This window comes from Pteropus medius, unplaced genomic scaffold (genome assembly GCF_902729225.1).
Source record: "Pteropus medius unplaced genomic scaffold, Ma_sr-lr_union100, whole genome shotgun sequence".
Lineage (NCBI taxonomy): Eukaryota > Metazoa > Chordata > Mammalia > Chiroptera > Pteropodidae > Pteropus > Pteropus medius.
Window position 1 is genome coordinate 4269902 of NW_024346771.1, and position 104890 is coordinate 4374791.

At 36.0% G+C, this 104890-nt stretch overlaps 1 long non-coding RNA gene across 3 annotated transcripts; it reads left to right on the forward strand.

Annotated features, from left to right (window-relative positions):
- Nucleotides 1–9466: 9466 nt before the first annotated feature.
- Nucleotides 9467–78830, forward strand: LOC120613828 (uncharacterized). Of its 3 annotated transcripts, none has more exons than XR_005655776.1 (5): nucleotides 9467–9559; nucleotides 70722–70818; nucleotides 73594–73832; nucleotides 75980–76124; nucleotides 78546–78830. It is a non-coding gene; the product is annotated as an uncharacterized LOC120613828 (long non-coding RNA). The 3 variants fall into 3 exon arrangements; XR_005655778.1 differs by lacking the exon at nucleotides 9467–9559 and adding an exon at nucleotides 67039–67441; XR_005655777.1 differs by lacking the exons at nucleotides 75980–76124; nucleotides 78546–78830 and adding an exon at nucleotides 73979–74606.
- The last annotated feature ends 26060 nt before the right edge of the window (nucleotides 78831–104890 follow it).

Sequence of the window (104890 nt, forward strand, 5' to 3'; positions counted from 1 at the left end):
AATGAATAATGCTGACTTAAAATATGGCCAACAAAACTTAAATACAATGAAATTCTCTTTATGTTTCATCATCACAGTAATTTCTTACTTCTCATGAACATAATTGTCAATTAATTTTATTCTGTTTATATGTAATGCATTTTGTGTGTGTATTATGAATTCTTTGCTCTAAGGCATTAAGGAGACATGGTATAGTGTATAGACTTATGTGTCAGACACTATTGGGTTCAAATTCCAGCTCTGGAAATCACTAGCTGTTTTGTCATGACAATTTATTTATTGGCTCTCATCCCCATTTCTTCTGCTAATAGAGAATGGTTATGATAACATCTATATTATATTGCAGTCTTTGTAAGCATTATATGCAATAATGCAGATCAGACAGAGTGGCTATGATTGAGTTCCTATCATGTTCCTGGCACCGTCAGGCATAGTTGTGCTCTGTCAACACAAACCTTTCTCCTTCTGTATTTAGTAAGCTTCTTGAATCAAGCAACTCTGTCTTCTTTGTAAATATTACATCCTTGTAATCAGCAGTTTTCAGAGTAGGAGCTTAATATGAGCTGATGGTTGGAGTCAAACATGGCTCAATACCCAGAAGAAACATAGAATTGAAGAATTCTTTCTTTAGGTCAGGGGAATTAGAAGGAATATCAAACCAATAAAATGTAAATGTCATGGGAAACAGCGAGAATGGGAAACTTCACAGAAGGGTAAAATACAGTAGTGCCTGTGTTCTCAAGGTAGGCTAAAAAACTATTATCTCATTAAAATACTTCTTTTCTGGCTCATGTCTGCAAAGTAGCAGAGTTGTAAAAATGTTGTGCAATATTTTCTGGTAAATCACGATGGAAATGCTGTGGATTTGTGCATGAGAACTTAAAGGATTCATCATGGTTTATTCCATTATAAGAAACACCAAAAAAAGTGATAATGATATGCCATTTATTATGTAATATTATCAACCTTTTTATGTTAGACAGAATCTCTGCAGGTTTGCTAACAATATATAGGCATAAAACCTTTATACAATAATGTTTAACTGTATCTGAAATAGTGCAATCTTCTCATGGTTATGCAAGTAGTCTGGTTCTTAAATCTTTACGAAAACATCAGAAGTATAACCAAAGGCCTCTGGGAATTTCTTTTTAAGAACAGATGAAAATCAATTAACAAATATTTGCTGCTTGTATACAATTTATAAGGTTTTGTCCTGGTCACATGTGATAGTATATATATATATATATATATATATATGAGCAGGCATGATTGTACCAAGTACTTTAAATTAACAAGTCAAACAAAAAGCTATATTGGGACTAGGTATACAAACTGTAAAAATCTGAGCTGAAATTCTTTGTTAGGCTTTATTTTGTTTTTCTTTAAGTTGCTGTCTAATTAAATTTATTTTCAATTAGTCCCTGGAAAACAAGTATTAACACATTAAAAATGAATAGATAAGAAATGCTAAAATAGTTTTAATAATGAATCTGAAATGAACAATGTTTAATTACACTTAAGTGACTGTCACTGATTTTCTCCTCCACCACTTCCATATCTCCCTCTCCCTCTTTTCCTCCCACTTATCCTAGTTTTAGCTTTCCTCCTTCTCTCTTCCCCTTCATCTTCATCTTTTCCTTTTTCCAAGTTTGAGATCTTCTTTCCCCTTATCAATTGAACAGCTGTATCATAAAGTATAGCAGTCCTTAGCAAAAAGGAATTTCAGGATGTCTCTTGATCTAAGCTCATAGTTTCAGATTCAATTTCCTGTGAAAGGCCTATAGATAATTGTTTATCTGGTTCTTAAACCTAGTGCCTCATTCTCAGCATAAGTTGTAATAAAAAATAGATAAATTTTAGGGGAGAATACCAATGAAAATTACCTTGCTTTAGGTTAATGGTAGAATCCATTCCTGGAATTACAGAGAGGAAGATCCAGCATCAACTGTCCATGATATATATCAGCACATATAACAGTTTCATGATTCCATAACCTTGAGTGTGGTGCATGAGTGATTTACCTCATTATAAACCACAATTTATCCTCTGTCTGTACTTCTTCTTCACTACATGGATACTGATTGGTGGGAAAAGTTGAATGTTTTATTACATTTTAGCATACTCAGGCAGAAAAATGCAATGTAGAATATGGTTCAAACCGAGTAGTTTCCATGTAAAAAGGATGCATGCTATACTATCTCATGCCTAATGCATTAGAATTCTCTTGCGGGTAAGGAACAAGAATATGCAGAGAACTTGGTTTGAGGCTATGGCCAAAGACTCAAAATTAGGAGCACCAAATTGCCTTTTAGCCTGCACACTCTTACAGCTTTTGATCAAATGAGTACAAGTAGAACCTGGCAGAGTAGAGTAGCAGTGGATCATTTAAATCAGGAGAATATTATAATAATTGTGAATATGAAGTACGTTTTTATGCACTGGAGACAGGAATTCCTTTTTCCATGCAATAGAAGAACAGTTTGTTATTTCTGTAAACACATTGATCAGCTTCATCAGGATAGAAGGCTATTGTCGGAGACAGGTCAGGGTTATCCAACCTAGGAAAATATCAGAAGCTGGTTTCTGCAAAGATTGCTGCAGGGAAATTTACAGTGACCCAATCCAGTTTGGCCTGAGTTCCCAGGAGTCCCAGCTACCTTGGTAGGACTCATAGACACCAGAAATAGGAGAGAAGCAAAGTCGATCTGGAAATTAACACTGACCTGTTAAGAAATGTGTTGCTGAGTGGTGATGTTCATATAGTTATCTTTTGTTTTTTTGTTTTTATATTTTCTTTTTTAAATTTTTATTATGGTGACATTAGTTAACAAAATCCAATAAGTTTCAGGTATACAATTTAACAGTAAGGCATGCGCACGCGTGCACGCGCGCGCGCACACACACACACACACACATACATTGCATTGTGTGTTCACCGCCCATAGTTAGATTTCTTTCTGTCACTACCGATTTGACCCCCTACCTCCCTCTTCCCCCTCCTGTTTTATAACTTAAAAGGAATATATTATACTGTCATGATATTGGACTTTGTAATAGAGAATGACAAATGATCAGGAGGAAAAGAGAGATTTTGTTTTGAAAGAGAGGGCTGCCTGGGCAGTCAAAGGAGCACAGGCTTTGAATCTGGTCAGGGTAGCTGAAAGCCTCACTATTTTGGGGAGGGAAACAAGCCATTTACCTTCTCAGAGCTTCAGTTTCCCCCATCTGTTAAAGGAATATGATAATGTGGTTAGAGATAATGTGGCGAAGCATGGGACATAGTAGATAATCCATAAATCCCAGTCATTATAACTGAGAAAGGATTTGTCTTGTAAATGCAGAGTATCAACTAAATTGCAGGGGAAAGTTAAAACTTCATAAGATATCTAGTGACACCATTTATGTGCAATCGATTGGATCATTTAAATCCTACTTACTGATAAATAGAGCCTTTTTTCATAACAACTTCACAAGACAAAGCTTAACCCGACTACATCCACATGTATTGAAAAATATTTGGTAATTGTGAACACTCATACCTGGTTAGGGCAAAGAGGCGATACAGCGCTGAAGACCAGCTTCTGTGCTTTTAAATACCACCTCTGCCACTAACTGGTCATGAGATTGTAGCTCATCTATCTGTACTGCAGTCCTTTATCTGAGAAATGAAAAGAAACAGAGTACCAATTTCTAAGACTACAGTTAGGATTAAATACAATCCATGCAGAGAATGTAGAGCTAGGAAGTGCTCAACACATTCCTATTATTTTAAGTGTTTCTAGTTTGAGTTAGAGGGTTTCAGGCAATGATAGAAAGATCTACCCTGATAATGTAGGACCACCTTTGTGTGTTGGGGTTATTTTAGGCAATGACTAGTCAATGAAAGAGGTGGATACTATTACATTTAACTCTTTAAATTTCAAAGGTAATTAAGATTTTTCCCCCATATCCAATTTCTTTAACATTAGAAAAGATATTTTGGATGCTTTATCAGATCATAAATATAAAGACTGGTTTGGCAATGATAGGACTCTAGGAACTGGTTGATTGGAAGTATTAAAACCTTTGTTGTGTAAAAGTTCAAATTGGCTTCATACCAAAAGGGACACTTAAATGAGCCAAGACTGAGGTCTAAGATGGGCTCTTAAGGGAAACAATATGGCCAAAGACAGTCAATGACTTGTTGGCATTCTTGACATCTATAATTCTACCAGAATCATCAGTGCTCATGCATATGAGTCTATGTTCCCTTGTGAGTTCAAACAGGTTGTGCTCTCATTAAAGTTAAAGATGAAAAAGATTAATACTTACTGAAGGAGAATTTGTGGATATCTTCAATTCAATCTTATTGTTTAGAACTATAGATTAATTTCCTCATATAGAACCTAATAAAGAGCTATAATACCATGGAGTACCTCAAGCATTTTATGACAAAAGGAGCCCATGAGATACATAAAACAATGTGAAAGCCTATAGAATAGGTAGCAACTTCACTAACATCTTTAATTTTTTAAAAATTTGCTCTGTTCCCATGCTTTAAAAATGTAGAATTTTTAGTAAATCTCTGAGAAACTTGAGAATGCTATGAAAGTAAATATACTTAAGAAAAGAGACATTTCATATCAAAATAAAGCTGTACATATGGGCTTGTTTGTTCCTGCGAATCTTGGTTCTATCTAATACTACCACCCACTATTTACAGTGTCAGATTAACATTCATTGCATCCAATTCTGCAAAAATTTTTATATAGAAACAAATAAAGCTTTCTTTTGTGATTCTTCTAATTTCTCTCTGTGTCTGTGATCTTGTATCCTTTCTTATATTTAATGCCATAAATTTATGTTGTCTTTTTTTGTTTCTTTTATACATTTTTTTCTAAGAAAAAATTCTTGGGTCCATTTGCTTGTTCATTAACTTTATTTATTTATTTATTTATTTATTTATTTATATTTATTTTAAATTTGTTGCTTTAATTTTTTCCAACTATTTTCTATATTTTGTTTTTTTTAGTATTATTTTACTGTTCATTTCTTTATCTTTTTATTTTAACGAATGAGTTATTTTAGTTATCTTTTATTTAGAAACTTACTATTTAAAGCTATAAATTTTCTTTCATGTACTAACTGATAAATGGACAAACAAGATGTGATATAGCCATACAATGGAATACTATTCAGCCACAAAATGGAATGAAGTATAGATACATGTAACAACATGGATAAACCTTGAAAAGCACCATGTGTTATTTATTATGTTTTTATAAATTGTTTGCATTAAATAATGCATATATATAGGCTTAAATTCTGATAGCACTGTAAATATTAATAGTTTTTTGATATTGAGCGATTTGACTGTTTTTTTCCTTTGAACCAAGGATTGCTTAGAGGAGAGTTTTCAGAAAATGTTGGTGGTTTGAAATGTTTATAGTCTATTTGCACTATTGATTTATAAATTTTTACATTGTTATTAGAGAGCTCAGAGACTATAGGATAATTTGTAGGGTATGTTGAAGTCTTTTTAGCAAAAAATGGCCTAATGAAAGTAATGTTCCTTGGGCATCTAAAAAGAAGGTATGTGTTATAGTTTCATGATTTAGAATTTGATATATTCATTAGATATAACATGTTATTCAGGTATTTTAGATTTGAAATAGTATAATTTATTTTTTTATACTTAATTTTTGATGACTGGGAGAACATTGAGTAAACACATCATATTGGTTCTGTATTTCCATTTCTCTCATAGTTCCGCTTCATAAATGTTTATGTTTTATTGCATGAATATTTATGACAACCCTGCATGTAGATAGTGGCTTCTATCATTATTAAGTTAAATTCTTGCTTTCACTTATTGCTTTGTGCTTTGCTTTCAACTAGGACTAATATTAATAGTTGACTCCTAAATTTTCCTTGTTCTCATTTGCTTGTTTGTTACACATCACTTTTTTTTTTTAAAGAATGTTGAGTCCTATTTGTGTCTCTTGTTTATAGCATGTGAGTGGATTTTATGTTTTATACAATTGAGAAATATTTTTAAAGATGAGATTATCTTATTAACATTTATTGATATGAGAGTTATATTTGGTGTGTTCACTTTGGTTTAACCTATATTTTCAGTTTGTTTTCTACAATTTGGTACATATTTTGTTTTTTCTTTGCTTTTGTGCTTGTATTCTTTCCGAGAGTCTGGAAAACAGAGTCTGCTCTGTTTTCAGTTTTGTTGTTAATAGTGTGGTTCTGTTTTTGTTTTGTTGCCATTGTTTTTTCTGATAACTTTTAGTGATATTCTTAACCTTGTGTATGTACACTATATCAGCATAAAAATCATAAATTTAATATGAGTGTAAAGCTTTATATTATATTATATAAATATACACTTTATATAATATGTAATTTATATCACACAAAATATGTAATATGTAAGATATTATCTATTTTTTAGATTATGGTAAACTGCACATAAAAAATTAACATTTAAAGTACACAATTTAATGGCATTTATGTGTTCATAATGTTGTGCAACCCTTACCATTATTTAGGTTCAGAACATTTCATCATCCCAAAAGGAAATCTCCCATGTATTAAACAGTTGCTACTCATTTTACCCTGCTCCCAGCACCTAGCAACTGCTAATCTGCTTTTTGTCTCTAGTGGTTTGCCTATTCTTAGATAGTTCATGTAAATAGAATCATACAATAAGTAGCCTTTTTTGTCTGGCTTTTTAAATTTAATATATGATCTCCAGCAATTCCACTCCTAGATGTGTATATGCATGTTCATAACACGATTATTCACAAAAGCCAAAAGAGGAAAACAACAAAAATTCCCATCAACTGATAAATGGACAAAATATGATATATTCATACAATGGAATATTATTCAGCCATAAAAGGAAATAAAGATATTATAATATGAATAAACTTTGAAAAATTTTGTTATTTATTGTTATTGCAAATTATTTGCATATTAATAGAAATTATATATCTCTATCTGAGAGACTGGCTTTTGTGTTCCAAAAGCCTAAAGCATTAGAAGAAATTATTAAGAAAGGCAGAAAATGTTCTCCTCACTCTCCCACCCTGCCTCCAGACTAGAAACTATTTCTCCCAAGAGTTGCAAATTGATGAAGCTGAGAGTGAAGAGTTTGTGCTGCCTAGAGAAAGGGGCTCTGTGCCCTCTTCTTTTGCCTTGCTCTGCCTTGCTCCTTCTCCTGGGCAGATAGCAAGACCCAGGAGCTTTGGAGGCAGCAAGAACAGAAGGAATGTTCTCCCATATTCCATGGAGAGTTGAGGAAAGTGGTTAACTGCCAAGAGGGCATGCTGCATGGTGCATCTCAGCAATGGCTGGTCTGACCACAACTTCTATGACCCAGAGTGGCCCAGAAGCAATGACATCATAACCACGTCCTTAGATATCACTTGAAAATATCAGAGAGAGCCAGAAGGGAGTGTGCAAATGGTGCAGGAGCCACCCTTGCAACAGCAATCTGTGTATACCTATGGCTGAAGGTCTCTGAGGCACAGACATAGTAATTTCCTCTGTGTATGTGTAAACCCAATTCTAGATGGCTTCTCTTAGACAAAATGCACTTATCTTTTTGGTACTGTACATAGATCTGGAACTTGGACATAGCCTAAGGGAAAGTTTGAGGAAAATCAGAATCAATAAGATTAATTTTCTACCACTTCATTGGGTAGAGAAAAAATAATAAATTTTTATCAACTGGGTTTATATACTTATACTTAACCACTTTATACATATGTTGACAGGGATTATTTTTTTCTTCAATTTTTATTTTTATTCTTTTTGTTGTTTTCTGTTGCTTTCAGGGAGGAAATGAAGTAAAAATGCTTTATGCCAGCATCTTTAATTGGAAGCTCCACATTAACTATTTTAAACACACTAAGATTAAAAATAAAACTATTTGATGTAAAAGGTTTTTTTGGGGGGGGGGTAAAGATAAAGAAAAAAGGAATATCCTTATGGTCAAGTTTGTAGATTATCTAACGGGTCTTATTCGATTTTTCTAAACTTTGCCAGCAGACAAAGTTTATTTGAGAACAGACAATTAGCTACATAGAAAATGACTCATCATGTATTATTTGCAAGTGGAAAGAATGAAGCCAACACCAGAAAGATGTCCTGTCTCACTGCCTTATGTATAGTTGACTTGGGGATATGCTGTTTGGAAAAAAGGGAAAAACTCCAAAATGTCTTAATTAAAACTCATCATACAAACTCAGAAAAGATGCATGCAGGAATTACTAAAGCTTAAGTAGTTACACCTGAAGGGGAATAAACATTTTGGCTTTGAAAAATCTACCCGAAGGAAGCTGAGTTATTTTTGAAGACAAGATGCCCATCCATGCTCATGCTAGGCAAATTTGCATCATATGATAGGACAGTTTGAGTGGGGTGAATGAAATGAAACAAACCATGAAACTCATTCAGTTGGGTGAACCAACAGTTTCTCAAGCTGAGTCTGCAATCTGTTTGGAGATTGGCTTCATTAATAGAAAGTGACACAGTGGAGTGACATGATCATTTTTCTCCTCTATAGCTGTTTGTTATGATTTAGACACCCTTTTTGTGTGAGATATAAAATTACCTGATAAGGTAAAATGAAATGATGTTATCTTTTTTAAAAAACGTGTAATGGCCATGCTGGTTTCAGCAGCAATGATTGAGCAGCCCAGCTGTGAGAGTCAGAAAATCATTATAAATGTCATTAATTGTTCTCCTTTTGATGCCTCTGGGAGGGAACCATGGCGAGATAATCTTACCAGGAGCATGCATTGCTATCTTTCTTTCTTCCTTGTCCACTCTGTGGGCACTTCCTAAGAGAAGAGAGTGTCCTCTCATCTTTTTGAGAACATTCTGTTATGACCTAGGGAAGGATTTGCACTCGGTAGTCAGTTGTTCTGTTAAAGAGGAGCAGCAGCAAGTTCAGCAGCTCTTGTGACTCACCTGCGCAATTAGTGCCCCTGGAGGCATTCCTATGAGTCCATGATCTGTGCATTCTCTGATGACAGACACCAAGGAGATGCCCAAGGCATCTGACTCACACAGGAGGCAGCTGATATAGTGAAATGTGTGACAGCTTGGAGCCGGCCAAACCTATGTTCAAATCAAATGCTCTAGGACGTATTACCTCTATAGCTTGGAATGAGTTTTGGAACAATTCTGAGTTCTAGATTACTCAATTAGAATAGAAATCAAATTCATATCTCAATATTTTAATGAAATTAATACATGTATTGAATATCTACTATGTACCAGAGTCAATATGGAGAGATACATTTATTTTTATTTATTCAACAAATAATTATTGAGAATCTATTTTGTGCCGGACAGTAAAATGAATGCAAAAAAAAAAAAAAAAGATTGTAAAATGTGATAAATACAAGGAAAGAAGTGATTTTAGGGTTTAGTGAGAGCAAATAGAAGTGTCCACGTGACTAGTGTGATCAGGGGACTCACAGAGGGGAGCTGCTGGCACTCAGTTTTGAATGAGGCAGAGAAACATTCCAAGCAGGGAACTGACCAGGCTTCCTAGTGAGTAAGTGATGGTGGGAGACCCAGACCTTAATTTAGGAGCTTTTGGACTCTTAATCTAGTGCTTTCTTTTAGTGCTATATTCTGCATCTTGGTTTGAACTTTAAAAGAATAAATACTAAATTAAAAAGTAAAAGTATTAAGGAAAGAACATGTAAAACCATAAATGGATTAAGTGTAAAGAGCCATTTAAAACTTAGGCTTCCAACAGTCTCTCATACCAAGATTGACATTCTGATGCTCTTCTTAAATAATAATATTCAACTTATTTAAAAATTTAATAACAAAGTCTAAACTATGGGAGAGTGGAGGAGAGGTAGAGAGAATGCATTGCATGATAAAAATTATTTAAGTTATTGAGATACTAAACTTTCATTATTATATCAAGGATGAGGTAATGAGATGTTAATCCTTTCAAGATTTAATAGATTTATTATTCTAATGAACTATACCTGACAGCTTTGAACTGTATATAAAAACTTACTAATCTTTTGACAGACATTGAGGGTTTTATTTCTCTCAGTCTAGGTGTATGATTAAAGACTTATGGTTGAGATTGCTCACTGAAATTTTTCTCATGGCATAGTGGAAAACTGAGTATATTTCTCCCTGTCCTCTTGACTCTATTGAATTAAACTGTGGAAATAAAACTTCGTAAAGCAGAAATTAGAGAAGTAATGATGGAGAAGATTAACTGATGTGTGGGTCCAGTGATAAACAAAATTAAACACAAATGATGGAGGCTTTTATCAGCCTGCTCAGCAGGACTCTGTCTCATTAATTAAACAGCTTTGCTAATTTAACAAAGATGTTCTGAATACCTAGTTTGTGCCAGCAGTGTTGGTGCCAGGGAAACAAAGTTAACCAGGATATAGGTTCTGTCCTTGAGAATCTCAGCATCTAGGCAGCAGCCAGGATGGCTGACTATGGACTCCCAGCTAGGCAAGGTTACGTGGTGAGATGAAGAAGGGACAGGAAAAGGGGCAGAATTAATGGACTGAAAGATGTGGTGTGGTTGAAGAATTGTCAGAGTTAAGACATGACAGAGAGTGAGTAAGAAGACAGAATGTGGTGGTTAGAGGGTAAGATGCTTAAAATAGAAATTCAGAATATTGCGCAATAATTAGTACTGTTAGAGCACTGTTTTTCAGACTTTTTTTGACCATGACTCACATTAGAAAGATATATTGTATACCTCTACCCAGTACACATGTATATAATTGAAACAAAGTTTTATAAAACAATTATTACCCTTACTATAGAAAATGTACTGTGATATTGCCTGTCCTATTTTATGGATTTTAAGAATTGATTTTATTACTCATTAATAAATTGTCATTCTGCTTGAAAATCACTGGGGATGAGTGGCTGATGAGGAGTCAGACCAACTCATTGACAATGAGAAGATAAAGGAACTCAGAGGCCAGAGTATTAGATGGATCGTTCATGGTTTTGAAATCACCAAGCATCATGATGGGAGTAATAGAAGAGAAAGACAGTGGTCCAGGGGATAGAGTCTTCAATGAATGAGAGGAATTAACCAGGAGGAGAATAGACAATTGCAACAAGGAGGAAGAATGGTGGCTTACAGTCTGATAGAATATTTCAGAGGGGTCAGGAATCTTAGAGAGAAAGGGAAAACATGGTGTGGGAGCAGGTATGAGGAGTGAGAGGCTATTTGTACCATATGTGTGAGAAAAACTTGGCTGTCAATTGGGAATTGTAAGAGAAACAGAGTCATCAGAGAGAGATAGCTTCCAGTTAGAAAAGATGTAAGGAATGTTTAGAGAGAGATTAAAAATAGAGAGGACTCTACTTTCTGGAACTCATAGTCTGTCCTCAGGTTGGAGTATTGAGGAAAGATGGGAGTTTTGTTCAGTTTAGGGGATGAGTCAAGCTTTGAGGAAATGAGTCTCAAGAATGAGTCTTAAGCTTTCTATGGTAATTGAGGTAAAAGAAGAGTATTGCATCACAGGTTTCAACATGGTGTTCTCTGGGCAGAGGTTAATCATCCTTCATGAGAAATCTCTTGAACAGTGTGTAGTTTTGAGTCAGGGAGCATTGTGTGGGGTTTATGTCTGATGTTTTAAGAAAGAAGAGGGGAGAGTAGGAGATAAGATACCATGTCTCCCCTCTAGGCAAAGACTTAGAAGTTTGGTTAAATGGCAGCCAACAAAAAAATCATAATGTAGCCTGCAAGTGCCAGTCACTGTGAAAGAAAATAGAAGAATTAATTTCTCAGAGAAATTGGGAAAGATGTCACAGAGAGGGTGAAATCTAAGTTGTCTTAAATAATGATAGAGTCTTTGCCTAGTTACAAATAGAGAACAGACTAGTTCAGGCAGTGAGAAAAGCCTGTCAGAAAGAACAGAGCTATGAAACATATCAGCAAGTGGAGAGAATGGAGGGACATCTGGTCCTATGAAGGAGTTGTGGTTTAGGCTAGCATGGCATTCTGATGGCTTGGTGCCTTTCTCCAGGGAATGGCACAGTCAATTTATATCATTTGCTCTGGTGGGTAGACATGGCTTACACTTGTGAGATTTTACTCAGAGGAGTCTGCAGCCTTCCATGGGAGGGGACCGTGGCTGGTTGTCCACACATCCATTCCTAACAAGTGACAGTGACAGCCTCAGAGAACAAATCATATCTTTGGAATTCCTGAATTCCAAGATTAGAAAAAAAAAAAACATTTTAAAGTAGTTTTTCCCCGCAATAATTTCATTTGTCATTCATTTTTTTAACAGCATGCATTGAGTAAAGACTAATAAGGAGGAGAAGTATGTGGTTAGGAAAATTCCTGTGGAAAAAGCAGATCTGAGTTTGATCTTGTCACTGGCTTAGTAGGTTGCAGTCCATTTGTGCATTTAAATTAAAATTAATGTAGTGAGTCTGCACTAGCCTTTTAAAAAAAGAATAGAACATACTAGAATAAAAAATATATAATGAAGTAAGGAAAAATATAATTTCCATGATGGACAGGGAGTGTAAATGCTGGAGGGCCAAAACTCTTGGTATTAAGAAGTAGAGGAGATGGTGATCAACTCTAGCCCCATATAGAGGAATAACTGGCATTATGCTTTGAGAGAGGGTATCATGATCCCTCTCTAGAACTCAACATCCTGATGTTTAAGGTCAAGGGTTGAGGTAATCGTTTTTGTTTTCTCTCAGTTCTAAAATTCTCTGTTTCTCTTATTTCATCTAGGAAGATGGTTGCAAAGCTCACAGTAGACAGAATGCTAATGTTTATTATTTCACAGTATATTTTATCTGAAGTTTTCTGTCTCATGGGGTCAGAGAATTAAAATTATTATCCTTATTGCTAATACAATAAAATATTTTTGAAACTAGAGAATCCATTCCTACAGTTATCACAGATCACTGAGTGATAGCTATGTGGTGAAATAATAAATTATATTATCATCTACATTAATAATGAATTAATCAGTTATTTAAAACCTATGTTAAAGTGGAGGGAATTGACTTGATCTCAATAATAAACCAAGGAAGCCTTTTTAGAGCTAAATTAATGCTTTTTAACTGATAATACTTACAGCCTGGCTCAAAGATAACTATGGAAGTAGGAAATGACCTGTCTTAGAGGTTTTTAAATTTCTTTCATTAAGTCGCACTCCTGTGTAGAAGCAGGAAACTAGATTGATCATACAATATATTTGTTTTCTCCTAGCTCTATCTTTCTCTTTTCCTGACAGCACATTTATTCATGTGTTATTCATGCTGAGCTTTTTAAATGACCAGCTTCATTTGCAATTTGCTAGAAAGAGGTATTGTGTAACTTCTGATTTTTGAAGGGAAACATTTCCATAGAATGATTAAATGCAAGGTACTACTGATACAGTGTCTAATAACTTTCTGGAGATTAGAGAGAAAGCCATGAGTAAAAAACATGGTTGTCTCTGAGTTTTCAATGTGTATTGTTAAAATAGAAGATTTAGAAAAAAATAATGCTCGATACAAGCTTAGAAGTTGTGGACAGCAGAAGGGAAAAATAGTCTCACTTCATTGTTATCTATTGGAGCTTATCAAGAATAATCAGATAATAAGTTGCAATACTTCTATTAATTTAATAGGTTGGGGCACATCTACATATCTGTTAGATTAGGATTAAGTTTTTAATGCAAAGCTATAAATAACTATAGTTGTTCTAGACATTGAAAATCATACAAAGGTAATAAAATAGTGCAGAAAATAGGAGCCAGCATTACATGGTTTTTATGACTATGAAAACAAAATGTGTAAAATTCCTAGTTTAAGGTCTAGTACATAGCAGTCACACAGCAGGTGGTGGCTATTAATGTTTATAAAGAGTATTTATTAGTAAGTAGAATCTGTGGCCAAAAAAAAAAAAAAAATCTTCGTAGATTTCTCTCTATGTTTCCTTTATTTGGAAATTAGTTAAACTTTAGAAAAGTGGCAAAAATAAGAATGATACAAAGAATGCCAAGGTTCAGAGGAAGATAGTGGACTAGGTAAAAGCAGGGTTCATCTTCTCCCAGGACCGCATTGAAATTACAACCAAACTATAAAATAACCAACGTGGAGAATCAATCACCTGAAGTCCAGCTGATCACAACACCTACATCAGATAATATAAAGGAGCCACATCGAAGCCTGTAAGAAGGACAAAGTTGCGAATAGGGCTGGACCCGCACCTGCAGGTTGTGGAGGATCGCTGGGAGGAAGAGCGAGGCTGCTGAGGCTCTCCTGAGAGACGGGGTTCCTGGTATCATCTGGGGGCTCTCCAGCACAGGATCCCAGCCCAGAGAAGAGGAGATTCCAATAATTCTGACTGAAGAAACTAAAGGGGATCCTGGCCACCTAGGTGAGATGGAAGGAGACTGAAACCCTAGAAGTCCCTTTGAAGGACCTGTGCAAAGGCTTTCTGACCTGCAGACGCTCACCCGGGATGCCGGTGGTGGGTCAGAGGCTCGCATGAGATTTATTCTGAAAAGGTCTCCAAGCCTGGCGTCTGAAAAGGCAGCTACCATTGTGCCTTAGTCCACACCCCCTACTGGGCAATCTACAGACCTTACCAGCTTGACTATGCAGACCCTCTGGTCTGAGAGCAGTGTTTCTAATCCCAGCAACAGCAGCCAGTTGCTGTGAGCCACATTTCAGAGATAAGGTCAGGCAGATTGCTGCTGCCAAAGTGAACTTGGGCAGATTGGGGACCTGTGTGCTAGTCCAAGACAGCAGCTGGTCTCGTTGTGAGCTGAGTCTTCTGTAGGAACTCACAACAGTTACCAAATTTGCAGCAAGACTGAGGATGAATTGATCTGACTGCCATTGTCTCTCTGAGACCCCGCCCTAGCCTACCCACAAATTGCCCAGGGGCCCCATTGACAGTGAACTGCCACAGCCCGGCCCTTCCCCTCCCTTGATCTCCTAATCCATACAGGCAACAAACTTTGGCTGGCACAGGGTGGCACTGCATAGAACTCAATGGCAGGCAGAATTTTGCTGCCTATAAGAGTTGCAATATTGTGTCCGGGAAGCACAGATGCCTATGGGAACTCCCCTGAGAGCAGCTGATCTCACTGTGATCTGTGTCTACAGTGGGAACACCCAGGCACAGAAGTTTCAGCAAAATCGAGGCTGTATTGGTCGAATGGACCTTGTCTCCCTGAGATCCCACTTCATCCAAGCCACAGAGTGCTTGCAGCCCATTGACAAGCAGCCTCTTGTGCCCTGCTTGGCTCTGTGGTTGAGCAGTTAGTGCAAGCGACACCCTTGGCTAGTGCAGTGAGCGCATTTCGAAGAAAACAGTTGTGGACAGACCACTGCTGCCTGTATGAGCTACAAAATTTCTTCAGTGGATTGCAAGGGTCTGTATTTGCTTAACAGCCCTTGACTCCTTGAGCTCTTGCCTTATCCAATACACATAGTGCCCACAGCACATTGATAGGCATTTGCCCCTGCTCTGGGATAGTGCATTTAGGCCCAGGGTGGGCAGCAGTTGACTTTGCTGTGAGTGGAAACTTGTACAGTGAGCCACAGAGACAGCACGTAAACTGACACTGCAGTGGCAGGGAAAATTTACTTAATAGACCCAGAAGACTCCCAGGGTCCTTGTGCCATCCAACACGTATATTACCTAGAGCTCATCCAGTTTCAGAGACTTACAGGCATCTGATGGCAGTATCAGGCCTTGAAGAGCACTGGTCCCTCCACTAAACTGCCATAGGTCAGGGACGGGGGATAACCGAGAGCTGCCTACAGAGTTGTCTCTTCTACTTACTGTAGATCCAGCATAGAAAACAACCATCAGCGGATCGATTTGTAGTTCTCACTGGGTAACCCTGAGCAATCAAAAGCAGAGGCTGACCTTGGCCTATCGGGGAGCCCCTCCCAAGGGGCCACAAAACCAACGCATCTGGAGGCTGACACCAGACCACAATGGAGCAATTCCTGACTAGCTCCAGTAGTGATACACACAAAGAGTGGTTGCAACAAATACACAAGCCTGCTAGAGCAAATCCCACTCAGTGGGTTTAGCTCCCACACAGCAACTCTTATCCTGAGGGTGCAGCCAATTCACACAATTAGTCAGCCTGAACGTTAATCCCACCCACTAACCTACTAACAACAATAAAGGCTTGGCAACAGAAGATCACACACAACCCATACAAAGGTCACGTCCAGAGCTTCCGGTACAAGGGATCAGGGAGAGTGCACCACTGGGCCACACAGGACACCTTCCACATTAGGCCATCTGGCCAAGGTTGAGAGATGAAACAAATATTTCTGACACATAGAAATGAACATAGAAGCTAATAAAATGAGAAAACAAAGAAACATGCCACAAGTGAAACAACTGGAGAAAACTCCAGAAAATAAGCTAAATGAAATGGAGGTAAGCAACCTACCACAGACAGAGTTCAGAATAACGGTTATAAGGATGCTCAATGAACTTATGAGGAGAATAGATGAGCACAATCTATTAACAGAGAGATAGTAAGCATTAAAAAGGACATAGAAACCATAAAAAAGTACCAGACAGAAATGAGGAATAGAATAATTGAAATGAAGAATACACTAGAAGAATTCAACAGTAGATTGGATGAAGCAGGAGATCGAATCAGTGAATTGGAAGACAAGGTAGCTGAACACATCCAATCAGAACAACAAGAAGAAAAAATAATTTTAAAAAATGAGGATAGTTTAAGAGATCTCTTGGACAACATGAAGCATAAAAATATCAGAATCATAGGAGTACCTGAAGAGGAAGAGAGAGAGCAAGGGATTGAGACTCTATTTGAAGAAATAATGACAGAAAACTTCCCTAACCTGGCAAAGGAATTAGACATACAAGTTCAGGAAGTGCAAAGAGTGACAAACCAGAGGAATTCAAACAGACCTACGCCAAGACACATCATAATTAAAATGCTAAAGATCAAAGACAAAGAAAGAATTTTAAAAATAGCAAGAGAAAGGAAGCTGGTTACTTACAAGGATACTCCCATAAAAATGTCTGCTGACTTTTCAATGGAAACTGCAGACCAGAAGTGAATGGCAAGAAATATTCAAAGTAACGAAAAAGCAGAATCTACAACCATGGATACTCTACCCAGCAAAGCTTTTGATTAAAATGGAAGGTGAGATAAAGAGCTTCCTAGACAGAAAAAGCTTAAGGAATACATCACCAACAAGCCAGCGTTACAAGAAATGTTAAAAGGTTTTCTGTAAAAAGAGAAGGGGTAAAAAGAAAATAGAAATAACAAATATGAATAATAAAATGACAGTAACAATATATCTATCAGTAATCACTTTAAATGTAAGTGGATTAAATGCTCCAATCAAAAGACATAGGGTAACCGAATGGATAAGAAAACAAGACCCATGCATATGCTGTCTACAAGAGACCTACTTCAGATCAAACGACATTCACAGACTGAAAGTAAAGAGATGGAAAAAAATATTTCATGCAAATGGAAATGAAAAAAAAAAGCTGGGATAGTAAAACTTATAACAGATAAAATAGACTTTAAAACAAAGGCTATAAGAAATAAAAAAGGGCATCACATAATAATAAAGGGATTGCTAAATCGAGGACATAACCCTAGTAAACATATATGCACCCAATATAGATGCACCTACACATATAAAGCAATTATTGACCGACATAAAAGGAGAAGTCAATAGTAATACACTCATAGTAGGAGACTTTAACACCCCATTGACATCAATGAACAAATCTTTCAGGCAAAGAATCAACAAGGAAACAATGGATCTAAAAGATACACTAGAACAGATGGACTTAATAGATATTTTCAGACAATTTTACCTCAAAGCAGCAAAATATACACTCTTTTCAAGTGCACATGGAACATTTTACAGGATAGACCACATGTTAGGATGCAAATCAAGTCTCAATAAATTTAAGATTGAAATCATGTCAACCGTCTTCTCTGATCACAATGATGTGAAACAAGAAATCAACTACAAGAAAAAAACTGGAAAATACACAAACATATGGAGGCTAAATAACATGATACTAAACAATGAATGGATTATTAATGAGATCAAGGAAGAAATCAAAGATATCTAGAGACAAATGAAAATGAAAACACAAGGCCTCAAAATTTATGGGACACAGCAAAAGAAATCCTAAGAGAGAAATTCATAGCAATACAGGCCTACCTCAAGAAACAAGGAAGAGCTCAAATAAACGATTTAACCTTACAATTAAAAGAACTAGAAAAAGAACAGCAAACAAGTCCAAAGTGAATAGAAGGAAGGAAATAATAAAGATCAGAGAGGAAATAAATGAAATAGAGTCTAGAAAAAGAATACAAAAGAGTAATGAAACCAAGAGCTGGTTCTTTGAAAGGATAAACAAAATCAACAGACCTTTGCCAGACTTATGAAAGACAAAAGAGAGAGAACTCAAATAAATAAAACCAGAAATGAAAGAGGAGATAAAACTACAGACTCCACAGAAATACGATGGATCATAAGAAAATACTATGAGCAATTATAAGCCAACAAATTGGATAATCTGGAAGAAATGAACACATTTCTAGAAACATACAATCTCCCAACACTGAATGAAGGAGGTATAAAAAATCTGAACTGACTGATTACCACCAATTACATCAAATCAGTAATCAAAAACTTCCCAAAAAACAAAAGTCCTGGACTCAGATGGCTCTAAAGGTGAATTTTACCAAACATTCAAATAATTATCACCTATTTTTTTCAAACTATTCCAAAAAATTCAAGAAGAGGAAATGCTCCCTAATTCTTTTTATGAGGCTACAATTACCTTGATTTCAAAACCAGGCAAAGACATTACAGAAAAAGAAAACTATAGGCCAATAACTCTTTTGAATATTGATGCAAAAATTCTCATCAAAATATTAGTAAAGTGAATTTAGCAATACATTAAAAATGTCATACACCATGAAAAAGTTGGATTTATTCCTGGGATGCAAAATTGGTTCAATATTCGCAAATCAATTAATGTGATACACCACATTAACAAATCGAAAGTTAAAAACCATATGATCATATCAATAGATGCAGAAACAGCAGTTCACAAAATCCAGCATCCATTTATGATAAAAACTCTCAGCAAAGTGGGAATATAGGAAACATACCTCAATATAATAAAGGCCATTTATGAGAAACCTGCAGCTAACATCATACTCAATGGGGAAAGGCTAAAAGCATTTTCCTTAAGATCAGGAATAAGACAAGGATGCCCACTTTCACCACTCCTCTTCAACAGTGTATTGGAAATCTTAGCCACAGCAATAAGACAAGAAAGAGAAATAAAAGGCATCTGAATTGTAAGAAGTAAAACACATTATTTGCCAAAGACATGATATAGAGAACCTTAAAGATTCCACCCAAAGACTATTAGAACTGATCAATGAATCCAACAATGTAGCAGATTCCGAAATAAATATTCAGAGGGCAGTGCCATTTTTATACACCAATGATGAACTTTCAGAAATTAAGAAAACAATTCCATTTACAATTGTGTCGAAAACTATAAAATATCTGGAATCAAATTAACCAAGAAGGTAGAAGATCTGTTTTCAGAAAATTATGTCATTGAAAAAAGAAATTGAAGATAATACAAATAAATGGAAGCATATACCCAGTTCATGGGTAAGAAGAATCAACATTGTTAAAATGGCCATACTACTCAAAGCAATATATAGATTCAATGCAATCCCTATCAAAATACCAATGACATTTTTGAGAAAGATAGAAGAAACAATCCTAAAAATTTATATAGAGCCATAAGATATCCTAAATTGACATGGAAATCTTGAGAAAGAAGAACAAAGTTGGAGGAATCACACTACTTAATATCAAACTATACTACAGTAATCAAAACAGCATGATACTGCCATAAAAACAGATACCTTGATCAATGGAACATTATAGAGAGCCCAGAAATAAATCCATGTCTATACGCTAACTTAATATATGACAAAGGTGGTAAAAATATACAATGAAGTAAAGGCAGTCTATTCAATAAATGGTGTTGGGAAATTGGACAGATACATGCAAAGAAAAAGAAGCTGGACCATCTTCTTACACCATATACAAGAATAGACTCAAAATAGACTTAAATGCAAGACCCAAAACCATAAAACTTTTAGAAGAAAACATAGTCAATAAACTCTCTGATATTACTAATAGGAATTTCTTTTCAGATATATCTCCTTGGGCAAGGGAAACAACAACAACAAAATAAACAAATGGGACTACATCAAACTAAAAAGATTTTGTACAGCAAAGGAAACCATCAATAAAACAAAAAGACAATTGGAGAAGATATTCACTAATGATACATCTGATAAAGGGTTAATGTCCAAAATTTATGAAGAGCTTATACAACTCAACAACAACAAAAACAAACAATACAATTAAAAAATGGGTAGAGGACCTGAACAGATATTTCTCCAAAGAGGAAATACTGATGGCTAACGTACATATGAAAAGATGCTCAAGGTTGCTAATCATCAGAGAAACACAAATTTAAACCACTATAAGATATCACCTCACACCTGTCAGAATGGCTATCATCAATAAATCAAAATACAGCAAGTATTGACGAGGATGCTGAAAAAGAGAACCCTTATACATTGTTTCTGGGATTTCAAATTGGTACAGCTGCTATGGAAAACAATCTGGAGGTTTCTCAAAAAATTAAAAACGGATGTACCTTTTGACCCAGCAATTGCACTTTGTTATTTATCCAAAGAAAACCAAAACAATAATTTGTAAAACTTTATGCACTTTAATAGTCATGGCAGCACAATTTACAATAGTCAAGATATGGAAGCAACCTAAATGCTCATCAACAGATGATTGGATAAAGAAATTATGGTTCATATATACAATGGAATATTACTCAGCCATGAAAAAAATGAAATCCTACCATTTGCAATGACATGGATGGACCTAGAGGTTATGCTGAGTGAAATAAGTCAGACCTAGAAAGATAAATACCATATCATTTCACTTATATGTGGAATCTAAAGAACAAAAAGAGCAAACTAAACAAAACAGACTCACAAATATAGTGGATAATTTGGTGACAGACAGAGGGGAGGGGGTTTGGGGGGCTGGGAGAATGGGGTGAAGGATTAAAGAAGTACAAATTAGTAGATGATAGTTGGACACAAGGACGGGGAGCACTGCACAGGGAATGCTGTTAGCATTAATATGATGGCTAAGTGGAGGGCCAGGGTAGGGAGGGAGCAATTGGGCGAATCGTTTAATGAACAATATAGATGTCTAACCAATGTAATGTATACTCAAAACTAATTTTAATAAACAAAATTTATTAAAAATATGAATAGATGGGGGAGTAACCTTTAACCCCACAGCTTTGATCTTTGAAACTCATTTGATCATGACTGTTTATTCCTTAAAAAAATATTCTCTTCCAGAGGAGAGGGGGAAGGGAAAGAGGGTTAAATAATCTTTTTAATTGATTAATTAATTAATTAATTATTTAAAAGAATGCCCATATACCCATTACCCAGATTTGTTTATTGTCGTTTGTACATCTCCTCTTTCTCCTCCTTCTTCTTGTTCTTGTTTTTCATGTTATTTTCCTCCTCCTTCTTCTTCTTCTTCTCCTCCCCCTCTTCCTTCTCTTCATCCTCCTCCTCCTTCTTCCTTTTCTTCTTCTTGTCTCTCTATATATTTAGATATACTTTATTTTTCTGAACCAATAGAAAATAATTTGCATATACTGTTTTCCTTTAATCTTAAATAGTTTATTATTTCATAAAAATATGGACATCCCTGTACATGAACACAATGAACTTATTAACTTTAACAGATTTAACACTCATGCAAAGCTTTTATCTAATTTATTCTCCATATTCCAATTTTGTAAGTTGGATCAATAACTTTTTGTGGCATTTTCTCACCATGAATTAAGGACCAAGCCAGGATTACATATAGCATTTAATGGTCATGTCCAGGACATTTCCATAGCTTTTCTTTGTGTGTTGCTACACTGACATTTGTAAAGAACATAGCCTCCTCTATTCTTTTAAATAAGATGGTCCTCATTTTGTATGTATGTGTGTTTCCTTATAATTGGAATCTAGTTTCACATTCTCAGACAGAATGCTGCAAATATGATATTGTGTCCTCAGGTATTATCTGGAGGTACATGATGTACACCTGTGTTCTCAATGGTGATCACTAGACTCAAGACCAATATCTGGAAGCTAGTTTTACTCATTGCTATGTAGGAGGAAGGTTTGGGTCTTTGCTTTAAGAAAATCAAGCATGTTACATACATGCATCTATATACACATATAGACATATATATATGCAAACACACACATATGAACACATATCTGCATGCACATCTACACATACAAACACATACATGTATACATGAATGTATTTTAATTAAGTAATTAATTAATTTTTAATCAATTGATTGATTAATTAATCATTTTTATGGTGACATTGGTTAATGAAATCCAATAAGTTTCAGCTGTACACTTTAAAAATTAGATATATATATATTTATACTGCGTGTTCATCTCCTACAGTTAGGTTTTTTTTGTCACAAAATATTTGACCATTTTTACCCTGTCTACATCCCACCTCCCCCCTACCATCTGGTAACCACTAGTTTATTGTTCATGTCCATGAGTCTCTGTTTGCCCTATTTATTTGGTGCTTTTAGATTTATATTCCACATATAAGTGATATCATGTAATTTTCAACTTTTTCTGTCTGGCTTATTTCACTTAGCGTGATTATCTCGAGGTCCATCCATATTGTCACAAATGGCAGTATTTCATCTCTTATGGCTGAGGAATAATCCTTTGTATATATCTACCACAGCTTCTTCACAATCATCTGTTGTAGGACACTTCAGTTGTTCCCATGTCCTGGCCACTGTGAATAATGCTGCTATGAACATTGGTGTGTAAATATCTTTTTCGAATATGGGTTTTCAAGTCTTTGGGGTAATTACCCAGTAGAGGGATTGCTGGATCATATGGTAGATCAATGCTTAGTTTTTTGAGGAAACTCCATACTGTTTCCCATAGTGGCTGTACCAATTTGCAGTCTCCACCAGCAGAGTAAGAGGGTTCCTTGTTCTCCGCATCCTCTCCAACATTTGTTATTACTTGTCCTGTTGATTGTAGCTATTCTAACAGGTGTGAGATGGTATCTCAATGTGTTTTTGATTTACATTTCCCTAATATATAGTGATGTTGAGCATCTTTTCCTATATTTGTTGGCCATTTGTATGTCCTCTAGGGAGAAGTGTCTGTTCAGGGCTTCTGCCCATTTTTTGATTGGATCATTTGTTTTTTTTTGTTGTTATTGAGTCATATGAGTTCTTCTTATATTTTGGATATTTTCCCAATCAGATGGTTGTCTCTTTACCTTGTTGACGATTTCTTTTGCTGAGCAGAAGCTTTTTAGTTTGATGTAGCCCCATTGATTTATTTTAGCTTGTACTTCCCTTGCATTTGAAGTCAAATTCATAAAATCCTCTTTAAGTTCAAGGTCCTTGAATTTAGTTCCTATGTTTTCTTCTATGCATTTTATCAATTCGGTCTTATATTCAGGTCCTTAATCCATTCTGAGTTAATTTTGGTGTGTGGTGATAGGCAACAGTCTAGTTTCATTCTTTTGTAGGTGGCCTTCCAGTTTTCCTAGCACCATTTATTGAAGAGACCTTCCTTTCTCCACTGTATGTTTTTGACTTTTTTGTCTAAAATTATTTGCTCATATAAATATGGGTTTACTTCTGCACTCTCGATTCTGTTCCTCTGGTCCGTGTGTCTGTTTTGCTGCCAATACCATGTTGTTTTGATTACTGTTGCTTTGTAGTATAATTCGAAGTTGGGCAAAGTGATGCCTCCAGCTTCATTCTTTTTTCTAAGGATGGCTTTGGCAATTCGGGGTCTTTTGTGCTTCCATACAAATATGATGATTTTTTTGTTCTATTTCTTTAAAAAATGCCAATGGAATTTTGATGGGGATTGTATTAAATCTGTATAATGCTTTAGGTAATATGGTCATTTTAACTATGTTGATTCTTCCAATCCAAGAACATGGAATATCTTTCCATTTCTTTGTATCTTCTTTGATTTCTTTTAATAAGGTCTTATAGTTTTCATTATAGAGGTCCTTCACTTGTTTCATTAAATTTATTCCTAGGTATTTTATTCTTTTTATAACAATTGCAAAAGGAATTTTTCCACTTTTTTTCTGATGCTTCATTATTGAGAATGCTATGGAATTTTGAACATTGATTTTGTATCCAGAGACTTTATTGTATTTGCTATTGTTTCTAGTAGTGCTCTTGTGGAGACTTTAGGGTTTTCTATATAGAGAATCATGTCATCTGCAAATAGTGACAGTTTGGCTTCTTTGTTTTCTGTTTGAAAGCCATTTATATTTTCTCTTTCCTGATTGCCCTTGCTAGGACCTTCAATGTTATATTGAATAACAGTGGTGATGGTGGACAGCCTTGCCTTGTTCCTAATGTTAGAGGAAAGGCTTTTAGTTTTTCACCATTAAATACAATGTTGGCTGACAGATTGTCATACATGGCCTTTATTATGTTAAGGTACTTCCTTCTATACCAATGTTGTTAAGTATTTTGATCATAAATGAATGCTGTATCTTGTCGAAGGCTTTTCTGCATCTATTGATATAATTCTGTGATTTTTATTTTTTAATTTGTTTATATGATGTATCACATTAATCAATTTGCATATGTTGAACCATCCCTGTACTCCTGGGAAGAAGCCCACCTGATCGTGGTGCATAATCTTTTTAATATGTTGCTGTATTCTGTTCACTAGTATTTTATTTATGATTTTTGCATCTGTGTTCATGAGAGATATTAGTCTGTAGTTTTCTTTTTTTCTGTTATCCTTACCAGATTTTGGTATCAGAGTAATACTGGCCTCATAAAATGAGTTGGGAAGAATTGCCTCCTCTTCGATTTTTTGGAAGAGTTTGAGGAGAATAGATATTAAATCTTTGAATGTTTGGTAGAATTCGCTGGCGAAGCCATCTGGTCCTGGACTTTTACTTTTTTGGTGATCGTTTCCATTTCCATACTGCTGATCGTTCTATTTAGATTTTCCAGATCTTCTTGACTCAGTCTAGGAAAGTTGTATTTTTCTAAGTACTGGACCATTTCTTCTAGGTTATTAAATTAAATACTATAAAAAGAATACTTTTTCATAGTATTCTTGTATGATCCTTTGTATTTCTGCGACATCAGTCGTAATTTCCCCTCTTTCATTCCTGATTTTGTTTATTTGTGTCTTTTCTCTTTTTTCATTAGTGAGTCTAGCCAGGGCTTTGTCAATTTTATTAACCTTCTCAAAGAACCAGATTTTGTTGCATATATTTTTTGTATTGTTTTTCTTTTCCGTGTTTTCAATTTTATTTATTTCTGCTCTAATTTTGATTTCTTTCCTCCTGCTAACTTTAAGCTTCATTTGTTCTTCCTTTTCTAGTTTTTTAAGATGAAGTATTAGTTTGTTTATTGGGGCTTATTTTTGTTTTTGGAGATAAGCATGTAATGATATGAAACTTCCTCTTACGATCACTTTTGCCATGTTCAAAAAGTTTTGATATGTTGTATTATCATTATCATTCGTTTCTAGGTATCTTTTGATCTCTCTTTTTATTTTTCCCCTGACTCAGTTATTCTTCAGTAACATGTTGTTTAATCTCCATGTGTTTGTGATTCTTCTTGCTCTCTTTTTACAGTTGATCTCCAGTTTCAAAGTGTTATGACCCGAGAATATGGTTGGTATGATTTCGACCCTCTTATATTTGTTGAGGCTTTCTCTGTGTCCCAGTAATGGGGTCAATCCTTGAGAATGTTCCATGTACACTAGAGAAGAATGTCTAATCAGCTATTCTGGGATGGAAGACTCTGTAAATGTCAATTATGTTCAGTTGATCTAATGTATCATTTAACGATATTATTTCCTTACTAATTTTCTGTTTGGATGATCTGTCCATATCTGACAGTGGTGTAATTAGGTCCCCTACAATGATAGTGTTTTTGTTTGTTTCTCCCTTTAGTTCTGTTAGTAATTGCTTTACATATTTCAGGGCTCCCTAATTGGGACATAGATATTAGTAGGTGTTATGTCTTCTCGGTGCTTGATTCTCTTTATTATTATGAAGTGTTCCTCAGTATCTTTCTTTACCTTTTTTATTTTGAAGTCTATTTTCTCTGATATTAGTACCACTACTCCTGCCTTTCTCTGAATGCCATTTGCTTGAAATATCATTTCCCATTCTTTCACTTTGAGTCAATATTTGTCTTTGGAGCTGAGCTATATCTCCTGGAGGCAGCATATGGTTGACTTTTTTTTTTTTTATCTAATCTGCAACTCTGTTCCTTTTTATTTGTGAGTTCAGTTCATTTACATTTAGGGCAATTATTAAAATATGAGGCCTTCTTATAGCCATTTTATCTTTTGCTTTCTGGTAGCTGTTTCCATTGTTCCTTTACTCTGTGTGTCTGTTTTCTGTATTTAGGTTGCATTTTGTGGGTTTTCCCTCTGGTCTTTCTTCTTTTATGTTATATACTTTGGTTCTGAATCTTTAGCATGTGGTTACCATTATGAATATGTAAAAGGATAGGGATAGTGTGTGTGTGTGTGTGTGTGTGTGTGTGTGTGTGTATATATATACCATAATCCATTTTCTTCTGCATGTGCCTTATCTCCATTCCCCTTTGTGAATTTGGATCTTTGAATCCTCCCCTTTTCAGTCATCATTGTCTCAATTTGTTCCTATGTATGCTGAATGTTCATTACTATCTTGCTATAGCAATTCTCTTCTTATTGTTTAAGCTTATAATGTTCTGTGCTTAGGAAGGGTTACACTCCTCTGCTTCTATCTGCCTGCTAGTTGCCTTATTCCTAATTATGTTTTTTTTTTTTTTTTTTTGTCATTTTTTTGTTTTAGGTGAGCTGACCCCTTTCAGTATTTCCTGTAATGTCAGCCTCATAGTGGAGATTTTGTCAGTATTTTTATGTCTGGAAACTTCTTTATTTCTCCTTCACATCTAAAAGAGAGCTTAGCTGGATATATTACTTTTGGCTGGTAGTTTCTTTCACTTAATAGTTTAAATATTTGATTTCACTCCTTCTTGCTTGTAAGATTTTGCTGAAAAGTCCTACAACAATCTAATGGGTTTTCCTTTATAAGTTACCATCTTCTTTTCCCTGGCTTCCCTGGGAATTCTTTCTTTGTTGTTGATTTTCGATAATTTTAATACAATGTGTCTTGATGAAGGCCTTTTGGGGTTGAGTCTTTGGGTGTTCTGTTGACTTCTAGAATTCCAAGCTCCAGCATTTATTTCTAGATTTCTGTCTTAGGTATCACTGATCCTTTCCTCCATTTGGTCGATTTTATTTTCCACGCTTGCTATTTCATTTTTTAACTCTTGTAGTGTGTTTTTTTTGTCTCCAGAAGATCTATTCTGTTCTTTTTGAGGGTTTCAATCTCCTTGCTCTGCTCATCTAAGTATTTTTTCAATTCCTGAAATTGTTGGTATGAGTTGTTTCATAACTCGCTGAGTTTTTTCAGAAGTACTATCCTGAATTCTCTGTCATTTAAGTTACATATATCTATGTCTGTATGTTTATTTTCTGGAGATTTTTCTCTTTCTTTCTGAGATGCCTTGTGACCTTGATTGTTCATGGTGTTTAATGGCCTATTTTTTTTTTTTTGGCCTGGGCATTAATGGAAATGTATTCAGCTTTTTTTCCTGAAAGAAGATTTATTATATAAAGGTCTCTCTTTAGCCTGTTGCAAAGAAGGCACTTATCTTTTGGTTTTCAGTAGGTTGCATCTAAGTGTCTTGGATCCTGCTTTGTATAAAGCCTTAATAGTGCCTTTTAAAATTATAGATGTTTAATTGTGCTTGCTAACTCTCAATTTCAGTTTCTTTCAGTGTTAGCGACATCTCAGCAGCATTTGCTCAGATTCCCCTGGGGATCCACTGTGTTTGGTTAGAGGATATGGGAGGAGGGGCCCTCTTGGTTGAGGGTGGAGGCCCAGGCTAAGCCTTGGTTTTGCAATCACGGCTGGTAAAATCAATCTCTGCTGTGCCTGCTTCTCTGCTCTATGTTCTGATGACTGGGCCCTGTCACCAGCTGCGTGGAGCTCACAGCTTTCCCAGGCAGGCCTGTTCAGGGAACTCGATGCACCTTTTCTCCTCTCTCTCCTCCTACAAAGAGCTCCTGCTGTGAGAAGCAGCTTCTTTGCTTCTCTCAGTCCACCCCCAGCCTCCTGGGGTTCTGACTTGTGGTAGGTCTTATGTGCTCAGACGTACTTGTGTGTAGTTTGGATATTTTTTGTTGAGTTTTAGATGCTCAGCTTATTGTTGTTTCAAGGGGAGAGATCTGGGGACGTCTCTCACTCTGCCATGTTTCTCCAAACTCCTTACATGTGCATATTTTAGAAATCATGAATTTATAACAAAACCTCTAAATCCAAACTGTCCTCAGAAGTTTCTTTCTTACTCCCTACAACCATTTTTTATGCTTTTCCCTTCTTCCCATTTACATCAACACATTTTCTAATTTGCTTAGTTCTATAGACTATCTAAAATTATTTCAGAAGAGCTTTGCCTATACCTTATACAAAAATCTACTAAAAAGTGATTAGTGTTTCTTTGCCATTCTCATTTCCCATCTCATCCAAGACTGAGAATTTGTGTTGACATATCTTGTTTATAAGTTACTTAGACGAGTTCTCTGTTTTTCTTCTTCAGTATGGTTATGGCATTCATTTGAAACACAACAAGATTCCTCTGTTTCAGTTTGCTTTTGGCTTTAGATTCTCCCATCATATTTTCAATACTTTAATTTTATTTTTTGAATTTTAAGACCATTAAAAAGTTCCTAAAAGTATAAATTGTACAAAAAGGTATACTGAAAGGTCACTTTCATACCCATACTGTCTCGTTCCTACCAACCCTTTGTTGATAACTAACATAATTTTTTTTTTAGTTTATCCTTTCTGTGTTTCTCTTGGTCAAGATAAGAAGATATATGCATGTTTTCTTATGTCTCTTTATATTTTACCAAAAGGTAGTATATACATATGATATTTTTCATTTTGCTTAAAAAAAAAAAAACTTTGCAATATCTTCTGGAAATCTGTTCCACAGTTTCATGCTACTCCAAAATATGTAGGTAACATAGTTTACGCCACTAGTCTGCCTATTTTAGATGCTTAGGTGGTTTTCAAATTAACATTTTGAAAAGTCAAATAATGCTGCAACAATTTACATGGTGAATATAGTCCTTTGTATTATTTGAAATACATACTCAGGGTAAATGGGGGGGGGAGTTGAAGGTCAAGGTGAATGCTTGTACATATTTGTTGGATATTGCCAAATTCTGTAGGGGTTATAAGTTTGACATTGTCACCATTGCTCTGAGATTTCTTGAGCTGGAAAGACTATAGTGGTCCATAGTGATGTGCAACATCAGCCGGTGCCTTTGAATCTAGTATTTATTGTGAAGTATTTACTATCCTTTCTGACTCTTATGTAGCCCCATCTCTAGCTTCAGTAATCAAACCTGCTAACACTTTTCACTACCCTCTTTGAGGGCAAGTAGTGCTGACTACATTACTTAAAGAGTCTTCTTTATCCAAATTTTCCTTCTCATTTGCAGTAGAAATTTTCTCTTTTACTCTGTAGATAAAACTTCCTGAGGCTGGGACCTCATGCTAAAATCAGAAGACAGAACAGAGCCCAGAACTGACCATGGAGAAGAATTAAGTAAGTCAGAGAGAATAATCAGAAACCATGGTCAGAAATGAGGATTTAGAAGGGGATAATCTGGGAAGATTTGAGCCAGGGGATTCAAGTACATGAGGAAGAAATGTGGGTCATAAGAAGTGAAGAGTGAGCTCGACAGTAATTTGGAACATGCTGTGATGCATGAGAGGGCAGTTCACATTTATATAAGCTGGAAATGAAGCAAGTGACGAAGATTATTAAGTACCTTCTAAGTGTCTGATATTGGGATGTTTCAAGTCTGGTGGTCTTTTTACTTCATCCATGTTTAAATTAATTGGGGAACACCTCCAAAAACTAACAAAGTTTGGTAAATTTTAGAGTGAGTAGAAAGTAGCTAGCACAGACAGATGAGTCTAATGATTCTTTAAAAAAAAACAAAAAAACAAAAAAACAAAACATAAAACTTTTATTTGTTTTTCAGCTTAATTCAGCTCAATAAATAGCCACTGAGTGCTTCTTGTAAATCAAGGATGATGTGGATTAAGAATAGATTCTACTTGGCCTCTGCTTTGAATGGTTTCTTGGTCATCATGTCCTCACGAAGATGAGAATGTTTAGTCTTAGGTAGTGCCAATCAGTGTGGGAGGTGTGAGAATAACTTGATGCCAGGTGTACTGGAAGCCTTGAAGAACCTGTAGAGATTTCCAGATTTCCAGAGGTGATGCCTGCCTGAGCTAAGCCTGGGTAAAAAGATGAGAGGGAACCAGAAGAAGGACTATAGGATTTCAGGCAGAGAGAGCACCCTTTAATTTGCACACATGGCCTAGAAGAATGAAACAAGAGGACATGTGTGGGTGACTGTAGATACTGGATATTAAATGGGAAGAGGAGAGCAGAGTAAAGCAGGCTATCTTTGGGGGTCCCTTGTCACCTTCTGTGGTCAGGGGGAGGTATTCAGTCTTTTTTGTCCATAATTCAACTATCTATCTGTGCATTGTTTTTAGTTCTTAAAAATCAGAAATAATAATAATAGTTAACAGTCCTTTATAGAGAAGGTAATTGGGCAGATGAGACCTAGAAATTATGTCTGGGAAAATCCAGTGGCTGCACTATATTTGGTCAGAGGTCCCTGATGAGCGCTGCTTGACTTCAAGCTTAGTTGGATTAATTGTATTCATATTATCCTTCAGAAATTGATTCAAGGAGAATAAAGAGTCAAAACAAGCATGAGTTCTCCACTATGATGGGTTTATGACATCTTCTGTAGCAGGGCAAATCTAGTGACCCATCTTTGTTCCAGAAATATCAAAGTGATGTGTATGTTAAAAAAAAGTGCACCTTAGAAAGCTGCTAAGAACACATTTGATGGCCTAACCAAGAGCTATATTACTTAATTAAATTTGTTTTTATGTTATTGCTCAATATACCTCCTAACAACTTTTGGAGAAAAATAAATCCTTCCAACAGTTACAGTGCTCTTTCTAGGTATAAAAGAAAGTTACTTTCAACTGGCTGAAGTTATAGAATCCGAGTTATTGATAAAAAAATTTTTAGTTAGAGAACCAGACTTGGCTGTTTCCCTGAAGAGAATCTAACCTGAATTACTCATCAACTGTCACATCTTCCTTTTCAAAGATAAGCATTTCTTAAATCAACAAAGATATTTTAAGTGCACTTTTGGCACATTTTTCTCTTCTCCTTCCTTTCTCTTTTCTCTTGAAACTTATTGTTTATCTACCAAATTATGTGCTTTTAAATCTTACTTGACCCACCACCTCCATTAGTCTAGTACCCATCTGGCACCACATATAATTGTTACAATATTATTGACTATATTTCCTATGCTGTACTTTACATTTCTATGACTATTTTGTAACTGTCAATTTATACTTCTTACTCTCTTCACCTTTTTCACTCAGCCTCTCAACCCACCTTCCATCTGGCAATTACCAGTTTGTTTTCTGTATCTGAGTCTGCTTCTGTTTTGTTTGTTTATTTTGTTCTTGAGATTCAGAAACCACCATTTCTCTATTTAGTTATTATAGTCAATCACTGTATTGATAAAATATCTGAGCCATATTCTGCCTTATTTTGTGAGAATGACCCTGCTGACCAGTCCTCCCTGTCTTTTTCTAAGTTCCTACTTTTTCTGGGATTGTTTGGCATACTTGCAGCATCTTGGGTTTATTCCTTCAGGCTCACACAGATGAACACAAAGGCCATTCTATAGAAACAAATATATACATAACAAAGGAAATAAAATATTCACATAAATGGCAAAGGTATCATATTAGCACAGGATAATTGTATGTTTGTGTTACAGATAACTGTTTGTATGTTTTGTATTTACTATCACTTAAAACCCGAGGTTAAGGTGTATAAGAGAGAATGTTGATTTCTCTAAATTAGTGTTGATCCTGCCTTGTTGAGCTCAATTAATTTTAATAATAGATCGAATAATTCTCTTGTGTTTCCTGGCCGGATGGTCATATTGTATACCAAGAATGACAAAAATACTGTTTTCTTCCTTATAGCGTTGGCCGGGCCCAAGGTACAATTTTGAATCATGACTGCTAGCAGTCGTTTTTAGTTTTACATAATTCAGTGTAAAGTTGGCTATAGGTTTTTGAGAGATAAAATTTTCAAGTTAAAAAAGTTTTCATTTAAACCTAAACAGCTGATTAAAAAAAAAAAAAACAGCAATAAGGGTCAAATTATATCAAAAGTTCTTTCAGAATCTATTGAAGTAACATGATTGTTATCCCTTATTTCATCTCAAACATAATATAATTTCATGTAGTTCAGTGCATCAGCCTGAGAAATTTCTTTGACGTTGAAACATGATTATTTTCTTGAGATAAATCCTATGATCGTGAAGTTGTTATTGTAGAATTTTTCTTTCACTCAGCTGTATTCAGTTTGCTAATAGTTTTCTACTGTTCATTGGTTTTTGTCCAGTTTTGTGTATAATTTTTTTTGATGGATAAAATGAATATAGCTGTAACTCATTCCCTGTGCTCTGGAAGAAATTGGGGAATCACTTCTTGAAGTTTTGTTAGAACTCCTCAGAAAAACCATCTACTCCAACTTCTATCTTATCAGTTACAGTTTAAGTTATTGAACTGTTATGTTTTTTATTTTTATTAAGTCACTTTTGATAATTAAATATTTCCTAGATAAGTTTGTATTCCTTCTAGCTTTTAAGATTCTATTGAAAGGTTGTATATAATATCCTCTTATAATGTGGACATTTTCCTTTTTATCTATATGTCAGAACTGCTTCCTAATAGATATTTATTCAAATATCTGTTTTTCTTAATTGTTCCTTTACTTTTTGTTTACTTTAATAGTTGTTCCAATTTTTTTATTTTATTAATCAACTGTAATTGAAGACAGTTTTCATTAATTTCTGTTTTAATCTATGTCAATTATTTCCTCTTCTGTTTATTGAGTATATTTTTTCAACTTTTAGAAAACTATTTATTTGTCATTTTTCTTATTTTCTAATAAAGATATTTTATATATTTTCTTTCATTACTACTTTGGCTGGACATTCAGTTTTTATGTAAACTGTCATTGGTATTTCTGTTGAAATTATAATTTTAACTTTGATTTCTTCCTTAATTAATTATGAGTGTGTTTTTAATATCGACACAAACAGATTTTTGATGCCATTGTTTAATTTGAATGCATTTGTGTTCAGAGATGGTAGCTTTTTTGATTTTTACGTTTCAGAATTTGGTGAGATTTCCTTTGTGGTCTAACATACAATTGATGTTATCAATGTTTCAGGTACATTTGAAGAGAAAGTATTGATTGGTTAGCGACAACTTCCTATGTATAGATAGATGGTAAATTAAGCTTTAAAAATTATATTTTTAAGAAGCAAATTACTTTATTTCTTTTGTTAAGGAAAAAGGGTGATTTCTGAGAAAGGTATATTGTTTATTTATTTTCATTTTTATTTTTCAATTAGAGTTGACATTCGGTATTAGTTTATATTAGTTTTAGATGTACAGCATAGTGCTTATATATATAATTTTCAAAGTGATCACCCCAATTAGTCTACTACCCACCTGGCACTATACATAGTTATTATAATATTATTGGCTATATTCCCTGTGACTATTTTGTAACTACCAGTTTGTACTTCACTTGGCATAATACCCTCTAGGTCCATCCATGTCATTGCGAATGGTAAGATTTTATTCTTTTTTTATGGCTGAGTAATTTTTTTGTTATATGTATGTACCACGTCTATTTATCCAATTGTTTATTGATAGTATCTGAGGTTGCTTCCATATCTTGGCTATTGTAAATCATACTGCAGTGAACATAGGGCTGCATATACCTTTTTAAATTTGTGTTCTGGATTTCTTTGGATAAATATTTGGAAGTGGAATTGTGTCATAAGGTAATTCTATTTTTAATTTTTTGAGGAATCTTCAAACTGCTTTCCACAGTGGTAGTACCAATTTGCAATCTAACCAACAATGTATGAGGGTTCCCTTTTCTGCACGTCTTCACCAACACTTGTTTTTCGATTTATTGATGATAGCCATTCTCACAAGCGTGAGGCTTTATCTCATTGTGGTTTTAATTTGCATTTCTCTGATGATTAGCGATGTTGAGCATCTTTTCATAGGTCTATTGGCCATCTGCATGTCTTCTTTGGAGAAATGCCTATTCAAGTCCTCAGCTTATTTTTCAATTGAATTTTTTTTTTTTGATGTTGAGTTGTATGAGTACTTTAAAATAAATTTTGGATATTAATCTTGTATCAGATGTATTATTGGAAAATATCTTCTCTCATTCCATAGGTTGTCTTTTCATTTTGTTGATGTTTCCTTTACTGTGCAAAAACTTTTTAGTTTGATGTAATATCATTTGTTTATTTCTTCTTTTATTTCTCTTGCCTGAGGAGATATATCAGAAAAAAATATTACTAAATGCAATGTCAGAGAGTTTGTTGCCTGTTTTCTTTGAGGAGTTTTATGGTTTCATGTCTTACATTTAAGTCTTTAATCTTTTTTGAGTTTATTCTTTTATATGGTATAAGAAGGTGGTCCAGTTCTATTTTTCTGAATAAATCTGTTCAGTTTTTCAACACCATTTATTGACTAGACTATCTTTACCCCATTGTGTAGTCTTTCCTCTTTTGTCATAGATTAAATGGCCATATAGGAGTGGATTTATTTCCGATCTCTCTATTCTGTTGCATTGCTCTATGTGTCTGTTATGCAAATTCTATGCTGTTTTATTGCTATAGCTTTGTAGTATAGTTTGATATCAGGTATTGTGATATTTTTAATATTGTTCTTCTTTCTCAAGATTATCTTGGCTATTCGTGGTCTTTTATGGTTCAAAATAAAATTTAGGATTTTTCTAGTTCTGTGGAAAATGCCATTGGTATTTTGATAAAGATCAAATTTAATCTGTAGATTGCTTTGGGTAGTATGGACATTATAATGATGTTATTTTTACCTATCCATAAGGATGGTATATGTTTCCATTTATTTGTATCTTCCTCAATTTCTTTCTTTAATGACATAATTTTTTGAGTACAGGTCTTTTACCTCCTTGGTTAAATTTATTCCTTGGTATTTTATTCTTTTTTTTTTTTTGTAAATGTAAATGAGATTTTTTTTTTAAAATTTCTCTTCTTGATAGCTTGTTATTGGTGTATAAAAACCAATGAATTTTGTGTCCTGCTGCTTTAGTGAATTCATTTATCAGTTCTAAGAGCTTTTTGGTGGAATTTTTAGGGTTCTCTCTATATGGTATTATGTCATTTGCAAATAATGACATTTTTACTTCTTCCTTTCCAATTTGGATGCCTTTTATTTCTTTTACTTACTTGATTGCTGTGGCTAGAACTTCTAACACTATTTTGAATAAAAGTGGTGAAAGTGAACATCTTTGTTTTGTTCTCAATCTTAAGAAAAATACTTTAACTTTTCACTTTTGAGTATGATGTTAGCCGTGGGTTTGTTATATATGGCTTTTATTATTGGGGTATGTTTCCTCTATTCTCACTTTACTGAGAGTTTTTATCATAAATGGATACTGGATTTTGTCAAACACTTTTTCCGTATCTATTGATATGATCGTAAAATTTTTATCTTTCAATTTGTTAATGTGGTGTATCACATTAATTGATTTGTGGATATTGAACCAACCTTGCATCCCAGGAATAAATCCAACTTGATCATGGTGTATGATATTTTTAACATAATGTTGAATTCAGTTTACTAATATTTTGTTGAGGATTTTTGCGTCGATGTTTGTAAGAGATATCAGCCTATAGTTTTCTTTTTTTGTAATGTCTTTGCCTGGTTTTAGAATCAAGATAATGGTGGCCTCATAAAAGGAGTTAGGGAGCCTTCTTTCTTCTTGAATTTTTTGGAATAGTTTGAGAACAATAGGTGTTAATTCATTTTTGAATATTTGGTAAAATTCACCTATAAAGCCGTTTGGTCAAGAACATTTGTTTTTTGGGAGGTTTTTGATTCAATTTTATTGGTGGTAATCAGTCAGTTCAGATTTACTGTATCTTCTTCACTCAATCTTGGGAGATTGTATGTTTCTAGAAATGTGTCCATTTCTTTCAGATTGCCCATTTTATTGGCATATAATTGCTCATAATATTTTCTTCCGATTCTTTGTATTTCTGTGGAGTCTATAGCTATTTCTCCTCTTTCATTTCTGATTTATTTATTTGAGTCCTCTGTCTTTTTTCCTGGATGAGTCTGGCTAAGGGTCTGTCAATTTTGTTTATCCTTTTCAAAGAACCAGCTCTTGGATTATTAATCTTTTGTATTGTTTTTCTAGACTCTCTTTCATTTATTTCTGCTCTGATCTTTATTATTTCCCTCCTTCTATTCACTTTGGCTTTGTTTGCTATTCTTTTAAGTGTAAGGTTTCTTTGAGCTTTTCCTTGTTTCTTGAGGTAGGCCTGTATTGCTATGTATTTCCTTCTTAGGATTGATTTTGCTGTGTCCAATAAATTTTGTGTTTTCATTTTCATTTGTCTCTAGATATCTTTTGATTTCTTCCATGATCTCATTAATAACCATTCATTTTTTAATAGCATGTTATTTAGCCTCCGTGTGTTTGTGTATTTTCCAGTTTTTTTCTTGTAGTTGATTTCTAGTTTCATACTATTGTGATCAGAGAAGACGGTTGATGTGATTTCAATCTTTTTAAATTTAATGAGACTTGATTTATGTTCTAATATGTGGTCTGTCTTGTAAAATGTTCCCTGTGCACTTGAAAAGAATGTATACTTTCTTGCTCTGGTAAAATGCTCTGAAAATATCTATTAAATCCATCTTGTTCAATGTGTCTTTTAGATCCATTGTTTTCTTGTTGATTCTTTGCCTGGAAGGTCTGTCCATTGGTGTCATTGGGGTGTTAAAGTCTCCTACTATGAGTATATTAGTGTTGATCTCTCCTTTTATGTCAGTCGATAATTGCTTTATGTTTGTAGGTGCTCCTTTGTTGGGATGTGTATATTTTTACTAGGGTTATGTCCTCTTGATTTAACAATTCCTTTATCATTATGTAATGTTCTTCTTTGACTCTTATTAAAGCCTTTGTTTTAAAGTTTATTTTATCTGATATAAGTGTTGCTACCCTGGCTTATTTTTATTTCCATTTGCATGAAATATCTTTTTCCATCCTTTTACTTTCAGTCTGTGAGTGTCATTTGATCTGAAGTGGGTCTCTTGTAGACAACATATACATGGGTCTTGTTTTCTTATCCATTCCACTAACCTATGTCTTTTGATTGGAGCATTTAATCCATTTACATTTAAAATGATTACTGATAGGTACATAGCTACTGCTATTTTATTATTTGTATTTGTTATTTCTATTTTTTTTAACATCTTATCTTTTTAAGAAGCCTCTTTAACATATCTTGCAATATTGGCTTTTTGGTGATGAATTCCTTAAGCTTTTTCCTGTCTGGGTAGCTCTTTATCTTACCTTCTATTTTAATTGAGAGCTTTGCTGGGTAAAGTATTGATGGTTGTAGAGTTTTGTTCTTCATATCTTTGAATATTTCCTGCCATTCTCTTCTGGCCTGCAAGGTTTCCATTGAAAAAACAGCAGATATTCTTATGGGGATACCTTGTAAGAAACTAGCTGCCTTTCTCTTGCTGCTTTTAAGATTCTCTCTTTGTCTTTTGCCTTTGGCATTTTGTTTATGTTGGGTCTGTTTGAATTCCTCTGGTTTGGGACTCTTCCTCAACTTGTATGTCTAATTCCTTGGCAGGTTAGGGAAGATTTCAGTCATTATTTCTTCAAATAGATTCTCAATCTCTTGCTTTCTCTTTTCCCCTTTAGGCACTCCTATGATTCAGATATTATTATGCATCATCTTGTCCTAGAGATCTCTTAAACTACCCTAATTTTTTAAAATTCTTTTTTCTTTTTGTTTTTCTAATAGGGTGTATTCTGCCACCTTGTCTTCCATTTCGCCGACTCAATCTTCTCCTTCATCTGATCTACTGTTCTAATGTATTCGTCATTTCAGTTATTGTATTCTTCATTTCTGTCTGGTTCTTTTTTATGGTTTCTATGACCTTTTTATTATGTTTATTTTCTCTCTCTTGAGGTTCTCATTGTGCTCATCCATTTTCCCCATAAGTTTTCTGAGCATCCTTATAGCCGTATTTTGAACTCTGTCTCTGCTTCCCTCCATTTCATTTAGCTTATTTTCTGGAGTTTTCTTCAGTTGATTTATTTGTGGCATGTTTCTTTGTTTTCTCATTTTATTAGCCTCTCCGTGTTCATTTATATGTGTCAAGAATATTTGTTTCATCTCTCAGGCTTGGCCAGATGTCCTAATGTGGAAGATGTCCTGTGTGGCCCAGTGGCACACTCCTCGATCCCCTGTGTTGGTACTCTGGACGTGACCTTTGTACGGATTGTGTGTGATCTTCTGTTTTCACCAAGCCTTTATTGTTGTTAGAACATCAGTGGATGGGATTGGCGCGCTGTCTGACTAATTGTGGGATTGACTGCACCCACAGGGTAAAAGTTGCTGTGTGGAGGCTGACCCCTCTGAGTGAGATTTGCTCTAGCAGGCTTGTGTATTTGTTGCAACCACACTTTGTGTGTACTGCTAATGGAGCCAGTCAGGAGTTGCTCCGTTATGGTATGGTGCCAGCCTCCAGATGCGCTGGTTTTGTGGTCCCTTGGGAGGGGCTCTTCAGTAGGCCTAAGTCAGCAGCTGCTTTTTATTGTTCAGGGATACCTGGTGGGAACTACAAAGCACTCCACAGATGGTTGTTGCCTGTGCTGGATCTATAAGTAAATGGAAGAGACATTGTTGTAGGTTGCGGTCCAGTTATCCCCCGTCCCTGACCTATGGCAGTTTAGCAGAGGGAACAGTGCTCCTCCACTGCCTGACACTGCCTGTCAGTTGCCCATAAGTCTCTGAATCTGGAAGAGCCTCTAGGTGATATGTGTATTGGGTGGTGCAGAGACCCCAGGAGTCTCCTGGGTCTATTGAGTAAATTTCCCTCTGCCAGTGCAGTGTCAATTTACATACCAGTGATGTCTGCATGGGTCCCTGTACAAGTTTACAATTGTAGCTAGGTCAGCTACTGCCCACCTTGGGCCTGAATGCACCACCCCAGGGCAAGGGCAGCTGTCTATGAATGTGTGGTGGGCACTTTGTATATTGGATGGGGTAGGAGCTTAGGGAGTCAAGGGCTGTCAGGCCAATAGCCTCAGTTTTCAGCAATTTCTGTGTCTGCACATTCTTGCAGTAGTCATAGATCACATGGAGACAAGCTGCTATCTGGGGCAGTCCCACAGACCCCTGCAATCCCCTCTAGAGATATTGCAGCTTTCACAGGCAATAGTGGTTGTCCACGACTGTTTTCCTTGAAATACGCTCACCACGCTAGACAGGTCTGTTGCCTGCACAGACTGTGCAACCCCAGTGCCAAGCAGGCCAGGCGAGACTGCCTGTCAATGGGCTACAGGCACTTTGTGGCTTGGGTGAAGTGAGATTTCAGGTAGACAAGGGCTGTCAGGCCAATGCAACCTCAGTTTTGCTGCAACTTCTGTGTCCAGGCATTCCCTCAATAGTCACAGATTACAGTGAAACCTGCTGCCATCTGGAGTGGTCCCACAGACCCCTGCACTCCCTGGACACGATATTGCAACTCTTGAAGGTAGGAAAGGTCTGCCTGCCACTGATTTCCGTGATTTCCGTGAAGTGCCCACCCTGTGCTAGCCAAAGTTTGTTGCCTGTGTGGACAGGGGTGGGGGTATGGGTGGGTGGGTGGCTGTTGGGGGAAACAGGGCTGTGGCAGTTCACTGTCAATGGGCTGCATGGGCAATTTGTGGGTGGAATGGGGCGGGGTCTCAGGGAGACAATGGCAGTCAGATCAATACAGCCTCAGTCTTGCTGAAACTTCGGTAACCATTTGCACGTTCCTGCAGAAGTCCCAGATCACAGTAAGATCAGCTGCTGTCTAGGACTGGCCCACAGATCCCTGATATCCGCCCAGTTCCTGTTGGACCTGCTCTATAGTATCTTGGAAATGTGTCCTCACAGTGCTGGCCTACAGCTGTGAATGTTTGGCTCTGAATCAGTGCAGGGTGTGACATCCATCCAGCAACAAAAGCCCCAGGCAGTCTGCAGGTTGGGTGGGGTGGCTGATTCCCTCAGGCCAACACTTCCTAGTGGCTCTGTGGGAGGGATTTGTACAGGAAAGCTGGCCAGGTCTGTAGATTGCCCGGTAGGGAGCCGGATTAAAGCACAATGGTGGCTGCCCTTCCAGCCTAGTTTTGGCATCAGGTAAAGCAGATTTTCTCAGTATGGATCCCGCAGGAGCCTCTGAACCACCGCAGGTGTCCTGGGTGAGTCTGCAGGTCAGAAAGCCTTAGTGTGGGTCTTTTAAAGGGGCATCTGGGTCTCAGTCTCCTTTCATCTCACCCAGATGGCCGGAATCCCCTCTGGTTTCTACAATCAGAGTTATTGAAATCTCCTCTTTCCTGGGCTGGGACCCTGGGCTGGAGAGCTCCCAGATGAGACCAGGATCACCCCTCCCTCCTTCAGGAGAGCCTCTGCAGCCTCGCTCTTCTTCCCAGTGATCCTCTACCATCTGTGGGTGCGGGTCCAGCCCGATTAGTGACTTTGCCTCTCCTAACGGCTTCAGTTTGGCTCCTTTATGTTATCAGACATAAGTGTTATGATCAGCTGGACTTCAGGTGAGTCTCCATGTTGATTATTTTATAATTTGGTTATAATTTCATTGCGGACCTGGGATGAGGCAAACCCTGCTTTTACCTAGTCTGCCATCTTCCTGTAATCCAGAATTCAGCGTCCTCTAATGTATTCTTTATTTTAGTTATTGTATTCTTCATAACTGACTGGTATTTTTTTTAATGTTTTCTATCTCAATCTTTATGTTTCCGATCTCTTTTTTGAAGTTCTCATTGAGATAATCTAGTCTTCCCCTAAGTTCATTCAGCATCTTTATAAGCAGTGTTTTCAGTTCTGCATCTTGTAGATTGCTAATTTCCATTTTGCTTAGGTCTTTTTATGAAATTTTGATTTATTCTTCCATTTGGGATATATTTCTTTGTCTCCTTATTTTGGCTGACTTTCTTTGTTTCTATATATCAGGTAGATCTGCTATGTCTCCCAGTCTTAGCAGAGGGCCCTTGTGTACTAGGTGTCCTATGGGGCCCTTAGGCAGATTCTCCCTGGTCATCTGATTTGGATACTCCAGGGGTATCCATTGTGTGGATTGTGCGTGAACTCCTATTGTAGTTGAGCCTGGATGGTTGTTGGCAGGTCAGTGTGTGGGACTGATCCTCAGGCTAACTATTTGTGATGAATGGCTAGGACTACAGCAGATGAGCAGATTTTATAGGGGCCAATCCCATAGGTGGGATTCACTTTATCAGGGCTCTGTGACAGCTGAGTCTTCCTTTTGGATGTGTCATATTTGAAGCTATTTGGGTGGTGTGCTGGTGTGTTCTGAAGCTGGCCACCCAGTGTGCTGGTTCTGGTGCCTCTTGGGAGGGACTCTTGGGCAGGCCAAGTTCAGCAGCTGCCTGTGGCCTGGCACCACGTTATAGGAGCTATAGTATTGTTTATGGTTGATTGCCTCCTATGCTGGACCTGGAGGTGGTCGGGAGAGGTTAGGCTGAGAACTGAGGCTGGCTGCCACTATTGCCTAGCCTGGAGCTGCTTAGCAATAGCAACTGAACACTCTTAGACCAGATACTGCTTGCTTAGGGTTTGTGGACCTTTAAGAGATTTTAGGAAAGTTTGCAGCATAAACTGTGGAAGGCCTCTACTGTGGAAAATCTGCTTGAAGAGGTTCAAGATTGGAGCATGAATTGGGTGGGCAAAGTCTCAAGGAATCACCCAAGCAGGGCGAATAGTGCCAGCAAAACTAATGAAGGTTAGCCAAGTTAATGCTGCTGATGGTTGGGTGGGAGGAGGGTTTAACAAAGGAACAATGACATCTGTAAGTACTTCAGTTCCTGTAGACAGCTGCCTGACTCCTGCTCCTCCAGCTGTTTTCCTAATTCAGCTCCTCCCCATATGTTCCTGCATTTTAGAGCTGCTGCCCTAGAACTGGAGCTCAGAGTGAGTTTTTGAGTATGTCTGTGTCTGGGCCTTTTAAGAACTGCAGATCCTAGGTCACTAGCAGCCCTCTATCTTATTAGGATGCAATCCCTGCTGGTTTTCACAGCCTGATGTTATTGGGACTTTCCTTCTTGGCACTTAGGCCTGGCTGGAGAGCCTAGGGTGAGCATTAGGCCCTTTTTTCCTCAGGGGTTACCTTTGCAGCCATAATATTCCTCCCATTTCTGAACCACCACACCGCAGTTGTGGGACCTGCCCATTCCATATCTCTGCTCCTTCTACCAGTCGTGACATGGCTTCTTCTTTATATTCTTAGTTATAAGACTTCTGTTCATCCAGTCTTCAGGTGGTCCTGTAATTTAGTTGTAATTTTGATGTGGTTGTAGACGGAGGTGAGCACAGAGTTTACCTAGTCTACCATCTTGACTGACTGTCTTCATTCTTGAATAACAGGTAGCTTGAGTAGAGAATTCTTGACCAAAATTATTTTCCATTAGAATTCCGAGAAAATTATTTTATTGTCTTTCTTCATTTAATGCTATCAATAGGGAGTATTATACTAATTTAAATATTTTTTTTCTATTTAAGTTGTCTATTTCTCTCTCTAGAAGCTTTTGATTATTTTCTTTTTCTCAGGTACTCTTTATGACATTTGACATCATTTGGGTCCTATCTTAGGTTTCATGTCTTTTTTAAATTCGAAGAAGTTTCTCCTATTATTGATTTGTGATTATTTCTCCTTTCCTAATTTCTACTTAGAATTTACTATTAGAACTTATTAGAATATGTGCATTTTACCTCTTTTTCTTTTAACTTAATATATTGTCTTTTTGTGATGTTTTTCTTAAATTTTTTTGTTAGATCATATTTCCAGCTCATTTTTTTACTCCCCTTTAAAAATATACTATTGTGAAAAATTTTAGCATATTAAAGGGTACACAGAATAATAAGTATTTGTGTGCTTAAAATCTTGCTTAAAGCATAAAATAGGACCAAAATATTTAAAAGCTTTGGTGTCCTCCTCCTCTAACAGAATCCTGCTCTCTATCTAGAGGGAATCATAAATCAGAATTACGTTTATGATATTCTTTCATGTTTATAGATATAGTTCTAGTACTTTCCTTCAAACCATTGATTAGTATTTAAATGTCTGAACAGACCTGTTTATTTAACCATTTTTCTCTTGATGTGCATTTAGGCAGTTTCCAGATACTTGTCATTAGAAGCAGACTTACTGTGAACATCCTTGTCCATGTCTTTTTCTTCCCAAACTGTAAATTGCCTTATACATCTTAGAGTGAAATTTCAAGGGTCCAAATATTGTCATCTAGTTTTCTACATCATTTTTGCATTCCTTATAGTTTCTTTGCATAAAGAGAAGTTTTAAAATTAGTATGTGGTTGAATTTGTTAATTACTTTTTAAAAACTTTGCCCTCGTTATATCTTATTATTCCCTACATGAGGTCATAAAACACCCTTTACTGTTTTCTATTAACTGTTTTCAAGTTTTTATTTTTTCATATTTAAGTCTCTGATCTGCCTATCATTGATTTTACTGATAACTAGTTAAGGAGCTCAATTTGATTTTCATTTTCATAAGGATACTCAAATATCCCAGAATATTTGAAGCATTATATAAGTAAGAACACAGCAAGATGAAAATGGCTAGTGGGGCTTATGACTGGCATTATAGCCATGAGTAATTTAGACCCGATTGACATCCATAAGACTTTGGGAAAAGTGCTTAGCACACATATCAGGGTGACCTCTTCATGCATCTTTCTTTTTGCTGGACTGTGAACTCATGGAGGGCTTGTGCTTGTCCTCTTTATCTATGTATCCCTCTTGTGTTCTTTGTTCACTATCCCCATATGCATACAATTGATCTCTCTATCTATATATATATGTCTATATATATATGTTGAACTAAAATAAAATAAAAAATATTATTAACGAATACCCAGAAAAACAAAAATAATGAAGAACATAAAAGCTTTGATGTCAAAACTGAGTTCAAATCATACTATGGCCATTTATTGCCCAGATGACTTTGGAAAAGTTAATATCTGAGTCTTAGTTTGTTGTTTGATAAAATGAGAATTACAACTAGTGTTATGTTATGTTATATTAGATGAGACAGCAATTTGCACAATGACCATCAACAGTAGGATCTATATTTTTATCTATTCTCCTTCCCTCTTTTTAAAAAGGGCCTCTCTTAGGTTATTTTCATTTTAAAAGAGGCTTATTGATGACAGTGCCTTTGTATAAGCAGAGTAAAATCATGTGTATCTCTTACTCCTTGGTTATTTTCTATTTTCCTGTGTAGGAAAGAATGAATCAATGAAGGTTTGATTAGACTCCATAGACCAGAAGCACTGGAGCCACTTGGGACCTTATGAGAAATGCAGAATCCCAAATATATTGAATTAGAAATGTGCATTTTAGGAAGAACTCCAGGAGATTCAAATGCCTATTCAAGCTTGAGGAAAGCTGAGCTAGCGCAGGTATTAACTCCTGACTTGAATAATTCTAGGAAGCTTATTCTAACTTTTGTGCTAATGAAAGAGGACTTTTGGGATAAATATAGGTCAATTGCATAAAACTTTCCCGTGATGAAATGTAGAATGAGCTTTACTGGCTGTGATTTACTTCATCTTCCAGTTGTATCTTATTTTGTGGATATAGCAGGCTAGAGAATCTGGATCCTGTGTAACAGCTACTATCCTCAGAGAAACCTGCCCAAATGCCCACTCTGATGTGAAAACAGCAGCCTGATTACAGTTTTTTCATGATGGTTATTTCTTGTGGACCTGTCAGTAAAACGTAGAGACCTGTGTCTCCCCAGGGACTTAGGGGGCTGTAACAATACAGTCCTTTCCTCTTTTGATGTTTTATTTTTAAAAAAAAAAAAACCCTTCCAAAACCAAGACTTTAATATAATATATATTGATTTGAAGCATTTCATGTCTCATAGAAAATATATTATTACCTTTTGAAGAGACAGCTTTCACTGACATTTTGAGTCAGGATATTGGCCTGGTTGACTGTCTCTCTTTTTAAGCATCCATACATTTATTTGATATTTGAAGGTGTTCTCATACAGACAATTTGATGTCTGTACTCTGAAGATAATAATTCATGAGCAACTCCAGAGTTTCATCAGTGGCAGATGAATGCAAATGTGAATATTCATTTAGATGGGTGCTTTGTGTTCTATTTTGTATAATAACTGAACAAATCTTGCTTCTGAGAGTTGCATGACAGTTTAGGAAGCACTTTTCAGTAGGAAAGATGTCTTTGCTATTTTCCAACTAATCTTTTATATATTGGTTCATCAAACATTTCAAAAACACCTACAATACAACATGTTCTTGGGGTAAAGAGATGTGGGGCATATAAAGTGTCTGCCTTTAAGAGACCAGGAATTTAGCTGTCAGAAAAGCTATGTTCAATTAATTTTCTATAAAATATAATATAATCGATTAACTCTAAACTCAATGAAATAAAACCAAGATATGTACAAAGTACCATTTTTGTACTATGTAGAGCAAAAGGGAATGTTTGGGTGAGGGCTTGGAATCTCAGAAGAGGTAACTGGATTTTGGCTGTGTGTGATTGGACCAGGGTGGGCAAAAAGACATTTATTGGAGGGAAGAGCATGTGCTCAGTCCTAAGATATGAAACAGTTTGTTTATCTATGGAAGTAAAATTATCTTAACATCTTCATGGCATATAGCAGCGGCTTTTAATTTTTTTCAGTTTTGACCAGTAGTAAGAAATATATTTTACATTGTGATCCACTATCTAACATGTACACACAGAAATTCACCTAGAATATGACAAAAGAGTCACAAAATAATATTTACGCTTGCTACTTAAAACGTGCTTTGATATTTTCTTTCCTCTTCAATTCTATTCTATTTGATTTTTAAACATGTTAATTGTGACTGTGACTTATTAAGTGATGACAATAACTATAACTAATGGATTATTACCCACAGTTTGAAAAACAATGATGTGGACTGTAAGGACTCAAGTAGAGGTAACTAGGATAGAGAGCCAGCAACAAACAAATCATTGCAGGGGGAAGGACAGGGACCTTGTTTGAGTATAAGGGTCACTGAGTGAGGGAAATGAGCACTGTGTATTAATAGTTTAATTTTCTCTGCTTTTCCTCCCTTTATCTCTATTCGTCCTGCCAATAAAATTTGCTTAGTTTTTGTTCTGTTATCTCAAGACTCTGATGTCTGCTTCTTATCTTGTTACCCAACTAGCCTATGATGTTAAAGGAAAAATAGGAATTACATTTAGCAAGATTACCATTTACACTTTGGTTTACAGTTTACCCAATATTCTATTATTCTTATAACAATTCTATGAAGTTGAAATTTTACTCTATATTAATACTTTAAGAATGTAAGCTCAGTGAAATTAAGAAACTTTCATAATATCACTCTAATAGTCAGTGGTGTATCTAGTGATTTCATGCTAATAAGAACCCCTTTCTCCCTTATCACACTCACTCTTTGTTGGATTGATGTTGTTACCATCTTATATAATGTGTTTAAACTTTAGTAGGGGTTTTCTGGGATTAGTATTAATTGTGGAAGACAAGTATGATACAGACATTTCATATGGCTAGTTGAAGAGGGAGGAATTTTTGAGTTGGAGGTCCATTTTGTGCCCTTCTAAATATTCCATATTCAATCACCTCCCACAACTGTGGGCAATATTATGGCTGCTTGTATATGAAAATGCATACTTGCCCTGATAGTTATGTATATCTCTCTATATTTATATATTTACAGAATTAGTCTACTCATTTTTTTTCCGGCTTTATTGAAATATAATGGACAATTAGTTGCTTGTATTTACATTGTACAATTCAATGACTATTTTTTTCAATTATAGTTAGCATACAATAATATACTAGTTTCAGTTGTATAGTACAATGATCAGAGATCCACATAACTTGCAAAGCGATCACCCCACTAAATCTAGTACCCCCTTTCCCCTTACATATTTACTATAACATTGTTAACCATCTTCCCCATGCTATACTCTACATCTCCATGTCTATTCTGCAGCTATCCATTTGTACCTCTTAATCCCTTTGCTTTTTTTTGCCATTCCCCAAACTCCCTCCCATCTAGTATCCCTCAAAATATTCTCTGTATCTATGAGTTTATTTCCACTTTCGTTGTTGATTTTGTTTATTTTGTTCTTTAGATTCCACATGTACGTGAAATCATGTAATGTATGTTTTTCTTTATCCAACCCATTTTATTCAGCGCAATACCTTCTAGGTCCATCAAGGCAATGTTTTTTTCCATCCCCTTCCTTTTAGTTTATGTATGCCTTTTAAACAGAAGTGAGTCTCTTGTAGGCAGCATATGTAGGGGTCTTGTTTTCTTATCCATTCATCCACTCTGTCTTTTGGTTGGAGCACTTAATACTTTTCCATTTGAGGTACTTATTGATAGGAAAGTAGTTGTTACCATTCTTTATTCCTGTTTTTGATACATGTTTTTTCTTCTTAAAGAAGTTCCTCCAACATTACCTGTAATACTGACTTGGTATTGATGAATTCCTTTAGCTTATTTTTGACTGAGAAGCTCTTTATCTGTCCTTCGACTCTAAATGATAGCTTTGCTAGACGAAGTATTCTTGGATGTAGATCCTAGATTTTCATCATGTCAAATATTTTGTGGCAAGTCCTTCCATCCTGCATGAATTCTTTTGAGAAATTAGGCGCCAGTCTTATGGATGCTCCCTTTAGGTAATTAACTGCTTTTCTCTTGCTGCTTTCAAGATTCTTTCTTTGTATTTAACCTTTGGCATTTTAATTATAATGTATCTTGATGCGGGCCTCTTTGGGTTCCTTGATTTTGGGATTCTCTGAGCTTCCTGGTTAGGAAAGTTTTCCATCATTATTTCTTCAAATAGCACTTCAACATCTTGTTTTCTTTCTGGTACCCTATGACATGGATATTTTTACATTTAATAGTGTCCCATAGGCTCTTTAAATTATCATTATAGTCTTGGCTTCTTTTTTTCTTGCCATTCTGATTGAGTGTCCTTGGCTTCCCTATCCTCTATATAGGTCATTCCATCCTCTTCTTTATTCACTCTGTTTATTTTATCTAATATCCTCTTCATCTCAGATAATGTGTTCTTCATTTCTGACTGGTTCCCTTTTATAATTTTCGTTTCCATTTTTGTTTTCATCTGTGTTAAAGTTCTCACTGAATTCATCTACATTTCCCCTAAGTTCATTGAGCATCTTTATAACCTGTGTTTTGAACTCTGCATCTGTCAGATTGTTTGACTCCATTATTCCTGGATCTCTGTTATGTTTTCTCATGTGATTTCTGCTTCTTGGTCTTTCCATTTTGCCTGCCTTTCTGTATCTATTTCTATGTATTAAGCCTAGCTTTTAACTCTCCTGGTATTATTAGTGTGGTTTTGTGAAGTAGGTGTCCAGTGGCACAGTCCTAGGAAAGATTCAGCTGCAGGCCGAGTTTAGCCCCAGCCTGTGCCCCTCTAGGGCCACCTGTTAAGATTTATCAAGCAATCCACAGATGCTGTGCTTACAGTTGCCTCAAGAGGATACACCAGAAACTGAGGCCAGATGCCTCCATGTGAATTTAGGTGCTGCTCAGCAAAGGGCACCTGACTCTCTGAGGATACACCTGGATGTGGCTTGGGTGGGGCCAGAATTGGAGGAGATGGAGTTTCAGGGCTACCTTGGTTATCCAGTTTGATGATGTCTCAGCTATGTAGGTGCTGCCTCCATGCACTGGGATTGGGGAGGGCTCAACAGGGAACAATGGACACCGCTAGCATTTCTGCCTGGGAGAGAGCCTCGCCTTCGACCCTCTCTTGGACAACTCAGTGTCCACCTGTAAGACCCTGATGCCTTCCGAGCAGCCCACCTGGTGCTGGTGCTCAGAGTCAGCAGGTCTGTCACCCGAAATCCGCTTGCGGACACTGCCCCTTTAAGAGGCCTCTGCAGCTGCTGCAGCCTCCATCCCACTCAGTATCTCTGGACTGAGCAGCCTTTCATCCTCGCCCCATCCTACCTCCTCTTGTTGAAGAGTGATTTTTTCTTTCTCTCCTTAGTTGTAGTGCTTGTTCATCTAGATGCCAGATGATTTTTCTTGCTATTTGCTCCTTGTTTTTGCCACAACTTTGATTTGGTTACAAGAGGGGTGAACACAGCCTCTATCATCTGCACCATTTTTTTCTCTGTCAGTCTACTCATTTTAAGTTTTGATTTTCTTCAGGAAGAATTTCAGCTTTTTCAAACTTTGACAGCTGTCTTAAGTTTAAAAGACAAAAAGCCTAGATGATCCCCACCATTAATATGGACTCAAAATCTTAGTAAGTATAGCCAGCCTGAGGAGAAGCAATCCATTTTGATAGCGTTTAAATCCATTTGAGGAGGTAGCTCTTGGCTTTTCCATATTTCTCAAAGAAATCTTAATTTATTCACTTATTCATGCTCTCATTCAACAAATATTTGTTGATCAACTAACAAATGACAGGATCTGGCAAAAGCAAGTGTAAAGGTGGGGAATGAATTAAGATTCACCTACCCTACTTTCCCCAGGGGTTTCTCAAAGAGAGTGATAGCTATAGTAACATAGAGATAGTATTGAACCATGGAATATTTACTTTATTACATATTCTGAGTTCAGTGAAGATGTCTGGGCCTAGTTGCATACATGTGAGTGCCATTGACATGTGGGTGGTATTTAAAGCTATGAACTGCCTGAAATCACACAGGGATAGAATGCAGATAGAGAAGAACTGAGAACCTAGTTCTTAGCTAAATGTGCTATAAAAAGAAGGGATCTAGCCACGAAAGAGAAGATAAAAATACAGGAATCTAATGGCTAATGTAATGGGTGATTATGATGTTCTTAAAGTACCAGTAGTAAAATACTAGCAGAAGAAGGAAGATATCAATTGTGTCAGTGGTGATGAGATGTCCAGTAGCAGAGAAGGAGTCATTGCATTTGACAATATGAGGAAGTAGAATTTTAGTAGAGTGATTGTGTTGGAAGGAGGAATAGAAGGGCTTAAAGGATAATCATGAGGATGTGGGGACCGTGACAGGTGTTATACCAGAGCCCAGGAGGCAGTGAGAACATACTATAGAAGAACATGAGCCTAGTTAGGGAAATCAAGAAGGTATCTCTGAGTAAGTGAGACTCTAAGATTTATCTTAAAGTCTGAATGAAGAGTTAGCTATGTGGAAAGTTAGGAGGAGAAAAGTGTTGTAGGAAGGAGGAAGAACATGGGAGAAGTCTCAGAGACAGGCCTAACATGGCACATGCCAAGGAATGAGAGAAGGCCAGAGAATGTGGGAAAGTGATATGGGTGGGGGGAGCCTGAGTGGAATTGAGGAACCCCAGCTTTGTGAGACACGTTAATCTATTTGTCTATCTCAAGTGCAATAGAATGTTATTGAAAGGTTTTCAAAAAGGAGTTGTGTGGTTTTAAAACATCATGTGGCTATTGTAGTATATAAAGAGCAGACCAGAGGTAGGTGAATGTGGCTAAAGAGAGACAAATTAGAAGGCTTTTGCACTGGTCCAGGTCAGAAATGATGGCAGCTTATTCTAAGCATTTGGGTTAGTGAAGGAATTGTCACAGAAACTCTCCATAGAATAAAGAAGTAAGTTTAACAATAGCAGTAAAATGTTTTATCTTTAGATATGAGCATAATTTTGTATTTGACAATATCTCATATTAATTTATTCTGTTGACTAATTGTTCTTTGGAGGAATTGAACTCACTCACCATTAGGTTTGACATGTTAAATTAATCAGATCTTTTCAAAGGCTCCCAAATTCTGAAAGCACCAGACAGTTGAAAATTGCATACACATTTATCAACACTGTTATCGACATGATCTGCAAGAAAAATTATCTCGTTCATTCCTATCTATATAACAACATAAATCTTGAGGGATGGGGTGGGGGGCATTTACGGGGTTACAAGTTATTTCCCTATTATTCAAGGTGAACTGATTGCCTTAAACTTGACTCTATTATCAATCTATTATTAATTAATAAAATTTTTAAAATACAGTGTATTAAAAAGAGCAACATATCATAGATCATCTTCCAATTCCTTTAATTTTTTATCACTACTTATCTGATTTTGATAGTGCTTTCAAAAAAAGATTTTCTCATCTCTATAATGAAATACGATGTCTATAACACATTTTCTATTACACTGCCATTTTCCTTTAATGGAGCTCAACCTGAAGTATCCATTTTCTCTTGGAGCAAAAATGAAATTCTTTTGCTGAGCTGTTTCATTAACAATTCCTGTTGTGTTGGTTCTAGCTCTTCACACCCTAAGTGGTGTACTTAATGGGTCTTCTTTTCACATCTACTCATCTTTCCACATTTCTGGTGGATTTAAATATTCTCTCCTCAAATCTCACCTTTATGCTTTTTTACTAAGCTCTTTCTTTATATTTTAAAGCCTCACTTAAAGTTTATCACTGCCTGCTCTTAAAGATGTATTTGTTATTCTAGGTATTCCTAAAACTAACTTTTGCAAAAGTTTTAGATAGAATAAACTTTCAAGGAAATCTTTTCAGTCTCGAACAAAGATCTCTGTTTGCAATTTGTAAAATGTCAACCAGAATGAATGGTCTGGTGGTCAAAAGAATGTTAAAATGATGTTTAACTTACTTTGAACAGGAATGCATTTGCTCTCTCTCTCTCTCTCTACTTTTCTGAAGACTCTTGACCTGCCTTTCTTTGCCCTCCTCTCATATGCATTTTGCCACTGGTCCCCTGGCTCCTGATAAAAGATTTACAATAGTACATTTTTTCTCCACCATCCATTTTAATCTAGAGATTATATCAATCTTCTCATCAACTCTTTTTGTTCTCACAGCTCTAATAGTCTACATTTTATCTTTTATCCACTTGCACATTTATCATGCTTTAAATGTACTAGATTATTAAGCATCATTCATCCATTCAGTTAGCCAATCAATACTAATGGTATCATCACTACACGCTGGCACCATGTTATATACTAGGAACACAGACATGAGTGAGACAAAAATACGTGTCCTCAAGGAACATTTATGAGGGAATGATATGTTTAAGACTGGATTCAAAAGGAAGACTGTCACAAGACTTATTGAGATGGAATCTGCCCACCTAAAAGGACTAGTATCAATAAGATGTTAAAGGTTATCTTTGAGGCTTCTGTGGTATCCAAAAGGATTTTTGTATTAATAAGTACTTACTAGGAGCCTGGCATTATATAGACCTAGTACAATCATTAATCTCTCAAACATCATCAGAGAGAAAACATTATTCCCATTATACTGATGAGAAAATCAGACTAAAAAAATTAAAAACTCATTAAATACCACATAGCTGTAATTAATTTGCAATTTTTTTTAACTTTGTTAAAGTAAAATACAAAATGAAAACTCAATCTGAAAACATTTTAGAGTTTGGAGAAACCTGGCAGAGTGAGAAATGTCCTTAGATCTTTCCCCTTGAAGCAACAATAAGCCGAACATCTAAAACTCAACAAAAAACACCCAATCTGCACACCAGCAATGTCTGAGCATGAGATCTACACATAAGAGTTTATCACAGGTCAGAACCTTGGGTGTAGAGCGTGGACAGGGAGAAACAAAGACAGCCTCTCACAGTCTCCAGAGCTCCCTATAGGAGGAGGGGGAGGAATGAAGATGCGGCGAGTTCCCTGAACAGTCCTGCCTAGGAATTCTGTGAGCTCCACACAGCAGGTGACAAGGCCCAGTAATTAGGGCAAAAAGCAGAGAAGTGGGATGGCAGAGGAACAACAGTTGATTTTTACCTGCTGTGGTTGCAAAACTGAGGCTGAGCAGCAGCCCCCAAACCCAAACCACAGGACTCCTTCACCATATCCTCCAAGACTGAACACCGCAAAGCCTCAGGTAATCTGAGCTAATGCTACTGAAACTGTTGCTAACACTAACAGAGACTAAGACTGAAGGTAGCAAGCATGATTAAATACCTACGGGGGTAGGGAGAGGGAAAGGCATTATTAAGCCTTTATATGAAGTAGGGATCCAAGAGGCTTAGACACCACCTACTGGAAACTAAAAAAAAAAAGCTCCTTCTTTGCAACAGGTTAAAAGGAGACCTTTAAATTTTTCTGGAAAAAAAGCTGAACATACTTCCATCAATGCCCAGGTGAAGAAATAGTCCATTAAGCACCATGAACAACCAAGGTGGCAAGATATCTCAGAAAGAAAGAGAAAAACCTCCAAAAAATAGAAATATGCAACTTAAATGACAGAGAATTCAGGATGGTACTTCTGAAAAAATTCAGTGAGTTCCGAAACCAGTCAACTCAACAATTTTAGGAACTGAAAAAACAACTAGATGAGCAGACCAAGGAGACTGAAACCCTCAAAAAGAACAGAATAGATCTGTTTTCGGTTGAAAATGATCTTCTGCAAGAGTTGAAAAATGAAATAACAAGCTTGGGAAATAGAGTCGACCAAATAGAGGAAAGGATTAGTGATACTGAAAACAGAAATCTAGAAATATATCAGAAGGAAGAAGAGAGAAACCAAAGAATGAAAAATAATGAAAGAGAAACACAAGAACTAGCTTACACCATCAGGAGAGGAAACATAAAAACAATGCGCCTTCTCAAAGGGGACTAAAAAGAGCAAGGACTAGAAAGCATTTTCAGACAAATAGTTGATGAGAATTTCCCAAATCTAAGGAATGTGCTAGAGCTTAGGATTCAAGAAGTCAACAGAACACTGAATTAGCTCAATCTAAAACGGCCTTCACCAAGACATATTGCATTAAAATTATTGAAAATCAATGACAAAGAGAATTCTCAGAGCAGTCAGGGAGAAGATGGTAACTTTTAAAGGAAAGCCCATTAGATTATTGTCTGACTTCTCAGCAGAAACCTTACAAGCAAGAAAGGAGTGGAATCAAATATTCAAACTGTTAAGTGAAATGAAATACCAGCCTAGAATAATGTTTCCAGCTAAGCTCTCCTTTAGATATGAAGGAGAAATTAAGACCTTTCTAGACATGCAAAAATTGAGGGAATTGTCTACTATGAGGCCTGCACTACAGGAAATCCTGAAAGGGGTCAGCTCACCTAAAACAAAATGACAAAAACAAACAAAAATACAAAATTAGGACTAAAGTAACTATCAGGCAAATAGAAGCAGAGGAGTGCAACCCTTACTAAGAACAGGGCATTATAAGCTTAAACATTAAGAAGAGAATTGCTAGAGCAAGATAGTAATGAATGCTCAGCATACATAGGGACAAAATGGGACAATGATGACTGAAAAAGGGAGGATTCAAAGATCCAAATTTGCAAAGGGGAATGGAGATAAGGCATGCACAGAAGAAAATGTATGACTGTGTAGATAGATAGATAGATAGATAGATAGATAGATAGATAGATAGATGGATAGATATAGATATATAGATAGATATATTCTTTATAATGGTAACCACACACTAAAGAATCAGAACTAAAGTATATAAAATAAAACCAGAACCAGAGGCAAAATACATGAAAGCCAACCAAAATAAAGAAAACAATAACACAATGACAAAGAAGCAACGTAAACACCAAGCTACTAGAAAGCAAAAGATAAAATGGCAATAAGACCTCATATTTCAATAATTGCACTAAATGTAAATGGAATGAAATCACCAATAAAAAAGGCACAGAGATGCAGAATGAATCAAAAAAAAAAAACAAAAAACAAAACAACAAAAAAAAACAACAACCAACCATATGCTGCCTCCAGGAGATACATCTCAGTTCCAAAGACAAATGCAAACTCAAAGTGAAAGGGTGGAAAATGATATTTCAAGCAAATGAGATTCAGAGAAATGCGGGAGTGGTGGTACTAATATCAAATGGAACAGACTTCAAAATAAAAAAGTTAAAGCAATGTACTGAGGAACACTTCATAATGATAAAGGGAATCATGCACCAAGAAGACATACTACTTATTAGTATCTATGCTCCCAATCAGGGAGCCCTGAAATATATAAAACAATTACTAACAGAACTAAAGAGAGAAACATACCAAAACACTATCGTAGTAGGGGACCTAAATACTCCACTGTTGGATATGGACAGATCATCCAAACAGAAAATCAATAAGGAAATGACATCTTTAAATAACACATTAGACCAGCTGGACATAACTGACACTTACAGAGCCTTCCATCCCAAAACAGCTGTGTATACAGTCTTCTCTAGTGCACATGGAACATTCTCACAGATTGACCACATACTGGGATACAGAGATAGCCTCAATGAATATAAGAGGGTGAAAATCATGCCAACCGTATTCTCGGATCATAATGCTTTGAAACTAGAGAATTGTAAAAAGAAAGCAGGAAGAACCACAAATACTTGGAGATTAAATAACATACTACTGAAGAATAACTGGATCAGGGAAGAAATAAAAAAAGTGATTGAGAAATACATAGAAATGAATGATAATGATAGTATAACATACCAAAACATTTGGACACAGCAAAAGTAGTAATAAGAGAAAAGTTCATATCATTATAGGGTTATCTCCAAAAACAGAAATGAGCCCAAATAACCAACTTAATGCTTCATCTTAAAAAACTAGAAAAGAAAGAAAGAATGAAGCCTAAAGTCAGCAGAAGGAAAGAAATCAAAATTAGAGCAGAAGTAAATGAAATTGAAAACAAACAAACAAAAAACGATAGAAAAAATAAATGCAACAAAGAGTTGGTTCTTTGAGAAGGCTAATAAAATTGACAAACTCCTGGCTAGACTCATAGTGTTCCTATACTCTAATAATGAAGTGTCATAAAAAGAAGTGGAAAAAATAATTCCTTCTGCAATTGCAACATAAAGATTAATATATCCAGGAATAAATATATATAAAAAAACATGTGAAGGATCTATATAATGAAAACTATAATATCCTATTAAGAAAAAAAAAAGACACAAATAAACAAAATCAGTGATGAAAGAGGGGACATTATGACAGACACTGCAGAAATACAAAGAATACCATATAAGAATACTATGAAAAAGTATACAACACCAAATTTAATAACCTAGAAGAAATGGACCAGTACTTAGAAAAATACAACATTCCTAGACTGAATCAAGAAGAACTGGAAAACCAGTATATGGAAATGGAAACGATCACCAAAAGAGTAAAAGTCCAGGCTTCACTTCTGAATTCTACCAAACATTCAAAGAAGATTTAATGCCTATTCTCCTCAAAATATTTCAAAAAACTGAAGAGGAGGCAATACTTCCCAACTCATTTGATGAAGCCAATATTACCCTGACACCCAACCTGGTAAAAATAACACATTGTGGTTTTGATTTGTATTTTCCTAATAGCTAGCATTGTTGAGCATCTTTTCCTATATTTGTTGGCCATTTGTATATTCTCTAGGGAGAAGTGTCCATTTAGGTCCTCTGCCCATTTTTTGATTGGATTATTTGTTTTTTTTGTTGTTATTAAATTGTAAGAGTTCTTTGTATATTTTGAATATTAGGCCCTTACCGGAGGCATTGCTTGCAAATATGTTTTCCCTTTCTGATGGTTGTCTCTTTACCTCATTGACTGTTTCTTTTGCTATACAGAAGCTTTTTAGTTTAATGTAGTCCCATTCATTTATTTTACTTTTAATTTTCTTCCTTTTGAGGTCAAATTCATAAAATCCTCTTAAAGTCCAAGGTCCTATGTTTTCTTCCATGCATTTCAGGTCTTATATTCAGGTCCTTAATCCATTTTGAGTTAATTTTGGTATGTGGTGATAGACAACAGTCTAGTTTCATTCTTTTGTAGGTGGCTTTCCAGTTTTACCAGCACCATTTATTAAAGAGGCTCTCCTTTCTCCACTATATGTTTTTGGCTTTTTGTTGAAAATTATTTGCCCACATAAATATGGGTTTACTTCTGGACTCTCAATTCTGTTCCACTGGTTCGCATGTTTTTCTACCAGTACCATGCCATTTTGATTACTGTTGCATTGTAGTATAATTTGAAGTCGGGCAAAGTGATTCCTCCAGCCTTGTTCTTTTTTCACAGCATGGCTTTGACAATTCAGGGTCTTTTGTGCTTCCATACAAATATAATGAGTTTTTGTTCTATTTCATTAAAAAATGCCAATGGGATTTAGATAGGGACTGCATTAAATCTGCATAATGCTTTAGGTAATATAGTCGTTTTAACTATGTTGATTCTTCCAACCCAAGAACATGGAATTTCTTTCCATTTCTTTGTATCTTTTTTAGATTTCTTTTAATATAATAGGGTCTTATGTTATTGTTATATAGGTCCTCCACATGTTTCCAGATTTATTCCTGGGTATTTTTTTTATTTCATGAACAGAAGTAAAACCTAACTTAGGTCATTTTTTGTAAATGCCTCTGACTACTATAAAAGAAACTTAAATCATTTTTCTTAAAATGGTTTGAGATAATCAATTTCCCCCTGCAGGTGGAAAACCCCCAATGTAACAACCAATCATTTTCCAAGTTAACAATGTCCTCATTTTCCCTTTATAAGCCATCTTGCAACATCATGCCCCTGAGCTTCATATCAGTTTCGAATTTAAAAGCTCCAGTCCTTTTTTTCCTCCTTTTTAAAACTTTTATTTATTTTATATTCTATTATTTATTTGTTTGTTTGTTTGTTTGTTTGTTTATTTATCCTCCCCCTGCCTCCACACCACATGACCTTCCCACTTTGGCCTTCTTCATGTGATCTCTTCTCCTTTTTCTACTGCCTTGTTCTCGACTGCCACTCTTCACATGTCTATTTTTTTCAATTATTGTTTTCATACATTATGTTTCAGGAGTATAACACAGTGATTAGACATTTATATTACTTACAAACTGATCACTCCAATAAATTTAATACCTATCTGACACCATAATTATTACAATGCTACTTACAGTAATTCCAAAGCTATACTCAACATCCCCATAACTATTTTGTAACCATCAGTTTGTACTTTTAAGTCTTTCTCCTTCACTGTTCTTCCCACTCCCACCCTCAATCCAGGAACCATCAAAATGTTCTCTGTATCTACTAGCTTGTTTCTGTTGTTCCTTTGTTTATCCTGTTCTCTACATTCCATATATAAGTGAAATCATATAACATTTATGTCTTTCTCTTCCTGACTTACTCCACTTAACACAATATCCACTAGGCTCATCTATATTGTTGTGGATAACAATATTTTATTCTTTTTTATGATTGAGAAATATTCCATTATATATATGTACCACCTCATCTTTATCCATTTGTCCACTAATAGATATCTAGATTGCCTCCATATCTTGGCTATTGCAAATAATGTGGTAATGAACATGGGATGCATATGTCCCTTTGAAGTAGTGTTTTTTTTTTTAATAGTTTTTTTTTCCTTTTTAAATAAATACCTAGAAGTGGGATTACTGGGTTTTTCATTATCTTTTGTTACAGTCTTTATTTTGAACTCTGTTTTGTCCTAGTATTGCTACCTCAGATTTTTTTTTCCTTTTTTCTTTTTCATTTCAATTTTCATGAGGTAACTTTTTCTATCCCTTTACTTTCAGTCTGTGTGTCTTTTGATCTGAAGTGAATCTCTTGTATGGAGCTTATGTAGGGTTTGGTTTTCTTATCCATTCAGCCACCTTATGTCTTTTGATTGGAGCATTTAATCCATTTACTTTTAAAATAATTGTTACTAGATGTGTAGTTATAGCCATTTCATTATTCACATTTTTTACTTTTTTATTCCTCTTAAAGAAGTCCCTCTAATATTTCTTGTAATATTGGTTTGGTGTTGATAAACTCCTTTAGCTTTTTCTTATCTGGAAAACTCTACCTGTCCTTAGATTCTAAATAATAGCACTGCTGTATAATCTTGATTGTAGGTCCTCGCTTTTCATCACATTGGATATTTCCTGCCAATCCCTTCTGGCCTGCAAAATTTCTGTTGAGAAATCAGCTGTCAATCTTATGGGTGCTCCCTTGTAGATAACTAACTGCTTTTCTCTAACTGCTTTTAAGATTCTCTTTCTCTCTCTTAAATTTTGGCATTTTATTATGATGTGTCTTTGTGTGGGCCTCTTTGGGTTCATTTTGTTTGGGACTCTCTTTGCTTCCTGGGCTTGTATGTCTATTTCCTTTATCAGGTTAGGAAAGTTTTCCACCACCATTTCTTCAAATAGGTTTTCAATTCCTTGCTCTCTCATTTCTCCTTTTAGTACCCTATGATTAAAATGTTGGTACACTTGATGTCTCAGAGACCTTTAAACTATCCTCATTTTTTCAATTATTTTTTCTTTTTGCTGTTCTGATTGGGTGTTTTTTTTACTACTTTATCTTCCAAATTGCTTATTCAATTCTTTGCTTCATCTAATCTAATGTTGATTCCCTCTAATGTCTTTATTTCAGTTATTGTATTCTTCATTTCTGACTGGTTCTCTTTTGTGTTTTCTATATCTATTTTTAAGTTTCTTATTTCTTTGTTGAAGTTCTCACTGAAATTGTTAAGCATCCTTATAACCAGTGATTTGAACTCTGCATCTGGTAGATTGCTTATCTCCATTTTGTTTAGTTCTTTTTCTGGAACTTTATTCTGTTCTTTCATTTGAGACATGTTTCTTTGTCTCCCCACTTTGGCTCTCTCTCTGTGTTTGTTTCTATGTATTAGGTAGAGCTGCTATGTCTCCTGGTCTTAGTAGAGTGGCCATATCTTGTAGGTGTCTCATGGAGCCTAGTGGCACAGTCTCCCTGGTCTCCATATAGGATTCTCTAGATGTGTCCTGTGTGTGGATTGTGTGTACCCTTCTGTTGTAGTCAAGTCTTGGTTGCTGTTTGCACATCCATGGGAAGAACTGACCCTCAGGTTGATTGATTATGAGAACTGGCCATGACAATAGTGGAGGAAGTGTTGTGCAGTAGTTGACTCTATAAAGCAAGATTTACTTTCGCAGGGCTCTGGTGCCCACTGAGTCTACCTTTTAGTGTGTCATTTGTGGAGATGGCCAGATTATGTCTGGTTCTGTCTGAACTGGCTACTGGGTATGCTGGCCCAGAGCCTCCAGGAAAGAACCTGTTGCAGGCCAAGTTCAGCTGCCACCAGTGTCCTGCTTGGGGTCACCTGGCATGAGCCACAAAGCGATCTGTAGATGTATTCCACCTGTGCTGGGCTTGGAGGTTCCTGGGAGAGGTTAAGCTGAAAATTGAGGCAGGTTGCCCTTTTGCCAGACTTGGGGATACTTAGCAAAGGTATGGGGCATGCTGAGGTCAAATGCTACTTGTTTGGGGTTTTGGAACCTTTAAAAAAATCTTAGAAAATTCCACATCATGAGCCAAGAAATATCATTATGAAAAAGCCACTGGAAGTGGGTTGGGTGGGCTCACAAGTTAAATGGGGTAGGGTCTCAGGGACCCACCAGGGCAGGGTTAACTGTGTTAGCCAGGTTAATGGAGACTCAGATATGGCACCTGACAGAATCTGCATACCAGGAGTGGGGAGGGCTTAACAAAGAAACAATAATTTCTGCCAGTGCTTCTGTCTGGGATAAAGCTGCCCCTGCAGCCCTCACTCTGAAACCAAATAATTCAGTTCTGCCCCATATATCCCTGGCATCTTGGAAGCTGTTGCCCCAATGCTGGAGCTCAGAGTGAGTAAGTTATCAATGGGCAAGATATTTCTTTATAAGAAATATCTGGCCCACCAGCAGCCATTTGTCTCATTTAGCCTATCTCTGTTGGTTCTCACAACCAGAAATTGTGGTGACTTCTTTTCCTGGCACTGGAACCCTGGACTGAAGAACCTGGTGTGGAGCTGGGACTCCTTGCTCTCCCAAGTGGGGGTGCTCCACAGCTGAAATATCCCTCTCGATTCTACATTGCCTCACATGTGTGTGGTGCGGGGCCAGTCCATTCCCTGTCTCCACCTCTCCTACCAGTCTCGATGTGGCTTCCTCTATATAGTCCAAGTTTTATGACTTCTGTTCAGTTAGACTTCAGGTAATTCCCACTAATGGTTGTTCTATAGCTTAGTTGTAGTTTTGATATGATTGTTAAAAAAGACCAGCACAATATTTACCTACTCTGCAATCTTGACCAAAAGTCCAGAAAGCTCCAGTTCGCATATGCACAATAAAATCTTCCTAAATACTATTTTACTGATACGGTGAGTTCAATTTTGCTATTTCTGAATTTTTGACATTTTTTTAATGAATATTTTCACACATGCACTAATTTAGCACCTATCACCTGTCTTCATCAACTATCAATATCTTGCCATTCTTCTTAATTCATTACCATGTTTCCCCACATTTTCTTTTCGAGGGCAAGGAGAATTTTAACCCATTTCCCATTTAGAAAAAAAGTGCAGCTCACTGCCAGCATTAATTTAATTTTACATAAACGTGCTCTTTGAGGCTGAAGCAAATCTGACTGGTTTTCAATGTGAAAATAAAATATAAAAACCATTATTGGAGTTATTTCTAAACAGAATTTGTCTCTAATCCTGATGTAACAGAAATGTATACATAATTCAAATTCATCAAATGAATCTTTGGCTAACAACTGTTCTAGAACAATGTTAACATCACACATATGAATGCTACATTTTCTAGGATTTGACATTTTTAGCAATTGAGAATTACTATATTTTGTAAATGGAAATACCACTACTAAAAACAGAATGCTATAAATAGAATAATGTCATTTGTTTTCAAAGACAATTGATATTTCAGAGTGATGTGAAAATAATAATAAAAGGAAGGTATTTCATGGCAAACTTAGGGGATAAGTTTAGGACTGTAATTCATGAGTTATCTCAGGGTAAATATTGCAGCCACAAGTGACATCAGTGAGTATTCTCAGGGCAAATGGGAAATGGGTTAAGCAAATCCAAGAAGTCACATCACTTCACCTGTATACATTACAGTTTGTATCTGTAGTTGATATAAATGTAAAAGCACATAAACGTAGTATTATTATCCAATGAACAAAATTAATTTTCATTAATAATTGCTTGATATCATCTAATACTCAACCATGCTCATTTTCTCCTGATTATCTCAAAATATTTTTTTTGGAATTGTTTTTCATTTAATAATTAAGATCTCCAATGTGTTCATAAATTGCATTTAGTTAATATAGCTATTAAAGCTTCTTTTACCTTAACAATTTCCCCTTCCTTCCCTTTTTTATCATGCCAACTACTTGTTAAACACATTTGATTTTTCATTCTGGAGGATTTCTCACATTCTGGAGTGATCTGATTACTTTTGTTTGATTTTGTTTAACATATTTCTCTGTCCAAATTTTCTCTATAAACTGTCAAGTCATTAGATTCAAATTAATGTGTTTTCTTTTGGCAAAATCTTTTTCTCAATTGTTAGTACAGTGTACTTCCTTTTGAATCACTTCAGGAAACAATTTTTGGTGTCTTCTTTCTACAGATGTTACAATTGCTAACTGGGTTCAGGTGTTGCCAATCTGAGCCATACTTTGTAAAAATCCCCATTAACCTTTCACTCATAGTTTTGAAGCTATTGGTGATCATTGTACAGGCTGATTATTTCACTAGGTATCATAAAATGATGATTTCTATAATTCTATTCATCCTGCTACATTCATTAGCTAACATTCTTCTAGAATAAGAATTTTTTCTTCATCAATTATTTTGTTTCCCTGAAAGGCAAGATAAATGCTTGATGCAGACTCCATTTTGACCCAGTTTCAGAATAATGAGTTGGGGCATTATAATACAAAGCTGGAGCCCAGGATCATGTGACTCTAAGTATTTTTAATTTCCACTTATCCACAAACACATGGAATGCCCTTCCACTGGCTAACTCCAGCCACCCCTGCCCCTTGAAATGTGGTTTCTTCTCCAAAAATTTTATTCTATAGCAATAAATTTTTTTATTCTAGGAATATTATTGTGTTAGGATTGTTAATCAAGATACCAAAGTTAAATAAAAATCTATCCATTTGGAATATAGTGAGAATTTCTTTAAATGAGTGTTTGTTGAATAAATAAGTAAAAGAAGCAGTGACAATAACAATGAAGTAATTCCACAAATGTACCTCAAAAACCAGTGCATTATATTTCAGTACTTCTTTTCCTGGGCTTTACTGTTCTTAGAGATGCTGGCTTAGATAATAGTGATAATTTTGCATCTGTGGACACCATGAGCCAATTCTTGTGGGTACCATGGCTCCAGTCTTGGCCCTAGTTTTAAAGTCTGGTATGACCACCACTATATTATACATAAAAATACTGAAGCTCAGAGAGCCAAACATGGCCGGTTGAGTGGGATGGCTCTCAGGGCTGACTGCCCATCTGTTCTTGTGCACCACATTTTCCCTCCAGGGTGACTCTGATGTGCACTGCTCTGCAGGGCTGGGCTCACCACAGAGCAGCTGAGTGGCATAGCACAGAGTGTGCAACTGAAGGAGTTGTGGTTGACCTTTTCATACAAGAAAGCTCTGTTGTCATGTGCAGGTGGATCACCTGGCTGGCCCATGTGGAGCTTGTTCTCTTTACTGGGTCAATGTGGGTCTGTGTCCATGGGGTGAGGGTAGGGGAGAGCTGATCCTTATTCACAGAGGCACAAGGTTTCCCTTACATCCACCCAGAGAGGGGACATTTTTCTGATTTATAAAGGTGTGTATGTGGGAGTCTCTGTCTTTTTCAACAATTACTTCAGAACTAAGAATTGCTTGAATACTTAGTGTCTCTACCTATAAAGGATAGGGTGAAACTCTCTGGGCAGGTCAAGTTACCTCTCTCCTTTGCTTTAACCCCTCCAGTGACCCATCACACTGGGAATCAGATCCAAATGACTGACCAGAGCCTACATGCCTTTGGTCTCACCTCCTGATGCCCTTTCCCTTGTCTCTCTTTATCCTGGTCCCAGGGGCAAGGGTGCCTTCAGTGTACCCTGTGGAGGTACATACCACAGGGATACATTTATCACAATATAAATAACTAAATTTAAGAGAAGTGAATTCTACGTTCAAGAAATAAAATGCCTGCTGATTGCATTTTCTTCCTCATTAATACCAAACTAACATTTCCCATTTCACTCAGTTCTTCTGAATTCCAAACTGGGCATCCATTTTAAGAGACACAGTTAATCACCTGACAGAAGGAAAGCAGAAGGTGTGGGTGGGAAATAAGCAAACATAGTTGGTAGGAGACCTCTGCAAAGGAATCTGCAAGTAAACATACAATTATAGCTACTTGAGAGGCTTACACCATGGGAGGCGATTTCCATTTACCCATAGGTCTCAGTTCTGCTGCGTGGAAACAGTAAGAAAACAAGCAGATGGAACTATTTGATCATATACATTTTAAGCACTCTTGGCTGCCCCATTTCCTCAATCTGTGTTGGTCACACAATTTGAGAGTCTGAATTTAGAGAAAGCACGGTTTATGAATTTTAGTTTTCAAATTATGAAACTTTAACCTGCAGTTGAAAGAGAAACAAATGCCTGAAAGATGAGCACATCTGGACACAGCCCAGAGACATCCTTCTATCTTATCATTTAATACCTTATTATCACACATCAGCAAGAATGTGAGCACCTGGAATCTTTCCGCCAACCCCAGAACATTAAAAGTTATTCGCGTCTCTCTTTTGCTTCTCTCTCTTAGTATTTTCTTTTGTCTCTACCTATGAACAGTAGATAGATGGGCATGCATTCAATTGCTTATTTAGGGAGACAAAAAGGCTACTTCGAATCCCAAGTTCAACATGTATTAACACAACCATGTATTTTAGAAAGATTTTTAAAAAAATTTATTTAGATTTCTTTTCTTTCTCCTTTTGCAGTGTCAAATGGGATGTATATATTTTTTTACATTTCTTTTCCGTTAATCCAAATATTACTTGGTCATTCAATAATATTTTATAAGGCATCTATTATGTGCAAGTCATTTTTCTAGCACTGAGATATAAACACAATTAAGTAAAAGAAGCAGTGGCAATAACAACGAAGTAATAGTTGACATTCACAAGAGAAGCCACATTGAAGCTTTTAAGATTGATTCTGTAACATACTATTCATAATAATCAATAAATTAATACTGAAAAATAAATCTTATTTAGGTCCTTCATAATGCTTAATTAAGATATTAATTCAACAAATATTTATTGAGTATGTACTAAGTGTCAGGAACTCTCAAAAAACTTATATTTATGCCAGATGGTGATAAAGACAGTGATGAATAATGTTAATTAAAGGGCTAGAGAGAGAGAGAGACAGAGTGCCCAAGGAAGGCCTCTTTGATATGGTGACATTTAAACAGAGAAGGAATGAGCCTTCCAGATATCAGTTATCTGTGAGTGCAAAGAGCCTGAGACAAGAAAGAGTTAGGGATGTTCAAGGGATAGTCAGGAAGTCAGGTTGGCTACAGGAGAGAAAGAAATAAGTGATGAAGAAGGAAGTTAAGCTCTCTTATGCATGGTTGCAAATGTCCTAATAAAGATTTGGATTTTACTGAGTGTCTAAGGAGCCTGGAAACAGATGACTATAAAATAAATGTTATTTATTATAACGTTATAATAAAATAATACTGTCTCTATTTCTAAACTTTATGGATACCCTGAATAAGGAAAGACATGGCCAGCTTGCAGTGGATTTTGAGCAGAAGAGAGCAGTTATCTGCCTTTTGAAGGGGTTCAGAGTATGCCACCCCAAAATATGCCACACTAGCATAGGATTATGTTGACTTAAAGACAATTGAGAAAAAGAAAACAAAAGAAAAATGATCTGCCCACCCTCTGTCTACCAGGAAGGGCAGGACAGTTCCTAATCACCCTAGAGTTGTTTATCAGCCCAGAGATGGCACCAGATGAATCTACCTAGCAAATGTTGCTCAAATTGTTATTATCTTCCATTAGTTTCCCCTATTAATTTATCTGGCACAATTTACTGACCCTATAAGCTCAAAGTTTCTTTTATTTGTCTTATTACTTTAGAAAGTTATTATGATTTTGCTATAATGCTTTATAAGTGCAAGTTCTAACCACCCCTTTGAGTTACTTATCACTGAGTATGTCCACGTGTTTATGCAATGCATGCATTAATAAGTTTTTGTTTCTTTTTCTCTTATTAATCTGTCTTTTGTCAGTCTAATTTTTCAGGGCCCTAGCTGGAGATCTTAGGAGGGTAGAAAAAGAGAGTTAAATTTTTCCTCTTTGACAGTTTTATTTTACCAAATCATTTTGCCTGTTATGTTGAGAATAACCTGGAAGGTGGCAAGGGTAAACCAGGAAAAACAGGCTATAAAAATATTTTTGGTGAAAGATGTTAGTAGATTGAATTAGTTTGGAGATGGTAAGAAAGGCGAATTCTAGATATATGTCAAAGGCAGAGCCAAAAATATTTCATGTTAGATTGTGATATGGTATGAGAAATAAAAAAGAACAAGAACAACTCTAGGTTTTTGTCTTAAGGAGCTGGTAGCAAGGAGTGGAATTTTTATCAAGATGGGAGGATTAAGGGTTGAATATGTTTGGGGTAGGAGCTGGGGAGAAATGAAGGTTTTGGCTTGATGTATTTTAGAATAGGAAGCAAGTGGATATGAGGAGTGGACAGAAGGATATGTGAGTCTGAAATTTGAGATGTCAGTGGGGGGAAAAGTCTGGGCTGGTGATGAAGATTTGAGAGTTCTCAGGTATGGGTATTATTTGCAGATATGAGATCCCCTGGGAATACGCATAGAACAAATAGAAGAGTGACAACTGAGATCTACCCACTCCAAAATTTAGATATCGAGAAGATGAAGAGGAGGCCTGGAAATGTATCTGAGAAGGGATGACTAGTAAGATACAAAAATTGCCAAGAGAGAGTAGGCTCTTGAATGCCAAGTGAAGAGAAGGTTTCAAGGATCCATTGTTCAACTTTGACATGCTACTGAGAGTTTGACTCAAGGTGAAGACCTCACTTTCTTTTCTCGTTTTATGCCAGTCCTAAAAGCTGAATTTTGTGTCTGCATATCTTAAGAGCTAGTGGTAGTTTTTTTTTTAAAAACAATACTTTCATCTCTTCTTAAAATATATTACACATAATAATTAGAGAATAAAAACAGATGAATATGTTTTGAGATGGACTGCTGGGTTGTGGATTAGGCTGTTTCACTTGTTATGTTGATCTCATCACATTTTTCTTTCACTTTTATATCTCAAGAAAGAGATGATTTTCTAAATATCATTGACCTTTAGGACTGATAAGACATAATTGAAATTGTAAAAGTTAAAATCATAAGTGTCAAGAGCTGAAAACAGAAGTGCATGGGTTTATGATGGAAGAACATAGAAATTGAGCACAAAAAAATATAGTCAATTTTGCTTTCTATGTGGCTTATTTATTTATAACTTGCTTTGTTCTAAACTGTAATCTTCTAATAGGTAAAATCTATGTCTAAAATATCCATTATTTGCAGAAACTTAGACTAAGTGCATGGGGGTGTAACAAAGAATTTAAAAAATTAGAAACATAAATCTTCCAATTGACTCACTTTGGTCAATGTGTAGATGTTTCATACTTCTCAAATTTTGTTTTTACCCATGGTCATTTTTACCTATGGTCATATGGTCATTTAGACTCTTAAGCCCTCATGCTCAATCCAGGCAATGAGCAAATTTGTTTGATGAACACAATGTTGGTTAATATTTAAACACTTGGAGATTTTACATATACATCCACATTTCTGTTTTTTTTTTGAAAAACTGGTGGAGTAATAGCCTGAAGCTGAGTCACAATCACCCCATGTTGGCATGGCATGAATTCAGTCTTCAACTTGTCAAAATCCAAGCTCAACCTAATTTTTGATTTAAATTAACTGAATAAGCCTTATAGGCAATTCAGTTTTCAATCATTTGCCCACAAGATTTATTATATAAATTATTGCAACTTGAATACAATACAACTCATGTAGCTGAGTCATTAACATTTTTAAGATGAGAAAATAGTCTTCTTCTATGTACTTCATTATTTTTAATGCTAATTTAAATGGTGTAAAATTTCACATAAGTTAATGTTGATATGTCGAAATAAAATGCATATGGTTCTGATCGAGTGAATACATATACATATATGTATATATGTATACATATATATATATATATACACATATATTTACATATGGTAATATTTTCCAATGTCAAAGTATTGTAAAGAATTTATAAGTTGACTCACTTTAGCAGTACATATTTCTCATGTTGGATCAACCATTTTAATCTTTGAAATGGCTTTTATAAGTTGGTTTATTTGTTTCTTCAATTATTCTGTATTGATGGATTTTATGTGCCAGATACTGCTAGGAGACTAAGATTAGAAAGGGTTAAACTTGTTTCTCTGCTATCATGATTCAGTGGAAAGATAAATACAAAAGCAGAAAATCAAGGTCCAGTGGGATAAATTCTAGGAAAGTGTCAGCACAAGGTGCTATAGGATCAAAGTAGAGGAACCACTGACATTATTAAATGAGGATCTCCAGTGTCGGTAACTCCCAAGCTTCTTTGCTCTTAACTGTTTAATATCATGTACCTTAACTTAACATTGCTGCTCCTTTATGTTGATGTGTGATGGGTCTTAATCAGACCTCATTTGAGGATTCTCTCTCTCCTTCTCTATTGCTAGAGAGAGAGGGACAAGGGAAAAAATAGGGGAGAAGGAAAGGGATAGAAGGAGAAATATTAAAAAAAAATTAACCTGATTCCCAGTGATCAGTTTATATAACAGTAGGGGCTATTTAGCAAATAACTTTGTTGTCTTTAGTTTTGCCATATAACATAGATCGTTGTTTATATTCTCTAACCTCAGTTTGCATGTCTATTAATGAAGTATTAGTTTATATTAGTCTTTTTCAATTAGGGCTCCTCATATGAACTACAGAACATAGAAAGTAATTTTTGTGTCTAATTCCTCAGTTTTTCCAATGATGGTATATAAGGAAATAATTTCATTAATTCCATACACTGGATGCTTTAAGTCATTTAGGCTTAATTCTCTCAAGAATACTGATGGATTCTATTGTTGATTCTAATTTGTTTATTGCTGCTGTATCTCTCTCCACCTTGCAAATCAGAAGTTTACATTATGAATAAAGAATCTAAGTTACCATGTGTCAGAATATATTGCACTGCTCTGTGTGACATAAGCATTAGCTAGTTATAGTGTTTGGCCTTTGTGGACAATTGTTGCTGAGGCCAAGTTTGTCATTGTCATAGCTTGTGTAGTTTCTGTTTCCTTGAATATTGAAATCTTAGGGTTTCAAGAAAAGTAAGGAAGAAGAACTCTAGTGATCTAATATGATTTTAGGGCTAACTTTCTGATAGAGTAGCCTATAGTCCCATTTAGTTTACCAACGAGAATTATGAATTTAACCCAATATGACCTGCCATTGATACCACAGGAAGTCATAGTTTTAAGAGAGCAAATTAAAATAACAATAATAAAGAAAATGACAGCTACACATCACTGAGTAGTTGTTTTATACATCACCACATTAAACCTTTACAAGAACATCAGAAATAGCTTTTTTGTTCTTCACTTAACAGGTTGGGAAACTGAGAGGAGTTATTTCACTTACCCAAGATCCAGGTCTAGTAAGTGGCAGAAGCCATATGCAAATCATTGTCTCTATAACTTTGATAACCTTACACTATGCAGCTCTTCATCATGGCCTACAGAAGTTAAGCTATTGCTTCTCAGAGGGGAAAATGACAAGAACCAAACAAAGACTCCAGATCTGTTAGAACCTTGTGAAGACTGAACAATGGCAAAAAATAGGCTGAGTGTTGAGGGTCCAAGGAATTCAGGAGATATACTCCAGGCATCTTCAGCACACATCCGAAGTTTAAGGAAAGACCTTCGATTCCACCCACCAGCAGCTGGTGCCATCAAGTCTCAGCCCCAGGTTGCCTTTGTCAGAACTGAAGCAGTGGCCAGGGGAGAGAAGGCAGAAAGGAGAATCTGTAGATCCAGACCCCTGTCTTCATGTTAGTTGGGAAGGGGCTGGTACTGGTGCTGATTGTGGATCCACCTGTTAAAGTATGAAACTGTGCTCAAAGTTTTTGTTACGAAAATTTTCTTTGAAATATTGTAGCAGAACTTAGTGCTCTGCATGCATCCCCTGAAATACATTTTAATGTTTCTATATAATTCTCTACCAATGTGGGGAAGTTCTTGTCTTTTTTTTTTTTTTCAGGTACTTTCTTCAGACCAGTGGAATGATTCTTGCAGAGAGCCAAAGTGCCTGAGAGTTTATATCATTCCAGGGAAGACCTTTCCAGTGACATACAGGGGTAAGGTCATGGAGACGCAGCTCCCTTACCTGGACAAGACAGGTCTAAACATAAATTACACTATAATTTCCCCTGTAGGATTGGCTGTTGCTGCTTCTGTAGGATGACGTTAGTCTGAATTCGCACCTTTATTTGGCTCTTCTTTGCTGCCTGTCTGTCTGTCTCACTAGTTTTTCCTTAACAAGTAATTTGATCATGATCCTTATCTTAGGATTTGCTTTTGAGAAAACTCACCTAAGACATGCAACATTCATATTTATATGTTACATGTTATATATTCAATCATGTCCATGGAGTGTAATATTCATGGGAAAAGATGCACAATGTTTGGAGCCAGATAAATTTTGTTTAAAGACAAACTGAATCACTTCTACTGATGCTCTTGGACAAGGTAACTTTCCCACTCACCCAACATCTTACTTGTTTCATAATGTATGCAATGTCAATAAAGATACTTAAATTGGAAGAGCCTGAATTCAATGGGATAAAGTATTTAAATCACCTAGTACTCAGTGTTTCTACATATTATAACCCCAAACAAAATGAGTTTTGAGACATCAAATCCCAGAACAGTCATGAAGAAACTGCATTTAAGATATAATTTTCCTTTTATTGTGTTTTTGCATAGATCTCTCTCATATGACAAAAGAAAAAAAAATCCTACATCACTGGCCTTCATAGAGACAGTCAATGCCTGCTTGGAATACTATATTGTTGCTGCCAATTTGTTCTCACCCTCGGAGGCATTGTGATCTGTGGACAGAGAAATAAATATTTCTGTTTATTTCTTCATTTAGTACATGTCATCCTGCATTGATCTTGGCTATTTCCCACAAAGGGATGTATGTAGAAGAAGTTTTCACAGCACACATAAATATTAAAGGCATATTTAGTTCTCCACAGTCAGTAAGGATGAGAAGACAAACAGGCCCATCACTGAAGGATGTGTTTGAGGATATGTTAAGGGCTGACCATCAAAATGACCTGCATGTAAGTCCTACAAAGTGTGCCTTTCAAAAAATTCAATGACCTGTCATCTTCCTTTAGGGTTTGATAGTATAGGTTGGACTGAGTCCTATATCATTTCTGTCCTGCAAACGCCAAAATGATTCTTTCTGTACTCAATGTTAAATATTCTATTCACAGAAGCATGCAGGCTTGATTTTTCCTGTTTTATATGAATTGAAACTTCTTTCTTGGATGTAGTATGGGCTTTGGGTTGGTATCTGCCCCCAAAGGAGACCGAGAAAGCCTTGATCATTGATTCCACAAGACCCATCTCTGGATTGCGATTTAGAACTGTTTATTACCTCTGGCCATTCCAAACACACCAAACTGCTTTTTCTCTCTCTGCTTTGGTTAATACTATTTTTTTTTTCTGCCTAGAATTTCCATCCTTTCCATTAACCCTACACCTTTCTCTATTTATCTGAAGATCAGCTACTCATCCTCCAAGATTCAGCTGTAGCAACATCTCCTCTAATTAGCCTTTCCTGCCTCCTCCCCTTAGTCTTGTCTCCATCTCCTGTTGCTCTTCTGGCCCTGTATGGACTTCCACTGTAGCTGTAACAGGTTAGTGCTAGGGGACTGTGACTTCTCATGAGCAAGGATCAAGGCATTCATGTTGGGTCCTTCATTGTCGGTACATAATATGCATTCAATACATGTTGGCTAGTAAAGGAACAGCCAGCACAATGTCAAACCAGATACTTAGAAAATAAAGATATGATCCTACTTTCCAGAATTAAAAGTTCCCACAAATTTCCAATCCCATGAGGAGGAGGATTTCAGTCTGTTCACCAATGTTTCCAATCCCTCAGAACAGTGTCTGACATGATAAATATGTTATGAATGAAAGAGTGCATTCCACTTGGTAGTAGTATAGCAGTCTCAATGATGTGTCCTGTCTTACATTATAACATGAGAAATTTATTGTTTTGGATTGCCAAATCTGACATCTTCCTTTAAAAGGCAAAGATCTCTAGCAAAATGTGATGGAGATATTTTAAATCTTGGCCTAACTAAACAAAAATGAATTAAACCTTTGTTTAAATTTGTTTTTCAAAGGTTCTGGTTTGTTAGAACCTTAAATTGTACCTGGAGGCCAGGAGAAGATGGTTGTTTTCGAGCTCAAATACTTGCCGTAAGAAGTGCTATGTAGATTTCTCATCCATCTAGCCATCAGCAGCCACTTAAAATATATGATGAGCTGCAGGCTGTTTTATCCAATTTAAGTGGAAAAAATCTTACTGATTGGAAGTCATTTATACTCTCCTTGGATTGTTAGGTACTTCATCATGAGGGTATGTCTCCTTTTTCCTTATGTAATCTGGAAGATTTAATAGAGACATTAATAAATGACTTTAATAAATGACTTCAACACCAGGCTGTGTCATTGGAGTAATGCCTGAAAGACCCATGGCGGGCATCTCTGTAGGGATTTTTAATGGCAGATTGGAATAATATTTTGATGTCCTGGTACAGTTTTGGTTCTAATAAAATATAGATAAAGAATTACAAAAAGTTTCATTCCAAGACTAGAGACTCTAACAAGATTAAAGTTAGCTATGGTCAAGAGCAATAAAAGAAAAAGATTACATTTATCCGGTGAGTTTCATCTTTCAGTGTACTATTTGTTAGTATTACTCTGTTTACTGTTATAGAGGTATTTGTTTAGACTTATATTTTGGGAAAAATCAGTTTAGTGTTCAGATTCTTAGAGAGGAATAAGCTTCTCAGTTCAAATTAGGTAATTAAGAGATCTTTGTTCCACAGTGGCAACTTTCTGGAAGAAGAAGAAAACAATTTAGGAGAAGCCATAATTTGGCATGTGTATCTGGAGACAGGATGGAGAAGGCACCAATGGGAAGATGGGGCTGAAAGTAGGACTTTACTGACCTTGAAGAAGAGAAAAGGACAGATGTTAACTAAGCACCTCCTTGCAAATGCCTGCATATAAATTAATTCTTCACCAGTCCTCTTCTGGGCTTTCTTTCTGGCTGAATACCAGAAGGGTAAGTAATTGTTGGGGGGCATGATAAGAATGAAAATTAAGACTTAGGAAGTTGATAGAGTGGCTCAGATTGTCTAAATGTCTGGTAAACTAAGAAGTCTTATATATGCATTCTCAGGTGTCTTTCCTTCCTGACTTTCTCTCCAGCTGCCTTTGCCTGCAACTGAGGTGTGAGTTGCATCCACTAGGATTTCTACCTGAGAGGTCCTTGGAAAGGAGGAGGTCCTGGAAACAATGGCTTAAAGTGAAGTGCTCCTGGAGGCTTTGCAAATTTATCAATTCATTCTCTTGGAAAGTGTTACTGTATTAATATTTATGTTCCTGGGGAAAGATTATAAAAATGGAATAGTGGAAGAGTCATTTTTACTGCCTCAATCCATTTGCATCAACGCTCTAAAGGAATATATATGTATTTTTATTTTTTAACATTGCTTCTTCATGAGCAAAATAGAAGAAGTTATATTCCCTGAAATGAGGTCTTAATTTTTCAAAGCAGAATCAATAGGCTGCCACATTTCAGGAAAGAAAGAAGATGCTGCAATTGGTCTGGAATCTGCTAATTGACAGCACAGTGGATTCTCCTTTGTCTTTCATCCTGTTCTGTTGAGAAAAGGCAGTTAGGAAGAGGAAGCCCAGCATCCGCTCTCACTACTTAAACCCTCATCCATCTACATCCCTGTTCAAACCACAAATACTCGACTTCCCGGCCCCTTTGACAGGAGCTTTCATATATTGCCTAACATGAACTGTTGAAAAGTGATGCTTGTTATCCACATCTAACTGTATTAAACAGGAATTTTTTACTTACAGAGCTTGTCAATAGTGATGCTAGTACTTGATACTAGGTTTTCTCACTCAAAAGCATGTATATTTAGCAAGTAAATTTTCTTGTCTATTCATTAATTAGTAATTGATAATTGAGTAATCCAGTGTTGCAAGCAAAAAACATGGCTACCGAAGTAACACCTTTGAATGCATTTGGGTCTTTCCACAATAACAGGTTCGAGTGGAACCTTTTCAGATAAACCAATTAGGTACCCATGCAGGTTAACACACAGCACAGAGAGAGGGAAAGTACTGAGTCTTATGCGACAGAACAAAGGGCTGGAAATCCTTAATGTCTCCAAGTGAGCTCTGTTGATGAGCAGTGCAGATAACCGTGTGATGGTCCCAAGCCAGTGGCTATGACATGTCAGAAGGTCAGAGTTTTTGGCTCTTGGTGCATCCATCCATGATGTTCTTGGATTAGGCTTGAGCCTTGTCTGTCTAAGGTGTTCAGTTTATATGGACCTTATAAGATGGGATCCTTATGCTTATCTATCCCTGCAGATGGAGGCTTATCCAGGACAGTCATGATTGACTTTCTGTGGTTTTGTGTTTCAGTTATACCCTAAGGGAGTTCCCATTATGTGCTAGTTGACATTACTGTCATAGCTTTCATAGAATCCATTTTGTAAAGTCCCAAAAGTTCTCATTTCTTTATGCTCTATACAATATTATTCCTATAACACATTATATATGTATATGTACATATATACACACATACATATATGTACATATATACACATACATATATATATATGTATATATATAAAATGCAATTATGGAGACTGAGAAATTCCACCATCTCCCATCTGCAGGCTGGAGAACCAGGGAAGCTAATGGTGTAATTCAGTCTATGTCTGATAGTCTGAAAATTAGAGGGCTGATGATGTGAGTCTCAATCCAAGTCCAAACACCCAAGAACCAGAAGCACCAGGGCAGGAGAAGATTAATGTCCAAGTTGAAACAAAGACCAAATTTACCCTTCCTCTTCCTTTTTGTTCTTTTCAGGTCCTTAGTGGATTGAATGACACCCAATCACTTTGGCTAGGGCAATCTCTCATCAATTTACTGATTCAAATGCTAATCACTTCCCAAAACATCCTCACAGACATGCCTAGAAATTGTCTTAACAGCTGTCTGAGTCCCTTACCCCCGATAAGTTTACACATACAATTAACCATCATTGGCACAGTTGTAGAAATTTATTATTCTTATAGATAAATAATCTTTGGTAGGATATGTGTTTTGAGATGGATGAGCAAAGAGGGATGAGGTTGTGAAAATGGGAAAGATAGTTAAAAAGTGGTTTTTTTTTTTTTGGAGAAAACACTGCCTATCAGTTCCCAGGACTGCTTTCTACATTTGGTGGACTCCATGTGAGCCTGGAGACCACGTGCCAGATTCGATTTACAAACTAGAAGATGCTATTTGTTCTCCTAGGAGAGACAGGAATTTCAAAGTCGTACTCGTGAGTACAACATCATCCTATAGTCTCACATCCCTCTTTATGGTTTAGGAGATAGCTTTATGTGTTAGGAGAATGGCCTTGGTGTGAAATTCCCAAACTCTTCTTGCAGTGGGATTACACTGGACAAACCAGGGGAGCTGGCTACCTTGCAGAGCAACACTCACTGCTGAGGGATAAGTACTGGCTCTGTTACTAAAAATGTGACCTCAGGCAGGTTCCTTGGCTTTCTCATCTATAAAATGGGGATAATAATAACTATTATGCCATATACAAACCCATAGAGTTTATATGAGTTTGTATATAAACTACTTTTGAGTTTGTCTGGCCCATAATGAGAGTTCACTCTCTCAATTATTTCTTTCCTGGGCAGGGAGAAATGGCCCACAAACATGATAATGCTTTCCTCATGAGCAGAGTTGAGATTAATTTGTATACCTTAGGGCCATAGTTTTCAGCTAGGAACATATATGACCCTCAGAGATATTTGGCAATATCTGAAAACATTTTCAATTGTTAAAATAAAAGAGAGCAGTATTATCAACACCTATTAGGTAAACAGTAGACATGCTACTAAATATTGTACACCGTTTAGCATTTTACAGAGCCCAGAACAAAGTGTTAACCAGTCTAAATGCCAATAGTGCCGAGGTTGGAATCCTGCCTTATGGAATGCTTGTAGCTCAGCCCTAGGTATGTTACGGTGTGCAGTGACTAATGGTGCTTTTCTTTATTTCACCCACCTCAGTCTGTACCATTCTGTCACTTTTCTTTCTTCACCAGTGTTCATTTATATTTAACAAACTCTACTTGATGTCCCATCTTTCTCTAGTTCTTCCTTCAGGAATATACCAGCTATTGTGCTTTTGTACGGATGTTGAAATAATAACCTACCTCATTAAGACATTTTGTAGTGGTCTTACTTTAGAGATCTCTTTAGAGTTGACTGAAGAAAATAGATGATAGAGAGCCATTCTTGAAATCTACAGTCATTTACGGTCATTGTTTGTATTTCTAAAATTCTGAGTAGACCAGGTTATGTTCTCTGTCTGCAATAGGTTCCTGGTGGTGGGGGAGAGGGTGAGGGGAAACTCTGGAAAAAACAGAGCCCTTGGTAAATAGTTGGGAGGGATATTCATTTACCTTTCTTCTTTCCTTGATGAAGATCCCAGCAACTGGAAGTAGTTGGTGTCATGGAAGAAGGAAATAATGGACATAAAGAGGGTCATTTAGAAACTGTCTTTGAGCTCTACCTGGGGCAGCTTCCACAGCTTCAAGTAAATTTACCATTTGGAGATAAAGAATTTATCAGAATTATTAAGACAACAGTTTTGCTCCCTATAAATATTCCCCAAGGTGTGAAGATTTTTGGCTCAACCTATTTTATGTTGACAAATGAAAAGAGAAATTATAAACATTATAGTGTTATTCAAAATCTCAGAAGATGTTCTAATAATTAGATATATGTTTAGAGAAAGCTTCATTGGAATGAAATATGCCATTATTAATTGCTGAACTCAAATGATGCCTTGCATTTGTTTGAAATCAAGTATAATATTAATCCTTATTTTGATGTTTGACTAACCATTTTTCCATTTTCTGAAAGCTCTTTAACTGTTTCTCCTCTCATAGATGACTTATGGTTTTAGAATGAGAAATGTAAGCAGGAAGAAATGTTTCCTAAAAGTAACCAGTATTTTATTTTCAGGATTATAAAGTGTTACTGAATATGAATGCAATGTGTCTGTAACCTTCATGGCACCCGTATTATATTTAAAAATGTACATTTTGTAAAGCCTCAGATATGAACCATGAGTCAAGGCAATTTTTCAAAGTCATTGTGCAGAGTTCTTATGACTCAATAAATACCTAAATATCAGTTTAATAATTGAATTCTGACAAATTTGAAATCTTGGCCACATATCACCAAAACTATTTATTTAGCACCTCTCAGGGAAAAAAAAAAAAAAAAAAAGCAGAGGATGCTTCTGTGCAAGATGTTTTCAAGTTCAAAAAATAAAAATAAAAAACTCAGAAAACAAATGGAGAGAAAGTACTAAAAAGTTCAATTTTGAGTCTTTTGCTAAGTATTTTGCATTCATCTTATTGAGGAGCAGGAAGTAAGGGTGTCTTGTATTGTATAGGTAGTCAGACCTATGTTGAAATTTTGGTTTCTCCTCTTAATCTTTCTATGACCTTATACTTTATTTAACCTCTGAGTTAAATACTTTTTCATATATAGGGATGTCATAAAGATGAAACTAGATAGTGTATACAGACATCCTTGCACAAGTTACCAAAACATAGTAGGTGGTGCTTAAGAAATTGTCCCCAAAACTCCTCTGGTAAAAGTAATAGATAATTTATGTGATATTTACAAACATGTATTTTGAAATTAAATTCTCTCATTATCTCTTTTTTTAGGTATCTTTGTAATTGGGAGAGTTTGAAAAAAACTGGATGCATGGCACATTTCTAGTCACATCTACCTCAGATGAACATAGATACTATATTTTTAGGATTGAGAATGTCTACAAACATTAACCATGTGATAGACAAATTTTAGGCATATTATGAACAAGTAGAACTTTGTTAGACTTCCCAAAATATTGAAGGAATGGCTCTGGTAGGGAAATAATTTGCTTACATGCATGGCCGTTAGTCTTCTCTCTTTTTGGCTTAGGTTCAAAGAAGAAGAAGGAAAATCATAGAGACATTTTCAACTTCTTTGTTTGTATTCTTCTTCAAATAAAATTGAAAGGCAAATGTCTTCAAGTCCTCTGTCATTAACTCAGCTCTATGGTTCTGGGCAAGTCATTTACTCTTTCTAAGCCTTTGTCTATAAAATGGTACTAATCAGAGTACCTGTCTCTAAGTGCAGCCATTACCCTCTAAATTAGTCTCCCAGAATTCTTTTGCATTTACTCTGGCTCTTCTGGTCCAGCTTTCCGAGGAAGAGAGAAGGGTACAAATGCAGATGAGTCTATCAGCCTCTAACAGCTACCGTTCTAACATCCTAGTCCAGCTTCCCCAGGAAGGAGATGAGGGTTTGAATGAAGGCAGGTGAGTTTGTGTACCTCCAACAGCTGCTGCTATAATAGGTCCAAGAATGCTGCCAGCTGTAGTGACAGCTTTGAGGACTGATAAAACATTAAAGTTTGATATTGACAGGAGCTGAGGCATTTGTAATTAAGCACTCTTGATTGCATCTGTCTATATATGTACAATATGCACATATATATTTATAAAGAATAATCGGGTTAAATGTTTCTGGTGATAGTTTAACCCTTCTATGATGTTTCTTATGGCCATACTCACTGAAATTGTTTCTGGAACAAAACTTTCTTACAACACTTTCTCGAGGAATTTTTAAAATACATATATTTTAACTTTTGCTTTACATTTAAAAAAAAGACACGTGATGGAGATATTCACTGTGACTTACAATGAAATGAAAACCATGAACTATAGTTGCTTTCATCCCAGGATAACGCTTGCTGTTTGCTGGGAATGACTATCAGCCATAAAAAAGAAATGAATGGGAGCTGCTTATTTAGTGGTTTTATTTGTTGTAGCAAATTTGAAAAGATGAGCACCCCAGTTTGATTCATACAGAAGGAAAAGGGGATTCCACAGAGATTAGACTTATGCCTTGTATATGAGGAAAGTGCAGGCTACTAAATCTAAATAAACCACGCAGCCAGTAGAATAGTACTTACACTTTCAGCCACGTGATAGTGACATGCATTTTAGAAGGCCTCCAGCCCTCTAAATTTTTATCACTAAGGAACCCCTCTTCCAACTTGGATTTTTAGGTTATAAGTTACTTTTTTAAATAATTGGGGTGACATTGATTAATAATATTATATTGGTTTCAAGCGTACAATTCAATTGTATGTCATCTGTATATTGTACTGTGTGTTCACTGCCCAAAGTTAAATTTCCTTCTGTCACCATATATTTGACCTCTCCTCACCCTTATCTACTTCCCGCCTCTCCACCTTCCCTCTGGTAACCACGAAACTGTTGTTTGTATCTATGAGTTTGTTTTGTTTTTTTCATTGCTTTCAGTTTTATATCCGCATATGGATGAAATCATATGATTCTCAACTTTCTGTTTGACTTATTTCACTTAGTATGATTATTTCAAGATCTAACTTTTTTGCAAACAGTATTTCATCTTTCCTTATGGCTGACTAATATTACAAGTGTTAGAGAAGTTGTGGGAAAAAAGGGACCCTCAGACACTGCTGGTGGGAATGTAAATTGGTACAGCCACTATGGAAAACAGTATTAAAGTTCCTCAAAAAATTAAGAATAGAATTACCATATGACCCAGCAATACCTCTTCTGGGTATTTACCTCCCTCCTCAAATTTGAAAACATTTATCTTCAAATTACTTTAAAATTACTCTAAAAGCTTAGTTTCATCATAAAGTTCCCTATAGGCTAAAATTAGTATGGAGCATATGTATTAATTTATTCAACAAGACTTCTTAAATAACTACTATGCTCTAAGTAAATGATTGTGACTGGAAGAGGAATGAGAGAGAGTCTTTGCTGTAAGGGGTGAGGGACTGGAGGCAGAGTAACCTTACCTACAAACAAAGAAATGCAATGAAATATCAGGAGCATTCCACGAATGATAGATTGTGGGGCAAAGATGAGATGGTTGTCATTTCCACTTCTGAGTAAAGGTTATCTACATCAGAAAAGGTTTCAGAGAAGAGGCAAGGCTCAAGTAAAATGACATATTAGGAGGTGCTTGCTAGAGAAAAGTTGGGAAAAGTATGTCAAAAAAAAAAAAACCCACCACCATTTGATCAAAGGCATGGGGGGTGTAAAACCCATGAGGCAAATATTGGAATCCCGTTTGACTTCACCTGGAGACCTTGATCATGCCCACCAGCTAAAGAGGTATAGAAACTGCATGAAACACCATTAAATTTAGAATGCACTGAAAACAGATAGGGAGTGGCTTTTCTTGCTTTGCATATTCAATATCTTATTTACCCCTTTCTAAAATGTCATTGATTGGAAATTGCTCCATCAATATTAAAATAGCATTCTGGAATTGGGGTAGGGTGGGGGAGTTACAACATTTAATTGATTGTAAGTAAGTTATAAGCTGCATACAGATTTGGCAAAAAATATTCGATGTGATGAAGACCCAGTATTTACAACCAAAAATATTCAATGTGATGAAAACCCAGTATTTACAACCAAAAATACTTTATCCAGCAAAGCTCTCATTTAAAGTTGGAGGACAGATAAAGAGCTTCCCAGACAAAAATAAGCTAAAGGAATTTATTACCACCAAGCCAGTATTACAGAAAATGTTGGAGGGACTTCTTTAAGAAGAAAAAACATGTATCAAAAAACAGGAATAAAGAATGGTAACAACTACTTTCCTGTCAATAAGAACCTCAAATGGAAAAGAATTAAGTGCTCCAACTAAAAGATAGAGTGAATGAATGGATAAAAACAAGACCGCTACTTATGTTGCCTACAAGAGACTCACTTCAGATTAAAAGGCATACACAGTCTAAAAGGAAGAGGATAGAAAAAGATATTGCTTTGATGGACCTAGAAAGTATTTAAATCAGACAGAGAAAGATAAACCTATATGATTTCACTTATATGCAGAATCTAAGGAATAAAAAGAACAAACTAATCAAAAACAGACTCACAAATATAGTGGACAATTTGATGACAGAAAGAGAGGAGGGATTTGGAGGGACTGGGGGCAGAAGTACAAATTAGTAGCTGATGGATAGTCATGAACATGGCATAGGGAATGCAGTTAGCATTAATATATTGGCTAGGATGAGGGTCATGAGAGGGAGGGAGCAATTGGGGGGATCATTTTATGAACTATATAGATGCCTAACCAATGTACTCTATATTTGAAACTAATTAAAATAAATAAATTACAAAAAATATCATGGAGTAGCTTAGCTAAATTCTCAATGGGGAGATAATTAGGTTGTAAAGGTGTAGCTGTTATGATGGGTTTGGTGCTCTTACAAGAAAAGATAGGAGAGAAATAATCTCTAGTAAGGCCACAGCAAAAAGATACCTATCTACAAACAAGGAAGAGGGCTCTCACCAGGATCCAAATAGGCTGGCAATTTGATCATGGATTTCTTAGTCACTAGAACTGTGAGAAATAAACATTTATTGTTTACATCCTCCAATCCATAGCATTTGTTACAGCATACTGACCAGACTGAGACAGGATTGAGACAATCTCAGAAAAAACTTTGGGTATAGTCAGAGAGAGCTACATGGGTCATCTGGAATCAAATATATCAAAACCTAGATGTATTTTTGAAGATTTATTGCTAACAGTACTACAATCCTGGGAAATGCAAAACAAACAAACAAATGAACAAAAACCAAACAAACAAACCAAAAACAATCTCCTTCCTTCAATTAAAAATAAAGCAACCCATTGCCTATTTGATTTTCAGGACAAATTTATTGTGGTAAGAATAATGCTGGGGAAGCTGTGAAGTTCCCAAGGAAGACATACCTCCTCACATCTTCTTTGGATATGGCAAAGAGAATGGTAGAAAGTGGACAGAGTTATTCTTTCACAAAACAGAATTAAAGCCTAATCAAAGAGCTTCCCTCACCCCCTGAAACAAATGGATTTCATAACCAGACCAGTGAATTCTGTGTGTCCTTCATTTTTTTTATGTTTAGACCAGGAATTTTCATTGTCATTTTCCTGAACTTAGCCCATCATTACTTATCAAGTGGACATGTGTCCATGCTGGGCAGGTGGCTCTTATTAGAGCATGAAAAGCCATATGATTCTTGCGTTGTCTCCTGGGAGGATAGGCAAGTATGCTCCATGGCAGCCAGACGGGTGGACTATGAGAGATATAACGCTTGATGGTCACCAGTCATATTTTCTTTTTCTCCTGGTCATTCATGAAGACATTTCCCAGCCCCTTTCAACAAATATACACTTTAAAAAAGTTAGATGGAATTTTAGGTTTGAATCCTAGCCCCTGGAATATGGATGCAAGTGGCTGTTCACTGGCTCTAAACTTTCACAGGAGTCTCCCTTTCACAGGAACCTCTACGATTTTGCTCATTCCCATCTTCAAGTGGATTTTGATATCCAAGGCCACTTTAAGGACTACATACGGAAAATATGAAGCCTCTATCATGAGACAGAGAGTCCCCTCCCTGGCTTAGGACTATGACATGAGTGAGCACTGAGCTTTGTTATCTTAGGCTTCTGAGATTTGGGGTTTATTTGTTATAGCAATTAGCCTGCTCTGATCATTAGCCAGCTTCTATATAACTTCTGTCTATAACCTCATCATTGAGCAATGTACCTGGAACGCTGTCGGTGCTCAGTATACACTTGTTGACTTAATGAATAAAGTTATCTACTGAATTTAAAATAAGAATGTATGATTATCTGCTATATGACAAGAGTTGAGCAAAGTACTGCAGGAAAATAATGACTAAAATACTGTTTCATCCCTCAAACAGTTAAAACATATATATTTTTAAAAGTTACATTTTACTTTACTCTATCCAATCACTTTGTTTCTTATTTGTTTGGAAACATCTTTGTTAAAAACAGATGTAACCAAGTAAAATTCAAGATCAATAAGAATCAAGATCAGAGAAAAAAGAAGTTTGAATGGACACTCAAGATCAAGACAATGACATGAGACTAATAACAAGTAACACCCTGCTTGATTCCTGAAGTTTAGTATCTTAGCCTCTTGGAAGCTAAAGTAAAAAATAGGCATGGCTAGACACCTAATTTTTATTGTAAGAGAGGACAACTCAGTACAAACAAAACTACATGCCGTGAAGTATAAGTAGCCATTATTTTTCAGTACCAAAATCTCCCTTTGAATTTGAAATGGAGACTGTTACACTTTCCATTAACAACTGGAGTCATTTACTGGAATTGGAAAGTCCATTAGCATTCAATTTTTTTGGACTGAAGTTTTATTTAAAATATAACAGACATAATTATTTAAAATGCTAGTGAAATACTATGTATTTTGGTGCAGTTGAATTCGATTCAAAATTTTAAGCTAGTTATTTCATACTATATACATTAAGGGAAGGAAAAGTGACTTCTGATAGATATTTTCTAAGTACCTAATACATTGTAAGCACTCAATAATTATGTGTTGGATGAACATTGTACCTAACATCATGTTAAATTTCAATTGAATTAGAATTGGTTACTTTTTATAGATTGAACTTTGTTTAAGTTCTTTTCAATAGGCCTTACATAATACACCACATTGATTTTAATAAAATATGCATTGATTAAGGCAAAATGTCAGTGTTCTGTCCTGAACACAATCTTCCACAGTCATTAAAAACATTATAATTTTATTAAATCAATTCTATTCATTTTAATTAAGGATAGCTTTTTATTTGACCTTTTTACTTTGGAAGACATTTGATCAAGATTTAGTAAAAAATTAATCACTTCAATCAAATGCATTCTTTGGATCTTTAAAAGAAAGAAACTGCAATTATGTCTTCTTGATAGTCTCACTCAAAGACATAAATAAAATACATTAATCACATCACTTTCAATTTCAGTTTGAGGGTTAGAAGGACACATGTTTTAAAAATTACTTTTTTTTGGAGTCAAATGATTCTTATCTTTTGTTATAGAGGTGGGTTTTGAAGGCAAATAACAAAGTAGGAGAGGCTGGTCTTTGGAACCCCTCCTCTTTTAGCAATTTTCTCCTGTTTATGCACTTCTTTTCTCTTTTCATCACCATTCTTTTTTTTCCACATTAAAGAATATACATAAACAAGTGTCCCTCAAGATGTTAATGATAGATTAAGATTCATATAACTCATCATCCGAGATTTTTGGTTTTTTAAAATGCTTTGGTTTTGCAAGCATGACCTCACTTCTAACTCAATTGGACATAACTACTTGACCTATAGCCACAGTACAACTGAGACTCTGGTTAAAGACTCTACCAAAAGACTATTAGAAACAAAGAAATAGAGTAAATTTTCGAGACACAAAAACCAATGTACAAAAATTCATTGTATTTCTCTTTATTAACAATGACATCAAAAAAATAATTCCATTTGCAATTGCAAAAATGGAGAAAATACCTAGGAATAACCTTAACAAAGGAAGTGAAGAACCTACACACTGAAAACTACAAGACATTATTGAAAGAAATTAAAGAAGAAACAAAAAAAATGAAAAAATATTCTGCGTTCGTGGATTGGAAAAATCAACATATTTAAAATATTCATATTACCTAAAACAACATACATATTTAATGTAATCCCCATTAAAATTGCAATGGCATTTTTCAATAAATACAACAAAAGTCGTCAGATTTGCATGGAACCACTAAAGAACCCAGATAGCCAACAGAATCCTGAGCAAAAAGAACAAAGCTGGAGGTATCATACTACCTGACTTCAAATTATACTACAAAGCAACAATAATCAAAACAGAATGATATTGGCAGAAAAATAGACACATAGACCAATGGAATAGAATCGAGAGCCCAGAAATAAACCCACGTATATATGGAAAATAATTTTTCACAAAGAAGCCAAAAACATACAATGAAAAAAAAAAAAAGCCTCCTCAATGTATGGTGTTGGGAAAACTGAAAAGCTATATGCAAAAGAATGAAACTAGACAGCTGTTTGAAACCATACACAAAAATTAACTCAAAATGGATTAAAGATTTAGCTATAAAATCTGAAACAATAAAATACATTTAGGAAAAAATAGGTACTAAACTTATGGACCTTGATCTCAGAGAAGTTTTTGTGAACTTGACCCCAAAGGCAAGGGAAGTAAAGGCAAAAATAAATGAATGGGACTACATCAAACTGAAAAGCTTCTGCACAGCAAAAATGACCATCAATAAAACAAAAAGGCAACCATCCAAATGGGAGAAGATGTTTGTAAATGATACCTCCCATAAGGGGCTAATATCCAAAAGATAAAGAACTCATACAACTGAGCAACAACAACCAAAACCAATCCTATTAAAAATGAATAGATGATCCAAATAGACATTTTTTCCAAAGAAGACATACAGGTGGTCAACAAATATTTGAAAAGATGCTCAACTTCACTAGCTATAAGGGAAATGCAAGTCAAAACCACAATGGGATACCACCTCATACCTGTTAAATGGCTACTAACACAAAGACAAGAAAAAATAACTGTTGGAGAAGTTGCGGAGAAAAAAGAACCCTCATACACTGCTGGTGGGAATGTAAATTGGTGAAGCCACTATGGAAAACAGTATGGAGTTTTTTGAAAATATTAAGAATAGAGCTATCATATGACTCAGCAAATCCCTCTTCTGGGTATTAATCTGAAAAATTTTAAAACATTTATTCACAAGGATACATATACCCCTATTTTCACTGAAGCATTTTCTACAATAGTGAAGACATGAATACAACTATATGTCCTTCTCTGGATGATTGGATAAAGAAAATGTAGTACATAGATACGATAGAATACTATTTAGCCATAAAAGGATGAAATATTGCCATTTGTGACAACCTAAATAGATCTTGAAAATATAATGCTAAGTGAAATAAGTCAGATGTAAATGGACAAGAACCATATGATTTTGATCAAATGCGGGATATAAACAGAAAGGAACAAATGAACAAACAAAACAAACAAACAAACAAACTCATAGATATTGTAGTGGTAACCAAAGGGGAAAGAAGTGAGGGGATGAAGAGGGTAAAGAGGATCAAATGTATGATGATTGAAAGAAACTAGACCTTGGGTGATGAGCACACAAAACAATATGCAAATGATGCACTTGAAACTTATAAAATGTATTAACCAATTTTACCCCAATAAATTTAGTTGAAAAAAGCCTAATGAATTTACACTTATGTCAAGTCGACCAGTGGAGACTGATCCCTGTCTCTTGTCACTGCTGTATACATGGTAACACCAAGTGTCATGCAGATAGTTGGCTTAAAGAATAATCAAAGCATATTATAACTAATTCTCTCTCTCTCTCTCTCTCTCTCATATAGCTAGCTATTCTCTATTTATCATCCATCCATCCATCCATCCATCATGTATGTATGTATGTATGTGTATGTATCTATCTATGTATCTATGTATGTATGCACGTATTCATTCTATCACTATCAGCTAGGTATTAGCTAGCTAGCTAGCTAGCTAGGTATTAGCTAGCTAGCTAGCTAGCTAGGTATTAGCTAGCTAGCTAGCTAGCTAGGTATTAGCTAGCTAGCTAGCTAGCTAGCTATCTTTCTAATCATCTATCATCTATCATTATCATTTAACAAACTACTGACTATATTCTCCATGTTATACTCTACATCCTCATGAATATCTTGTAAGTACCAATTTGTACCTCTGAAGCCCTTCCCTCTTCACCTGTCCCCATAAACCACCCTCTTTAATCTGGCAACCATCAAAATGTTCTCTGTATTTATGAGCTTGTTTTTGTTTTATTTGTTCATTTATCATCTTCTCTAAATTCCACACATGACTGAAATCATATGACATTTGTCTTTTCCTCTCAAACTTACTCTACTGAGTGCAGTACCTTCTAGGTCCACTCATGTTGTTGCAGATGGCAAAATTTCATTCTTTTTTTTTTATGGCTCAGAGATATTTCATTGTACAAATGTACTACCTCTTTTTTTATCCATTCATGCATTGATGGACGCCCAGGTTGCCTCTGTAGCTTGGCTATTGTAAATAATGCTGCAATAAACATACAGATTCACGTGTCTCTTTAAAGTAGTGTTTTGGGTTTTTTTTTTTTTTTTTGGATAAATATCAAGAAGTGGAATTACTGGGACCCGCTTTATCTCTTGTTAGATGGCCTTTGTTTTAAAGCTTATTTTGTCTGGTATAAGTATTGTACTTCAGGTTTTGGTTTTTTTTTTCATTTCTTTTTTCATGATGATTTTTTTTTTCCATCTTATCACTTTCAGTCTGTATGTGTCTTTCAATCTAAAGTGAGTCTCTTATAGGTAGCATATGTAAGAGTTTAATTTTCTCATCCATTCAGCCAGGCTATGTCTTTTGATTGCAGCATTTAATTCATTTACATGTAAAATGATAATTTGATAGGGATGTCATTATTTCCACTTTATTATTCATATTTTTTATTTTTTCTTTTATTTATTTATTTTTACCTTTTCTTAAATAAGTCCATTTAACATTTCTTGTAATACTGCATTGGTGTTGATGAACTTGCTTAGCTTTTTCTTGTCTGGAAAGCTCTTTATCTGTCCTTCAATTCTAAACAATAGCTTTGCTGGGTAGAGTAATCTTGGTTGTAGGTCCTTGTTTTTCATCATTTTGAATATTTTGTGCCAATCTCTCTGTCCTGCAAGATTTCTGCTGAGATTGATGACATGTCTTTGTGTGGGCCTGTTTGAGTTCATTTTATTTGGGACTTTCTGAGTTTTCTTGGCTAGTATATCTATTTCCTCACCAGGTTATGGAAATTTTTAGTCTTTATTTCTTCAAATAGGTTTTCAATTCCTTGCTCTCTCTCTTTTCCTTCTGGTACCCCTATGATGTGAATGTTGGTACAATTGATGTTGTCTCAGAGGACCCTTAAACTTAAACTATCCTTATTCTTTTATTTATTTATTTATTTTTGGATTTTTTTGTTCTTTTTTGCTGTTTTAATCGAGTGTTTTCTGCTACTTTGTCTTCCAAATCACTTATTCAGTTCTCTGCTTCATCTAATCTACTGTTGATTCCCTCTAATGTAGTCTTTATTTCAGTTATTTTATTCTTTATTTCTGACAAGTTCTTTATTATGTTTTCTATCTCAGTTTTTAAGTTTTGTATTTTTTTGTTGAAGTTCTCTTGGATATCATCGAACGTCCTTATAACTAGTATTTTGAACTCTGTATCTTGTAGATTGCTTGTCTCTAGTTATTTTTCTGAAACTTTGTTCTTTTTTTCTTATTATTTGGGACATATTTCTTTGTCTCCCCATTTTGTCTGCCCCTCTTCATTTGTTTTTATATATTAGGTAGAGCTGTTATGTCTTTTAATCTTAGTAGAGTGGCCTTATGTAGTAGATGTCCTTTGAGGTTCAGTGGCACAATCTCTGAGGTCACTTGAATTGGGTGCTCCAGGTATGTCCTTTGTGTTTGTTATGAGTGCCCTCCTGTTGTAGTTGAGTCTTGATTGCTATTTGCACATTAATATGAGGGATTAACCTTTAGGCTGATTGATTGTAAGGTCTGGTCATGACTACAGTGGAGAAGTTGTGCAGGGGCTGACTCTATGGGGCAGGATTTTATTTATCAGGGATCTGGTGTCAGCTCAGTTTGCCCTTTTGGTGTGTCTTTTATGGAAGTGGTCAGGTCATCCTCTGGTGTTACCTGAAGCCATCCTTTCCATCCTTTGAGTGTGTTGATCCTGGGCCTCTTGGGAGGGTCTCTGTTTCAGGTCAAGGTCAGCCGCAGCCTGTGCCTTGCCAAAATCCACTTGGTATGAGCTACAAAGTGATCTGTAGATGGTTGCCACTCATATTGTGCTTGGAGGTGTCTGGGAGACACTACACTGTGAATTGAGGATGGATGCTGCTAGTGCTGGGCTTGAATCTTCATAGCAAGAGGTACGGGGCATGCTCATGTCAGAAGCTACTTATCTGAGGTTTGTGAACCTTTGAGAAATTTTAAGAAAATCTGCAGCATGAGGTAAAATAGGTCATTTGTATGGAAAAACCACTGGAAGTAGCTTGAGTGGGTTGCGAGGGATGGGGTTTCAGGCAAATGATGTTACTCGGGTTAATGGAGACTGAGTTATGGCAACTGCCTGTGTCAGCAGTCTGGGTCAGAGGAGGTCTCACCAAGGGAACATTGGCTTCTGCTAGGACTTCTGTCTGAGAGAAAGCTGACCCTCCAGCCCTTGCCTTGAAGCCAGACAATTCAGTTCCTTCTTATATATCTCTGGGGTCTTTCTAGCTTCTGCCCTAGTGCTGGAGCTCGAGAAGTAAATCCATGTGCAAGCCCTCTAAGAGAAATGCCTGAGTCCTCAGCTATCTCCCATCTCTCTCAGCCACAATCTCTGTTGGTTTTCACAGCCAGAAATTGTGAAGACTTCTCTCCCTGGCAGTGGAACTGTGGACTAGGGGGCTTGATGTGGTGCTAAGACCCCTCATTCTTCAGGTGAGACCTCCACAGCTGAGATATTTTTAATGGCCATACATGGGTGTGGGAAGAGTTTTGTTCTGCTTCTCTGCCCCTTCTACCAATCTTCTCTAGCTTCTTCTGTATATTCTTACTTATAGGACTTCTATTAAGATAGACTTCAGTAAACTCTCAAAGATGGTTGTTCTATAATTTAATTGTAATTTTAATGTGGTCATGAGAGGAAGCAAGCACAGAGTTTACTGTGCTTGCCTACTCTACCATCTAAATAGAATCGATTATTTATTTTTTAATGAGCTATTATTGTTAAATTTTTGAAAACATTCTATTATGAAAGAAATGACCTTATAAAGTGTCTCGACATAGAGAAATAGGTATGTATAAAGTTTCCAGGTACAATTAAGTTTAAGTTCCATTCAGTTCGTCTATGTGTGAAATAATTATTATTTTTAAAAGAAAAAAAAAAGATATGCTATGTTACCTACCTGTACATTTATGGATTTCAGATCCTGTGACCACTATGGAGAGTAAAAAATCAAAACAGAATTGGATAACTATGTTTGAAACCCAAATAATAGATATCCAATAATAAATACCAATAATTTCTTTCTTACCTTTCTCCCTCCCTTTTCCTCTGCTGATTGCTTAGTTTTCTGATTCTTCCTATTCCATAGACTATGATCATTTTGAAAATAAGGCCTATCTTTTATTTTTATCCCATTTTTGGTTGTCATAGCATCTAATTCATGGGAAATGCTCAATCCATGCTTATTGAGTGGATGAACAAATGAATGACTGAAAATTACTCTTCTTTGTGCAAACTTAAATACTATTTATCCTCATGCTTCTGTAAAATAAAAATTCCCTAGAGGAAGTCAATGTAGTATAATAAAAATTTATTCAGGATTAGTCTCTTTAAAAAAATCTTAACATGACTTAAGTGTAGTTTTCTTAATGATAAAATAAGGCCCTTATTTCTTTTTGTAGTCATTTTCCAACTGTTTATTGAAGTTTTTAGATAGAAAAGAATGTAGAGAATCAATATAAAATACAATACAACATTCCTGTACATGAGTTGTTTGTAATCTGACTGGGAAAAAGAAATCAGGTATAGTTAACAGTGAAAAAAGTACAGAAAGATTTCTAAAAATAAAAGAACCATCACAAGAAAGGCTCTGCCAGATGCAAATCAAAGTGGGCTGGAGGAAGCTTCAGGGAAAGCTTCATGAAGGGTGAGATGTTAGCTTTTGTTTAAGAATGTATGGTTGGTTCATGGACTTAGTAGAGAGGAGGAAAACGGGCATTGCAAGTAATGGAGGCAGTGTATACAAAATCAATCATGGAAGAGGACATGTTATCATGACTGCGGGTGATGGACAACTGGTCTATTTGAAATTGAAAGGAGTATGAGGTTGGAAAGTCATATTAGATGATGTGTGCTTAAGATCATGGGTTTTGGAGTATGATAGTCCTGAGGAGGGCTATGCTTATTTTGTTTGAGAACCAGGTAAATAATTTGATTTAAAAATGTATTATACCATAATCAAATCATTAGAAAACATCAAGCACACCAAAACTTAGGAACATTCTACAAAATACCTGACCAATGTTCTTTAAAAGAATCAAGATCATGAAAAACAAGTAAAAACTGAGAAACCGTTCCAGTTAGGAGGAGATGGAGAAGCCTAGGTAAAATGCAATGCAATGTAGCACCCTGAGAAGGATCCTAGAACTAAGAGAAAGGAGGAAGTGAGGGGAGGAGACAGAGAGAGAGAGAGAGAGAGAGAGAGAGAGAAACAATTAGTAGTGGAAAAACTTGTAAAAGCCACATAAAGTCTGTAGCTTAGTTAATAGTATTGTATTATGTTAATTTCCTAGTTTTGACAAATGTTTCAGGGCCATGTAAGGTGTTAGCATTAGGGAAGCAAGGTGAAGAGTATCCTTGTAACTATTCTATAACCGTAAAATTATTCCAAGGTAAAAGTATATATACACATATATCTATACACACACACTACCACACACACACACACACACACACACACACACACACACACACACACATATATTTTAAAGCACATTGTCGAAGTGAAACTATTCTGTATGGTACTATAATGGTGGATACACGTCATTGTACATATTTGTCAAAAACCATAGAATATATAAAACACAGAGTGCACACTAATGTAAATTGCTGACTGGTTGATAATGAAGTGTCATTGTTCATCCATCGATTACAACAAATGTACCATATGAGATTTAATTGTGGGAGAGGCTGTGGGCTATGAGAACTCTGTAATTTCTGTTTGGTTTTTCTGTGAACCTATAACTGTTCTTAAATTATAGTAGATTAATGAAAAAAAAACACATTATACTAGGACATATACAGGAATCATAGATTTGTATGAAAACTCTATAATATATAGTGTGCTTTTCACCCTAGAAATTTTCACCCCTCCTCACTTCTGTATGAACTCATTTGCAAAATCAAAAAGTTAAATAAAAAGGTGACTAGCAGATATGTATTATAAGATTCTTTGGGTCTATGTGAAGTACAGTAATTTAGTGATGAAGTTTTGAGTAATAGGTAGAAAAGAAGTACTTATTTATTTTCCAATCAAGCATGTGAAGATTCTTCAGTGTCCAGAGAACACCTCATCCTGTTTAGGTCCAAGAACTATCATTCCTTATTGTTAAAACACTATTTTTGCATAATTCCTTATCTTCCACCATTACTCACAATATCATTATTTTGGAGAAACTGTTTCATAATGAGTTCCCTCAGATCATTTATTTCATACTGGTCACATCATAATTCCTGAAGCTAAATAGAATTATCCACTGGATCACCTGGGAATATCAACTCTCAATGGCTCTAAGTTGTTAAATATGCTTTGTTTATGGCCACAAATGCAAATCAAACCCAGAATACATAGTTAAATGTGAATGCCAATTTGTTTCTGGTCATGCCAAATTTACTGCTCAAAATTCTATATCGCAAATATGAAACAGCACATTTTTCAGCTATGTCTTCTCTTGAAATCTTTAGGCTATAATGGTTGCATTGCTAGAATGTGATGTTTTTCTAGATGCCTTCTGAAAACCTGCTCATAGCAGAAAGTCTTAATGAGGAGTCTATGGGGAGAATGAGAAGAGCAGTCACATTTATGTATGGCTTCTAAACGGACATGAGAGAGCATGGTTTTACCACATTGGAAATTTGTGGTTCACTTGAGAGGGGATCAGCCATAGGGCTCCGGAGTGACCCATAGGCATAAGTTTTGGAATTGTGACATTTGGTTGACCTTATGTGTACAGTAGAGTGTCAGGAGCACTCAAAAGGGAGAGGTGGGACCAGGGCTCATGAGGGTCCGAGTCCAGGCTAGGGGCATTCCTATTGGCCCTGCCCACCCCAACCAGCCCCAACCATCATAGGGGACATAGAAACTCTTGAGGAAGGTGGCACTACAAAGTTTGGTCTCCTGTAGATCCAGATCTGTGGCAGAAGCCTTGCTTGCTTGCTTGTGACTAAAGGTTGTATGGGACCTGGGCTTAAATCCTAGTCTACCTCTTATGAAATGTGCAAACCAAGCAAGCTGGCCTTATTTTCCTCTTCTCTAAGATGAGATAATAACCTTACAGGGCTGTTTTGAAGAGTAAATGAGATATTGGTGAAGACCTGTGATATACATTGGAGAAACAGCAGTGATCAAGACACATAGAGTCTGCCTTCTTAATATCTATAATCCTGTATTCTTTTAAATCAGAATTGTGCTGAACAAATAGTAAGCTGTCCTTAGTAAATGTAACATAGCATTGTTGGTCCAAACTGCAGATCTTCTCTCCAGAGCATGTTCCAGGCTGGCTAGTTTCTTTTTGATGCTTCAGTGTGAGGCCATAACTTCTCTTCAACTTTACAGGGTAAGAGTGAAAGAATATGATCCAGTTGAGAAAAGGTTTTACTTGTTTGGTTTAATCCAAGGATTTCCTTAAGAATATCTAGAGGAGATGGGGAGGGGGCTTGAGATGGGTGAACAAGGTAAAGGGATTAAGAAGTACAAATTGGTAGTAACAAAATAGTCATGGGGATGTGAAGTACAGCACAGGGAATATAATCAATAATATTTTAACAACTATGTATAGTACCAGGTGAGTAGTAGACTAATCAGGGAGATCACTTCATAAATTATATAAATGTCTAATCACTATGCTGTACATATCCAGATATGCTGAAACTAATATAAAATAATAATGAACATCAACTCTACTTGAAAAATAAAATAAAATAAAAATTTTCCTTTTTTCTTTTTTTAAAGTATCTAAAGTAGAGGAACAAAAAACCCCAGATTCTCAGGCCATTCTCCCTAAATGTGCCCATCTTCCAACAGAGATTTTTTTTGAGTGATCAGGTAGCAATGAGTTTGAGGTTTTACTTGCTGGTGAGTCCATTCCACTCCATAGTTAGGTAAATGAAGCTATTTCTGCTTTAAGAGCCTTGAGAGACTAAACCGCAATATGAGTGTGTATGCTATAACAATATAAACAGGATCTTTATGTTCAATGATAATCCCTCCTGATGCCTTCCAAATAAATTTTATTAATAGGAAAACCTACTTAATAAGTAATTTTTTTTTTCCAGAATGCAACCATTTTTAAAAGCAGTGCAAATTTTCATTGTTTTTTCAAATCTGTTTTCTGGCGGTCCAACATTTTTGGACATGAAAAATATATTTAAAAAAAATCTTACCAGATATGCTTTTAAAAGGCTGTGTGAACTTCAGATATACCGTTCCTCCTTTGAACAAGTGCTTACCATATATCCACATATGACAACACAATAATTAAAGGATAGCCTAGTCATAACTGGAAGTTAGCTTTATTTTTCTGCCCAATAGGCATTCTGTCTGAAATTCACTTCCTTTCATGTTTAAACAAATACATCACGATAATTTTAGTTGAATAACCGAGAGAAAAGCCAATTATATTTGCCACAGTTATTTTTTTTCCCCTTGTCCCACAATAAAGCATTATCTCAATGTAGAGAGTAAAACTGACATTTGTAGAGTAAGGTAAATAGGGATATTAACTTACTTGTGATCAACACTTCAGCAAGAGTATAAGGCTATTATCTGGACAGTTTTATTTACTGAAACTCTTTGGATAACAGAGTTACAGGTGGGGGATTGTTATGGGCTGAATTGTGTCCCTAACCCCAAATTTCATATGTTGAAGCTCCAACTCCCAGTACCTCAGAATGTGACTATATTTGGTAATAGGGTTTTTAAAGATGTAATTAAGTTTAAATGGAGTCATTAAGATAAGGCATAATTAGGTATCACTGGTGTCTTTATTAGAAGGAGAGATTTGAACACAGTCACACACAGAGGAAAGACAATGGAAGACACAGAGAAAAGATGGCCAGCTACAAGTCAGTAACAGAGGCCTCAGGAGAGGATTTGCTTGAGATAATAGAAAAATATAGCTACTTAAGTACAAAACAATAATAGCTTAAACAATGACAATAATCACAAGATGTCTAATTTCTGCTTTTTGCTTTAAAGATAACATCACTGATGCACAATTATGAGACATTTTGCAGGATCCTGGTTCTTCAATTCAGTACTCCTTGTTCTCGCAGTATGATTTTAAGTTGCTGATGTGGTGTCTCTTTGTCAAGCAGGAAGAGATAACTCCAGGGTCACAAGAAAAATTTGATTTTTACAAAAGTAATAAAATGCCTTTAATAAAGTTGTGACCAGTTGCTGACACCAGTTAGTTATCTGTGACTGAAGAAATGCAGATTTTTCCTTTAGTTCTCTGAAACTTCCTCTCCCTCCCCTCAACATGCACACACACTGCCCCCTTACTCCCTAGTGGTACACAAACTCCCTACTTTTGCTTTTTGAGGAAGATGAATTTGAGAGATCTTGCCCTCCTTTCTTTTCACTTTGACCAAATCAAATAAACCTTTCTCTCTCTCCAAGCACTGGTGTCTCAGGCTTTATCTGTGCATTGGAAACACAAACCTGAATTTTGAAAGATGGTTCAGCAATAGTTTTCTTTCAAGAAGTGAAAGAGGGACCCAGCATGTTCTTTCTTCCTTAAAGTTATTCCCTATCCCCTCAGAATCCACTTCTCTTAGTCTTGGTCAGCACGGGGTGTGTGTGTGTGTGGGAGAGAGAGAGAGAGAGAGAGAGAGAGAGAGAGAGAGAGAGAGAGAGAGAGAGAGAGAGAGAGAGAGTAAGGTGAACAAATTGAGAATAGTAAGGCTTCTTCTGCCAATCTCAGAAAGTTTCCTTTCTCTCCAGACCTTATGCTATTATAACTTGTGCCGAGTGGATCTGATTATTCCTGTTATACAAAAGGAATGAAAATGAGGGTTAGAGAGAGTGAAAGATGCATCCAAGTTAATATAGCTGGCATATGATGGAGCTAGGAGTAAAATCTAGGCTTAAATGTTTCTAAAATCTGTGTTCTTTTTAGCACTTTAGTGTTAAAGTGAATTTCAAATAGACGCTTTTAAAAAGGAAAAGTTTTGTGGTCAAATACATTTAAAATTCCAGATAGCATAGTCCCTCTAGGATATTCGAAATGGACTTTGATATATTAAAGGATATGAGAACTCTTGAATCCTGCCCAGAGCTACCCCAGCTCTTCCTTTAGACTTCTTAGTCATCCCCATGATATAGTAACTAAAGGGTTGCTGACAGCACAGCAACAGGCCTCAAGGACCTTGCTCTGGCACTAAGACTAGTGTCTGTTTTGATTGTTGATGATGTCATTTACCTTACAGAAGCTCCCACTTTCTGGATGTCATTATTGGTTGCCCAGAGATCCTGGTAGGCTACTCCGAATCCTGCCTATATTCTTGTCCAGATTAAAGGAGCTATAAGACAGTATCACCAGGGAATAGTCCTAGCATCTGCTGGTCTGTTGTTTGCCAACCAATCCAACAGGGCCTCTGACCAGAGTGGCCTTGTCCTTGGTGAAAGAGGTGGCACCATTTGTGGCATCACTGGCACTCAAATGCTAAATGCCTGCTGTCTACCTGACCACCTGTACTAGTGGATACTCACCACTGCCTATGTTTTCCCAAAGTTCTCTCTGAATGACCATTTTTGATATAAAGATTTTAGTACCAAGACTAAGACTATTTTTGAGAGAAACAAGGATACACATACACACAGACACACACACACACACACACACACACACACACACACACACACACACACACACACACACAATGAGTGGGCATTCATGGAGGCCAATTCAGGCACCAGCTAGGTACCATATAATCTACCAGCATGGGGATGGGAATGGGGAAATTTCTGAGATAGAATATAAAGAATGACTGTGCCTGTGGAGTGGTTTTGGATGAGGGAATGTTAAGGCTTTGGATCTCTCTTTTAAGCAATACTGTTTAAATTTATTTCCATTTTATAGTTAAGTTTATCTCCACTTTATAATTAATTAGAACTCATCAAATACTGACATTATAGATATTAGCTTTATCAATAAAAATGAAAGTTAACACTTGCTGTATGCCAAGCATATACTTTCTAAATGTATAATTAGTAAAGAGTTGTTATAATTATATCATTATCTACTTTACGGGTGAAGAAACTGAGGTAGAGAAAGATTATTTAATTATAGAACCATAATTTGAGCTTAGGCAGCTGACTATAGATTCTATGTTTTTAATTACCAATCAGTTCTTCCACTTTCTGGTCAGGAAGATAAAGTTTGACCTAATTATCTATGACATTCCAATAAATGATTTTTATGACAGTCAATAGTATAGATATTAAGTATATAGAAACATATAAGTCACGTTTTATTTGAAATTTTAGCCCTTTTGCTAAATTGGACTATTGTTATTACCCAATTACTATTGATTCAGCAGAAACTGAGAATAAGGCAGTAGAATCAATATTATCAATTTTAAGAGGAAATCTTGACTTCTTATGACTGCAAGTGACTTAATAATTAGTGATTCAATAAAAAAAAAGTCATTAGAATAGTTTGACTTGGGTTTCTTATGTCAAAAGATAGCTTAGACTAGGGGTCCCCAACCCCTAGGCCACAGAGCAGTACCTATTTGTGGCCTGTTTGGAACTGTGCCACACAGCAGGAGGTGAGTAGTAGAGAGCAAGCGAAGCTTCATCTGTTTTTGCCGCCTCTCCCCATTGCTAACATCACCACCTCAGCTCCACCTCAGATCATCAGGTATTTGATTTTTACAGGAGTGCAAACCCTACTGTGAACTGTGCACGTGAGGGATCTAAGTTGCGTGCTCCTTATGAAAATCTAATGCCTGATGATCTGAGGTGGAGCTGAGGTGGTGATGCTAGTGCTGGGGAGTGGCTGCAAATACAGATTAACATTAGCTGAGAGGTTTGACTGCACAGAGATCATAATAAATCAATTCCTTGCAGACTCATATTGAAACCCTATCAGTGAGTGTCAAGTGATAATTAAGCTGCATCTGGTGGCAGGCTTTAAATCAGAATTAAACATTTATTTTAGTTTGTGTATGGCCCCCCCATTATTTTATTTACTACTTCTGGCCACTCCACTTTCCCACACGGTGTACCTGTCTCAGTCACAGTTCTGGTAAGCTCACAAGCTAACTCTAGTCAAAATGAGTGAAAAACAAATATCATTAGAAAACTTCTTTGAAAAAGAGGAAAGATCCAATAATGAGACAGCAGAAGATTCTAAGACTGCCAACAAAAAGAAAGTTGCATTTAAAAGAAAATACCAAGAATACTACTTAAATTTGGATTCATTGCAACAGGTGATTCACATTCTCCAAGCCTGCTTTGTGTAATATGTGGCGACCAGCTATACAACGAAGCCACGAAAGCTTCATAACTGCTTTGCCACATGGAGACTAAGCATCCTGCATTAAAAGAGAAGCTTTTGGAGTTTTTCAAAAGAAAAAAAAATGTGAACACGAAAAACAGAAGCAATTATTGAAGGCCACCACTTTATCAAAATTAGATTATAGAGTAGACTGGACATAAGCAACCCACTTCAGGTCTCACCACCTCCAATTAACCCCTGATGAGACCACTTAGTTGCAGGAAAACAAGCTCAGGGCTCCCATTGATTCTGCATTATGATGAGTTGTATGATTATTTCACTACATATTATAATGTAATAATAATAATGATAGAAATAAAATGCTGAAACCATCCTCCTCCCTGTCCTCTCATCCCCCATGGTCTATGGAAAAATTGTCTTCCTCAAAACTGGTCCCTGGTGCCAAAAAGATTGGGAACCACTGTAGATGAGCATTCTGTATCTGTTTTGTTAATCCACTTCTCTTCCATTCTCAGCCCTTGTAGTTCTGCTAGGATGACTCTACACTAGCTATAGGAGTGGGCATATAGGATACACTTTCTGGAATTTTGAACAAAGAAACACAGACCGAGTGAGATTTGGATACATTTATCTTGATATTGGCTTCCAAATAAACAATCCATTTATTTATGTTATCTAGATTGAGTCATCCATTTATACCTCCATATATCTGTGGAGCACCTATGTGGTGGTTTTGGTCTTGGGATGCAAGTTGAAAAAGACAAAATCTATGCACTTATGAAATTTGCAGTAATTGGGGCGTGAAGAAGAGAGAGACTAAAAAATAAAAATTAAAACATTAAGTAGGCAGATTATTTCAGATGATTATTAAATCCCACAAATGCAATAAAAACATATGTGCAATGAAATAGTTATGGTTATAACCCTTCGTATATGTTACTGGATATTATTTTGCTGAGAATTTTTGTGTCTGTTTGATTTATGTCTGTGATGTATGTATCTGTGTTGATATCTGGGTAATAATGGCCTTAAAATGCATTGGAAAGTATGTCCTCCACTTCCATTTTTGGAAGAGTGTGTAAAAAATGTAAAAATTGAGTTAGACTCGGAAACATGGTGGAGTGATGGACATTCCCAGATCTCTTCCCTTGAAACAATAATAAGCTGAACATCTAAAACTCAACCAAAAACACCCAAACTGCACACCAGCACATCTAAGTGTGGGATCTGCACATAACAGCTACCACAGGTCAGAACCTCGAGTGTCAGGTGTTCTCTCATGAAAACAAATGCAAAAATCCTAAATAAGATACTAGCAAACCAAATACGGCAACATATTAAAAAGATGATACACCACCATCAAGTAGGCTTCATCTCAGAGGCACAGGGATAGTTTAACATATGCAAATAAATTAAGGTGATTATATCAATAGATGCAGAAAAAGCCTTCGACAAGATACAGGATCCATTTATGATCAAAATACTTAACAAAATAGGTATGGAAGGAAAGTACCTTAACAGAATAAAGGCCATATATGAAAGCCCTCAGCCAACATTATATCAAATGGTGAAAAACTAAAAACCTTCCCTCTAAGATCAGGGACAATGCAAGGCTGTCCACTATCACCACTGTTATTTAGTATAACATTGGGGTCCTAGCATGTGCAATCAGACAAGAGAAAGATATAAAAGGCATCTAAATAGGAAATGAAGAAGTCAAACCGTCACTATTTGTGGATGACATGATTGTCTATATTGAAAACCCTAAAGAATCCACAAGAACACTACTAGAAACAATAAGCAAATACAATAAAGTCTCTAGATAAAAAATCAACGTTCAAAAATCCATAGCATTCCTATATTCTAATAATGAAGTGTCAGAAAAAAGAAGTGGAAAAAATAATTCCTTTTACAATTGCAATAAAAAGAATAAAATATCTAGGAATAAACTTAATAAAACAAGAGAAGGACACTTCTCTTGTTTTATATAAATTCATTATATAAATTTTCATTATTTTATAAATTTTCATTATTTTATAAATTTTCATTGTTATATAAATTTTCATTATTTTATAAATTTTCATTATTTTATAAATTTTCATTATTATATAAATTTTCACAATTTATATAATGAAAATTATAAGACCCTATTAAAAGAAATTGAAGATATCAAGAAATGGAAAGATACTCCATGTTCTTGGGTTGGAAGAATCAACATAGCTAAAATGACCTTATTATCTAAAACATTATACAGATTTAATGCAATCTCCATCAAAATCTCATCAGCATTTTTTTTAAAGAAATCGAATAAAAACTCATCAGATTTGTATGGAAGCACTAAAGACCCTGAATTACCAAAGCCATCTTGAGAAAAAAGAACGAGGCTAGGGGCATCACTCTGCCCAATTTCAAATTGTACTACAAAGCGACAGTAATCAAAATGGCATGGTATTGTCAGAAAAACAGACATATGAACCAGTGAAACAGAATTGAGAGTCCAGAAGCAAATCCATAATTATATGGGCAAATAATTTTCAACAAAGAAGCCAAAAACATATAGTGGAGAGAGAAAAGCCTTTTCAATAAATGATTCTGGAAAAACTGGAAAGCCACCTACAAAAGAATGAAACTAGACTGCTATCTATCACCACACACCAAAATTAATTCACAATGGATTAAGGACCTGAATATAAGACCTGAAACAATAAAATGCATAGAAGAAAACAGGAACTAAACTCAAGGACCTTGGACTTAAAGAGGATTTTATGAATTTGACCTTAAAAGCAAGGGAAGTAAAAGTAAAAATAAGTGAATAGAAGTACATCAAACTAAAAAGTTTCTGCTCAGGAAAAGAAATCGTCAACAAGGTAAAGAGACAACCATCTGATTGGGAAAATATATTTGCAAGCAACACCTTCAGTAAGGGCCTAATATCCAAAATACACAAAGAACTCATGCAACTCAATAACAACAACAACAAAAATACAAATTATCCAATCAAAAAATGGGCAGAGAACCTGAACAGACACTTTTCTGTAGAGGACATGCAAATGGCCAACAAACATATGAAAAGATACTCAACATTGCTAGCAATTAGGGAAATGCAAATCAAAACCATACCATCTCACACTTGTTAAAATAGCTATAATCAACAGGACAAGTAATAACAAGTGTTGGAGAGGATGCGGAGAAAAAGGAACCTTTATACACTGCTGGTGGAGACTGCAAATTGGTACAGCCACTATGGAAAACAGTATGGAGGTTTCTCAAAAAAACTAAAAATTCATCTACCATATGCTCCAACAATTCCTCTTCTGGATATTTACCCCAAAGACTTGAAAACCCATATCCAAAAAGATATTTATGCACCAATGTTCATAGTATCATTATTCACAGTGGCCAGGACATGGAAGCAACTGAAGTATCCTACGATAGATGATTGGATAAAAAAGCTGTGGTACATATATACAAGAGAATATCACTCAGCCACAAGAAGATATGAAATACTGCCATTTGCGACAGCATGGATGGACTTCAAGATAATCATGCTAAGTGAAATAAGCCAGACAGAAAAAGTTAAAAATCATATGATATCGCTTACATGTGGGGTATAAACCTAAAAGCAATGAATGAGCAGGACAAACAAACAGAGCCTCATGGATATGTACTATAAGCTAGTGGTTACCAGAGGAGTATAGACTAGTAGTTACTAGTGGGGATGGGAAAGAGGGGGCATGTAGATGGGGTAAAGGAGGTCAAATATAGAGTTTATGGGGAGGGTGATTTGGGTAAAGGGGAAGTGGATAAACACATAATAGAATATACAGATGTCAAATGATAATGTACACCTGAAAATTATATAATTGTGTTAACCAATGTTACCCCAATAACCTTAAAAAAAATGTAAAAATCAATGAAATACACCATGTTAATACAATAAAGGTAAAAAACACATGATAATTTTAATTGATGCAGAACAAAAACATTTGAAAAATCTAATACTCTTTCATCATAAAAACACTAAAAAATCTTGAAATAGAAGAAAGTTTTGTCAACATGAATTTACAAACACACACAGCTAACATTATGCTCATTAGCGAGAGACTGAATCTTTCCCCATAAGATTGTGAGCAAGTCAAAGATGTTCACTCTTGCTATTCCTATTCAATATTATATAGTGGAGGTTCTAGCTTGGGATTTAGTCAAGAAAAAGAAATAAAAGTTCTCCAGATTAGAAAGCAAGAAGTAAAACTATCCCTATTTGCAAATAATACAATATTACACATAGGAAATCCTAAGGAAACAACAACAAAAATAACAAAAATCTCATTAGATATAATTAATGAGTTCAGTAAAGTTGTAGGATACAGAACCAATAACAAAAATCAACTATATCTCTATATACTACAAATGAATACTATCAAAATAAACAAATTGCTGAAAAATGGCATAGATGATAGAGGCTTTGTTCATCTTCTCTTATGACAACATCAAAATTGTGACAGAAACACAGAGAAAATAGCAAACAGATTCACCTGGGGTCTAGATAAACACACCCTATAACTAGAGAGAGAAATAAGAAATCACCATGCAACGGGAGGAGATAGGACAGGGCAAGCATGCAAGGCTGTAGGGTCCCAAGTGGCTGAGTGGAACAGAGACTATGACAGCCAACAGCTATAAACATTCCTCTTAAAGGGGCTGTGTCTGTGAGTGGGCTTTCACAGTGATGGACCTGCTTGCTCTGAGCACCAGCACTGGGCGGCTGCTTGGAGGTCACCAGGGACTTACGGTGGAACACTGAGTTGTTGAGTGAGAGCCCAAGGTAAGGCTTTCTTCCGGGCAGAAGTGCTGGTGGTAGCCATTGTTCTTGTGTTGAGCCCTCTCCTGTCCCAGTGTGCAGACACAGTGCTGCCAGAGCTGAGATGTCATCAAACTGGATAACAGAGGTCACTCTGCCCAGAGGATTCTCTGAAATTTACTCTCCCCTAACTCATGGCCCCACCCAAGCTATATCCAGTCATGTCCTTAGTGAGTCCTGTGCAACTTGCTGAGCAGCACCAAGACTCATACTGATGGCAGCTGACCTCGGTTTCTGGCATTGCTTATTGAGGCAACTATAAGCACAGCATCTGTGGATTGCTTGCTGAAGTTTAACAGGTGGCCTCAGAAGGACACAGCCTGGGGCTAAAATTGGCCTGCTGCCGAACGCCTCTCAGGACTGTGCTGCTGGACACCTACTACTCAAAGCCTCACTAATAAGACCGGGAGACTTAGGAACATTGCTTAGTACATAGAAACAGACACAGAAAGGCAGTCAAAATGGGAAGATAAAGAAGCAGAAACCATATGCCAGAACAGAACAGAGATCCAGGAATAATGGAGTAATCTAACAGATGCAGAGTTCAAAACACTGGTTATAAAGATTCTCAATGAACTTTTGAGAAGTGTAGATAAATTCAGTGAGAACTTCAACAAAGAGAGAAAAAACATAAAAATGGAAATATAAATTATATATATATATATTTATATATAAAATATAAAAGGGAACCAGTCAGAAATGAAGAACACATTATCTGAGATGAAGAGGATATTACAGGGACTAAACAGAGTGAATAAAGAAGAGAATCGAAACATCAATATAGAGGATGGGGAAGCCAAGTACATTCAATATGAATAGCAAAAAAGAAGAAGAAGAAGAAGAAGAAGAAGAAGAAGAAGAAGAAGAAGAAGAAGAAGAAGAAGAAGAAGAAGAAGAAGAAGAAGAAGAA